We start from the raw sequence: 119,114 nt of genomic DNA, 5'->3' as shown, positions 1-119,114 counted from the left end.
ACCTCAGATTTTCAATTTTGATGAAGTATAGCGTGCTCAGGTTAAATTTCAGATCGAAAGGATGATTTTTTTTGGGGGTGTGGGGTCACACCCGGTGATGCACAAGGGTCACTCCTGGCTCTACACTCAGGAATTACCCCTGGCGGTGCTCAGGGAACCATATGGGATGCTGGGAATTGAACTCGGGTCAGCCACGTGCAAGGCAAACGCCCTACCTGCTGTGCTATTGCTCCAGCTCCAAGGATGATTTCTTTAGGTATCTGCTTACACTAAAATGTCAGTAGTGCACATACAGTAGAAGGGTAGAGGCACTTGCCTTGCACGCAGCTGACCTGGCAATACTGGTGTGGTCCAAAATCAGCAACAAAATTGTTTCCTGATCACATTGTTGATATAAACAATGGCATATTTTCCAGCTGTAAAAAGGAAGGAAATTATCACATGCTACGTACAGCATAGATGAACTATGAGGAAATCATGAAGCCATTGTGTGGAATACACCTGTCATAAAAAAAAAAAGAACAAAAAAACAAACTGTGAACTCAGTTACATGAAGAATCTCAGGTAGTCAATTTGTAGAGACAGAAAATACTGTGGCTCTCAAGAGTCGGGGGGATAAAGTAAGGGGAAGCTGTTTAACAGGAACTGTTTGGATTTTGTGAAATGAAAAAGTCCCAGAGTGTGTGTGTGTGTGTGTATATATATATATATATGTATATACTTCCATATATATATATATATATTTCCTTTTTGGGTCACAACTGGCGATGCACAGGGGTTACTCCTAGCTTTGCCCTCAGGAATTACTCCTGGCGGTGAACCATATGGGATGCTGGGAATCGAACCTGGGTCGGCCACATGCAAGGCAAATGCCCTACCCGCTGTGCTATCACTCCAGCCCCAAGTGTGAATATTCTTATGCCACTGAACTCTATATTAAAAGATAGTTTTTTTTTGAGGGGGGCGCTGAGTCATACCTGACACTGCTCTGGATTACCAGGGCAGTGCTGGAGGGACCATATGTGATGCTGGGGATCAAACTTGGGTCAGTTATGAGCAAGGAAGTGCCTTAGTCACTGTACTCTTGCTGGACCCTGAGACGGTAATACGGGGTGGGGGGGCACCTGATAGTGCTTAGGGTTTAATCGTGGCTCTGTGCTCAGAATCGCTCTTGGTGGTACTCTGGAGATCATGTGATGCTGGGGATTGCACCCAGGTCAGCCATATGCAAAGCAGATGCTTTACCACCTGTACTTTGTCTCTAACCCCTAAGAATACACATTTTGTTGTAGTCTGTTTTGTTTTGGCTACTGAGTGAGCCACAGGCTACTCCTGGCTCAGTGCTTGGCTCTCTGGGGCTCCTGCATACAGGGTATGTACCTCAGTCTGCTGAATGATCCCTGGCTCCTATTATGTGTTTATAATTTTAAAAATCAGGGGGGGAGTATTAAATACAGATTAAAAAAAATTCAACTTACTCCCTATTATTTTTATTTTTGGGTCACACCTGGCAATGCTCAGGGGTTACTCCTAGCTAGCTCTGCACTCAGGAATCACTCCTGGCAGTGCTCGGGGGACCATATAGGATACTGGAATTGAACCTGGGTCAGCCGTATGCAAGGCAAATGTCTTACCCACTGTGCTATCGCTCCAGCCCCCCCTATTATTTTTAAAGATAGCAGTTAGACTAGATGAAATTACTTACACATGTATTGCTAAGTCTCTGTGATTAGAATCTATGCTCCGCAAGGTCAGATGTCTGGCTTGTAGCCATATTCCCTGAGTTACAGTTTGGCATCTACCACCTGCTTAGTTAAAAACTGCTGAAGGTTGTGTAGGTAGCTCAAAGGTACCTACTCAAGCTTTATATGCTGGAGACCCAAGTTCAATTCCTGGCACCTGATGGTCCCCTGACTCTGAGCATCTCTAAGAGCAACCTGAGTTTGGCTGTGAGACAGTCCTAAGCACCAATAGGTATGGCTCTATAAAACAAAACAAAAACCCCACTACAAAAACCCTGCTGACTGAAGTATGGCCAGTCCTGCCCTTATGTTCTGGATTCTCCCTGTATCTTAAAAAACAACCCCTCTTATGTATGTCTTTCTCAGTTGGATTTTCCCACATCACTTTTTATTATCTTCCTCCCTCCTTACCTTCAAAGCAAAATAAAATTCCACTTAAATTTTTTCTTTTACTGTCTTCATATTCTGTTCCACTCCTCAGTCCTTCCTACACTGCCTTCTACCTCATACCACAGAGTCCTGATTCTCATTAAGGTGACTTGACCAGCAACCTCCGCATCACCAAACTACAGGACAGTCCCATCCTCAACCTCTCAGCAGCAACCGCTGGGCACTTAATCTTCCCCTTCCTTGAGTCATACTTGTTTCCTTTGCAAGCTCTTCTTCCCCTGTATGACAGCTGAGTACTGGGATTCCACAAACTCAGTCTCAATTGACGCTTTCATCCCAAATGTTGGATGTAGGCAGTTTCAACCTTACTCCTGAGCTAATGGGCACCCAAAACAGACAGGACTCCCAGGCCGGCACTTCCAACTTCCCTGTCAGCTACATGGATGTCTGTCTCTACGCCTCCACACGACCGAAATGGAACTCATTACCCTGTATTGAGTTTCCTCATGCTCCCTTCTCCTGTTTCTTCATCAGTTAACAACATAGGAACCAAGAAATCATCCTCAGTTCCTCCCTCCCCATAAACCCCAGCCTTAGGTTTGGGGTCCCAAGTGCGCTTCGTCTTCATACATCAAGCTGTTCCAAGTCACCCAAGTGCCTCACCTTTACTAATGTGGCTTCTACACATTATTAAACTCAGTGTTTCCCCTCTCATGTCCTACCCACCAGATCACTAACACAACTCTTCCACCATCCTTAGTGATTATTTTGCGCTGCTCTCTGAACAGAATCATTTATGTAACCCAACCAGGTGGAGTCTGGTCCCTACCGTTCTCTAGTTTCTCTTACCAATCCTTTCACCATCTTTGCTTTATCTATCTACACAATAGGATTTTGATTGTTTGTTTTTGTTTTTTGCTTTTTGGGTCACACCCAGCGATGCTCAGGGGTTACTCCTGGCTTTGCACTCTGGCGGTGCTTGGGGGACCATATGGGATGCCGGGGATCGAACCCGGGTCGGCCGCGTGCAAGGCAAACGCCCTACCCGCTGTGCTATCGCTCCGGCCCCCACAATAGGATTTTGAATTGTCATTTATCTCATCTTTTTTCATCTTACCTCACTGAAAAAAATTGACAGTTTTGCACTGAAATGACATTGTTTGAAGACTTGTTAGATCGCCCGTCTTTATTTCCAAGAAACTGGATTGAATTGTTAGAAATTACTGTATTTAAATATTTATTTCATTGAATTCCCCATTTACCTTTATATGTGCTGTTTTTCTTGCTAGGTAGTTTTTCCAGAGGATTTGCCCATTAAACTTCTGCTTTTCCTTCACCATGATCAGCTGTGGAACTCTGAGAACACAGCTCTTGGTTTGATAAGATTCTTCTTCACTGAATACTTCTAAAGGGCTCATCCTAACAGCATGCGCAGACCTATTATCACCTTTGTAATGAGGTCAGTTTCCTCTATTATATAGCAAGCATAGTGTTTTTGATGTCATATCATTACCTTTATTCCTATTACTACATGTGTGTTTGCTCAAGAACCCCGTGGGCTAACACAGTACTTAGCAAGGGGTAGGGTGTTTTAATCAAAATTCTTATTTATGCAAAACTGCAGATGAATTGCAAGGCATCAAAAGGACACATACATGTCACAGAATCTAACACTATGATGATAAAGTTTTGGGTAACATATCAAAAAAATTTTGGTTTTTGGGCCACATCCAGCTGTGCTCAGGGCTTATTCCGAGCTCTGCACTCAGGATTTACTCTTGATGGTGCTCCGGGGATGTGGGGGATTAAACCTGGGTTGGCTGGATGCAAGGCAGTAACTTGCCTGCTATAATTTTTGGCCCCCAAATTCTTAAATTTAGGTTTGAAAAGTATGAATGCTTAAACACATCAAAAAAGTTGATGTCAAAGAATGCTAAAGGGGCTGTTACTTGATCAGAAATTAGGAAGCTGGTAAAATATCCACATATTTATTGCACTGGGTCCAGATGAAGGAATATTCGCATTCACTGTTAATCTAGAGATGAGTCACATCACACTCGAATTCTCTGGGTCCTGGGAATGCCTGAAGCTGACTGGAACCAGGTCTAGGAATAACCAGATAAGCAGGAAGGCTGAAATGCCCAGGCAGTTCAGCTGGATTTCTCTCTTCTATTTGGGGATGACAGAAAACCTGAGTCTAGTAAGTTCACTGATAATGAGTCACCTAAGAGCACTGGTTTTTATTCAAGAGGAAGATAAAGCTTGGTAAGAACTGATGTTATTTAACAAAGCAGAACAGGCTCAGCGGGATGACAACTGATCACGTGCTTCCCCAACTCTTCTCTCACTCCTGCAGGACTGTTTCCGTAAAACAGCTTGCCTCAAGAATATGATTTTAGTTAAAAATGTCTCTCTTACTCCTTATTATCATACAACTCCTTTACTCACCACCACATACAAGCCCTGCCTTGTGAAGATGTACTTTGCTTGTCTTTGTTGAAATATGATTTCAACTAAGAATACCTAAGGGGGGAAAAAAACCCCACAACCAAACAGCTATAGGGCAGTGTTGAGAAGATTGTCTTGTAGCTTTACAGGTGACTTGGCACAGGGCCCCATTTATCAGGACCAGTAGAAATTAGACTTACTCAAGCAGTGGATGGTAATGCTAGTCAGGGCAAGGAAGAACACGTAGAAGAAATCCCCCACACTGAAAACATACTTAATAGCATGGTTCAACCAGTTTCTTTGGTCTAAATCATTTAAAAATAAATTTCTAAGTGCCCTACCAGGGCTGATCACTTCCAACAGTTCATAAGCATTTTTCAAATTTGGATATGATTTTCTGGCCCAACTTCAGATTCCCAAGCTCAGAGAATATATGATTTCAACTAAGAATACCTAAGGGGGGAAAAAACCCCACAACCAAACAGCTATAGGGCAGTGTTGAGAAGATTGTGGACAATCAATGGATATGATTATTTCACACGCTTTCCCTTTTTCTTAGGCAGAAGACAAATTTAAGAAGGCAACTAGTTGGGCTGGAGTGATAGCACAGCAGGTAGGGCGTTTGCCTTGCAAACCCGCTGGGTTTGATTCCCAGCATCCCATATGGTCCCCTGAGCACCGCCAGGAGTAACCCCTGTGCATCACCAGGTGTGACCCAAACCCCCCCCACCAAAAAAAAAAAAAAAAAAAAGAAGGCAACTAGTAGTTACTCCATATCCCAATTTCTACCCTTTGCAAAAAATAATAAAGTACATTTATGTGAAAAGTTCCTTTAAAACTTTAGACAAATGAATGATGGGTTCAACACAGAGAGCTCACCTTGGATTATATCATTTAGATTCATAGCTTAATATGCAAAAATTATATTCCTTTTCTCCAGATTTAATTAATATTCTTCAGTTTAACTAGGATTAAGAGTCATATTCATCATTGCAGGAACACTAATAATGTTCATGGAGTTTCACTTGCAATAATTAAAGCATTAACACTTTGAATAAACTACCTTTCTGAAGGAAATTGTAGCAAGATTATTTTAGTGTATAATCATTATTTATTTACTTATACATTTTCTTTAAAAATAATTTGAGGTGTCGGGGAGATAGCACAGGTAAAGTGTTTGCCTTGCATGCAGCTGGCCCGTTTGATCCCTGATACTGATATGGTCCATGGAACACAGCCAGGGTGATCCCTGAGCACAGAGCCAGAAGTAAGCCCTGAGTACTACCAGGTGTGGCCCAGCCCCCTCTTCCCATAACCCCCCAGTAAGTAAGGCATGGAGAGATAGTACAGGGGGTAAGGAATTTGCCTTGAATGCATCTGACCCTGTTAAGATTCCTGGCATTGCTATGAACTCCCAACCATTGCCAGGGGAGTGATCCCTGAGCACAGAACCAGGAGTAAGTTCTGAGCACTTCTGGGTGTGGTCGGCCCAAGGACCAAAAACTAAAAAATAATTTTAAGTTGCGTTTGAAATAAAAATGGTTATAAACTCAATGTATGGCTGCTCCTTTGCCATCTGGATTAATCTAAGATTTATTTCAGAGCCAATGCCTCTAAGAGGTTAAAACTTCCAGGTTTACTTCAACTATATTTGATGGTTACTTATTTTTAGGAGTTAAACCATACGTAAAGTTTTATCTTTGAAATCTGTTTAAAAAACTCATCATCACATACTCTCCTCAGATGGCTTTTCTCCATGCTGACATCTATAAACCCGAGATGCAGAGAGAGGCTGGGGGTACGTGGCTCCAGGTCAAAGGTAGCCCCAGGAAACTGGAACCCTGAGGAGCAGAGGCCCCTTCTCTCCAGCCTGAGAGACTTCCAGCCACTAGAACCGGGCAACTGAAAACTCCTACTGTTCAAAGTTGCCTGGCTGGTAGCAGTTTGTTATTAGTTTGTGAATTAATACACAAAATTTGATTCTTCTTATTGGTCACAAAATGATTGTCAACCTGTTATCGTTACTGGTCATCCTGGTGTGTCAAGGTGGGATGGAAATATTAAAATATGATGAGAGCTATGGCTGATAGACTGCCACTATGGCTGATGCCAGCAAAGTAATTCCAAATTCACATTTAATTACGCATAACAAAATTAGGGACTTTTTTAGAAATAAGTTCTTCAATGTTTTATCATATTTGATAGCAGCTTTTTTTTTTATTGGTTACAAAACCTAAGCCCATATACAAAATTAGGAACACATTTAGATGCCTCTTTTGAAAGAATGTTTTAGTCTTTTTTAAACTGAGTTTAAAAAAAATAAAAACAATGCAATTTTTTCCAACACTGTTTTGAAAACTTAAAAGTGCAGCGATATACTTCGTTTCCTTTATCTACGAAATGGTGCAGTTCCAATTCCAAACTGATAAGGTCACAACAAATTGAATCAAGCAAATGCATACATAAGTCTGCACTACTTGATGCTAATGTTTACGTATGTTAATTTGCACCTAAAACACAAGAGGAAATAGGAATCGACATAAGAAGAGGCCCAATTTAATCTTAATGTGTGCAAAATGTAAAAGGTAACTGTCGGTAAGTGTGGAGAACCCAGAGGAAACTAAACTGGGAGGGGTACAATTCACAATATCAAGGAGATTTGGACTTGAAGGGTTTCACCGAAGGTTGTGACCTTAGTAACTTTGACTTTGTTACTCCTACTTTGAGTGAACACCACACAGTTTGAGAAATTTAGACTACAGTGTCTGATACAGGATGCAGTTACCATATGAAGCTGTAACTCAAAACTTGGATAAAAAAAAAGGCACAATGAACTTCAACTCAATTTTATGTGCACAAGAGTTGAAAAATCTGAGCCACCTTAAAGAGAAATTGATTCTAAAATTTATAAAACCTATAAATAATCAGAGGCCAAACCACTATATTAAAACAGATTCTCTAGCAAGTAAAAATCTTGCAGTTTAAACATACGCTTGTATCCACTTTAGATACAAGACAAAACTCACTCTTTAAAGTGGCTCTACCTTGGCAGATACATATATTTGTAATGAATGCACACCTGCTATGTGTTGCTGATCAGTGAAAACACCCTAGCTGATTTACAAAGCTCTGATGGCATCTGTCTCATCTTCCTCACAGTAAATACACCCCCCCATCAGATAACTAAATTAGTTTAAATTTTTTTTATCCCTTTCACATCAATGCATTGGGAAATTATACCCAGTAAACAATAGCAACAAAGTTATTTCGTGACAGCACAAATTCAGCTTGAAAATTTTCAAATTCATATTCTTTCATTAATAACTGGATCAGACAATTTACCAAAAATCAATGACTTTACATAGTAACACCAGATTTTGCAGAATTACTAAAATATCACTGCAAATCAGGTTTATGTTAAATACCTGCAGATTATTCCTCTATACAGATCCTTGTCTGAATCTTTTAATGTATGAATATGCTTTTAGAGTCGGATCTGAATATCTTTCCCAATACTCAAAGAATGAAGTTTTATGACACTTCTAAATAGTTGCTGGTTTGTTGCCAACCACATTATCAAAAGCACTGGTTACTAAGTAAAAAATATTTTAAGACTAAATTACAGTAAACATGAAAGCTCCACAGTTTAAACCCAATATAAATCAACCATATCCAATTATCAATTTAAAACGAAAAATATTAACTCCTGAAAGCTGAAAGCAAGATTTTCGCGTTTTTATCTTTTAAATTTTTTAAAAAAAAATCACCAATGGGTATTTTAGACCTTTTTGTTTGTTTCTTTATAGTCAGGGACTCTTGCTTTCAACTTAAACAGAAGTTCAAGTCCATAACAGGTTGCAGCTCAGGTAAAATACCATGCACAGCATTTGATTACTTTAAAACAGCAGGAACACACAGGCTGAAGTGAGTGGTCAAATAGGGCTTGCTGTTCTCAAAAATTAGGTATAATGGTGAAAGCATTACCATCCATAGCTAAAGTTCTTCCTCCGACCCTGGCTTCTGAGGCAGATAATAAACACATCAATTACTGGTAGATGAAGTACAGTTTTTAAAAACTTATCTGTTTAATTAATAACCAAGTTTCTTTTTTTTTAAAGTTTACTTTTTGTGTGATAGTTCCACCAATGAAAATCATTTGGCTTGTACTTTTAAAATCTATTCTTCCACATAAGGATATGAAAATATGTTTGTGGAGAATAATGACGGAGGCTCAGGTCAGACTGCACCTCTTGAGAAAGTCTTCCAATGTGTGTATGCTTCATACCAAAGTGTCTTGATCCACAGCGCACCATTTTCCAAAGGAGTATCAGGTGGGCAGCTGACATGCCAACCAACTATGGAATAGTCTCATCTGAAGACTGCTGTCAGCGTGTGGCACCAGGGAACAGGGGGAAAGAGGGTGGTTGAGACCGTTAAGGAGAATTCTAAAACAGTTCAGGAAATCATGCATATGCATTTACAGTCCATGTGATAGTGACTTTTGGCAACTGCAAAGTGACTGAGACATGGCTTGCTTTAGAAGCATCGAAACGAAGAGGCATGTGTGTTTCGGAGCCTTTTGTTGCTGTTCTTGTCATTTGGTAGCCATCTGGTGGTGCTTCGTATCGAATGTGGGAAAGATGCTGCACTCAACTGAACTTAAAAATTAAATTCTTTTGTTTGAAGGTTGGCTGTTGGGTCAAAATTGTAAGTACCTCCTTGTGTAGCTTCAGGGATGAGGCTAGGATCTTCATCAATCTATAAGAAAGCACGAGAAAGACTCTTATTACATGTCAATACGCATTGATGCGTGCAGAGTTGATCTCTTTTTCACAGGGGTGCTCAGGGCTGGGTGATGGGCACTGCTCAGGTCCAGCGAGGCTGGGCCACGATGGCTGTTTGGCCACGCTCTGGGAACTCGAGTCTCTGGCCAGAAGTGCTCAGTGCACCAGCAAGGACTGCGCAAGGGCTCTCAGGCAGAGCCCGTATTCAATTCCTTTATTTCTTCTTAGGAGAGAACTGGAAATGACCATCTTAACTACTGTACAATATTAAGTAAATCGGTACAAACAACCATTAACAACTGCCCAATTTTCTAGCTTCCTGTGTAAGATCAATCTGTTAAGATTTGACCTATTGAACACACATCATTTCTATAATGGCTTTTCTTTTACGATTAATCATTTTTGATTTGTCCTCTCATATAACAAATTACAAATCCAACAATAACTTTATGTTTTGTTTGGGTGAGGCTCAGGGCTCACTCCTGGCAGTGCTTGGGAGACCATCTGGAGTGCTAGGCATCCAACCTGGCTGGCTGCTCACAAGGCAAGCACCCTACTTACTATACTATCTGGCACCCCAACAACCACTTTTGAAAAAACTTATAATAAAGTTTTACAGTATTTAGAATTGGATGGAAAACAATAATTTTGTTATTTAATTTAGCATTTTTTCCCCTTTAGTGAAGCCAGGTAGGTTTTATTGAATGAAACTTGCTTAGAAAGATGTGAGAAGAGCGAGAGAGGGGAAACATGTTCAAGAGAGAACACAGGCATCTCCAGAATTGAAATATCAAGCAGAGACAAGTGAGCAAGATATGTGTTCAAAGGAAAACACGGGCTTGAAGAGCAAGCCTGGATTTTTTTTTTTTAATAGCTGGAAAAGTACTACCTTAATGGCTGTTATACTGTAAAAACTTTGGTCACATTAACACCAAAAGAAGTTTTATTAAACTAATATTCCATGCAGATTTTAATATACCTGCAGACACAGCATACTGTTATACTTACATCATCACCAGAGAAATACTGATCTATGATTTCAAACGCTAATTTATATATGTCTTCATTTTCATGTTGCTGTAAAACTTCAATTTTCTCCAAACCTGATAGAAAGAAACAGCAATAATTAAGCAGCTATAAACCTGAACCCTGCTCAATTTAATCATGGAGAACCCTAAGAACTCAGAACACACTCCTCCTTTCCCCACAGATAGGGTGTTTAAAAAACAAATAAGGGGCCAGAGTGATAGTACAGAGGTATAGTGCTTGCCTTGCACATGGCCGACCCAAGTTCAATCCCCGGCATCCCATATGGTCCCATGAGACCCACCAAGAGTGATTCTTGATTTAAGAGCCAGGAGTAGGCCCAGAGCAATGAGGGTATGGCCCAAATGCAAAATAAATACATAAAATAAAATAAAACAAACAGATAAGAACTTGAGCTGCTCTGTCTGGAGAACCAACCCCCACTAATTTCTTCCTCTTTAGAGGCTTTTGAGGCCCCTGGTCCCTGAGACAGGCAGTGTAAAGGGCACTAACACGCCACCTAATATCTGAGGAAGCTGGGGCAGAGAAGTGAAGGGACTGACTTCAGGTTGTGGGGGAAGTTAGTGACAGAAGCAGAACCAACAACTCCCTAGATCTCTTTCACAAATCATCCTGTTTGAAAGAGTAATTTCTACCTTAGTTATTGTTATTATTATTATTATAATACTTTTAAATAACAAAAAAATATCAGGAATGTCATGATTAATTAGCATGAACCAAAGCTTTAAATTTGAGATAATTTCCTTTAAATTGCAGAATGTAAATCATGAACAACTTTCTAACTGTGTATGTCACAGTGATTCAATTAAGAAAAAACAAACCAGAGTGTTTATGTCTTAGAGCCACAGTGAATTTGAAATAGTAATTTTTCAGAACACTAACTGCAGAGTGCCTTTATTTATATTCTCAATGTACTTATTCCATGCATTAGGAATGGAATACGTCTCTAGGCCTACGTCTATAAAGTTAAGTCCAAGACAGTCTTTCTTGAAATATCTTTTTTTTGTTTTGTTTTTTGGGTAGAGCCATAGCACAGCGGGTAGGGCATTTGCCTTGCACGTGGTTGACCTGGGTTTGGTTCCTCCGTTCCTCTCGAAGAGCCTGGCAAGCTACCCATGGCGTATTTGATATGCCAAAAACAGTAACAACAAGTCTCATAATGGAAATGTTACTGGTGACTGCTCGAGCAAATCGATGGAACAAATCGATGGACAACAGTGCTACAGTGATTTTTTTGGGTCACATCTAGAAGTACTCAGGGCTAACTTTTGGCTCTGTGACTAGGGATCATCCCTGGTAGGTCATGGCTGAGTCCCTTATAAATCACTGTCACTGTCATCCCGCTGCTCATCAATTTGCTCGAGCAGGCATCAGTAACATCTCCACTGAGAGACTTGTTACTGTTTTTGGTATATTGAATACGCCACGGGTAGCTTGTCAGGCTCTGCTGTGTGCAGGCTTGCCAGACTCTCCGAGAGGGATGGAGGAATTGAACCCTGGTCGGCCACATGCAAGGCAAATGCCCTACTCGCTGTGCTATCGCTCCAGCCCTCCCTTAGAAATAGAAGAATTATTTCTTTAGTGCTTAAAAACAGAAGCACTATTTCTCCAGCTCCCTTGAAATATCTTTTTATAGCTAAGTTATTTTGAAACAGTGGCATTTTTCTTTATACAAACCAGAAAAATGGATGAAAATATGCAAAGTGCTTTATAAAACCATAAAATATTCAGTTAATACATTTCCTAATCACTAATATTACTCTTACATACAGTAGCAACAATAGTGATAGAAAGCTGAAGAATAATAATCTATAACTCAAAATTTCTAGGTTAAGTTTTTCTAAATCAGACAATGCTACTTAAGCTATTTTAAGGAGCAAGATATCTTTTTTTTTTTTTTTTTTGCTTTTTGGGTCACACCCAGCGATATTCAGGGATTACTCATGGCTTTGCACTCAGGAATTACTCCTGGTGGTGCTCAGGGGACCATATTGGATGCTGGGAATTGAACCTGGGTCGTCGGCCCCGTGTAAGGCAAACACCCTACCTGCTGTGCTATCACTTCAGCCCCAAAGCAAGATATCTTTAAACCAGAATGATCACTGAATAGCACAAAGATCTGGACTTTATTTAATTGTGCCTCTATCTATACCTACATAATTATGAACAGAATTCCTTAGTACTGTTAAGAGTAATTTCTTCTTTACAATTGAAATTGTATGAACTGACCACCAGTGGATAAATAACACTCCGTAGATCGAGGAATGCAGCACCAACTGTGTGTCTACAACACCAAAATTCTAGTGCCATCCCCGTATCTGACTCTGTCCTCATACAGAATGCAGCTATGGAATCTTAAAACAGTAATCAAATTTCTAAAATGCTCTAAAGTTGTTAACCTTTTCCAACAATACTGAATAGTATTCCACAAAGTAAAGTCTGTCAAATCACATATAAAGCATACCATGGGAAAGAAAAAAGTGTTTCACTGTTAAGCACTTTGAAAAATGCTGAATACTCACAAGTTACTCTACTATAATGGTCCTCAGAGCATCTGATTTGCTCTGATGCACTTCAAGACTATTTAGAGGTAAAAAAGCAAGAGAATCTCTAGGAAGTTTATGGAATGACATTCACAATCAATTTTTGCAAAGTGTGCACTAAAATTTTCTGGAACATTTCCTTGAAGATGCTAATAGAGGGAGTAACAATTTTCTTTTTAGTAAGTTGTCTTTAAAGAAACGATTTCAGAGTTCTGGAGTTCCACCAATTTTCTTCAAATTACTCTTACCTCCACACTCTTCTATTATTTCAGCTATTGTGCTTGCTTCATCACCGGCCATTATGAGAATATTTTTCAGACCATCTAGAACCACCTGAACAACTTGAGAATCTTTCACTGATAGTAAATTACAGAATGGTGGTATTACATTCTGCTGTACAAGGTACTCAACCTAGACAAGAAAAAGAAGATCTTACATAATTACCTTTCCTCTAAAAGAACACAAAACACATTGTTTTAATGGGTTCATAAACAATGAGCAACTCTAACAATAAGAGAGCTGTAAACTTTCCAGTATTAAAAATCATGCTAGTTAAATTTGCTGAACTCACTTGATCTTTTCTGCCACTTATCGTTAAGTTGCTAATTGCCCAAGCAGCTTCTTTTTGTGTTCCAAAGTCCCCCTGAAAGTTAGAAAGAAAATAAATAAATTCCTTTAAAAAGTCTTGGGTATATTAACAGACAATATAAGCTCATTGCTTAACTGACCTTAGCAAGCTGATGAATAATCATTGGGATTAATCCAGCATCAATTACAGCCTGAACTTGTTGCTGGTTGCCTGCTGTGATGTTAGAAAGGAACCACACTGCTTCCTATATTAAACAAAATAGAAGATACCTTTACTTTAAAGTTATATCCTTAAAAATATAAACATTCACATTTTATTTATTTGGGTTTTGGGGTCACACCGGGTGATGCTCAGGGGTTAGTCCTAGCTCTGCATTCAGGAAATCACTCCTGACAGTGCTCGGGGGACCATATGGAATGCCAAGGATTGAACTAGCATCAGCCTTGTGCAAGGCAAACACCCTCCCCACTGTGCTATCCCTTTGGCCCCAACATTCACATTTTAATGTGTTGGTATATATAAATGAAATCTTCTGAGTTGCATTAAGAAGAGTATATCTAACCAGGCAAAAAGATCCTTACTTATGGAGCTTACATTTTTGATGTACTAGCTCTTTCTGAAAGCTCTCACTGAAAGAAGTTTTAGTAATTAAGCATCTAACTAGTTAAAGGCAAAACTACACACACACACACACACACACACACACACACACACACACACACACACACTGTAACCTTGAAGAATTTACAAGTCACACATAAACACGTTTGCTTTGATTTTAATGTTAAGTACATATTATGTGCCATCTCCAAATAAAGAATTAGAAACTCATTTTAGTATTCAGTTGTGCCAAGACATTAACAGTTAGTGGGTGGGTATTTCAGAATGTATAGTCACATGATCACTAAAGTAATGTTTAAGTTTTTTGTAGGTCTGAAAAATTTCAAACTAAAATGCTGAGGGGAAAAAATCCTAGTCTGTAAGTTATACCTCAGGGTCACATGATGATCCCAAGATGCAAACAACATAAATACTCACAGTGAGAAATTCCTGAAGCAACTGACTGCCTGCTGCAGATGAGCAGGCAGCACAGGTACCTTTCCTCTCTCCCATGAAACGACACCTAAAGCACATCGCCAGACCCTAAGCCCACACTTGTCTCTCTCTGCTCGTCTGTCTGGCTGCCTCACTTTCCAGCTGTTTCCAATTATGGGATACATTTAGCTGTAAAAATCACCTATATGATTACATTTTTTATAATAGAAATAACTGGATCAGCAGCTAAACTACTTTTGGTACCGGCAGCTTCTTGTAGAAATGTCTCTAGACTGTGAACTAAGCCGCGGCCCCATGTCTGCCCAGGAGGGGAAAGGTTTTTCTCTCTCTTGACTTTTCCTTGTGGTGAGGGGCAGTTGCGGGGGGAGAAGGGCGTGGTGACCACCAGCTTATGAGGACCATTAATGAGAGGCATCAGCTTGCAGCAATGGGACATGCGGGTGCTCTCGGGAAGGGGGTGGTACCGGCCTCGCTGAGATGTGACCCCGGTGCTGCACGTGTGTGGCCTCTCCACAGCTGCACGAGCATGATTCCAGAGGCCAGCTAAACTACTTTTGGTACCGGCAGCTTCTTGCAGAAGTGTCTCTAGACTGTGAACTAAGCCGCGGCCCCAAGCCGCTTAGGAGGGGAAAGGTTTTTCTCTCTTGCCTTTACCTGGTAGAAGTGTGGGGGGGAAAGGGCGTGGTGACCGCCAGCTTATGAGGACCACTAAAGAGAGGTACAAGCTTGCAATAATCCAATTTCTGCCAGAAATTTCTCTGAACTTTGTTACTAAAATACAGAAATCCAAAACTGCACGGCCACATTAGCGCAATAATCAGACCTCGTATCTCTTCAGGTCTGATTCTAGGGGGCAAACGCCAAACAATAATAGTGAGTTTTTTGTTAAAATATTGAATGTAACCAAAGTAAAGAGAAAGTAAAGTGAAATTTATCAGTTACACGGGGGGGGGGGGGGAGGCAAGGGTGGGAGGGAGGTATATTGGGGTTTTTTTGGTGGTGGAATATGTGCACTGGTGAAGGGATGGTTGTTTGAACATTGTAAAACTGAGACTTAAGCCTGAAAGCTTTGTAATTTTCCACATGGTGATTCAATAAAAATATTAATTAAAAGAAACAATAAAAAACCGTGTCGAACTATACCTTTAAAAAAAATAACTGGCTCAGAATATGAAAGGCTCTGGGCTTCTTTGCCTTCATCTGAACAAATGTTGCTATCACATTACTTTTGACAATATACTTTCCCCTAAGAATCCAACTGTCAAATTATAAGTCAAGCAATTAGACAAACACAGGTAGGACACAGAAGAAAGTGTCAGATTCTGCCAGCCTGGGAGATTGTGGCATTTCAACATAATAAAACTGCATTAAATTAAATGCATATCAAACTCATGAGACATCACACCTACCAAGTGGCCACAATACAAATGATAAAAGAGGAATTAGAACAGAGATCATTTATGGGGGTGAGAAATGCTGTTGCTGTTATGGGAAGCAGTTTGGTAGTTCCTCAAAAAAACTCAACACAGAATTATCATATGACCCAGCAATTCTACTTCTAGATATACAGCCAAAAGAATTCCAAGCAAAGACTCAAGCAAACGCTTGTATGCCAATACGCACAGCAGCATTACTCAAAACAGCCCAAATGTATGAGCAACTCAGCTGTGCTTCGAGATGACCATAGACAAACTGGTGTAAATAGAATAATTAACTGAAAAAGGGATGAAGTTCTGAGATAATCTATATTCTTAGAGAGATTAAATATAATCTATTTGTTTCTAAGATATACCTGGGTTTCCTGGAAATCATAAACCTTTTCTTAAGTCTAGTTTTGTTGATTCTGAAGAACATCACAATCAAACAAGTAGGAACAGAAATACGGGAGAGGTTGACAGTAAGATGAATAGAGAAAGTAACACAACCCCGAGTGTGTGACGTCTCACCTTGTTTATCTTCTCCTTCGGGTGTGATAAGAGGTTTGGGAAGTGCGACAGGACATCACAGTTGAGAACAACCTGGGTCTGCTCGTCCGTGCCCGTCACAATGTTGCCAACTGCTCTAAGAGCTGCTGTCTGCATGCAGACAAAATGTTTTCCATGAAATTACTTGTTATTAATAAAACTATAGTTTCCATAATCAAGAGAAACACAGAACTGCAAGAGGTGAAAAGTGTCATTTATTCACATAAAACATTAGAATGGAGAAGCAAATCTTGGGTCTTTTTATTTCCTTTTTCTTTTTGCTTTTTGGGTCACACTTGGTGTTGCACAGGGGTTACTCCTGGCTCATGCACTCAGGAATTACTCCTGGCAGTCTCGGGGGACCACAAAGGATGCTGAGAATCAAACCCGGGTCGGCCATGTGCAAGGCAAATGCCCTACCCACTGTGCTATTGCTCCAGCCCCAATTTTGGGTTTTAATAGTCCCATAAGAAACAAAATCCATCAACATAATCCATCATATCAACAAAAGAAAAGATAAAAACCATATAATCATATCAATAGATGCAGAGAAAGCATTTGACAAGATCCAGCACCTGTTTATGATGAAAACTTTCGCCAAAATGGGCATAGAAGGGACTTTCCTCAATATAGTCAAAGCCATCTACCACAAGCCTATGGCAAGCGACATCCTCAATGGGAAAAAACTAAGAGCCTTCCCTCTAAGATCAGGGACAAGACAAGGATGCCCACTCTCACCAATTCTGTTCAATATAGTACTGGAAGCACTTGCAATAGCGGTTAGGCAAGAAAAAGATATTAAAGGCATTCAGATAGGAAAGGAAGAAATCAAGCTCTCACTATTCGCAGATGATATGATACTATATTTAGAGAACCCTAAAACCTCTACCAAGAAACTCCTAGAAACAACAGACTTGTATAGTAAAGTTGCAGGCTATAAAATCAATACTCAAAAGTCCATAGCTTTCCTATATGCAAATAAGAGACAAGAAAGTGACATGAAAAAAGCAATCCCCTTCACAATTATGCCTCAGAAAATCAAGTACCTTGGAACCAGTTTAACTAAGGAGGTAAAGGACCTGTACAAAGAAAACTACAAAACGCTACTTCAAGAAATAATAGAGGACACGAGGAAATGGAAAGATATCCCCTGCTCATGGATTGGGAGAATTAACATTATCAAAATGACAATACTCCCCAAAGCACTGTACAAATTCAACGTGGTCCCTATAAGGATACCCATGACATTCTTCAAAGAAATGGAGTGAACACTCCTGAAATTCATATGGAGCATGAATAAGCCCCCACGAATAGCTAAAGCAATTCTTGGGAAAAAGAAGATGGGAGGCATCACCTTCCCCAACCTCAAACTCTACTACAAAGTGGTAATAATTAAAACAGCATGGTACTGGAACAAAGGCAGAGTCGCAGACCAATGGAACAGGATTGAATATCCTGACACACACCCTCAAATATATGATCATCTAACCTTTGATAAGGGAGCAAGAAATGTGAAGTGGAGCAAGGAAAGTCTCTTTAACAAATGGTGCTGGCAAAACTGGACAGCTACATGCAAAAATATGGGCTCAGATCTCTACCTAACACCATGCACAAACATCAGATCAAAATGGATTAAAGACCTCAACATCAGACCAGAATCCATCAAGTACACTGAAGACAAGGTTGGCAAAACCCTCCACAACATTGAAGCTAACGGTATCTTTAAAGCTGACACACCACTGGCCACACAAGTGGAAACAGAGATAAACAAATGGGACTACCGAAAACTGAGAAGCTTCTGCACCTCAAAAGATACAGTGACCAGAATACAAAGACAGTCTACAGAATGGGAAAGGATATTCACCCAATAATCGTCTGATATGGGGTTGATATCAAGAATTTACAAGGCATTGGGGCCGGAGTGATAGCACAGCGGGTAGGGCGTTTGCCTTGCACGCAGCCGACCTGGGTTCGATCCCCGGCATCCCATATGGTCTCCCAAGCACCCCCAGGAGTAATTCCTGAGTGAAAAGTCAGGAGTAACCCCTGTGCATTGCTGGGTGTGACTCAAAAAGCAAAAAAAAAAAAAAAAAAAGAATTTACAAGGCACTGATTGAACTCCACAAAAAGAAAACATTCAACCCCATCAGAAAATGGGGCAATGAAATGAACAGAAACTTTCTCAAACAAGAAATTCGAATAGCCAAAAGACACATGGAAAAATGCTCCTCATCACTAATCATCAAGGAGATGCAGATCAAAACAACAATAACATATCATCTCACACCACAGAGACTGGCCCACACCCGAAAGAACAAAAGCAACTGGTGTTGCCTTGGATGTGGGGAGAAAGGGACTCTTCTTCATTGCTGGTGGGAATGCTGACTGGTTCAGCCCTTTTGGAAAACAGTATGGACGCTTCTCAAAAAAATTAGAAATCGAGCTTCCATTTGATCCAGCAATACCACTTCTGGGAATATATACCAGAAATGCAAAAAAGTATAGGAGAAATGACACCTGCACTTATATGTTCATTGCAGCACTGTTTTCAATAGCCAGGATCTGGAAAAAACCCCAGTGCCCGAAAACTGATGGCTGGTTAAAGAAACTTTGGTACATCTACACAATGGAATACTATGCAGCTATTAGAAAAGATGAAATCATGAAATTTGCATATAGGCGAATCAACATGGAAAGTATCATGTTAAGTGAAATGAGTCAGAAAGAGAGGGATAGACATAGAAAAGACTGCACTCATTTGTGGAATATAAAGTAACAGAATGGGAGACTAACACCCAAGAACAGTAGAGATAAGTACCAGGAGGATTACTCCACAGCTTAGAAGCCGGTCTCGAACGCTGGGGGAAAGGCAGCTCAGACAGAGAAGGGACCAAGTAAAGGGTGCTAGGAGGGCCCGTTCAGGATGGGAGATATAGACTGAACATGATGGCCTCTTAATACCTCTACTGCAAACCACAACACCCAAAAGGAGAGAAAGCAAAAGGGAATGCCCTGCCAAAGAGGCGGGGTAGGGTGAGGGGAGGGATGCTGGGACCATTGGTGGTGGAAAATGGGCACTAGTGGAGGGCTGGGCACTCGGCCATTGTATGACTGAAATGCAAGCACGAAAGTTTGTAAGTCTGTAACTGTACCTCATGGTGATTCACTAACAATAAATTAAAAAAAAAAACCCAAAATCTATATGAAAAAGAGTGGAAATTGCTAGAAAAATATTTTAAAACTAAAAATAAAACATGTAAAGGCCCATATTTCACAACTATTCTTAACAATCACTAAACTGGCATCACAGCAAGAGTTTAATGAAGTGGAATGGGCACGCAAAAATGGAGAGAAATACTATGTCCATGTAGAGTTCCTTTATGTCCCCTGAATCCAATCCAACGCATGGTCCTGTTTTACATAGCCCATTAGCTTAAGATTTGTTTTTGTCAGCTGGGGAGATTGCACAAATGGTGAGTGTGATGCTGAGCAAAAGAAGGCCCAAGATGGATTCCCAGCAGGACACGGTTCTGGGCTCCCCATTCCCTGACCCCCCAGTAATGTCCCTGAAGTAGCCCCTGAGCACTACTAAATAAAAACAAAGATCTATGCAAATATGTTCATGTTTTTATTTTAAAAAAAAAATGGAGAGAAATAGTTCGGTCAGGCAACTAGTAAGAGTGAAGAGAGGGTACGACAATTTCCAGGGGCCTACGTCCCATCTCATGACGCCATGAGCTCCCCTCATGCCTAGCCCACCCCCCTCAGCACCACCAAGTGCAGCCTGGCCTCCCCAACATTCTGTAGGTCAAGCATCCCTGTGAATGACCCCATCCAGCCTCACCTCGTACCCGGAACAGCCTGGGGCAGGCCTGACTAGAGAAGAGGGAGGAGGATCTGGGGAGAGCGGAGATGTGCAAGGCAGGGACCTGCAACCATCTGGACACAAGAAAAGAGTCTCGACCTCAATCAGCTGTAGGGAATACAAATCTGAGGACTGAGTACAAGTGACAAGATTTTGTAATGTGGGGCAAATGAAAGGAGAAATCGAAGTTTCTAGATCAGACTATGCTGCCAGCAGAAAGGATATACAGGAAGAACAAGAGGACTTTCCCCAAACACATTTCATTCTGACATGACACTGAGTCCTGGGAAGAGTGCTGAGGGGGCATGTCTGAGGGCTCAGGACCAAGGGGCTGGAAACCAGAAAAGAATCAGGGTGAGATAATAAGCTGAAAATCAACAAAATCATATTCAGTAAAATAGCAGGAGAAATACAGAAGACATGTGCACAGAACAAAAGCTAGACAGGTAACCTGGGTCCTACAAATACAATTCCACATAAGAACAGTTAGTAAACACTTACCTGAACTTTCACTTCCTGGTGGCTCAGAAGGGGCACAAGAAATGGCACAACTCCGGAATCAATAACCATCTGTATCTGCTCGTTACCTCCATCTGTCAGGTAGGACAGGGCCCAAACAGTATCTACAAGAATCTGCAGGAAATAAGAAACAATTACCAGCCTAATGTATCTGCTTGCATGCATATTTCCAGAGTGTGACATCAACTATAACTTGAGGTTTCAGTTTGGTAGCAAAGATTTGATAATCTGGCCAACCTGTTAAAAATCATTTATTTTTGAAAACCTGGGAAGGGGGCATACCTGGTGGCCGTCAGGGACCCTTCCTGGAGGGGCTTGGGCAGCAGCTGTGGCGCTGGGAACCAGACCCGAGTTAGCTCCCTGCTCCCTTGCAACTGCTCTGGCCCAACAAGGAAATCCTTTAAACTCAGGATGACAGAAAGTATCTAAGCTGCTTCAAGTCTAGATAGCACCAAATAGATGTTCTCAAACATTTAGCAATAGAATTAATTTTTCTTATTACTAAACAGACAAAAGAACTGACTCTGCATTTTTAACTTTGGCAAAAATATTATTTCAAAATCCTTAAAAAATGCCCCCAGCTGAAGCTTTGTATATTAGTCATTCCTTATTTACCTATCCAATTTTGCAGAAGTTAACAAACAAAAATATAGGCTCAGGTTTGATGAGTCATTCAAGTTGAAGAACTTCTAAGTAGCTTTTTCTGATGTCTTCAGAACAAAGTAGGCACTGGTTTATGCACATATGAGATCCAGAGATGTCCTCGTGAGGTTATTCAAATGAAATATACTTGCCTGCACTAAAATAATAGCAGCCACCTAAACTCAAACCTCTCCAAGTATCTCTCCAAAAACTATACAGATGACTTAAGAGCAATGAAACAACATATAATCCGTACCTTCAGCATAAAAAAAAAATTTAGATTAAATGTAAAAAATATGGAGATCAGCTTTTATTTGGTCCCTCTGCCCCAGCCTGAAGTTTAGGACCAGAGGAGAGTGAAGAACTAAAAGGGATTATTTTCCTAAAAATTATTATTATTATTAGGATATCATAGTTTAGAATAGCTTTAATATTTGTGTTGAGACATATAATGTTACTGCAACACCCCATTCGTAGGTCCCTTCTTACCCAGCCCCTTCCAACACACACCAACTTGCCTCCCTTGAAACTTGATAACCTCAATTTTTATCAAGGTCGAAGGGTTTGTCGTCACTGGCCCATGTCTGCTGTCCATTCTACTTCCTTCCCTTTTTAAAATTAAGTTCTCACCTTACTAAAGTTACTCCACATTAGTGGGACAGTGACCATATTACCTGAAAAGTCTACAATAGTTACCATCTGCCCTATTCACAAATTTATCAATATTTCTTTACTAGAAGAAGACCTTCATTTAACTGAGAAGACCTTCATTTAACTCTTGCCTGATCTCCTGTGGATCAAAAACAAAGGCAAGTGTGCAGATTGGAGCAGAATAGTAATCTATTTTCATGTGAAAGAAAAACAGAAAACAGCACAGCGGGTAGGGTGTTTGCCTTGCAGGTGGCCGACCCAGGTTTGATTCCTCCATCCCTCTCAGAGAGCCCAGCAAGCTACCGAGAGTATTTCTCCTGCACAACAGAGCCTGGAAAGCTACCCGTGAATAATTCAATATGCCAAAAACAGTAACAACAAGTCTCAAAATGTAGACGTTACTGGTGCCCACTCGAGCAAATCGATGAACAGTGACAGTGACAGAAAAATGGAAATAATGCAATGTCAAAGATGGGCAAAGAGAAGCCATACTATCTCCTGTCCTGGCTCGCACACAGCAGGCGGCCCTGACGCCGGCTGATTGCGCCTGAAGTCGACCCAGTCTGGCAGGATTAAGAGTTAAACTGCAGTTAAAGCTGTAACGCCCAGATAAGTAGGCTACCACGGAAAGCAGCACATCACAGCAAGAGCCAAGCAACTCAATTCAGAAGAGTCAACAAACGCTGACACCCAAGAGCACAAGAATAACAGGACTTTTGGGCAAAGGGTAACAGAACACAAACATTTCAATGAAGACCAGAAACTTTAACTTTTTGGGTCACACCCGGCAATGCACAGGGGTTACTCCTGGCTCATGCACTCAGGAATTACTCCTGGAGTGCTCGGGGGACTATATGGGATGCTGGGAATCGAAACCAGGTTGGCTGTACAAGGCAAATGCCCTACCTGCTGTGCTATCACTCCAGCCCCCCATCATTTATTTAAAAAAAGAAGTTATTCTATAATTTATCTCACTCTCCCACCCCTTAATCCTAGTTCTATTATCAATGCCCACTGTTGTCTTTTTATTCTGTTTTGTCTATTCATCAAATTTGTACTTTATACATAATTCATACGATATTTCTCTTTCCTTCTTTTATTTTGCTTTGGACTGAATCCTTCAAGTTCCTTTTTTCCTTGTGAATGGCAAACTCTCTATCTTTTTAAATAGTTGCACAATACTTCACTCTAAATACTCTATTTATCTGATCACCTTTAATCGATTATATATTTTAGCTATAATAAGTAACACTGCAGTAAGTACTGGGGTGGATATATCTATTTGTTAATGTCTTTGATAATTTGAGTAGATACCTAAAATTGGAGTTGCTGGCTCATATGGTATAACTTTTCTACTTATCAAGAAAGGTCCATGGGGGCTAGAGTGATAGTACAGCGGGAGAACATTTGCCTTGTATGCGGCCAACCTGGGTTTGATGCCCAGCATCCCATATGGTCCCCCAAGCACCGCCAGGAGTAATTCCTGAGTGCAAAGCCAGGAGGAACCCCTGTGAATCACCGGTGTGAGCCAAAAAGCAAAAAAATATATTTTTTTTTTAAAAAGAAAGGTCCAGAGCATTTTCCAAAGGAGTTGAACCAATGACTTTGTTGAACTAAAGTTCCTTTTATTCCACACCCCCTCCCAACACTATCCATCCCTGATGATTGCTGAAGACAAGCATAGCCATACTCAGAAAAGTAAGGAAAATACTTGAAATATGTCACAAATGAACAATTTATTCCTTATCATGTAGGGAATAAATTACAAGCTAAAACAGACCACAAATTTGACTGAAAATGGATGATAAATACGAACCAGCTATCTGCAAAGATATAAAAATGACAGCCAAATCCAATTGTTTTAAATCCCACTAATTAAAATAAGACAAGAAGTAATAAAGATAGTTTCTTACAGAACGGAAATAGCTGAAAATATAGCAACACATTCGATAAGCAAGGCTAGGGACAATTTATGTTTGTATACAGCGTCTGGGAAGGCTAAATGGCAAAGCCTCTGAGAAAAAAAAATTTATCAGGGTACAAAAAAAAAAATCGGTAAAGCATTTACTCTTCAATTTTCTTTTCTTCTTATTTCCTCTGGGCTTCCCAGCAGTGCCAGGGGCCATCCGGGCTATACAGAATTGCTCAGGAGGCGAAGTGATGGTGCAGAAAACTCAGATCTGGAAAGGCCAGGCTTGCACCACCGTGGGGCTCTCTCTCCAGTCTGCTGTGGGCTCTCTGACCCACGGTCCTACTTCTAGGAACTACCAGAATATATTATTTCCAATGATATGAAAACAATCATCACAGTTACGCTATGTATATAATCTGCAAAAGAAAAATAAATAATGGAAACGGTTTAAATGCCTATCCCTAAGGATGCCTGCTAGAAACAACTGTGTCCACAGAGCTGAACGCTGCGTGCCAACGACAGTGGCACCGCACCCTGGAAGGCTCTGGAGGTGCTGAATGAAACCTACTTTCTTCATGAGTGGGTCTCTGCTATTTAAGAGTGCTGTCGTTTTTCTAACCAAAATATATTACAATCAATTAATGAAGTTTTTTTAAGCTGAGATCAGTTGTTTTTTAAACAGAATCTTAACAACAGGATTTCAAAATACTAGCTGAGAAAAGGTCATAGAACGAGGTCATAGGGCCCCCGAAACTGCAAAGACTTTTTGCAGTCTTTCTTTAATTTTGTTTTCTAACATAATGAGCTACTTCATTAAAATTTTTACTTTAAAGAAACTTTAAAAATTTTGAAATTTACAGCCTGAGATTCTGGGGCCATTCTAGTTTTCTCTGCTTCCATCAATGTTGACTTTCCTTATCTCCATTATCAAGTCAACAGTTACTCAGTATCTTTAATGTCTGTAATTTTTTTTTACTTGGTGCAGTTTTCTCATCTGAGTTGTTTCAATTATTTTACATTTTCTTTTTTTCTTTGTTTTCCCCACTTCTTGAGCTAATGCCATTTTTCCCCTTTTCTTCATGCATTTCAAATGCATTAAGACTGCTACAAAGCTCATCTCTCAACAAACCATAGGAGACAAACACTCATCAATGTTTTGAACTATGTTTTGGAAAATTACTATCACATGAATTAAAAGAAAATCTAGTAATTTACATGTCTTCCAACAAGAATATGCTCAGATCAAAGAACTCCACTCATTTTTATCACCATCTGCAGTAAATATGCTGACAAAAAAGGATGCATTAGGCCACCATTACCGAGAACCACTGCTAATACATATAACATTTCTAGATAGTTATTCATGGAATGTTTATTTCACATATGCTTCAGCAACAACTAAAGTGGAACCAAAGATACTGTGTTTATTTGTCTTTTAACAGTAGGTTTGGAGTGCTCAAATCTTGCAGATTCCAAACAAAGACTGGCCTCTGATTCGCTGCTACATGATGAACTCTGACTTCTTGTATTACGCGGTATATAAACCCGAGACTCTGGGCTGTGACAGAGGGGTCACGCTTCCCGTGCAAATTTACAAGGAACATTTCTTCTTCTGTGCATTGGGCCTTTGCTTTGGTTCAGATGTGCTGCAGTGGGCCTAGAGCAGGCTGGACACTGAGTGGGCTCTCTGTTCCACCTGAAAGCCGATGGACAGCCAAGTTCGGGAGCTTCCCGGCCGACAGTGCTCCAAAACCCCAGCAGTGGGGGGAAGACAGAACAATCGGGGACGCGCACTTCTGTTTTCTCCTAAACACCTTTTGTGACTTCTGTCATTACTGATTGTTAATTTTTATCTTGTTGCTATAATACACTATTGACATGTGACAGTTTTCTGCGATTCCTTCCAGTGAGGCAGAGAGTTTGAGGGTGTCTGAGAAACTTAGTAACACCTACCTTAAGTGTCACTAACAATGACATTTTGGCAGATAGTAATCTGCTACAACCAATCCATTTTATCTGTACTAGCAGTGAAACAAGCTAGATTTGTACAAAATGTCATATATAAAATTATCTTGGCTTGGGGCTAGAGCGATAGCACAGCAGGTAGGGCGTTTGCCTTGCATACGGCTGACCCGGGTTCAACTCCCAGCATCCCATCTGGTCCCCTGGGCACTGCCAGAGCTAATTCCTGAGTGCAGAGCCAGGAGCAAACCCTGTGCATTGCCGCATGTCACCCAAAAAGAAAAAAAAAAGTCTTGGCTTGTTTTTGATGTATGAATACATGAATGAATAACTTCAAAAGAGCAGAAAAACCAATGTTTCAGAACAACTGCATTTGGAAGAAGCACAATAGCAAGAAAATGAATAAACACAAATCTGAAACCAGACCAGATTTCTTTCTAGTTCTTAGGTCAATATTTTGTCTCCCATCATAAAGATATATCACATAGCTCCATAAACCACCCAATTAGTCCCATACGCAGTCCAGCTTCTCCAGCACTCTCTATTAAATACTGTCTTATGAATTAAGCCACTTCTACTATTTTGTACCTCTTCACAATGTTATTATTTTCTTTTGTATTATCTTGTAAAATGCAAGTTAAAAAGCTTGATATTACCCCTAACTCCTATCAGCAGCTACAAATACATCAAAACCAGTAAATTTATCATCTACACACTTCTCTTCTTCCCCCGCCTCTTTGCCTTTGTATTCTTAATGTTTAATGCCTGTACTGACCTTACTTTTCTTTCATGCATACCATAAAAATCACCATCTGTCTTCCTACTTCCAATTTCTCCTATATCAATTATACTCCACTTAGCTACCAATCCTAAATACACACCAGATCATTATTCTTTGGTTCCTTATCTACTTTATAAAAAGGATACATGGTTCTTAAGGAGGTATAATATATGCATATACAAGGTATCTTAATATAATATTTAAGATCTCTGCGTGAGCAGCTACCTGGTAAGTATCTGCCTTTTGCCCCTTACATTCTTTGTTTCGTAACTCATGCTTCCTCCTTAGAAATAAAAAATAAAGAGAAAAAAAAAGTCCTTCGCTATAACTATTCAAACTCACAGAATTAGAGGCTGGGCTCTTTTCCTAAGTTTTCCTCAATCTTGTTATTTTCAACAGTGTCTTAAAAACAAAAAATACCTGAAATCTCCTGCCTTTCTTCTGGGGGTGTTGTATGGGAGAACAGGTGAATTGGCTGAATGAGCACCTGTCCTACAATAAATTCACCATCTTCCTCTTTCAATTTCATCCTTTTTTTGCATTATTTCTTCTGACGATTAAAGACATTACTATACATTTCGATTGCTAAACCAGAATCCAAACAAAATTTTCCTTCTTCTCTTCTGATCCTTTTCTGTCCAAGTTCTATTCACTTTATATCTTAAACTTCCAAAATGCTGCTCCTCGTCATTCCTGTTATCCCTGCTCTGGTCTAGACCTGCATCAGCTTCCTTGAACCTACTAACATTGCAGATAGCCCTACCTACAACTAAACTGCCCCCACTGCAAACCCTCACCCTGCTGCTAAGTCATGGCTTTTACAGTTCCCTGTAAGGTAACACTGGTTCATCATTCTCCTCTGTCCCTCTCCCCTCCTCGGCAAGGAGCTGCTTGGGTTTACCGGATTACCCCCATCACAGTGCTCCTGAGGCAGCCCATTTCTCTGTGCTTAACCTTGAACTTCTCCTTTGTGCTCTGCTTCCTCTACCTGTTAGCACTTATCCCCAAGTCAGACCCTGTGACCTATAAAGTCAAATTCTTCTAGGACTTTGCATTTTGTATATGCAAATGAAATATTGCTCTTCTGTTTCTTTTATGCCCTTTGCATGTTTTAGAGCAATGTCCTTTTTGTAAAAACACAGGAAGACAGTTAATGCTATGTTCTTATAACTTGGGAGTTAATTGACTCTGAGTAATATTTACTCCTGGGCACCCATCATAATTACTTGACTCAGGCTTCGGCTGCAGTTCCAAACACCCCCAAAAGGGAGGTCCTGCCGTGGGGCTGCGATGGACTTGTGGTGAGTAGCAAAGCTACACTGGCATCGAAATGGGAGTCTAGAAAGCACAAAAGCAGTCTTGATGCAAACTTTTATGATTAAGAGACAGGACCCCCGTGGGGAAGGACAAGCTGAACTGGTCTGAGAACTTAGTCTGGGATACACAGCGAAATGTCCCCAGAAGAACCACCCTTTAAGCTTAATATATCTCTTACGGTATCCATACAAAATAACTAAAACTATTATTAAGAAGTAAATTTAAGATGACTGTTTAAATGGATTTGGACTAAGGAAAGATGAAATTCTGCCCCTGAGAGGATCTCCTAGCAAGATGGGACTTTGTCCTAGTTTCCCTGGAAGGAAGGGCTTTACATATGTTGACTGTGCTATCTCACCTATGTAACTGCTACCCCAACCTTTGATGGTTGGGCTTGTAACTAAAGCTGGGAGGCAGGAAAGGGGGCTGAGTAAGACTGGAATAAGGCAAGAGTGAAACTAGACGGGAGAGTGAGGCCAGAAGGAGAAGAGAGGAAGTCTGGAATGGAGAGGCGGAGTGGAAGAAATAGCAACTGACCACCAATTGGTGGCCCTGTTTCCTCCTTCATGTGTCTGCTGGCGGTGGGGAGGCGGCTCATGGCCACTGTAGGCACATGGCAAGCGCCCACATATTTTGAACACACATTTGCCTTTTTGAACAAAGTACTTATTTATCTATGATGGGAACATATCACTCCTCTATGTAAAGTCCCCAATGACTGCATGGGTTACAAGTGAAAACCAACACTCCTGATCACAAGATTTAAAACTCTACAATTTAACACCACAGAAAATTCAATGAGCTATTAACCCATTATTATGGGTTAATAATGGGCTATTCTCCAAACCCTGCATGTATTCTTTTCAGTCCTTAATTTTAAACCCTTAGTAAGTGCTCACAATGAATGCAACCACCAACATCACAATGTCGTCATTTCTATCCCATCCCCTTAAATAAACACTTTAAAATCCCTGTCTCAGTGAAGCTTTCTGGTCTACAGAGAAAAAGGTTTTGTTCTCTATTTTAGCATTCTGATCATTCTGTTATTATACTTTTTCTTCTGGTTTGTTTTCATACTCTCTTGTATGTTTATGTGATCATGGTATAAAAGAGCACTGGCCTTGGGCTTGGCTTCAATCTGAGTTATGTCATTGGCTTAAATCTGAATCTTATGTCATTATATGGCCTTAGGTTATTTTACTGAGTCAGTTTCCTTATTTGCAGAACAGGAGACTAAAACTTCTAAGTGTGCTTTGGTAAGATAAAAGGATACTACAGAAAGTAGATTCAGCAGAATGACCTATTGACAAAATTCATTCCCCAGACTCTTTTGCCTCTTATGGATGTTAAATTCACAGGCAGTAAGGTCTTTGTGTTATCTTTATTTTATTATTATTATTATTATTATTATTATTATTTGCTTTTTGGGTCACACCTGGTGATGCACAGGGGTTACTCCTGACTCTGCACTCAGGAATTACCCCTGGCGGGGAACCATATGGTATGCTGGAAATCGAACCCGGTTGGCCGCGTGCAAGGCAAACACCCTACCTGCTGTGCTATCGATCCAGCCCCCATTTTTATTTCTGAGTCTACAATTTATGGCTTATGTGAACAACTTTTGCTAAAATTCACTATTCCTGTTAACTACAGTACTGTTACACTTTGATACCTGTATTTTTCAAGTCAACAAGATTAATAAATGGCAGGAGCTTTTATCTATTACCAATTTCATATGACATAAGGAAAATATCTTAACTTAAAATATCAAGTATTTAACCTATTTCCCTTTCAGTCTTGGCAATCAGCAAGCTCAAATTAAATTTAGTATAAAATAAAACAACTAATTTTTTTGTATTTTATCTCCCTAATTTTATTTTCTTTTTCTAAATCATTTTAATATACTAAACTAGTAAATAGACATAAACTTGTTTCACTTCACTTTTATGGCATTTCAGGCTAATATGTCACAGGTATGACATTACTATAGTTGCCTTTCAAAGACTGCTAAGAAAACAGAGACCTAAAATGAACTATAGAAATGTGGTTCTGGGGCTGGAGAGATAGCACAGCGGGTGGGGCGTTTGCCTTGCACGCGGCCGACCCGGGTTCAAATCCCAGCATCCCATATGGTCCCCTGAGCACAGCCAGGGGTAATTCCTGAGTGCAGAGCCAGGAGTAACCCCTGTGCATCGCCAGGTGTGACCCAAAAAGCCAAAAAAAAAAAAAAGAAATGTGGTTCAATATTCATGTATGAGAATACTGAATATTCATATATGAATTATATATTCATATAATTTTTAGACTAAAAAATTTGTCTGTGTACAATAAATCTTTAAATCAATTCAAATTTCTCTGATGTCGGATAACATTGGGTTATTGAGAGAGAGACAGAGAGAGAGAGAGAGAGAGAGAGAGAGAGAGAGAGAGAGAGAGAGAGAGAGAACCACCCCAAGAGCCTGTGAACAATACATGTCACATCGCATCACACCCTCCCGTGTGCGCTTTTGAATTTTTTACACTCTGAGGCTCAGTTTCCTCTTATACTGTAAAATTATGACAACAGTATTTTTATTTTTGCTTTTTTTTGGGTAACACCTGGCAATGCACAGGGGTTACTCCTGGCTCTGCATTCAGGAATTACCCCTGGTGGTGCTCGGGGACCATATGGGATGCTGGGAATTGAACCCGGGTTGGCCATGTGCAAGGCAAACGCCCTCCCCACTATGCTATTGGTCCAGCTCAATATCTACTCTATTACAGGAATCAAATAAGACTTTAAAATATGGTGCTTAAAAAATATTTTTTTAGCATGTTACAAGTTTTAATGTTTAGGGGGCCGGAGCGACAGTACAGCGGGGAGGGCATTTGCCTGCATACGGCCGACCCAGCTTCAATCCCCAGCATTTCCCTGCCAGGAATAATTCCAGAGTGCAGAGCCAGGAGTAACCCCTGAGCACCTGCAGGTGTGATCCAAAAAGCACCCCTCCTCCCACAGCAAAAGACAAAAAAAAACAAACAAAAAAACACAAGTTTTGATGTTTAAAAATACTACCAATGGGCCAGAGAAATAGTACAGAGGATAAGAGACTTGCATCTGAATGCAGTCAAACCCATTTTTATCACAGGCACAAAGTATGGTCCCCTGAGAACCACCAGGATTGAACCCTGAGCACAGATCCAGGGATTTACGCCCTGAACATCACCAGGTCTGGTTCCATGTAAAATTCAAATAATAATAATAATTTAAAAAATGACTTGCCTTGCATGCAGCTGATTTTAAAAAACACAAACTAAAACAACATTAGCAATATACAAATAAGTTTTCATATGTGATCGCTTCTCTAAATCTAATGCTTTTGCTAGCTAGATAACCTAAAGCTAATTTAATATTCATTTTATTTCTTAGAACTACCTATACATGTGGGAAGCTGACAAATTAAGACATATGTAAACACTATTAAAAGCCTAAAAAATAAATAATTCTTCTAGTTCGTGAAGAGCAACATCCCAAATCTAAGTTTCTGCTTTACTTACGTTTATGTCTGTATGGTAAATGAGGACACACAACGCTGGCAAAATCTGAGGAAAGAAGATAAACAGTAAATCATACTAGAGTTGATGGCTATGTCTTTGTAAAAGTGATTAACTTGATACAAGAACACAGTAAATACTATTTTCAGGACAAGAAAGACATAGTTAAATTTTTCTTTGACTCTCAATTAGGAAAATTAAAAGTTCAATCTGAAAGTACCAAAAGTACATTTCAGTTTTCTAACTGAAATATTCAAACAAGTCTGGTAGAGATTAATACACATGAAAGGAAACACCTTTGTTTTAAATACCTTTTTTTGTTAAAAAAGTTTTTTGGTCACATCGGTTGTGCTAGGGGCTCACTCCTGGCTCTGTACTCTGTACTCAGAGATCATTCCTGGCAATGCTCAGGGACCATGTGAGATGTCAAGGGTTAAACTCAGGTAGGACGTCTAAAGGGCCTGGGCCTTCCCCACTGTTCTCCATATCCTTCTTTATAGCATATAATTTCACATGGAAAGAATTCAAGTATACACTACGTCCTTTACAAAAGCTACTCTTAAAACTGCCATTTATGGTCCTACTTACCTGCTTAAAGTGAATATTAAGATTTTACTTAATAAACTACTAGAGTCAAACTGAAGTTTTTGAACATAAACTCAGTTAAGAAAATGACAACAAGTGTGAAGTACAAAGTTTTATTTTTTAAAAACTGAGGTCTAATTTTTTTAAAAATCTGGGAGTGGGGCTGGAGCAATAGCTCAGCGGGTAGGGTGTTTGCCTTGTACTCGGCCAACCCATGTTCGATTCCCAGCATCCCATATGGTCTCCTGAGCACCCTGTGCATCGCCAGGTGTGATCCAAGAGGAAAAAAAAAAAAAATCTGGGAGGGAGGCAGCAGGGAAGAGGAAGTAATTACACTAAGTATTCTTCCCATAATAGCTAACGGTAGAAACTGAACAAAAATGCTGACTGAACCAAATTAGTAAATCTCCCTCTGTATAGACAACTGACTAAAGGTTACAAAGAATTTTTTAAACTTAAAATACCCAGAGCCATATATAATTAGGTATAAATTTTAAAGCCATTACTTTGTTAAAATGAATTTAACACAAAGAGTCACAATTTTAAGAATACTAGCTTTTCTCAGTATTTAAGAGAAATTTCAAATTTAGTCAATGCTAATTTACTCAAGAGCCAGTGCATACGATAAGTACAGTAGTTTTATCTATTACAATCCACACCTGTTTTTTGTTTTTTAGCATTTAAAACAGTAATGTCTGAACATTAAACAATAATAAAAATGTGAGATTTTATTTTATCCTTTTATATTTTTGTTTAATTTTTATGAAAATAGCCACTAAAAATAGGAGTTAGAGTGGGCTGTCAAGTTCTTTCAGATGCCATAGAAATACTCAAATTGGGTGCCAAACTAAATACTATAATCTTAAAAAAATCTCATACCTGCAGTAAAATTAAGATATGTGCTATTTCATTGCCTGTGCATGAAAATCTAAAGCAGAAACATTGGGAAAATATACCATCTGGCCTTTGTAATTCTTCATTTACCTCCTGAACTGTCTCCATAGGCGGTGGGGGGTCCTTATTCCTGCAGAGATTGACAATGACCCATGTGACGTTCCGAAGGAAGGTGATGGGGATGGAGGGATTGATGAAGGACAGAAGAGGTTTGACAACTCCCAGTGATATGACATAATCTCTACATTGAGGACCATCACCTACAGAAATGAAAATTGTATTTAAAAAAAAATTACATTCAGGATGAGAAAGTCTGAAATGTATGTCATGGCTCATGTGGGGACGCGGATGCACTATGTTTCCTCACCGAGGGTCAGGGGCACTCGGCTGGGGTTCCTCCAGACTCTGATTTGGGGAACACCAATTTATCCTACTCATCTTGAAAGCAAATTGAGTACCCATTTCAAAGAAATGTCATCTTAAGTTAGTATTTCCACACGGTAAGAAAAGAGTTAACTCCCATTAAAATCAGAGGAAACATAGGGTGTAATGGCTATGCCAATGTAGGAAAAAAGTTAATTAAGATTCTTAATTGGAGTCTTTTCAAACTTAAATGCCAACTTACCTATAATGTTTCCCAAAGCCCATACTGCTTGTTCACAAACATTCTGATGTGGTGAGTGGAGAAGTCTCAAAAAAAGAGGTACGGCATCTAAAAGGAAGAAAAACGAGTATTTATAGCGTGAAATGTTCCTCAATTTTCAGAATTTAACTTCACCCCCGTGAAAATATACCAAGCCTGGCACACTCACTGTCCAATTATCAATCACTAAATGAATAACTGTGACAAACATCTTTACTCCCACAAAATAAAATTTAGTATTTTCCCCTAGTAACATTCAAGTAACAAGCCTATTGACAGGACCTAAAAGCTGCTGCTGTATCATTAAACTGACTGCCTGATTCACTTAACAGTCAATCAGTTTTGAAAAAATAAAAGAAAACTGAGACAGCTGCACGGCATTTCTTTTTAATGCATAAAAAGTTTCTGCTGCAAGTGTAATCTGTTTCTTGTTTTATTTATTTTCTTACAGACGTTGACCCCAACTCTTTCTATTTCCCTGCCCCCACCCCAACTTGGTAACCTCAGTTCTGTTTCCAAGGGTTTGCTTTCATTCAGTATTGTCCATTCTTTTAATCGAACCATAATTATCCTTTTCCCTCTAACCTTTTCTTTTTTCTTTTTGAGTCACACCTGGAGGTGCACAGGGGATACTCCTGGCTCTGCACTCAGGAATTACTCCTGGTGGTGCTTTGGGGACCATATCAAATGCTGGGGTGGAACCCAGGTCGGTCGCGTGCAAGGCGAACGCCCTACTCCCTGTGCTCTAGCTCTAGCCCCTAACCTTTTGCACTTAACCAGACACCTTCTATCTCCATCCAAGTTGCAGTGAAAGGTAGGATTTCATCTTTCCTTACAGCTGAGTAGTATTCCACTGTGTATATGTGTGCTACAGCGTCTTTACTCTCTCGGCTGGCACCGAACACTTGAATTGTTTCCTGCTCGTGAACAGTGTCAAAATGAACACAGATGTGCATTTATCTTTTCAAATTAATCTTGAGGTAGACGCCAAGGAGTGGCATTGCCGACCCATATGTTAGTTCTATTTTTAATAGGTGATGGGAAGGCAGGGGTTGATGACAAACAGGAGAGTTTTGACAATTTTCACTCTGCCTTCATGTTTTCTCCTACAGGGAATGAACCCGGCAACATTCCCACCAGTGAATGAGGCAACTCTGACAGCACTGGATACTTCCAGTCTCCTGGAGACAGGCTACTTCACTGGGGTACCTCATGATTTGCATTTCCCTAATAATCTGTCGACATGAACATGTTTTTCATATGTCTGCTGATCACCTATCTTCTTTAAGGAAGTGTTCGTTCAGCTCCTCTCCCAATTTTTTGATGGGGTGATTTGTCTTTCTATTGCTGTTGAGTTATGAGTGCTTTCCACATCAGAAATTCAGAATATCTGAGAGATGCATGGTGTACAAATATTTTCTTCCATTTAGCAGAGTGCTTTGAATGGAAGAAAAAATTTTTTTAGAGGGATGGTCAAATATAATCATAGTTTTTCATTGATTATATGTAGGGTTTATTATTTAGGTTTTTTCTTTATTTATTGCTAAGAAACTTAAAAACATAACCAGACTTTCTTTTGCTGTGCAGAAATTTTTTAATTTGATTGTGCCTTCTTTAATTTTTGCCTTTGCTTTCTCTGCTAATATAGTAGAATCATTGAAGATGCCTCTGAAGTCAATATTATGAAGAGTTCTGCTGTTTCCTTGGTGTAAATCACTTTGAATTAACTTTTGTATATGGTGAAAGAGGGATGCAGCTTCCTTTTCTCCATGTGGTTGACTGCTTTCTTAAAATCACTTTCTAAAGAGGCTTCCTCGTTCCACTTAATGCTCCTAGCTACTCTGTCTTGTATCTATCCTTATATCTAAGGGTTAACTTCTGGGTCCTCAATTCTATTTTGTTGCTCTGACTGGGCTTTGACTGCAGTACCATCCAGTCTTGATGACTACTGTGTTATAGTATAGTTTATTTATTTATTTTTTTGCTTTTTGGGTCACACCTGGCGATGCACAGGGGTTACTCCTGGCTCTGCACTCAGGAATTACCCCTGGCCATGCTCAGGGGACCATATGGGATGCTGGGATTTGAACTCCGGTCGGCCACGTGCAAGGCAAACGCCCTACCCGCTGTGCTATCTCTCCAGCCTCAATGTTATAGTATAGTTTATGTCAGGGAATATGTTGCTTCTATCTTTTTTTTACTCGGAGTATCACTGGCATTCTGAAGAATTTTGTAGTTTCATACACATTTTACTAATATCTGTCCCAGGTCCTTAGAGGCGGCCACTGAAATGTTCATAAGTCCTTCACTGGCTCCACAGAATGCTTTGGGTAAGATGGTCATCTTAATAATTATAATTCTTCTAACAAACATGGAATATTTCTCCCTTTTATGTGTCTTCTATGATTCTTTTTTTCAGTGACATGCTTTTCAATGTTTAAGTCGTCTTCTTTTAACATTCCTTGTTGTTTCCTTAGTATTTGATGCTTTTAGATACAGTTGTAAATGGGTTATTCTTTTGATTTCTTTTTCTTCTAGCTTGTTGACTGGATAAAGGAATGCGACAGTTTTTTGTGAATCTGTAGTCTGCTGCTCTCCTTACATTGGTTTACTGTGCCAAGGAAATCTGAGTGTGGAGTTACTCAGTCTGTATGATCTCAGTTGCTGATATGAAATAAAAAACTGATAATATTCATATCAGACTTGTTTTATACTTTTAAATAGTTTATTAAAATTATTACTCTTTACATACTAATATGTGGCATGTGAAAAGTAAAACATAACTGTCCCTCAGATTCTAAAATATTGGTATCCTACTCATTCCTGAATAGGTAATTAAGCATAAGCTATACCACTTTTTCTTAAATTTTTCTTAAATTTCAATCAATTGTGTACTACTTCTAAGATATTTTTGCTCTATTTCTGTAATACCAATATTATTTACTTAGCATTTAAGTTGTTGATTCACCTTTATTGAAATCTAAATTAATAAAGTTATCTAAGTGTACAATTCAATGATTGTTGGTATTTATACTGGGGTATGTAATATTCACTGAAATCTCTTCTACTTTTTTTGTCTGCTGTTTTGGGGTCACAGCAAGCAGTGTTCAGGGCATACAGCTGGCTCTGTGCTCAAGGATTACTCTTAGCTGGGCTCAGGGAACCATATGTGCTGCCAGGAATCAAACCAGGGTTGGCTGCATGCAAGGTCAGAGCCTTAACTCCCTTCACTATGGTCCTTAATTTTATATTTCTATCACTTCCAAAAAAAATGCCACTCCCATGGTAATCCTACCACCTACTTTGGAGAACTATCACTGAATCAGTGACATCCCACTGCTCATCGATTTGATTCGAGTGGGCACCAGTACCGTCTCCATTGTGAGACTTGTTGTTGCTGTTTTTGGCATATCAAATACGCCACGGGTAGCTTGCCAGGCTCTGCAGTGCGAGCGAGATACTCTTGGTAGATTGCCGGGCTCTCTGAGAGGGGAGAATGAATCGAACCTGAGTCGGCCATGTGCAAGGCAAAGGCCCTACCTGCTCCAGCCCACCAGAACTAGGCAACCAAAAAATTTTACAATTTTTTCAAGATGCCACCGATGCCACCCGAACCCCTCTCCCAAACCCAGCTCATCATCTGGCCTTAGACAACGTGCGGCTCAGCATGGCAGGCATGAAACTCTACGCTTGATCTTTGCTGGAACTCTACGTGTGATTCCTGATGGACATCACTGGTTGTTTTGCAAGATTCTGACAGAATGCCATTGGCGGGACATGGAGAAACTGCAGCATTGGCCGCAGTATTGCGCCCTGCCCTGGCCAGGCCGAGTTGCAGTGCGTCAGACATAAAACTGGCGGCAGTGCGCAGTGGATCATCCACTGTGGGGTGCTGTCAGCCAACCACCGCGACCTGGGACTCGGCACAGGTGTTCAACCTGGCACAGACACTCTGAGATAGGGTCCTGCTCTGCCAGCTGCTCCATCAACCTCAAGGAGATCAACCTGAGACCGCAGATGTCCCAGGTGCTGCCCAGAGACGGAGGCAGGTGTGTGTTTGTCAGTGTGCAGATCCTTGCAACATGCCAGTCGACCAAAAGCTTACATTTGGCAGATTGGGAACACCTGTAAAGACGATTAGAGGCCGCTGCAAAAGCCTCCATTTCTCTGAGATCCCGACAAGCTACCGAGGGTATCCCGCCCGCACGGCAGAGCCTGGCAAGCTACCCATGGCGTACTCGATATACCAAAAACAGTAACAACAACGGTCCTCATTCCCCTGATCCTAAAAGAACCCCTGGGCTACACTAGCACGTGACAGGGACGGAAGATGTTTCTGGTGCCTGCTCGAGCAAACTGATGAACAGTATGACAGTAGTGATGAAGAATGATGAATTATGAACACTTCCTATAAATTAACTGCAAAATATATGTTCTGTGTATGTGCGTGGTTGGTGTCTTTCATCAGTAGCATCTTTTAGCAAAATTATCTTGAGTTTTACCCCTGTAGCTCGGTCAGTATTTCACTCTTCAGTATTCCACTTTACATTTCACTTCATTCACTCATGAATTCATGAACACTGGGTTATTTTCACTTTGGGACAACTGCAAATAATATTGCTATGCACATTTGCATCCAGATCTTTGTGTGGACTTTTTCAGTATCTCTTGGTTTCAATTATGAGTGCAATTATTGGGTCAAATGGTAATTTTATGATTAACCTTTTGATAATTTTCTTTCTAAAGAGATTACACCACTTTACATCAGCAAGGTGTGAGGGTAATTTAATTTTTTAACCAATTCTATAAATAGAAAATAAGTATCACCACAAATAAAAGATAAACAAAAGGTAAATGTTTCATGGAAACTTTGCTAAAAAAAATTGTACTAGCTAGTCCCTAATAAAAAACCCTGCTCCCTTGTTTGTAATAACTACTATGTTACAAGGAACATCCTTTTTGATGTTATTGAAGTATTTCAGAGAAAATGGGAAGTAATATCCTTGCAACCTGACAATTTAACTTATTGATATATCATGTACTATTTAAAAATCATCTTGAGTACCACATAATTCAGTTAAGTGTTCCAGTTTGAGAATTTACTAATATCTAATGTTCTCAAAGGGTTGTTTCTTTTTTTTATTCCAATTTTGGGTTATGACACTAGTAGTATAGTTCAACTTGAGGCAGACAAAATTTTACAAATACCAACCTATGAGATAAAAGGCATAAGTTATCAACATCTCAGAGGAATAAGAATCAGAAATTCACGTTACTCTCAGTAGTTATTCTCTACAGGGCTAAGAGTCTTGCCTTATACACGACTGACCCTATTTCAATTCTGACACCGAATATGGTCCCCTAGGCATCACTGGAGGTGACCCCTGAGCGCAGAGCTAGGAATAAGGACTGAGTATGGCTGGCTGCGGGCCCCCAAACAGTTACTATCAGGAGAGAATCTCCACCCCAAAACGACACAGGTCATTCTCTTTTTAGTAACAACAATATAGTAATATAGTTGATGCCTAGAAAAGGTATCAACTGTCAAAAGTAAATTATATGCAAGCCAGAGATGTACTGCAACACAATTATCTTGTATGTGTAAGGTCTGGATTCTATTTCCCTCAACACACACATGCACACACGGCCCTCCAAGAAATCAGTTAAGTGTTTCAGAGTTTGGATGACCAGGTTTAAAATGTTGCAAGACAAAATTTAATTTTTATAAAACTTGCATTAAAAAAGGAGTCCAGGAAAGTACAGAAAGCGACTTTACTCACTAGACTGTACGACAGCTTGAGTCTGTGCAGAAGTTCCAGATGCTATATTAGTTAACGCCCAAGCAGCTTCAAACTGTAACGAAGGGCTGTAAAAATCAAAATAATATCAATAATAAACATCTTTTCAGATACAAAATCAGTCAAGTGTATGTATGACCCCCCTCCAAATCTGTATGGCTGTCTTTACCTTATTCTTTAGGTGCATCTGATCAATATCTGACAATATTCCACTTAAGACTCATTAGCCCCTTTCGGGGGTCTGTTTCTGTTTTAGGGCCATACCCTGTAGTGCCCAGAGTTTGCTCTTGGCTCTGTGCTCAGTGAGGCCTGTGGGGCCATACGGGTGCTGAAGATCAACCTGAGCCAGCCAGGTGCCAGCCAGGTGCTGTACTGGCTACACTCTCTCTCCAGCCCTCCACTGACCCTTAGAGCCAGTTACTGCAGACTGCAACGTTTCGTCTGTTCTTGTTTTCCTTGACCTCTTCCTTTCCCACAGACATCTCTAACTGATGTCATGTCCATCTCTTAAATATTTCTTACACTGACAGCATTATTGCTGTTATCTTAGAGTAGTCACTGCGATATCAACTAAAGGATCTTGAAGATCATTAAAACTTATATACTATAGATATTACAAGGATGTATAATTTTGTCCAAAGACAAGATCATTATAATTTGAACAGTGATGGAAGATCTAAGAAAGTAAGTAAAAACTGAACTAATTTTTTAAAATCTTCTTTTGGTTTTTGGGTCACACCCAGGTGCTCAGGACTTACTCCCAGATTACTCCTGATGAGGCTTATGGGACCACATGGGATGCTGGGATAGAACCTGGTTCAGGTGCATGCAAGGCAAACGCCTTACCTGCTCTACTATTCCTCTGGTCCTAATTTTTTAATTTTTTGGTTTTTGGGTCACACCCGGCGATGCACAGGGGTTACTCCTGGCTCTGCACTCAGGAGTCACCCCTGGCGGTGCTCAGGGGACCATATGGGATGCTGGGAATTGAACCCGGGTCAGCCGCATGCAAGGCAAACGCCCTACCCGCTGTGCCATTGCTCCAGCCCCATGGCCCTAACAAATTTTTAAAAGATGAGTAAGAACAGCAACACAGCTGGAAATAATAAAATTACCATGGGTGGAGAGATTATTATGTTTTTTATTGATAAGGAGTAGACGGAGAGAACTGAAGACAAAGATATTTGCAAAAATTTTAAGAGAAAGAAATAGGCTACCTAAGGGTGCATGTTTGTTTAAGTGTAAGTGCCTGAGTTTGCTGGGGTGGGGAGGCAAGAAATAGGACTCAAATTTCAGGTTTAATAATTATCCTGTAGTTATATATATGGAATACTAATAAAAGGGGGAATAAAATAAAAATTGGAAATTAAAAAATCTTGAAATTTGTTTGGCTACATATATATATATAATATATACACATATATGCTGTATATACAGCATTACTGAAAAAGGGGAGTAAAGTGAATAATGTTGGTATCAACAGTTGGCCAAGATGAGCCTCACCCAGGGCACTCCAAAGGGGGGTGGGTGAGCCCACCACCTGCCCCAACAGAGCCCCGACAGCTGAAAACTTCTGGAACCCAATCCGTGTCATGCTCAAGGCTCATCTCCACAAGCATGGATGAGCCTCATCCATGAGTGAATGAGATATACTCAGGTACGCAGGTTTTGTGACTGAAATCTCCAGGCTTGAAGAGGGTTGGGAACGTCGGATCTGCCCCCACCTCCCTGTTCTTCTGAGCCTGGCAGGCACGCCTACAGACTGCCTCTGGCCCCATGTAAGCTCATTCACGGCCATGATCCAAAGACTCACAAATAGATCTCGGAAGAGGATAGTAGGCAAAAAGATTTATAAAGGTTTCAGGTACTGTAGAGGATGTAAAAAGAAAAAAAAATATCGACATCAACTGAGAACAGGTTACTGAAAGGCTATGCATGCCTGTAATAGAATACCAAGTGGGCAAGCAGTAGTATTAAGTAAAACTAGGGGGTCAAAGGTTGGGGAACAACAAGAAAAATGATATAAACTGAGAAAATAAAGTTGTTAGTACCAAAAGGCTAGAAAGTTGCAAAAGGGTAAAGTATTTCAGAACATGCTATTCTCGGACATAGAGGAAGCAGAAAGGTGGGAAAGATGGACATGAGAAAGTGGATCATTTTGGCAAGTATTTTGTCAAAAAGAGAGAGAGAGAGAAAGAGAGAGAGAGAGAGAGAGAGTGTGTGTGTGTGTGTGTGTGTGTGTGTTGGGAAGAGGGGTGGGGAAAAGACTATCAGAGGCAGAGGGGAAATAAAAGCAGAAAGGATGAGAAGAGATGTGTCGCCCATGAAGGGGAGCAGAAAGTAAGATCTGCTAGTCTAAGTGCTTTGGCAAAATACTAAAGATGAGGCCCTTAAAAAGGGAAACAAAAAGACATAAAGTTAAATTATGAAGCCAAGGAAAATAGTCTAAGATATGTGAAAAAAACGGGAAAAAATCTTTAAAAAAATCATTAGTGTAAACAATAACAAATGAACACCTATTTCACAATTCCTGCTGTGTGAAATGTTTTCTTATATACCATTACGATTCCTCTATGACTGCCAAAATTTTACATATCAGGTATCTGAGGCCCAAAGCCACTTTGGATTTGGTCCGAAGAGAACATGGGATTCAAACCAGGTCTACCTGGATCCAAAATTTATGGTCTTTTATATTATACCATAATTTCATAGAACAACTCATAACATCTGATTCAAATCACCAACAACTCGATATTTTACTGTGGAGTGTCATTACACAGGGCTATAGATACTTAGGCATATTTTCTGTCTCTGATACCCACAGTAAAGCCTGTGCCAAAGGTCACAGGGAAACAAGAGGAGCAAAGCAGACCAAGAACAAAAGGAAACTTCAGCAAAAGGGGAGACAGAACAGAATTTTAAAACAGCTAAAACACAACTTTTACTTAGGTCAATCTTGTTATGGAAAATACGTTGGTTTTTCTTCCTGTCTTTTTTAAAAAAAAAAAAAAAAACAAGTGCTAAAAGGCTTGTTGTACAAGGAGGACTAGTTGTAGCACATAAGGGAACTAGAAACCTTGGTGCAGCAGCAACATGCCACTGGCCTAGCCTAGTCAGCTAAAATCTCGGCTAACAGTATGCGGAATACTCCTTAGATCAGTCTAAATGCTCTCGAATGCAAAACCAGAATTTGAAGTATTTTAGAGTTCAAACTCATATTCTCCCCAATTAATTCAAATTTATAAGGTTTAAGATAATTTTAAATACTACTATTTCTGAACATCAACAGAAAGTGGACCAGCACCTAAAATAAATAAATAAATAAAATTAAAAAATAATCCCAAGAAGTGTTTTTCCCTTTTTCATTCTGGGTATGCATAACTCTCCCCCTGATTTTTACTTTGCCACAAATGAAAAAACAGCACTGGATAACTGGTGTGACCCAGCGATGGAGTTCTGTTAGAGACTTCACAGAGGCTCAGGGGATCAGCTGAAACGTTTCCAGGGTAAGAGTGCGGCTCAGTTCTGGAAACCATTCATGTTGACTTAGTCATGAGGTTAATCTATATATAGCCTCATAAGCAAAGAGTGACTCAAATACTATTTGAGTTGTTCTAAAATATGAATAAAAAAAAACCCACCCTAACAAAATCAATAAGTATGTGAGAAAAGTCAGAACCGTCAGTAAACAGAAACCAAACTTTTTCTAGCTTCTTCTGAAACATAAGCTTCATAAAATAAAAAACATTTTTATCGTAAATAAAAAAATTATTCATGACATGAATAAGAATCATGAGTAAGAGAATTATACTAAAATACATGACAATTGAAGACTACAATACATGCAAAACCAAGTCAAACTCACTGGCTAAAATAACAATCCTAAATTTTAATTAGTTATAAAAAAAATGAAGAGGGAAAAGAATTAATACTTACTTATCATCCCTTTCTAGACATTTGACTAGAATTGGTAAAATCCCAGATTTTATTAGGTCATCAATGGGTGGATTTCTGTCACTGGATAATAGCTTTCTATAAAAAGAAATACTAAAAATTAATTGCTATAGTTTTCCAACCATGAACACAAACAACAATGTCACAAACGTAAGCCGTGAGACATCCCAGGCACAGCAAGCTGCACTCTGGACAGAGCGGTGTTCACCTCGCAGCCTGCACGGCGCTGAGCTGGACCACTGCGTTGTCACTCGTGGCATTCTGCAACACCAAACGCAAAGTTCAGAATGTTTTTTTCCCAAAATTCACTTCAAAATACTTCAATGAGGATATTCAATTAATAACATACCTGCAATATAGCTTCTAGTGTTACATTTTGCTTAAAGAGAAAAAGAGATAGTTTAGCAAAGAGATTGTAATAAAACTGTCCTTACATTAAAATGAAATCTTTCAGTTATTAAAAATATTACTTTTATAAAAAGTTTCCTTTTTTTAGAAACAAGAAAACTTACTGCTTTAAAATCAGCATCAACATCTGAATCTTCCAAACTCTCTTCCTGGGGAACATTTCTTTTTTTCAGTAAATGTTCATCTCTTTTGTTCTGAAAGATAACCAATGAATAGCTAAGATGTCATGAAGTATCTAATATCTCCTATAAAAGGACAATATGAATTAAATGTGCATTCTACATATTATGGCTCTGGTAAGTTAACCAGAATCCTGTTTTTACACACACACACAATTTATTGGCCATTTGATGAATATAGTTCTTCACAAAGATTTTAATTTGGTGATCCATTATAAAAATTCATTATAAAAATTATTAAAAAATCATTATAAAATTGCAGCAAATACATTTCAACTAGTAGGTTAATTTACTTCTTGTTAATGGCTACCTGAAATAATTTATAAAAAAAAAACAAAAAGAAAAACAAACAAACAAGTTAATAGGAAAGAGTTCAATGCTCAAATGGTTAAGGTGTCAGCTGATTTCATCTTAGGCCCACAGGCTGGCACTGGTCCACAGGTAGAAAGAAGATGTAGAACCACTGGTCTACCTCACCTAACAGAAAGCAGTGGTACTCCACAGCTGGTCTGTGAGGCCCACAGATGTACTAAGGTTGAAAACCACTGGTTTACCAGCCTTACTGGGAATGAGTAGAATGGAAACTCATTATTTGATTACCCTGTAAGTCATCGATCTGCTTTCAACATGGATTGAAATTCTTCACACGATTCCTGGGCTGGAGAGACAATACTGGGGCTGAGGGGATCCCCTGCACCACACATAGCCCTCTAGTGCATCCCTGGGGCAGGCTAGGAGCCCGTGAGGATCAGTGGGTGCTGGCCCCTGCCCAGGTGGGTGATTCCCGGTACTGCAAGGCCGAGCAGCAGAGCAGCCTCAGACACTAGCACTGGGCTGCTGGGCCCTGGGAGGGGCCCCGTACTGCCCAGTCAGCTTGGGAAGTCACCCCACCCCCCAAAGCATACAGAGGGATACTATCTAAACAGTCTTTTAAAGAACACTTACACAGGTACCTGACTATAAAGTGATTAAAGAGGTATTCATTTCGTATTAAGTCAAAATAGTTAAAACTAGAAATACATCTGCATCTGAAGCACACTGATTTATCTCTACAGCTACATTTATGCTCTGTATGAGCACAGTTAAACAAACTGATCATATTATGCCATTAGATTAGTAGTCCGAGGACTCCACGCCAGGCTGTTTTCACTCAGGGCGCCCCAGAGGGGGGCGAGTGAGAACCCTCCCCGCCCCAAGGGACCCAGACCCAGTGGCCGACCTCCACTACCGGAGTCCTAGAAGACACATTATAAGACACTTCCTACCCATTTTCCATAATTACCATCATATCTGATGGAGTTTAGACAGGCAACAAATCAGAGTAATATATATATGTTACTCTCCATTATATACATCACTGTCACTGTCATCCCGTTGCCCATTGATTTGCTCGAGCGGGCACCAGTAACGTTGCCATTATGAGACTTGTTGTTACTGTTTTTGGCATATCCAATACATCACGGGTAGCTTGCCAGGCTCTGTCGTGTGGGAGGGATAACTCTTGGTAGCTTGCCGGGCTCTCCGAGAGGGACAGAATAATCGAACCCAGGTTGTGCAAGGCAAACGCCCTATCCACTGTGCTATTGCTTCAGTCCAATACTTCATTGTAGTTTAAAATTATTTTTCTCTTTTTATTGAATCACCAAGAGATACACAGTTACAAAGTTGCTCATGACTAGGTTTCACTGAACTATCCCCCAGCTCCCAGGGTTTTTCAAACACATTAGTGGGGAATATAAATATGTATATATATATATGTATATATATATACATATGTGTGTGTGTTTGTGTATGTATATATATTACTTAATAACTGTAATAACTTAATAGCTGTAAAAATAATTTTTTCTTAATACATTTCCCAGATTTTCAAAACTAATGTTATAATAGCAATACACACACACACACACACACACACACACACACACACACACACACACACACACACCCCACCTCCCCCCACCCCAGCCCGGCAAGCTACCCGTGATGTATTCAATATGCCAAAACCAGTAATGATAGGTCTCATTCCCCTGACCCTTAAGGAGCCTCCCATCACTGGGAAAGACAAGTAAGGAGAGACTGCTGAAATCTCAGGGCTGGGAGGAATAGACGTTAGTGGTGCCCACTCGAGTAAATCGACAAACAACGGGATGACAGTGCCAGTGACAGATTACTAATTTCCACTTACATCACAACATATTCTGGTTACTATTCAATTATGTACTAGGATAAAATAAACACATCTCACAAATAATAAAATTCACATATAGATATTTTACGTAGTCTCAAGAGGCTCCTTGCAAAACACTTATTAAAGTATAGTTGGGAAACCTGGCAGACAGTCTCTTGACCAAGTGATAAATATCATCAAAAAAGGATAAATCAATGGTATGAGATTTATGGCCCAAAGCACTGTAAAAAAAACATTATTTCTGTGATACTTTTGGCCAAAATACTATTATTATTACCGCTAGTCTATTACTAACAATGACAATTTGAGAAAACTCCGATAAACCCAAATTTGCCATTCTATGAAAAAAATTAGTCTGCACACTTCAAAAAAATAAAGATGAGCAACTACTATCAACCTGAAGGACAAAATGGGAACAAAACTGTACTATCTAATCCTGGGTTGCATCTTGGATTTATAGAGGACTTTATTGAGAACAGATAGCCAGATACAATTGCATCTATGGCTTAGCAGGAATTTGTCTATGTTAATTTGGCAAATATACTGCTATTACATGGAAAAGTACATAGTAGGTAACAAAGAACCATGCCATCAATTTAAATAGCAATAGCACAGCGGGTAGGGCGTTTGCCTTGCACGCAGTCAACCCGGGTTCGATTCCCAGCATCCCATATGTTCCCCTGAGCATCGCCAGGGGTGATTCCTGAGTGCTGAGTGCAGAGCCAGGAGTAACCCCTGAGCATCGCCAGGTGTGACCCAAAAAGAGTAAATAAATAAATAAATAAATAAATAAATAAATAAATATATCTGGGGCTGGAGCACAGTGGGTAGGGTGTTTGCCTTGCATGTGGCCCACTCAGGTTTGACTCCCAGCATCCCATATGGTCCCCTCCCGACCCCCCGCCTCGGCACCAGGAGTAATTCCTAAGTGCAGAGCCAGGCATAAACCCTGAGCACTGCCAGGTGTGACCCAAAAAGAAAAAAAATTGTTTTTTGTAAAATAAAAATATCTATATATATTTAAAATTATATTATACATATAGAAATTAGAAAGAATAAGGCAAAAATAGAAAAACAGTAACTGAGGTAAGTGGAATGATGGTGTAGAGTGATTTCTGTACTGTTCTTGCAATCCTGAATTTCAAAATCCATGCATTGTACTTGTTATTTTTAATATACTCAGAATTCATCCAATAATAAAGTTTAAGAAGTTTACTTAATAGCTATAAAGCAAAAATAATCTGTAACCTGGCCCTATTCTATTTTCATTGTTTTCCTTCTAATTTTTCCAGAGCTTGAATAATCAACCTTGCAGAGGCCTTCAGATGCCATTCCTCCAGACCTCTTCTAGTTCCCAGTTCAATCCAATCAAAGTATAAATACAACTAAAATTTCCTATGCACACAGATATTCAATTCAGGCATAGTATTTACCATCCTGTGTCATGTTTACCATCTCTTTTGGATAGACATCATTAGAATGGTAAGAAAGTTTCCTTCTATTTCTAATTTGATGCATTTTTCTTTTGCCTGTTTTAAAGCATAACTGAGTGCTTAATTATATCAATTTTTTACTTCTTTTGCATGTATGGAAATGGACATATAATTTTAACATGTCATTTATAAGTGTGGTAAACCGATTTGTCTGTTAAACTTAAAATCTTGCAACATTAAACTTATAACCTTGCCAAGTCCTGGGATAGACCCTTCCTGCAATTTAAAAATACATCTTCATGAATGGGTTCATCTTGCTAGTATTCTTTATTAACCTAAGCTCCTAGGTGAAACTGATTTGCAAGCTTGTTTCTGCACACATTTTTCATGAGATCTTGCCCAGTTCTTTGCAACAGGGTTTTATAGCCTCAATAAATGAGTTACAAAAAGTATGACCAGCTTTACCTTCTCTGAAACCATGTAACAAGGCTGAAATGTTCATTGAATGTTTCTGAACATAAATGACTTCCTTAATTACTTTTTAGTTTGCCTTAGGCCTTCCATTTCTTCTTGAGTGAATTTATATTTTTTTCTGCCAGAAAACGCTGAGCTTCTACATTTTCAAATTTATTGGCATAAAACTACTCATCTCCATACTGCATACTATTCGCCAAAGGCGGCATGATTTTCCTTCTCATGCCTCTTCAACAGACAGTCTGATGCTGCACTGATTACAGGTATGGTTATGTGACTCGATTTAGCAATGGGATATTAATCAAGTGGACATGAAAATTGCTTACACATCCAAGCATGCACTTTCTTGCTATGCTGACAAGACTAAAACCAAGTGAATTCTGAGCTAAGCATGCTGTAGGGTGAAGCTGTGTGAGGACAATCAAGGGCCTATGCAACAGTAAGAAATTGGGGACAGTTCAGGAAGAAAGTGCCTGCCTTGTAAGTAGAAAGGCTATCTGCAAATAAGAACCTGGTGGGCCACTGTTTGTCACCTGGCAGCACCAAGACAAGAAGTGTGCGACCTTGAATCATCACACCAATATGAAGTGGTGGGCGAGGGGGAGAGAGAAATTATTTTTTAGAAAAGAAACTTGAATGAGATTGTTTTAGATCATCTCAGATCACTCAGTCACCAGCTAAGCTACCAGCTGACCAGAGCGACCCAGGAAACATCAGCTGAACTGGTCCAGACCAGAAGAACCACACTCTGCCAACCCGCAGAATTACCAGCAGAATTAAGTGACTACTCTTTTAAGCTATTTAGTACGAGGGAGGTTTAGTATGCAGCAAAAACTGACAAACCAATTTTTAAATATTACATTATAACCAATATTTTAAAGACACCTGGCATGCCTTTTAACTGCCTTCTGCAGTTCGATCCCTGGCACCACATGTGGCCCCCCGAGCCTTACCAAGAGTGATCCCTGAGTACAGAGCCAGGAGTAAGCCCTGAGCACTGCTGGGTGTGGCCCAAACCACCCCATCCTGTCCCCCAAAATAAATAGCCCAATTTGAACTTTAAAGACTTAGGGAAAAAAGGGTTCCTTGGGGGCTGGAGCGATAGCACAGTGGGTAGGGCATTTGCGTCACACTCGGCAGACCCGGGTTTGATTCCCAGCATCCCTATGGTCCCCTGAGCACCGCCAGGGGTAATTCCTAAGTGCAGAGCCAGGAGTAACCCCTGAGCATCACCGGGTGTGACCCAAAAAGCAAAAAAAAACAGGGTTCCCAAATGGACCTTCCTCTCCAACACCAACATCTCTGAAATGCCACTCTTGTCAGGCACATGTAGTCTGTTCACCCTTTAGTTTTCTATTTTTTTAAATTTTGGTTAAAAAGTAGGATTTGTTGTGATGCGAGGGGGAAGGGTGGTGCCCGCTGGGGTGAGCAGGGATGCAGTGGGGGCAGCTCTGAGGCCCCGAGGAGTGCAGTGCCCGCCAGTTGTGCCGAGACCCACAATCGGGGTGATATGAGCCCACAGTCATCTGGAATGGGTCACTTTCCAGGCCCCACGTCTTCACATCCACCCACACTGGACAGATACCGTCCCACTTCTTGGAGACAGGGGACCCGGACACAGAGCCTGCATCACACACCATTGGTTGACAATGGACACGAGGGACGTTGGCCACCACACCCTGACGCTTCCAGAGCACCCCACATAGGCACTTAGAGCCTAAGACAGAGCCAGCATAAAAGTACTGAAAAATGTCCACTGCAAAGGACATTTCTGACATGCCACAGGCCACAAACACTGCCAAGAAGCTGCTTGCTGTCTGTAGCCACTGCGACCAACCCCACAGGTCAGAAAGCATGGTGGGCTCCACTGGCTGCAGGCCACTCTTACAGCTCACACCTTATTCATATTTCGGGGACTCTGCTTTAGTATTATGCTTTGGTTAAAATTTTGTTAATGTAAAAACAAAAATCCTCTGGCTCCACAAATGGAGACTTTCTTAGAATTTCCTCCTTTTATTCTAAAGTACTAATTTAGGGGCTGGAGTGCAGCGGGTAAGGCACTTGCTTTGCACACTCCCAACCTGGGTCTGATCCCCAGCATCCCGTATGGTCCCCTGAGTACCACTGAGCTAACTCCTGAGCACAAAGCCAGGAATAGCCCCTGAGTATCACTGGGTGTGGCTCCAAAACAAACAAAAAAGTACCAATTTAGTTTCCTAATTGAAATTTCAGTGAGACTATAAATTTTCTTGCATTTATTAATAGATAATGGAAGGAGATTCCTGATATGCTCTGCACACATTCCCCCAACAGTAACGTTTAGTGAAACTTTTATTATAATTCCAATACCAGGTCGCTGACATTGACACAACTTACCGACTTCACTTCCATTTCCCATCTTGCCAGTATTCACTGTGTACTATGTATATGTGTATGGACTTAGGCAGAGTAAATTCTACATCATTTTGTCACCTGTATAGCTCCATGAATCTTCCTCTAGTAAAGATATTAAAAAGTTCCAAAACCAGACAATGCCCTCTTAGCTCATATGCTGGGCATAAATAAATACATAACTACGTTACCAAAAGCCACAGGACCTGAGACCTGTTCTACATAATGAACCTACCAAGGGGATGGGCAGAAGGGGACCCAGGACACTGGTGCTGGGAGGTAGGCACACTGGTGGTGGGTGTGGGATTAGAATACTGTATGCATGAAATTCTGCCATTAACAGGACTGTAAATGAGGATGTCTTAAATACAAATGAAAAATAAAGTCTGTAATTCATTTTGTGTTTATATTTTTGATTTTATTTTTTGTCTACAGAAGTGCTACTGTTATAACAACATTTGTTGAAAAGACTCCACTGAATTACTTTAGCACCTTTGCCCCACCAAAAACTCAATTTAGCGCATTTGTGTGAGTTTATTTCCATGTTCTATCTTCTGGTTCACTGATTTATGTCTCTATCCTTCTGCCAACATCATAGAGTTTTCAGTGTTTAACTATTTCAAAGCCATGCAATTGGGTAGAGTAACTACTCCTATTTTTCCTTGAACGAGGATTACTAGAATAAGCTATTCTATTTTTTTTTTTTTGAAGTAAATAGATTTTATTCAGAGGTTTCTGAGGGAGGGAGGAAGGGATAAGTGAGAGAGTGATAGTAAGAATAACGCGCTCAAAGGAGAACACGGGCTTCTCCAAGAGTGGAGGAAGCTCTACACACATCCTAGCACTGGACACGAAAGCATGAAAGTACACATCTCAAGAGGGGGAGATGCGGGCGACACATGTGCTCGGCCACATGGCACAAGCAGCACATGGGCTCAGGCAGCATATGCGCGCCTAGAATAAGCTATTTTATGGGTTTAAAAAAAAGAAGTCTTGCTGAGATTTTGGTGGAAAGTGCATTAAACCTGTATATTATCTGAGAATAGGAATCTTTAATATGCTGAGTCTTTGTTGCTCCAATTACTGTTTTTGTAATTAAATTTTATCTTATCACTAATCTTCAGTATTATTAAGAACTTTTAAGGAATTAGCATTACATCTCTACATGTAACTATCAGGATTCCCTCCACCAAAAATCTGATAGTCATCTTTCTATTAAAAAGGCTGCAAAGACTGACTAGGAGTTAATGATGTTTGCCTTGCATGCAGCTGATCCCAGTTCAATCCTTGCATATGGTCCTGAGTAACGCCATGAGTAGCACCTAAATACAGAGCCAGGCATAGCCCTGTTCACTGCACAAACCCTTCCTGCAAAATATGAAGACTAACTTAAGTCTTATTTTATTTCTTTTTAACTAGGGAGGACGGCTGGCCCACACCCAGCAGTGCTCAGGAATCAGTGTCGGCTTGCTTGTGTTTGTATGGGAGGGTGTGCTCCCAGGGTACTGGGGGGCCAAAGGATGCCAGGGACCAAAGCTGCACGCAAGGCAAGCACCTTATCCTCTGTACTGTATCTGCTGTACATAATTTTAAAAAAATACCCTCACAATTTATTTTTAGTTTTTGTGTTTTGCTATTGAATAATAAATTATTCTAAATTTTCTTTGGATTGACTACAAAGGTTCAATTTCTGGCAGCACACAGTCCTGCCAAACACCACCAGGACGGACCCCTGAGCACTAAGCAGACAACCCGACCATAGAGACGGGAGGAATTCTCTGTGGGTGTTTTTCGCACCTCCACAAAATCACAAGCAAACCAACGAAGCTCTGACTGCAGCTTAGGCTGTTTTGAGAGGGGTTAACTTTCAGCTGCTGACTCGGGAACTCTGAGATGTGAAATAAGGAATTGCTTAAGACTTCTTTTGTTAATTTCACTTTTGGTCTATTTCTGGAACTAATGGCAATAGCTGGAAAGCAAAAAAAGTTTTTCAAAAGGGGGTTGCCGGTGAGGGGTGTGGGCTGGGGGGGCAAGAAGTCTCTAGGCAGTACTGAGTGTCTCCAGTGTGCAAACAAATGTGATCCTCAGGTGTGACTATGGTTTTGTGACTCTGCATTTGTTTCCTTAAAGAAGGTACATTTTGAGGAAAAAGAGGTGAGTGAAATTTTTTCCCCTGAAGGAGATGGTAGGTCAAATACTTTGGGAAGCTCTGAACTTCCATAGCCTGCAATGCTCAGGGGGCCATATGGGATGCCGGGGATTGAATCTAGGTTGGATGCACGCAAGGCAAGCACCCTATCCGAGTAGCATCACTCCGGCTCTAAGGTAAGCAATATTCTAAAAAGAGATGGACTCTGACAATCGCTTTGCTCTGCATGTGTGACACCTGAAGTTCAATCCCTGCTGGCAAAACAAAAGCAAACAGAAACAGAAGATAGCACTATAGAAGGCAGAACAAAAATCAAACATTAATGTAAGTGAGTTAACTTAGATTTATAAGCACAGCAGATGGACTAAAAAAGCTTAAAACATGGAGAATTCTCAATACACCAGGACCAATACAAGAGTTTTAGTTTCCATTTCAAACACAAAAAGTTAAAGGAAAGTAAAGGTCTACATTTGGGGATAGCTAATGTAATATTGCAAGATAACAATAAATAAATAATTCCAGAGTCACATGAAGAAAAAGCCACACACACAAAAAAGGGTGCACACCATTCTACTTCTATAAAGCTAAAAATATACAACATCATGTATACAACAGTGTTAGACATCAAGATAATGGTCAATAATGGTCACCTTTGGGGACAAGCGGGAAGTGAGAGGGGCCTTAGGTTGTAGTTAATTTCCGCTCCCTTCCTCAACTCTTCATCTCTCTTTCCGGGGAGCAGGAGACACACCTGACTATACCCAGAACTTATCCTGTCTCTGAGATCATGAATCGCTTTTGGCAGTGTTACGGGACCATAAAGGGTGCTGGGGATAGAATCAGGGCAGGCTGAGAGCAAGGCAAGCACCCTACCCACTGTACTAAGGCTCCAGCCCCTCCATCTCTCTTTTTTGTTTTTGGATCACACCCAACTGAGCTCAAAGATCATTCTGGGTGGCGCTAGGGATCATATTTGGTGCCAGGAACTGAAGTCAGATCAGCTGCAATGCCTCACCTGCCTTTCTCTCTCTCTCTCTCTCTCTCTCTCTCTCTCTCTCTCTCTCTCTCTCTCTCTCTCTCTCTCTCTCCTGACTCTACACTCAAGGATCACTCCTAGTGGGACTCAGGAGACCATGTGAGGTGCCGGGGACTGAACCCAGGTAGACCGCATGCAAAGCCATCACCCATACTATCTCTTCAGTCTGCAAAAATATTCTCTACAAAATGCTTTGGGAAAAAAATCTTATAAAAATAACTCTAAAATTCTTTTAAACAAAGGAAAACATGTAATGTATTTTAAACAGCAATGGCTTTCAATAAGATATAAAGTTGTTCTTCATTTTTTTCCGAAGTTTCTTTAAAGGGTATGTAGAACTTTCTCATGAAAAGGTGAGGAAACCTGTACAGAACATAGTCCATAGAAAGTAAATAAAGGGCAAAAAATAAAAGCAACTATCAGCTGTTAGAATTTCAATGATGGCAAGAAAAGTCTCCTTCATAATACATACACTAGCTCAATAAGCAGAAGCTACTGTTAAGTAAACATCATTAAAAACTAATTATGTATTTTTATGCCATTTGATTTTCAGATGACCCACTAATCTGCCATAGCATTTTCACTATGCTAGTGAAAAATCACACAAAATTTTAGCATTAGAAAAATATCACTTTTTATTAAGGGTAATAAATCAATCTTACCTTTCGCAGTTCAACTGTTACTTCATTTCTGTGTCTTCGCATCGTCTAAAAAGAAAAATAGAGATTACACATATAAATAAAGTAAAAATTTGAATTGCTAGAATTGCACACAAAGGCTAATGGTTAAAGTATATGATCATTTTAACACAACACCAGATTCTGTATGCTACTATTTAATTTAATACTTGGGGCTGGAGCGATAGCACAGCGGGAAGGGCGTTTGCCTTGCACGCGGCCGACCCGGGTTCAATGGTCCCCTGAGCACCGCCAGGAGTAATTCCTGAGTGCAGAGCCAGGAGTAACCCCTGTGCAGTGCTGGGTGTGACCCAAAAAGAAAAAAAAAAAGAAACTATTTTATTTAGTACTTCTTTTGTTATGGTATCTGTCACCTTTTAAAAACTGCAGTGATAAATCACTTTTTAGGGGGAAAATGCAAAAAATATGCCATGCTTTTTATTCCTACCTCAAATCCCACAGGGCTGTGTGTAGCTACTTCCTCATACCAACAGGCAATTCAACAAGGAACTTCTGGGATTCAAGAATTTAATGCAGGGGCTGGAGCAATAGCACAGCGGGTAGGGCGTTTGCCTTGCACTCGGCCAACCAGGGTTCGATTCCCAGCATCCCATATGGTCCCCTGAGCACTGCCAGGGGTGATTCCTGAGTGCAGAGCCAGGAGTAACCTCTGTGAATCGCCAGGTGTGACCCAAAAATAAAAAAATAAAATAAAATAAAAAGAATTTAATGCAGTTTAGCAAAATTTTGACACCATCAACCCAGAGATGGCCTCAGATTTTGTTGGCCAAGGTTTCAGCCTCTGCAGGCTGCCTCCACTACAGACACCATTCACAAACCCAGGGTGTCACCTGAGCTGCCAACCACCAGGTCACAAGGCTGAGGCGCTCACAACTTCCTCCTCAGCTTCAATTATTTTGCTCAGAAGACCAGCTTATTTACTAGATCGCTGATTTATTACGCAAGTACAGGATTTTGAAACAGTCAGTTGGAAGACATATGAAAAAGAATGGGGAGAGTTTATGTTTTGTCACTATCCTGGATACATGTTTGTATAAGTAGCATTATTCTGTTAAGCTTGTTTTATCATGAAATAGCTGCTGATAGTGAAAGCTCCAAGGAAAAAACATCTATTGTCCTCACCTATCTCTAACAATAAAAGGCATCCTATTCATCCAAAAGAATCATCTGAGGTCCCAGAGCTGTGGCTCAATGGTAAATCAATTGTCCTGCATGCATGACAGAGACCTCTGACACACCAAAACCAATGCGTGCAAGCCCTAAGATCAAATGTAGAAAATCCTCAAAATCACAATACAGGGAAGGCAATGGGCGGAAAGTATCATATGTATGTAAATGGCCAAATTACTTAGGTCAGTTAGAAACAGATACCAAAGCCACAGGTACTCTGTGCTACACGATGACCTTTGAGTTAGTTGTGAATAATTCCAAGTTTGCATTATAGAAAAAAAGCTGTCTTGCTCCTCATCCCTCTTACATTCTTCCCAAGTGATATCATCTACTCAAGTTTTCAATTACTGTTTGATGACCACTCCCAAATATCTATCTTTAGTTCAACATTCTTGCCCAAGAGCTCGAAGTCTCTAACTATAAAACTCACTTGCTCAACAAAATTTACTCAATTCAACGAAAATGCACCAGGCAAGATGCCTGCGACGAGGACACAAGTGCAGAAGATAGTCTAGGACAGCAGCTAACAAACTGCACCATGTGGCCCCACCCAGCAGGCAGTCTGCTTTTATAGAACCCACCCAAGTCTGTTTTTACATTTTAGACGGAGTATATTATAAATGATATTAAGTATCCGCACAAAATCCTCAGTTTTGTGTCCTGATCCCCCAAACCTTAAATATTTACTATCTGTTCTTTCAAGAAAAAAATTTTCCCATTTTAATAATTCAAGCTCGTCTGTAAAGACAGCAATACAAATGTATTAAATATTAAGACAGAAAAATAAAATTCTTTATCAGAGACATAATCAGAACATCAGGAAAAGGCTACCTAAAAGATCAAAATATGTGTTTGCTGTGCATGTGTGAATTTAGAGGACAGATAATGCAAATTTCAAACTCAGTAAGCTTACAAATATTTGCATTTTGCCCTTAAGAGAAAAAAATACACAAACCTCTTATTATTCCACAAATATTCCCAGTATTAGGAAACAGTATGACTATCCAAATCTCGTAATAATCCAGTCCTGGGAGATAATCCACTTCTCCTCACTCTCCATTCTTTTAAGAACAGGATTGAAAACTAATCCTCTGCCAGGGAGCACTGCAGAAGCCTTCTGACCAGCCTCTGGTACTTGGAACTGGTGAGAAGGTACTTGTTTTGTTTGGAGGCCACACCAGGCCGTGTTCAGGGCTTACTCATGGTTCTGTGCTCAGGGATTACTGGCCCTGGCATGCAGTGCAAGCCACTGAACTCTCTCCCCTGCCTGAAGGGGGTTATTTTTAAAATGCAAACCTATGTTGTCCTTCTCTTGAATAAAACTACTTAAAGAGATTTTTTTTGAAGCCCCTAAACAAAAATAAATAAATAAATAGATAAATAGATAAATATGTAAGTTAGGCACGGGGACGTAATGTACATTAAACTCTTGCTAATAATTACTGTATATTTGAAAGCTGCTAGCCTAAATCTCGAAAGTTCTCATCAGAAGAAGAAAATTTGTATTCTAAAACTACAATGACATATTGTACCTATACTAATCTGCTAATTCACCACTATCACTATCATCCCATTGATCCTCGATTTGCTCGAGCGGGCGCTGTAATATCTCCATTCATCCTAGCCCTGAAATTTTTTCAGCCTCTCTTTACTCGTTCTTCCCAATGGTGCCGCATTAGAGGCTCTTTCAGGATCAGGAGAATGATACCCATCATTGTTACTGTATTTGGCATAAAAATACGCCACATGGGGCTTGCCAGGCTCTCCCGTTCGGGAAGGAAGCTTTCCGTAGCTTGCCAAGTTCTCCGAGCTGGAGAAATAGGCTATAAGATGTTGCTTCTGGGAGCTTGGTTTTATAGTCTCTGGATGTTGGCCGTTGATGGGATTACGGGGTGGGGGGGGGCGGGGTCACCATGCATATACAAATATGAAATCATTCTGTTGGACACCTGTAGCACTGTCCTCCAGTTGTTCACTGATTTACTCTAGTGGGCACCAGAAACGTCTCCGTTGTGAGACTTCTTGTTACTGTTTTTGGTATACTGAATATGTCATGGGTAGCTTGCCAGGCTCTACCATGAGGGCGGGATACTCTCAGTAGCTTGCAGGGCTCTCCAAGAGGGACAAAGGAATCGAATCCGGGTCAGCTGAGTGCAAGGTAAATGCCCTACCCACTGTGGTATCGTTCCAGCCCCATGAATCTAAAAAACACAGCAGGTAGGGCGTTTGCCTTGCACATGGCCAACCTGGGTTTGATCCCCAGCATCCCATTATGATCCCTCAAGCACTGCCAGGAGTAATTTCTGAGTGCAGAGCAGAAGTAACCTCTGTGCATCACTGGGTGTGACCCAAAAAGCAAAAAAAAAAAAAGTGAACCAGGAAAAAAAAAAGGTGAAAGTGGCAATAAAGCTGATAAGCAAAGATAATTCTAAGTATAAGCATGAGCCCTCAAATAAAACCACAGCAAAAAACGGAGCAAATATCAAAATCTGTAAATTAAAAAAACCCTGAATCTTGAATATCTGTAATGAAATAAATGCTGAAGTATACCAAATACATGGGAAATCAATCCAGAAAAAAACACGAGATATATAAAAAAAAAAAACAAGGATGAGGGCCTGGAAGAGGCTCAAATGGTGATAAGTATTCAGGGGACCCCAAAGAGTATCCCCAATTGATGGCTCCTGAGCGTTAAGTGGGCATGGCCCTGGGGGTCCCCAGCAGACCAGGCAGCCCAAGCGGTCTTCAGGCATGACTTTACCTGGCCTGAGCACCAAAATCATCAGACCTGCACTCCCAGGTCCTGTGTCACTGGGGAGTGGAACCTGACCTAACAAAATTAACAAATGAAGCACAACAAAAATATACTGCTACTCTGGTACCAGGCAAAACCTTAAGTAGTTTATAAAGCAGATCTAGTGAGGTGTTGTTTTTTTTAATGCTATAAGACACAGAATTAAAATACATATATATACATATATATATACATATATATATACATATATATATATATATATATATATATATGGGGGCCAGAGAGGTAGTAGGGTTACAGCGCCCACCTAGTTCATGGCTGACCCTGGCTGGGTACCTAACACTAGACCCTCCCCCACAGCACTGCCAGGAGTGACCCTTGAGCACGGAGCAGAGCAGAAGTAAAGCCTCAAACACCTCTGGATATGGACAGAAAGCAAAACAAAAACATAAAAAAAAATACAAAACTCCACTATATGTGATATACATACATCGATAAATGAAAAAGCACTGAGAACCATACACTCATATAAATATGCTCAAGAAACAGACATATAAACAGGGAGGAAAGCAGAAAGAAAACTCAAGGAAACTACATTACACTTGGCCTTTGGATTGTATACAAATGAATTTTTAAAATTAAACTTTAGATGAAAAACAATCCCAATATGTAAACTTAATGACCCTAAGTGGCATCCAACTGGTGGCAGAGCCGCACCATCCCAACTTGCCTTCCAGTTTGTGGCACACGTGACCTCATGGAACTTTCCAGCACAGTAATTTGACTAGTATCTCCAGTCAGCCTCAACTACAAGAGGAGTACTAAAAGAACTTTAATCTGTTTCCAGAAATCCTGTCAGTGGTTTCATAGACAGCTCTTCTGAGACTGCGTGCTTCTATCTGGAATAAAGGGATGTGATATTCTGTCACTCCTAACCTGTCCTAATGATCAGAGCAGTTATGAAATGTAAAACTCACACCAGTATTTGAGTGACATCAGCCTGGCAACCAGAGCAAGATGGAGAGCATCACCTGAGTGTAACCAATCAGAACATGAGAACCACTCCTGAAAGCCGCCCATCAGATTTGGGGTCCTCTAAAAAAAGAGCTGGGGATGACAAATAACAGTTCTGCAACCTTCAATAAAGGTCCAACATCCAGTAGAGCTGTGTATAATCGCAAGAGTCAGAGCACTGACAGAGACGTCTGTGCATGGACAGGTGAGTATCAAGCCGGACTGCAGCCTCCGGGGAGCTCCAGCGTGCATCCCGACTCCCACCACCCAGCAGCACCCTGTGGCCGGGAGCTTGTTTAGACTGTCCTGAGCCTAGAAACCTGGGGCCTCTAATTCCTCAGTACATTCTGGGTAACTGGATCTCTTAACACAAAGTGTGGGTTGATTTTAAAAGTTTGGGAAACTACATTAGTCAAAAACAGAGTGATGCATGGGAAGGGGGCGTAACCAGCACGCCCTCGGCCCAGATAAATCCGGAGCCGCTGAGCGCGAATCAGACCCTCTGCACCTAAAGACTTTGATTCCAGAGATGTAACACATTCGGGCATCCAGCGCAGCATCCGATAGCGATGCACTGGGACACCGAACTGGGCTACAACTCTGTGCTGCCGGGGGTGGATTTTTTTTTTCCTCCCCACCCTGTCTTCCTGCACGGAAAGCAGCGGCCTGGCGGCACCCATGTGGCAGGCGCCATCTTCTGTGACACCAAACCCACAGGTATTCGGATTTTACTTTGGGGGCTCCCAGGAACTCATGGGAAGGGGGCGTAACCGGCACGCCCTCGGCCCAGATAAATCCGGAGCCGCTGAGCGCGAATCGGACCCTCTGTGCCTAAAGACTTTGAATTCAGAGACTTCTTACAGCAATGCACTGGGACTGTGAGCTGGGCTATGTAATTTCTGGCAGAATTTTCCCCGGACTTTATACAGAAATCCAAAACCAAAACGCGGTAGCGTCCGCACGACTTAACATTTATAATTGTCAGCAATGTGAAACGGTTCCATTTGAACAGGTCTGACTTGGGGGGGAAACTCCAAATAATAACAGTAAGTTTTTGTTGAAATATTGAAGGTTTTTAATGTAGCAGCCACCTCTCTGGACTGTGAACTAAGCAAAAGCCCCACGCTGCCCGACGCAGTGTGGCGTACACCATACTATGAGGCGCGGGAAGGGGCATGAGGGGGAAAAAGAAAAAAAAAAAGGGAAAAGGAAAAAGGAAAAAAAAAAAGAGAGAGAGAGAGTTATGTACTTGTAGCAGTGGGGTACATATCTCTTCATTTCCAGCAGTGAAAAACTAATTATCAAATGTAGTAGGTCTGTCTCTCTTGGTTGGAAACTCCAACAACTATAGTGAGTTTTGTGTTGAATTATGGAATGTAATCAAGGTAAAGAAAAAATGAAGTGAAATTCATTAGTTATACAGTAGGGGGTAGGGGGTGGGGGCGGGGGGTATACTGGGGTTTCTGGTGGTGGAATATGGGCACTGGTGAAGGGATGGGTGTTTGAATATTGTATAACTGATATATAAACCTGAGAACTTTGTAACTTTCCACATGGTGATTTAATAAAAAGTTTTAAAAAATTAAAAAAAAAACAGAGTGATGTCTGATGAATAGAATCTTGTGTGGATTGACTATATGGTGTGCTGCTGTATGAAATGTGATCAACAATACTGAACGATACATACACAGTCGTGTTGAATCCTGCATCTAGTGGATTGGTCACTACACTTAAGACAGAAAAATAATTTTAGGTTAGAACAAAATATACACACAAAAAATGCTCAGCATCACTTATCATCAGGGAAATGCAAATCAAAACAACAATGAGAAACAGGCACATATCACTAAGAACAAAAACCACCAGTGTTGGCACTGATGTGGGGAGAAAGCAACCCTCACCCTCTGCTGGAGGAATACTGGCTGCTTCAACCATTCTCAAAAGCAATCCACCTCTCCTCCGTATGACCCAGGAATTCCACTTCTTGACATCTACTCCAAGGGCTTAAAAACTATTCAGAAAAGATACCACTGGTAAGAACCAATTTGCTCTTTCATATGTTTTTTTCTTCTTAAAGCTTTTACCTAATCATAGGAACAACTTTCTAATTACCTTAATAAGATAAACTTAATGAACTTGGTATTAAATCTGTATCTGATACATTTAGCTAAAATTCAGCCTTGTAAATTTAATTAAAACATTTTGCTCTGGGGGAGGGAGGGCATACCCAGTAGCACTCTGGGATCTCTCCCTGTGGTGCAGAGCAGGTATTCTGCCCACTGAGCACTGGCTCCTGCCAGGCTGTTTCTTAAAGACAAAGGTCTTTTAGACAGAACTTATTGTTGACACAGAATTTCAGGTGGTCCTTGGAGCTGGAGTGACAGGACAGCACGGAGGGCGTTTGCCTTGCATGTGGTTGAGCCCATTCGACCCCCAGCATCCCATATGGTCTCCAGAGTACTGCCGGGAGTAATTCCTGAGTGCAGAGCCAGGAGTAAATCCTGACCATCACTGGGTGAGGTGTGGTTCTAGAGCCACACCACAGAGCCATCAGAACCCTCTGTTAATGCCAGGTTAAGAATGTCTCTGGCAGGGCAGAGGATGGCTCTGTGGTAAAACCTGCAAGGCCAGGGCCATGAGTTCCACCCCCCATAATATCCAGCTGTGATCACAACAGAGTGTGCAATCTTTGGGGAACACACTAAAGACATGTGCACACACTGTGGTCAGGAGTCCAGATTTGTCAGGAGTCTGAGCAAGTATGTTACTAAGCACCACAGCTGGAGTATGCGAGCGGCACACCCAGGTGTATGCAAGCTCTGGTCATTCCAAAAATAGGGGGGAAAAAAGCAGGGGGGGCTATGAGGTGGGGTGGGGAAATATTTCTATAACAAAAATAATTTCAGAACATAAGGATAGGAGGAAGTTTTAGGTGGTGATGGAAATGTTCTAAAACTGAATTGAGGTGATAGTTATAAAACTATATTGCTTTTACTAAAAGTCATCTTTACACTAACAATGAATAATATGGTATGTAAAATAAACCTCAATAAACCATACAGTATATTGAACACAGATACTTAAATACTTGTTTGGTGAACTAAAAACTGCTTTTCCAAATATACCAACTGAAGTAAGTATACATATTTTATTTGGGGAGAAAAAGGCAGAAGGCTATAAATATATTAAATTACCTTCTCCAGTGGGAGAGGGTGAAAAGCCAATTGACATCATGCTGATACTCCCAAGATTGTCACCAAGTACAGACCTATGCTCCTAACTATCCGTGACAAGCTGACTTCTGAAAAACAACCGAAGTCATATCACTGTGCAAAGTTGTCTTTGATGTGCTAAAATAATGCCAACTTTTAATTAAGAATTCCAATAAACATCACCAATTTTGAACAGTCAATAAATTAATGGGTACTGGCAAACCAATACATTACAAGAAAAGGACCTTACCTACATATGTAACTACAATGCTTCATATATATGTATATTTAATAGTGATTACTGCTATTATGTCTGTAATTTTAAAAATTAGTAACTTTTAGAAATATATACGGTCAAAGCAGAAAATGAATGCATCAATAAGAGTCCCCAAGCAAATTCAAACATAAATGGAAACTTGATAGTGATATTGCAGACCAATGAGGAAAAGACAAATTATTCAATAAACAGTGGGCCAAATAATTATCCATGTGGAAGAAAAAAGTAAAAGGGAATTCCTACTATATTATTATACAGAAAAATATTATTCCAGATGGATCAAAAACTTGCAAAAATTATACCTGATACTTTTAATTTTTATTTATTTATTTATTGTGGTTTTTTTTTGGGGGGTCACACCCGGCGATGCACAGGGGACCATATGGGATGCTGGGATTAGAACCTGGGTCGGCCGCGTGCAAGGCAAACACCCTACCCACTGTGCTATATCGCTCTAGCCCCAATACCTGATACTTTTTAAAGAACCACTATCTTTATGATCCCTGAGTGATAAAAGATTTATTACTTTTTTGGTGGGGGTCAGGCCTTGAGAACAGTGCTTAAGGTGCTAGGGGGTCTCTTCATTGTTTCTCAGCCAGGCCAATGGTTCAGCACAAAGGTCTAAGGACACAGTGATGCCCAGACCTGAGGTTCTGGGAATTACTAGCCAATACATGAGAGACAGCCACATTCGAGGCAATACACCTTAAACCCTCAACTATCTCTCCAGTCCAGCGGAAAATTTCTGAAACAGGACCCAAAGGGGCCAGGGCCAGAGCAATAGTATGGTGGGTAGAGTATTTGCTTTGTACTCGGCTAACCCGGGTACAATCCCTGGCATCCCATATGGTCCAGAGCATCACCAGGAGTAATTCCTAAGTGCAGAGCCAGGGGTAACCCATGAGCATCACTGGGTGTGACCCAGAAAAGCAAAAAATAAAACAACCCCATAGGACACAAAAAATGCTGAAGGAAAAAAATGAAAATTTTTAGAATTTTTCTTCTTCGAAAGAAGCTACATGAAATGAAAAGACAAAACTGGAAAGAATGGAGTTCATGCCCAATTCAATCAGCTTAATCAATGGCTGAATAAAAAGCAGTACTCTTACATTATATATATATATATATATATATATATGGAAAGGTATTTTAAATATGAACTGTCACTGTCATCCCATTGCTCATCGATTTGCTGGAGCAGGCACCAGTAACGCCTCCATTGTTAGACTTGTTGTTACTGTTTTTGGCATATCGAATACATCACGGGTAGCTTGCCAGGCTCTGCCGTGCGGGTGAGATACTCTCGGTAGCTTGCCGGGCTCTCCGAGAGGGACGGAGGAATCAAACCCAGGTTGACTACGTGCAAGGCAAACGCCTCACCCGCTGTGCTATTGCTCCAGCCCAGTGAATAATAAATACTGGAATATTTAAGTATTCACATCAAGAAGAAAAGACAATAGGAAAAAAAAGGGTTTCATGAAACACAAAAATGTGAAAACACAAAAATGTAGTCAAACATGTGGGGCACATATCAACTCTCCATAAAATCATGAAGACAGAAATCAGGTCAAGTACTTTTACAGATTTCAGAAAAATAGAAACTGATCATAAAAATAAAATTGCAAAAAGCTCCAACATTTGCAAACTGAACAATCTACTGTTAAATAATGAGTGGGTCAAATAGGAATTCAAAGAAGAAATAAAAAGATTCACCTAAACAAATGAGATAGAAGACACAAAGTATCAGAATCTTTGGGACACAGCAAAAGGAGCACTAGGCGGAGGGTCACAGCACACAGGATTACACCAAGACACAGGAATAAACAACCCGACCTCAGCTCCATAAACTAAAAAAGAACAATAAACAAATCCCTAAGGAAGTAGAAGGAGGAATAAAAAGGTTCAGAAGTAGGAGGAGGAAATTAAAAGGGTCACAAACCTGTAGCTTGGCTCAAAAGCAAAAGAAAAAAAAACGGCATCAGAGATGAAAGGGGAGAAATAACAGATGACTCTGAAATACAAAAAATCTAAAGCGGATACCATGAACGCAATGAGCTACCAAACCTGGAAGAAACTAATTTCTAGAACCACACAACCTCTGAAGACTGAACCAGGAGAAAGTACACAATCTCGGGGCTGGAGCAATAGTGCAGCGGGTTTGCCTTGCACGCGTTTGCCTTGCACACGGGTTCGATTCCCAGCATCCCCCGCCAGGGGTAATTTCTGAGTGCAGAGGCAGGAGTAACCCCTGTGCATAGCCGGGTGGGAAGAAAAAGGAGGAAGGGAGGGAGGGAGGGAGGGAGGGAGGGAGGGAGGGAGGGAGGAAGGAAGGAAGGAAGGAAGGAAGGAAGGAAGGAAGGAAGGAAGGAAGGAAGGAAGGAAGGAAGGAAGGAAACAATCTGAAGATACTGCCAATGAGTAGTAAGGAGACTGAAGCAGTAACTAGAACACCCTCCCAAACTGACCTCCCCTCATTGCCCCCTCTTTCCTGCATCTTGGCAGCCCCCGCCCCCCCATAGCTGCCTCTGGCGCTGTATAACCTCATCAACGGCGATGATCCAGAGACTCAATATAAATCTCTGGGAAGAGAGCACAGAACGATACGCTACAGCCATGCTGCCGGACCCTGCAACTGGCTGCTTCACTCAGGACCCAGCCCCTGTAGCCGAAAACCTCCAGAACCCAACCGCCACCATGCTCACGGCCCTCCCTACACACTCGAGTGAACCTATTCCTGGACATCGCAAACTTTACTCCACCAATAAGCCAAGAGCGGCACACCACACTTGATGGGGATTAAAGCAGAAGGTAACCAATATTAGGGGAAATATATTTGCGCACACACACACACACACACACACACACACACACAAGCACACAAGGCTCAACCTTTAACATGTTACTAATCTCGTATACAAGGGTTTATGGCTCCTGAGTGAAATACAACAATCTTCACATACCTTCCTCTAAGAAACCTTTTTTGGGTCATTTTTGGTGGAATATTCATAACAAGCAATACAAAATAAATTATTTCGATTCTGCTATGGCGGCAGGGTTCGTTTGGGGTTTGGGATAGAAACATCTTAAATATGGTGGTGGGAAGGTGTAATGGTGGTGGGATTGGTGTTCAAATATTAAATATAGTCAAGTATTATGAACAACTTTATAAAAACATAAAAAAAGAAAACACTCCTCAAACAAAAGCCAAGGTCTAGGTAAGTCCTCTAGTGAGTTCTACCAAACCTTCAAAGGAGACTTAATACCTATATTCCTTAAGCTCTTTCAAAACACCAAAGAAATGGGACTCCTCTTTGAAGCCAATATTGCCTTAATAACAAAAGTCAAACAGAGATACTACTGAAAAAGAAAATTACAAATGTGTTTCTCTGATGAACACTGATGTAAAAATCCTCATCAAAATCTTGGTGAAACTGAAGTCAACAATGTATGAAGAGGCTCCTACAATCAAATAGGATTCACTCAGGGATGCAAGGTTGGTTCTCGGTGTGCAGATCAATCCAGGGAGTGTACCATTTCAACAAAGGCAAGAGAAATATCACGATCAGATTCACTGATGTAGAGAAAGCTTCTGACAACATTCAACACCCATTCATAATAAAAACCTTCAAGAAAAATAGGGATAGAGAAATGCACCTCATTTAAAATAGCCATTTACAACAAACCACAGTCAACATCATACTCAACGATGAAAAACCGAAAGTGTTCTCTTTGAGATCAGGCACAAGGTAGGATGTCCACTTTCTCCACTGTTATTCAATATAGTTTTGTAAGACTTCACCAGAGGAATTACAAAGAAAAGGAAATCAGAGCAAACCAAATTGGAAAAGATGTCTCAACTATCAATATTTGCAGGCGGACATGTTTGTACATGCAGAAAACCCTAAAAACTCCACTGAAAAACTCTTAGGGGCCAGAGTACTAGTGCAGTGGGTTGAGCATTTGCCTTGCATGTGGCCAACCTGAGTTTGATCCCTGGCACGCCATATGGCCCCCCACAGCCATGAGGCGTGATCCCTAAGTACAGAGCCTGGTGTCAGCCCTGACCACCACCAGGTGTGGCCGAGAAACCAAAAAAATTTATTAAATGAATAAAATAAATATTTAACAAAACAAAACCTCTCAGAAACAATAAACTATTTTAGTAAAGTAGCAGACTACAAAAAAATAAGCACACAAAAATCTGTGGATTTTCTTTATGCAAATGAGGAAAAAGAAGAGAAGGAAATACAAATGACAAAGCCAGTTCAAAAAACTTAACTAAGAAAGTTAAAGACTGCAAATCATTATTGAAAAAAATAGAAGGAAATGGAGAAATCTTCCATGTTTATGTACTGGAATAATTAACACTGTCAAACAACATTGTCAAAACAGGCATTATACATATTTAATGCCAATTCCCATCAAAATTCTGATGGCATTCTTCAAAGTTCTAGAAAAAGCTCTACTTATACTCATGAAATCATAAAACTTTCCAAATCCTAAAGTTATTCTGAGAAAAAAGAAGATGGGAAATACTACATGTCCTGACTTTGAATTGTACTATGAAGCTACAGTAATCAAAATTGTATGGTACTGGTATAAAGACTTTCAGACCAATAAAACAGAACTGAGAATTCAGAGATAAAGCCTCAGAGTTATGAGGTTAATTATGACAAAGGAGCCTATTCGGTGGGCAGTGACAGGAAACCTGGAGAGGGTGGAATGGAAGGAGAGAGGAAGGAATGGACTCAATGGCGGAGCATTTGCCTGACAGGTGGTAGGTCCTGCACTTGATACCCGGACAAGTCCGGGGTAGTTTAGCAGCATGGCCGGTAAAGGCGCCAAAGAAAGAAATCTCCCAGGGCTGGAGTGATGGTACAGCTGGTAGGGCACTTTCCTTGCTCGTGGTCAACCTGGGATTAATCCTCGGTACCCTATACAGTCTCCCTCTTAGAACCGTGTGACCAGTTCGTCATGTGTGAACTCCGAACACAGAGACGAGAGCAATACCTGAGCACTGTTGGTGTGGCCCCCTTTCCCCTCTCACAAAAAAATCTCCCACACAAGCCAGTCATCCCGCTTCTTGACATCTACCCCACAAAACGTTAATTCAAAAACTATATGCACGGCTATGCTCATTGCAGCATTTAGTTACACAACCAGGATATGGAAACACCACAAATAACAAATGCCAGGTGAATGGATAAAAGGTAAACGGAGTATTATGCCGTTGGAACTGGAGGGCATTACGTTGAGTGAAACAGGCTGGAGGGAGGACAAATACCAAACAATCTCATCACCCACAGTCTACAGAGAAATGGAAGGGAATAAATAGACAACACTGGAAAACGACAAAATCCTTGGAGTCCAAACTGAGATTACTGAGCAGCAGGGGACAATGGGGATGCCAAGAAACAGACTCTAAGTGGTGGAGAGAGTCTGCGTGCTACAGCATTCTGAGACAAAACCATCAATATTAAACAATACTGCAAGCTTGTTGGGCTGGAGCGATAGCACAGCAGTAGGGCATTTGCCTTTCACGCAGCCAACCCATGTTCGATTCCTCCGCCCCTCTTGGAGAGCCCGGCAAGCTACCGAGAGTATTGCGCCCACACAGCAGAGCCTGGCAAGCTACCCGTGGTGTACTGAATATGCCAAAAACAGTAACAAGTAAGTCTCACAATGAGAGACGTTATTGGTGCCCGCTCGAACAAATCGATGAGCAATGGGATAACAGTGACAGTGACTGCAAGCTTGGTAAACCACAATTAAAATAGTGTTAAGGTAGTTAAAACGTATTAAATTGCCAACCATTAATACATGAAACATCACCCAGATGTTTATGGGACAGAGGGTCGCAGGGCAGCCTGGATGCTGAGTTCCAGCACTAATTCAGCCCCAGCAGGACAGCAGCCTCCTCACACCACAAGGTATGGGCCCGGGGCTCCAGGACCACAGCCCGCCACGACGCTATATCCTCTGGCCCAAACAGATCCACTGGCTTGCACAGCCACATGACCGACCAACAGGTATGGCCCCTGGATTTCGGAACTCAGCTGAGAGGCTCATTGAATTTTTTTTTTTTTTAATGTAGAGCAACTGGTGCAATTACAACTCAGTAGCAACCTACTATCAATTCAAACTCTTCATCCTCTCATGCTACACTCTGTTCTGAGTTATGGCTCTCAGTCTGCGTCCAAGCACCCTGGTCTGTTAAAACACAGAAACTGCTGAACTACACTCCCAGTTTTTTGAGAGGCAAGTCTGAGGTGAAGGTTAAGGGTTGAGAACAACTGGGGCTGGTGAGATAGTAAAAGGGTTGAAAAGCTTGCCTTATAAAATTGATCCCAAGCATCACATATGGTCCCCCAGGCACTGCCAGGAGCGATGCCTGAGCAAAGAGCCAGGAGTAAGCCCTGAGCACTGCTGGGTATGGCCCATAAAAAAGAAAAAAGACAAATTTAAAACAAGATCTAGCAATAATGACGTTGCTGTTAACGGTCTGGAAATCCACTCTAAATTAACACTTCTATTCTAATGACACGATCACCAATTAGAAAGCACTGAAAAATCCTACTAACAACCTTCCTCTTTAGTACTTAGGAGCAGTGTAAATAATTCAAAACCCACTGACTATGGAACAACAGAGTAGTTGGAAACACCTCCAGAATGAGAAGTCTGGGTCTAAATCCTGCTCACCACTCAAACATAAAGATATCTGGGGAGTATTACTAGCACTCTACCCCATCTTTTTTGTAAATGAAGATAATAATGCCTTATATCCAATACACCACAGGTAGCTTGCCAGGCTCTGCCATGTGGGCGCGATACTCTCGGTGGCTTGCTGGGCTCTCTGAGAGGGGCGGAGGAATCAAACACGGGTCAGCCACGTGAAAGGCGAATGCCCTACCACTGTGCTATCGCTCCAAGAACAGTAACAATAAATCTTACAATGAGAGACGTTATTGGTGCCCGCTCGAACAAATCGATGAGCAACTGGATGACACTGACAGTGACAATGCCTTATAGGGAAAACAATTCATGCTAGGTGTTTACCACAGGAACAGTGCCTGGTGCAAGGTGTTCAGTGGGCATCAGCAATCTTCATGATCATCTTTAATGGTGCACAACTGCCAGGATCTATGTTTCATCTCTCTCTGACCTGCAAGACCCACGCTTCTGCCCAGCTGTGGGAAAGGCTAATCCCAAAAAATCATACCGCTTTGTCCATTTTCATTTCTGTCATTGTCGTCTTCTCCCTTTTACAAACTGGTTTTTGCGACTTTTTTTTTTTTTGGTGGTGGTAGGCCACTGGCTGTACTCAGGGATCACTCCTAGCAGGTCCCAGGGGATTAGATGGCATATGGGGCACCAGGATCAAACCTGGGTCAACAGTGTGCAAGGCAAGTGCCCTATCACTGTACTATCACTCCAGGCCCTTCCCTTTAGTGCACTGAAGGGTGGAGGGCTGGCTCAACTTTCTCCAAAGCACAGGATGAAAACATCCTTTATGTCCTTTGAGGGAGGAGTGGGGGGGGGCGGGGGATGTCTGTCTCATTTTCTTCTTTCTTGGCTTCTGAGCTCCATCTGACCAGAGCTACTTCTGGTTCTGGGCTCAGGCACTTCACTTGGCAGTGCTGGTACAAACCTGGAAATACCACAAATAAAGCATGTCAGCAGCTCCAAGGCTCTTGTTTTCTAAGTCTCATTTTTTAGCATGGATCAAGATTCTACACCAATTCTTCCACAAAGAGCCAGTCACCGTGGCTGGAGAGGTAACACTGCAGCTAAGGCACTTGCCTTGTTGCAGCTCTGCCAGTCCAATTAGCACAAACTTTGGATGTTTTTTATTTTTTTTCCAGAAATTCTGAAATGTTCAACATTTTAATATGAAGCATAGATTTCCCTTTAAACACTTATGTTCTCTGAGAAATCTCTAACCCAAGCAACAAAACTCTTGCTAGATCCAACTAAGTCATTGGACAATTTCTCACTAGCCATGCAACAAACTTTTGGTCTGTTTCTGTGGGGCTTGGGGGCCTCATTGGGTTGTGCTGAGGGCTCACTCCTGACAGTGCTGGGGGGTCATATTCAGTGCCCTGGACTGAACCAGGCCAGCTGTATGCAAAGCAAGCACAGTGTCCACTGTTTTATCTCTTAAGCCCCTCAAAAAACTGACCTGCAGCTAGAAAGCTTACCTTGCACAAAAATTAATCCCTCAAGTCCTTGATTTTCTCCCAGTTTATTAACTTTTTCTACTTCCTTCTAATAAGAATTCTTATTTCACTATCTCTGCCCCATGAACCTATTTGTCTTATCAAAAAGCTAGCCTTGGGTAAGTTCAATTCTCACTCCAAATTGGACTGCTAAGGAGATGGGGACGGGGCAGAGAAGGGCAAAAAAGAAACAGCTATTACAGCTATTACCACTTCCAGGTCTCTAACCTCAAACCTCCAAAGTGTGTTCTTTGGAAATCTTTCTAGACTTCTGTAGGTTTTGTGCCAAAGTCTCTGAAGCCCTCTTCCCTGTATCCCTCTTTCTCTCAGCAGGAGGACTGGCTCCCACTTGATGAAGAAAACATAACCTACAGGGCTGCAGCGAGAGTACAGTGGGCAGGCATTTTCCTTGCACGCAGCCGACCCGGGGCCGATCCCCAACATCCCATACGGTTTCCTGAGCACCACAAGGAGCGATTCCTGAGTTCAGAGCCAGGAGTAACCCCTGAGTATCACCAGGTATGTCCCCTGTCCCCCCCCCACCACACACACACACCGCCCCCCAGAAACTGGGAGCCAAGAGTTGGGTCGGGATGGCTGAGGTTGTCTGTATCATCCTTGGTGCTGCCACAGGCACTGAACACAATCCCGGCAGCTTTGCTGTCTGAGCCCCCTTGTGCCAATGAGATGTACGTGAGCACTACAACTAAAGGGGGTCACTCCCATGAGTCCAACAACTAAGATGATGTGTGAGCTGAGGGCAGGAGTGCCACCCTACAAGCCTCCAAAAAAGCCAACAACCGAACACTACTACAGGATGCTGCCCCCAGCGAGCACAGGGTCAGCACCACGATGAAGTGTGTGTAGGAGCCCGGCCACCCCAGCACCAATAAAGCAAGAGAGGGAATGGGTGTTCTGAACAAACGAGGACGTGGAGTGACAGTACAGTGGACAAGACTCAACCTGGCACTGCAAGAGTCCCCCAGAGCCCCCCCGGAGTGACCCCTGAGTATCATGTTCCTCGTTTCACCAACTGCCCTGTGTCTTTCTCGTGGGCATAAAGGAGTCAGAGTCTCTCCCCCCCCCGTTTACTCCTTGGCCCGTCCCCTCTCCTCGGGCTGCTCTGTGATGGGGGACTACATGCCCACTTGGCTGTGGTGCTCGCCAGGGGGTGAATCCTGAGGCTGCAGTGCTAGGCCTGTAGAAGGAGGGGCTGCTAGAGTTCGAACATCTTCCCTTGAGGGGTCTGCACGCCACTGGCTCACTTGCAGCCCAAGGCACTGTGTCCAATCCATACACTCTCATTTCACATTAGCCACTAAGCCATTTCCTGACACCTATTTTTATTTCTCTTTGTCAATCAGCATTTTCTTCTGTTACTGTCCTCTTTAATCATGATTCTGAAGAGTGGGCTACTGCACTTTCATTCATTTAGCCCACTCTCATCCAAAACCTCACTGACACTGCTCTTTGTCAGGGTTATACACAACCTTCTATTTCTGGAACACAATCCTTTTATGGCATCTCTACAGAAGAATACTAGTAATACTATTACTCACTTGTTCTCACCTCATTAATGTCCACAGTGCCACTCTTTTTGGTCTTCTTATTCCACACTGTTGCTCTCTCTGTTTTGTCTTACAGCCCAATAGACCAAGTTACCTACCCACTCTACAACCCCCAATATATGTATATATGCATATATTGTTATATATACACAAATTTAAATACACACACATTTTCTTCAAGAGAGAACGGGAAATCCAAATCAAAGGTACTGTAAGGTTATTTATATCCCATCTATCAGTAGGAAATAAACTTCAAAAAAATTTGCTCTATTCCCAGGGGTAGATGAGGGTTGAGCAGTACATGTGGTTCCAGGGAAGTAGTGGTCTGTCTTTCGTGCTAAGATCTTGCCTTCCTAAACAGATTAGAATGGAGTTACCCCTTACTGATGTGAAAGTGTTATTAATATTATCTCTTATTAATATTATGCTCTTGGGCTAGAGCGATAGCACAGCAGGCAGGGCATTTGCCTTGCATGTGGCCAACCCGGATCTTCCTTCATCTCTCTCCAAGAGCCCGGCAAGCTACTGAGAGTAACCCGCCCGCACGGCAGAGCCTGGCAAGCTACCCGTGGCGTATTCAATATGCCAAAAACAGTAACAACAAGTCTCACAATGGAGACGTTACTGGTGCCTGCTCGAGCAAACTGACGAGCAATGGGATGACAGTGATACAGTGATACATACATATTTCCATGAGTTCAATTACCAATTTACTATAATAAAAACTCTAGATCATCTGGATTTGTTTTCTGATGATCTTTTAAACATGCTATGGGTACAACTTTTCAGTATAATAATAAAGGATACACATTATGTAAATGCACATATGTAAAAATATATTTATTTCTGAAATGTAAAATATTGCTTTTCTAGCTACCTGTGTTCTGTCTGAGCTGCATTCAGTCACTACATCACAGCACAACCATTCGTTTTTATTGTAGCTGTTATAACAGCTTTGATATAATTTGATAAAACATTGATAAAATTGATAATATCAAAATAACTTTGATAAAAGTTAATTAAAATGTACAATTCAAAGTTTTTAGTATATGCAATTGTGCAACTCTCACAATGTCAGTTTCAGAGAATGTTCATGCTAGACAAAGTAGCCTGTATCCTTTACAAGTCATCCTCCCTATTCTATCCATCCTCATACCCCAGCTCCTTGCAACATTAATCTATTTTTTCTGTCTGTAGATTTGCATCTTCTGGGCAGTCAGATAAACTGAATCGCATAGTGTGTGGTTATGTAACTTCTTTTACTCAGCTTCTCTTACTCAGCAAAATGCTTTCAATTTTCATCCATGTTGTTAGATTGTATCAGTACGGCATTCTTTTATATTAACAATACTTCATGGTAAGGATAGTCTATTTACTCATCAGCTGACATACCACCAGTTGTCAAAGAACTCCTGAGGGAAAGAAAGCAAGATGGCAACATCAAGCTTCCTGTCTTCAAATTAAACTACAAAGAGTCTCCAAAATAGTTTGCTGCTGAAACCAAAGCAGACAGAGGATCAATGGAATAAAGCAGAAAATCCATAAAGAAATCCACACGTACCATTAACTTATGGCAAAGAAGTAAGTGCAGCACAGAAAGGAGAGCCCTTCAATAACAACGTTGGTCAAGTGGGTTAAAGAGTTGGTTATTAGTCCAAAGACAACTTAAAAACAGAAGAAAACACAAGTGATGCAGTCTAGATAATGACTTAAGAGATCTTTAGAGTTCTTGGACTATAAAAAGAACCAATGGACTAGATTTTTTAAAATAACCTCATTATCACCAGGTTATCATTAAAACTTAGTTTCTACTGCTTGGTTCTACTTCAACCCTAACTCCCTCTTATTCCCTCGTAATCGAGCTCCCCGCTAGCTCCACTTCACACAGGCACCAGCTGCCAAACCCAGTGATCGGCTCATTCTGAGACCTCACACACTTCTCTACAGTGTCTGATACTAAACATGTTACCCCACCTTCACAGACTCAGCCCCTTTGCTGTCAGCCTCCCACAGACCCATCTTCAATGGCACTTCCACTGTCTCCGAAAATCATGTGGTTCTTCTTCAGGCATCTGCCTCCCTTGCCCTTCCTTCTGTCTGATCCCAGTAAGCCACCAGTGTACTATTGTCCTACTCGCTCTATCACTGCTTAGTTTCTAAATATCACCACTTGGCCACATCCACATCCTCATACAAAGGCAGGTAAACCGTGGCCCGTGAACCACATCCACCCTGCCAGCCAATTCTAGCTCACCACCTGATTTTTCTAAGTAAAACTTAACCGAAACAGTAACACCCCTTCGTTTGCTTATCATGTACAGCTGCTCTCGTGATCAAAGCAGAGTTGAGCAGTTGCGACAAAGCAGGCTTTATAAAATATGAAGGACCTGGGGCTGAAATGATAATACAGTGGGTAGGGCAGGGCATTTGCCTTGTATGCGGTTGACCTGGGTTCGATTCCCAGCATTCCATATGGTCTCCCGAGCACCGCCAAGACTAATTCCTGAGTGCAAAGCCAGGAGTAACCCCTGAGCATCGCCGTGTATGACCCCCCCCAAAAAAAAATTAAAACGAAGGGCCTTTATTTTTAAGTTTGTTAACCTTTGTTCTAACCGACAGAGGAATCCAGGTGTGTGGTACCCGGGGCCAAGATCTCCAAGGCTGCTCAGATCGGGACTGGGCCTCTTCCACCCAGATCCCCCATTTTCCAGTAGCTAGGCGGTCACACCCAGAAACTGCCCCTGGTGCCGTGTAATCCAATCAACAGCCAACATCCAGAGACCATAAAAACCAAGCTCCCGGAAGAGAAATCTAATAGCCCAGTTCATCCTCTTGGGATAACCTGATGAAGCTACCGAGTCTATTGCCCACACGGGAAAGCCTGGCAAGCTCCCCGTGGCGTATTCATGTCCCAAATACAGTAATACAAGATACATACATACCTCTTGGAAAGCCCAGCAAGCTACCAAGAGTATCCCACCCACACGGGCAGAGCCTGGCAAGCTACACGTGGTGTATTCAATATGCTAAAAGCAGTAATGATGGGACTCATTCCCCTGACCCTGAAAGAGCCTCCCATCATTGGGAAAGACGAGTACAGAGAGCCTGCTAAAATCTGAGGGCTGAGTGTAACAGAGACGTTACTGGTGCCTGCTTGAGTAAATCGACAAACAACCGAACAACGGGATGACAGTGAAACAGTGAACCTATGTTCTAGATAGCAAAATATATCCATGAACGGTCCTAGTAACTTTCCTGCCTTTGACTCCAAAGCCAGTACTATGAGTGAAACCACCTTTGTGTGACCCTGGAGAATTTCCCAACTCCCGAACTCCTGTCACCCTTCACAATCCATCTCCTACGGAAGAATCAAAGCAATCGTTCTAAATGTACAAGATCACTTTCTTATTTGAAACTTTCCCATAGAAAGTTTTCCTACAATCTGGCTCCTGCCTATACTAATTTTTTTCCAAACACTTTCACCTGTAAGATGATTACTTTATTTCCCAGAATAATTAAACATCAATTATGTCTAAATCCACCCTAGATACAGGATCAAATACTTGTACTTTTTTTTTTCAGGGTCAGCTTAAGTAGAGTAATCTCCATGAAACCCGCCCTGATGCACCCAGGTCCAGTCTCTCACTAACAGAGTCTCTGTCCACTCCCACATACTCCCATTAAACCGATTTTTCTTTGCTTTTACATTATTTCCATATTAAACTTGAACATGGCCACTGAGGCTAAAGTGTCTAAGCACTCAGTTTTAAAGGAAGAAATCAGGACCGAATGGCATTTCTGCCCCTTCCCAGCTGTATGACATTAAGCAAAGTACCTCACTACTTTCTTCATCTGTGTAACGGCCAATTTTGTGATTGATTATTTGAGATTGTTATGAACAGAGTGTTTCGCACATAGTAGTACCCAATAATCTTTGGTTAGCATTATTTCCATTTTTGTTTTCATTCCTAGTTTAGGATTTAAGTACCTGTTGAGTGAAATAACTGAAGCAAGCTAAATCTGCACACACTATTTTCAGCTACATACTAAATATTTCCTTCTGAATTCAATGGCAAAAACCAGTCTCTTCAATTCCCAAACTACTTCATAATTAGAGCAGAGTGACTAGTTTATGAACCATCCCACAGCTCTCCTGGTTCGAACACTCTAAGTCTTCTAACCAGAGTGTCCTTTAGTCCTGGGAAAACCAGGAGAGTTGATCACCTGTGTTGTGAACAACAGAAAAGAACTCCAGTTAATTTTTAAAATAGAGGTGACGAAATATAATTTATTGGCATAATATAGAGCAATAAAACCTATAAAACCAAGATCCCGGAAGCTTATAGCCTACTTCTCCCTCTCGGAGAACCTGGCAAGCTACTGAGAGTTTCCTGCCAGCATGGGAAAGCCTGGCAAACTCCCCATGGCGTATTCATATGCTAAAACCAGTAACAATGACGGGTCTCATTCCCCTATCCTGAAAGAGCCTCCAGTGAAGCACCGTTGGGAAGGACCAGTAAAGAGAATCTTCTAAAATCTCAGGGCTAGGACAAATGGAGACATTACTGAGACCACTCGAGAAAACTGATGATCAATGGGATGATGATGATGATGATGATGATATAGAGCAATTAATAAAACCAAAACAAATCTGAGGATCAGATCCATGAAAACATAAGAACAAAAGTAACTGTACTGATCTAGATGGCAGGGAGGAATTAATGAGAGATTTCTTCATATTAAGTATTGCCAGGATAAAATCACTTAAGACCTAGCATCAGCCCACTCAAGATTAAAGTGGAGAGCTGGAGAGAGAATACAGTAGGTAGAGCACTTGCCTTGCATGTGACCAACCCTGGTTCAATTCCCAGCACTCCATAAGGTTTTCCTAAGCCCACCAGGAGTGAGTCCTGAGCACAGAGCCAGGAGTAAGTCCTGAGTACAGCCGGGTATTGTAACAACAACAATAACAAATTAAATGTCTGAGATAGCAAGTGATTGGTCTAATATGTGTTATCTAGAAAAGGTAAGGCAAGACTTATAAATTCATAAATAACGCTTGAAAGAGATTGATTGGCAAGCTGCAGAGATGCCTCCAGACCCCACACCAGGCTGAGTGTCAAATCTGGGGCACCTGAGGGTGGGGGATGAGCCCAGCCCACCACCCACTCAAACAGAGCACCAGCAGCTGAAAACTTCCACACTCCAATTGTTGCCACGCTCATGACCAGACTCCATAAGCTCGGGATGTGCCTCATCCAGGAGTGAATCTGTTGAAAAACTCAGGTATGCAAGTTTTGTGACCGAAATCTCCAGGCTCTCAAAGTCTGGGGGGGGGGGGGGTAGGTTCTTCCAGGAGCCAGTCATGCCCATGAACGCTTCTGGCACCATAAAAGCTCATTAACTGACCATGATCCAGAGACTCATAAATAAACCTCGAAAGAGATCAACAAACTGCAGAGATGCTTCCGGAACCCAAAGTCACCATCCAGATAAAAATTTAACTCCATTCAAAATTTTAGAAATACTGGAGCTACATTTCATATGCCCCACTGATATACCAGGAATAGCACACCATATTGGATGGGATGTAAAGTAGAAGGCAACTAATCTCAATTAAGAAAATATTAACACAAAGCTCAACCTATAACAATATGTGAATAATCTCTTATTGACGAGCTTAATGGCTCCAGGGTGAGATACAATCTTCACACACTTTCATCTAAGGAAATCTTTTTGATCATTTTTAGCAAGTTAATCCTAACAAGCAATACGAAATGATCATTTAGGGCCTGCTATTGGGGCAGGCTTGGGTGGTGGTTTGGAAAATTAGAAATAATGGGGGCGGGAAGGTGTAATGGTGGTGGGGTTGGTGCTGGAATAGTGAATGTAATTCATTATGAACAATTTTATAAAACAAAAAAAAATGTTTTAAGGCACCTTCATTAATCAAAAGAGGCAAGAACAACCAGATTAAAATTCCCAGCAAAAGATATCAATTGGGGGGCTGGAGAGAGAGTACAGCGAGTAGGACACTTGTCTAACACACAGCCAAGCCAGCACCACATATGGTCGCCTGAGCACTCCTGAAAGTATCCCTGAGTGCAGAGCCGGGAGGAGCCCTGAGTACTGTGGGTGTGGCCCAAGAGAGAGAGAGACAGAGACAGAGGGGGGCGGGGAAGAGAGAGAGAGACTTTTAAAAAGCTGACAGACTTTTTAAAAGCAAGGGAAGTACAGACAAAGCAGGGGAAGAGTGAGAAAGAGACTAAAATTCTGGGGGTGGGGTGGGACAGAGAGAGAGATCAAATGGCAAAAGCTTCCAAAGACCAAATCGAAATGTTGTCTTCGAAAGATGGGGGAAATAGACATCAACTGTTTTTTTTTTTTAATTTTTTAATTTTATAAAGTAGTTCACAATATTTGATTACATTTAATAGTCAAACACCAATCCCACCACCATTACACCTTCCCACCACCATATTTCTGGTGTTTCTATCCCAAACCCCAATCCCTGCCCCAAAGGAGAATCGAAATTATATAATATTTCCCTGTAAGGTTGGTTGCCTCCTACTTTGAATCCCATCAAAAGTGGAGTCTGGGTAGGATGTCTATGAAGTGTCACGTGGCCGCAAATGCAGCCTCGTGCTCCAGGAAAAGGTCTGTTCATGTGTGAGGCTCGGCCCCAGCGTGTGGAGAGCGGCCTTGAGCGTGTAGTAGTTGAGTTCTGGAGGTTTTCGGCTACCAGGCCTGGGTATCTTGGAGGTACCTAGGAGGAGTCTCACCTGCTCCCCTCTGGGAGCCCAAAGTGAAACAGCCTGGCGAGAAGTCCAGCAGCATGGCAAGCATTGGACATCAACTGTTGTTTGAATATTTTTTCCCTTTTTTTTGTTTTGGTTTTTGTTTCGGGACCACACCCAACTCAGGAATTACTCCTGGCAGTGCCAGGATGGAATCCCACAGCAGTGAACACCCTACCCACCGTACTATCATTCTGCCCCCCATCGTCTGAACATTTAATGCTGCATGATCATAGCTATGTCATCTTTTTCTTTCTGCTTTGGCAACTCCCTTTTCTTCCTCCAATGCTTAGCTTCTTCCATAAGTGATTTTTTTTTTTTTTTTTTTTTTGCTTTTTGGGTCACACCTGGTGATGCACAGGGGTTACTTCTGGCTCTGCACTCAGGAATTACTCCTGGTGGTGCTCAGGGGACGATATGGGATGCTGGGAATTGAACGCGGGTTGGCTGCATGCAAGGCAAATGCCCTACCCGCTGTGCTATCACTCCAGCCCCCGTGTGATATTTTGTGTAACCTTACTCAATTTCTCCAGGTACAGCTACTTTCTCTCCCCATCAAAAAGAGAAGGAGGGAGATAATTAAAAATTTAAAAATTAAATGGATTTTTGAAATAATTTTTCATTTGTTTTCTGGATACCAAGAACCCACACTTGAAATGTTATCTGTTATCCAGTTACATTTCACCTAATTAACTCTGCTACAAATGATGTAGCACTTGTAGCACAGAATCTAAGTATCAGGTATCAGTCATCAGTCTCTCCACTATAAACTTCCTAAGAACAGTCTGATATTATTTATCTTGATAATCTTTGGCACTAAAATATCTACCTGGCATACTGCAAATGCTAAACAAAGCTTTAATAAATCTGTTCTCCAAGTTAGTGGGATGCATGAAGCATCAAATTAAAATGGAAGAAACGATTTTCTCCAGGTAAACATGACAGTACTGAAGAGAAAGCTTACAGACTTAAAAAAAAGCAAGGGAAGTACAGAGAAAGAGACAAGAGACAGAGAAAGAAGAACAAAGCTCCGTAAGCATAAAAATTAAAGATAAAATTTTGACAAATACGAGAACTTGAAAGAATCACATAAAAGCAAAAAAAAAAAACCTGACACATATAACAATTTCTCAAGAACCAAGAAAATTATATTTTATTTCAGAGGACAAATGTATAAAACACTTTCAGAAACAGCACTTCAAAATAAAATGAGATGTAAGTCAACTTATAAAACAGAAAGCCATTCAGAATGATTAATTCCAAATAATTGACAGTTATGATTTATTTTACAATAACTGTCTATGTTGTTATACTAGGCTCTTTTCATTTTCTTTCTTTTTCAGTGTTCTGGCTACACTTTGTGGAGCTGTGGACTCTCTGCTCAGAGCTCTCTGTGCCTTTTAAGTGGTGCTGGGGATTAACCCCTGGTCATCTGCTCCCTTTAACCCCTGTGCCTTCTCTCCACCCAAGGGCTTTTTCCTTGCTAACGAAACTACCACAAAGATCAACTCCATTCTCCTTACATTTTTACTACTGTTACCATCAAAGCAAAGACCCAGCCAAACTTTATGCTAAGAAAATGGGAAAACCAACTTCAGAATCCTGTCAGTCACTCGGAGTCATGCGAAGGGAGTACCACTGTGGAGTCAGAATTGTACAGAGACAGGGGCCCAGCTCACGGCACAGCTCCTGCCTTGGGGCACGAGGCCAGGGCAGTGTGGAGAGGCTGCTGTCCGTTGGGCCCTACACCATGGTGGACTGCACCATCTCCAGTGGACCACAACCACGTGTGTGCCACCCCCCACTCCAACCAAGAACGGGAAAACACCACAACTTAGCTGTCTGACCCCCATCAAGCACCACAACAGACATGAATGTCAGCATCACAACCAAATGTATGCAGGCCTGGGTCGTTGCAACTACAAAGAAAAGGGGGAAATAACTCAAAATGTAACATTCTAGATACTTTCTATCTACAGTTTCTGAATACCAAGAACTCAGGTTACCTGTCAGGTTACTTTTTATCACTTCAAATGTTATCCAGTCACACTTCACCCAATTAACTAAAATTCGTTTCACCAAATATACTAACTTTGACATCAAGACATTAAATCATCTATTCTTTACCATCTAAACCCTCTAATCAATTTTAGCATCACTACTGGGATATATCCTGAATTTCAGAATACATCCTCAGCACCAAATACACACACAGCCCCACCACAAAGTCATAAAAATTAAAAACTGACCTGATTTCTTCAACCAGTTAATGGTATTTTTAAAAAGTGAAGAACAATAATCAAAAGATGGAAGGAAGCAATCCAAACACCCATCACTAGACTAATGAACAAAACGCAGCATAAACAAACAACAGAATATTATGCATTTTTAAAAAAGAATTTTTGGGGGCTGGAGCGATAGCACAGCGGGTAGGGCATTCGCCTTGCACACGGCCGACCCGGGTTCGATCCCCGGCATCCCATATGGTCCCCCAAGCACCGCCAGGAGTAATTCCTGAGTACAAAGCCAGGAGTAACCCCTGAGCATCGCTGGGTGTGACCCAAAAAGCAAAAAAAAAAAAAAAAGAATTTTTGACATACAACAACATATTCGGACATTGAATGCTAACTGAAGTCAGCCAATCACCCAATGACAATAATGTATGACTATATTTGAAAAGTGTTCCTAGAGCCATCTAATGCATAAAGACAGTAAGTAGGAGGGCAGCTGCAAGGAACCAGGAAGCAGAAATGTACAGTTAGTGTACAGTCAGCATAGTTTCGCCTGGGGAAGGTGAAAGAGTTCTGGACATCGGAGAAGATAAAAGTCATACAATGTGAATGCATTTTAAGGTGCACTAATGCATTTAAGTTACCGAGTGACCCAAGTGGAACAGTGAGGGCCTGCAGGATTTGTGCCCTGAAGGTCCCTGCCAGCAGTGCTAGGGTCAAATCAGGACTGGCCACAAGCAAGTCAAAACCTGAGCCCCTGGACTACTCCAGCCCCCAAAGGGCACACTTTGTGTATAATTTACCATACACACTGTACTGAGAGAAGCCTACTCTCGATCAAGTAAGATTTAAGAATATATCCAAATATGATCAATTCTTGTTTAATCACGGTCTGAATAAACCAAATGTTTTTAGTGCGAACTGGGGAAATTTAATTGTGGACTGGATTAAATGCACTAATTTTCTCATGGTATTCATGTAAAAATACGTTGCTTTTTAAAGAGAAACACAGATATTTAGGAATAAAATGGATGTTTTATATGTGTAACATGTCTGTCATCTATAGCACTGTCAAGCAAGCACTGTCGCCCCATTGTTCATCGATTTGCTTGAGCGGGCACCAGTAACGTCCCCATTGTGAGACTTGTTACTGTTTTTGGCATATGGAATACGCCACGGGTAGCTTGGCAGGCCCTGCCGTGTGGGCTCTCCAAGAGGGGTGGAGGAACCAAACCCAGGTCGGCTGCGTGGGTCACCTATAGATGGACAAAAAATTATGGAAATATGGCACACTGGCATTTATTACATTTGAGTAATACATGGAAGGATTGTTTAACTCCTACATATTAGAACACTTTATGACTAAAAACAAGAAAAACTTAAAAATCACTTCACTGTGAATGTCTTATCGACCTTCTAAAATTGTGTATTTACTGTAATAAAAAGTTTGGATGCTATTTAGGAAACACTTAAAAAAGCACTAAAAAATTCAGAGTTAAAAAAATACACTTCAAGGCTGGAGCAATAGTAAAGCAGGTAGGGCTCTTGCCTTGCACATGGCGGACCAGGGTTCAACCCCCAGCATCCAATGTGGTGCCCGAGCATTGCCAGACTCCTGAGTGCAAAGTCAGGAGTAAGCCCTGAGTACTGCCAGGTGTAGCCCCAAAATACACACATAAAAATACTCTTCAGCACAATGACTGTGGCAGTGTCACCTGGTATGGAAGTCTTCTTTCAGGAGGTATCTAATGCTTACTTTGTTTTAGCCACTGTACTAGGAAAGAAGCAATGGAGATACACAGTTCATAATTTAGTAGGAGAAGTAGATAAAATAGAATCAAAAAACATTTTAAGTACAAGGAGCAGATATGCTCCGAGTTCTTCAGGGGAGAGAGGAGGCAGGGAAGGCTATTCCAGTCAGACCGTCCTGGGAACAGAAACAGCCTGGCCAGGAGAGGCAGGTACCGACCATGGGGAAGTATATAAGAAATTCCGTGTTGCCAGCATTGACAGGGATTAGGAAGGACGCTGGGGCTTGAGGAAGGTTGAAAATGGAGAAATAGTTAAGCATGAGGCTCTGTGAAAAATCTCATGAGCTGAAGGAAGAAGGTTCAAGCTGCAAGACTGGCATCTGCCTGAGTGTAGATGATGAGGAAGGAGTCCAGCAAGGCTCTCAAATTTCAAGTTCAGATCTCAGTGAAAGAGATGAAGCCATAAACAGAAAAAGAAATTAAAAAAACAAAAGCAAAGTATGACTTTGTTTGAACACTGAAACTGGAAAGCTAACATGATGCTCATGTGATTGATTTTTAGCAGATAATTAAAACGGACTAAAGACCCCATACTGAAATGATGGTTGAAACTAAGGGACTGCTAAGGAGGGCAAGAGAAAATGTCTCTACAGGGTCATAGACAAACCCCCAAAATATGGCGATGCACACAGGTAGGAAGAAGAGTGGGCGAAATAAAAATAACTAACAAATAAGAAACCAAAAGAAACTATATGACCTGTTAAGTGAATTCAATAAAAGATTATATAGCTACTATATGACATATAGATTCCTGAAAATTTTTCTGTTCAGTTAGACTGGGAAGCGGAATATACATCACATTGGGGCAAACGCCCCTTTTGGACAGAACAAGGGGTTAAACGAAGCTGAGAGATTATGCGGCAATAGGTAACATTCAGTTTCCTTACCTTGCTGAGTTCAACTGTGTTTCAGCAGTTTAACGTTTAGGTTCATTTGCTGTAACCGAGACATGCTAGCCAGCTAAGGTACTGGTAAAAATCAAATATGAACAAACACAAATTTTGCATTAACTAACATTCCTTGTTAACCACTTAAATATGAATTAGTTGATGCCACAGAAATACACGACAGCAGAACAGACTGTTGAAGAGGGCTAGCAACAGTGTCAATGGCATGAGTTCAACACAAAGGAAATTATTAATGTCTCACGATTGTATTACATGTTTAAGTTCTCAAATGTACTTTCCATTAAATTATCTCACTCACTTTTTAAAGCTGTTGGGGGAAAAAATGTCTATTAAATTTTACAAACTGATCATGAAATAAAGTCAAGAGTCCAATGTTCCAACCCTTCAGTGGGTTCCCGATGAAGCCACATAATTTAACAGCTATATGCACGGAGGACATTTCCGAGAAATTTATATATCCTGAAGAAGTAAAAGAAAATTCACCTGGGAAAGCATCAGAAAAGAAAGGAAAGAATAGGAACTAAGACTGCTGAGTATGCGATTGTTAAAAAAGGAATGTATGGTAAATTTTAGGGTTTTTTCCCCCCTAACTAACCTTATGAAATGGAGAGATCTAGAATCCTGGTGTTCCAAAGACACGTGAGGGTGGCTGAGAGAATTTCCAGAGTGAACCCCACTAAACTGACTGCAAAGCCGGTATCCAGAATAGCACAAATAAATGCACCACGAGGAAAGCACACGGTTTCCACCATATTGTACCACAGCTGGCACAAAGGCAGTGAAAGGCAGAGGGGTGGAGGGAGGAGACACAAAAGGCAGAACCTTTCGTGGAATTATGGAGGATATGCTAAGGACTCTGAGTTTTAGCCTAAAGGCCACGGGGAGAATACTGCCAGGAAAGTAAGACAAAAAGATTTCAGAAAGATACACAGGGAGAGACACAGAGGGGAGAGATGTTCTAGAGACAGGAAAAACAGGTGCATGACCAAACACGGGCAGAAGAGGGTGAGCAGCTTAAACTACAGCAGTGCTGTCAGGCTGGTGACAAACATCAGGAACCTCAGACAAGCAAGACAGGGTGGTCAAGGAGGGGGAGAGAGCAATGCAGAGAGTTTTAAGCCTCAACAATCACCAACAGCTGTGTGAGAGAAGCAGGTTTATCAGCACTAGTTGAATTTTTGTTTGTTTTTTTTTTCTTTTTTGGGGGGGTCACACCCGGCATTGCACAGGGGTTACTTCTGGCTCTGCACTCAGGAACTACTCCTGGCAGTGCGCAGGTGAGACTATATGGGATGCTGGAAATCGAACCCAGGTCAGGTCGGCCACGTGCAAGGCAAACGCCCTACCAGCTGTGCTATTGCTCCAGCCCCGGCACTAGTTAAATTTGTGGATGAGAAAAAATTATCCCAGGAATGAGAACCAAAGCACATGTTAAGTGTTAAGCCAAATGTTACTACTGTTTAGGGTAACCACCTGACCTGCTCCTGCTAATAAACTTTGCCATGGGTAAAAAGGCAAATTAAGTGAAATGTAACTAGGAAATCAAAATAATTTTGAGCAAGATTTAAAAATATCAAAATAAGAATTTCTGTGACATGGTTAAGAGATCTTCAATAGTTCCCCATTAATTAGCTTTCAAATGTGTTCCACAAAGTAGAGACAGCATAGCACAACGAGCAATGGTTCCGAATTTAGTGTCATACTGCTATGCTGTAAATCCAGGCTCTGCCACAAACCCAATGACTTGGGACTTGTTAGTGAAGAATTGTCGGACTCAAGTTTCCTCAGCAGTAAATAGGAATTAGAATAGTAGCAAATGTGTTAAGATTACTGTGAACATAGTAAACAGTGTGTAAAATAAGTATTAGGTGCATTGTAAACAATCAAAAGTGCTAAGATTTGTTAAATAATTATTATTAGCTGATGTAAAGGTCACCATCTCAAGATATGCAGAAGCAAGTAAAGGAAAGCTGACCTCAACAGCAACTGTCTGGTCTATGAGTATTTTGGAGAATACTTCCATTTACACATTCTATGAAACTGCATTTTAAAAATTCTAGATACTTTTTTCAAAGAAAAAGTTAGGGGACAGAGAACCAGTACAGAAAGTAAGGCACAGGCCTTACACGTGGGCGACTGGAGTTCGATCCTCAGAATCTAAGCACAGTTCCCTGAGCTCTGCCAGGAGGGACCCAGGTCTGAGCTCAGGAGCATCACTGGGTGAGGCCGGAGAGACAGTACAGAGGATGAGTGCTTGCCTTGCATGCAACCAACCCGGGTGTGACCCCCAGAGTCCCATATGGTCCCGAGCCCATGAGAAGCGGCCCTTGCACCCAGAGCCAGGAGTGAGTCCTAAGTGTAGCGATGTGATCCAAAGAACAAGAGACAAGGCGAGTGGAGACTGCCTGTAAAAGTCAGCCTCTCTCCAACGGGCCAGTCCTGACTAAGTGACTAAAATCATTTTCTCCCTCAGCCCCTTCCCCCCAATTCCCTCACATTACCCTAACCTTTGCTCCTGTTGTCACTGTCCCCCAGCTGCGTGTGCGGGGACTCTGCAATGTCAGGGCCCAAACTCAGGGCTCCCAGAAGCAAAGCCTGTCTCCCGCCTGCCGAGCTGTCTCCAGCACTTCACTTCTTCTTTAGGAAAAAAATGTATCTTATTCTTGCATAATATTTTATTTGCATATGTTTTATTTTTTGTCTATCTATATGGAAAAAGGTAGAAATATTCTTCAAAATGCATTCTACTGGGGCTGGAGCAATAGTACAGCGGGTAGGGTGTTTGCCTTGCATGCGGCCGACCCAGGTTCGATTCCCAGTATCCCATATGGTCCTCTGAGCACTGCCAGGGGTGATTCCTGAGTGCAGAGCCAGGAGTAACCCCTGTGCATTGCCAGCTGTGACCCATAAAGCAAAAAAAAAAAAAGTGCATTCTACTATTTTGAAATAGGATGATAATGAATTTCTAACGGAAGATAGTTTCTGATAGGTAAGACTATAGTTTAGCTATAGTTTAGCTATGGTGCCCAATCTTACACATATATACATGTAATATATACATGTATCTAATGAAGACACCTGGATAGATTTCACCTCAGTTTACCCTTTAATCATATAACTTGTACTTCCTTCTCGTAATTCTACACATGCTTTCTCAGGGCTTTTCAAATACTCTTTCCTTAAGTCCGAAATGCTCCTTTCTTCCCCTGCCCTCTGCCAGGCCCACTTCCTTTCATTCTGCAGAATCAGATCACTCCCATTCACCCTCTAGGAATTCACTAGACCATCTTCCTTGACCGCTCAGTTCCAAGTGAGGGTCTTCTCGTTGCTTCAGAACATACTTCCTGATATCTGCACTGTAATTGCCAGTTTACTTTTCTATCACTCCCACTCAACTACAAAATGCTTGTGACCCCGAATGAATTTTAATTCCCTTTTGCATCCTAAGACCACTCCATATGTCAGACAGCTAACAGGCAGGATGAATGCTCACACATACTTCATGACTTTGTGCAGGCTAACAGAAGCACTCAGCTAAAGTACTTTCTGCCTAAGCGGGGTAACGCTGCACCTCACTCCTAAAGTTGTCATAAGGATTAAATGTGGTATCATGAGGCTCTCAGGAGCGACTGTTGCACAGAACTACCATTTGCATGTCAGCTCTCATGCTTTAGTTACTCTGATGTCTGCGGGGAAAGTGCGCTCGGTGACCAACACCTGCACACTGAAAGGCTCGGCTACCATGCTGTCCCTTTTTTGCACTGGGAGACACTGGTTACTTTCCAGTATCCCTAGGACATGAAGGAGCCCTTACTCGGTATCAGGGCGCTAGAAGAACACAGTAGGGCAAGAAGACAAAGACCGGACCAATATCCACAACAGGAAAAAGAGTTTGAAATTCTTCTGTTCAGTGAAGGTTTTTCAAACTCCCTAGGTTTTGCCTTGAATCGGGGTAGCCTTCAAGAAAAATCAGTAACAGAAGCTGCTTCAAAGGAATGTCCATCTGCAGGTGGACATAACAGGAGGAAGTTCCAAAATTTCACGTTGCTATTCTTAAATTTGACTTGTGTGCAGAAATCTCTCTCTCTCTCTCTCTCTCTCTCTCTCTCACACACACACACACACACACACACACACACACAAAGTAACCACGAAGGGTGACACAGCTGACCTTTTCGAATGGGGAATTCCACGGTATTTCCTTAGGTGCACCCCACTATCCCAAATACTAGTCAGTTTTGTAGCTCTAGGAAAATGATCTGAGTTTTGTCTGCCACGCGACAAACCAGAGCGGCGAGTGGGACTTTCTCCCCCCCATTTCCCTTAGACAGGACCCTTCTTGGTCACGCGAGCCCCTTGCAGGAATAACAAAGCTGCGCACCTCATACCCACCATATTAGAAAAGGAGGCTGAGGACCTAGAACCGCGTCTCACCCCAGCCCCGAGGTCAGAGTCCCGGGAAGTTTCTGCAGAACGCCACGCTGCCATCCGCAGCTGCAGAGAGACCTCTAGCGCTGCCTCGGGAGCCGAGTTTGCAAATAGTACCTGCTAATGTCACCTTAATGAGACAATGGCAACGTGCTGAGTAGCAACGGACTGAGTAACCGCGACGAGTGTTTACAGTTTGGCAACTCCGGGATATTCGGCCGGCTGGGAGCCGGCGGTGCAGCCCCGGCCGTCCGAACCCGGGGCATCTCCTTTCTCCCGAGAAACGTGTCCCAGAAACCGCCCGGCTCGGCGCGAGCCCCCCCCGCCCCGGGGAGCGGCAAGGAGCGCGGGTCCCGGGGGCGGCGGTGGGGACCGCCGCACAATAGATGGCCAAGTGCGGTCCCCCGCCCGCGGCTCCCGGCGCCGGGCAGCAACGGGGGCCGGCCCCGCGCCGGCGGCGAGGAAAATGGTCCTGGCGCATCCTGCCCTCCCCCACCCTCCGGCAAGTCGGTTACCCGGCGGGTCCCCACCCCCAGCCGCGGGCCGCCGGCGCCCGCCGGGCCCGGCGCTCGCCAGGTAGGCGCGGACGCCGGTCGCGCCGCGGCTCCATGTGCAGCCGGCGGCGGCCCCGGGGCTGCACGGGCGGCGGACGCGGCGGCTCCGCGGACCGGCCGCCCGCGCCCCCCGCGCCGCCCGCGCCCCCCGCGGCCGCAGCATCCTCGGCCGGCGGGAGGCCCGGGCCGGCGGACCCCGCCTCGGAGCGCCCCGCGTCCCCGCCTCGCCGGCCGCAGGCCGCACCCGCGCCCCGGGCCGACACCCGCCGCACGCCGGCGCCCGTTCCGCCCGGAGCCCCGCGCCTCGCCGCCCGCACTCACTTCCACGTCGCGGCCCTTGTTCTTGAAGCTCTTGATGCGGTGGTTCTCCAAGCCCGGGTTCTCGGCCATGGCTGCGCGCGGCTCCGGCGGCGGCTCCTGCGGCGGCGGTGGCGGCGCGGCGAGTCTCCACCGAGCGGGCGGGGCCGTGCGGAGGGCGCAGGGGAGGGGACGGGCGGGCACGTTCCGTGACGCCTCCGAGCGCGAGGTGGCAGCAGCGCCGGGGGAGGCGCGGGCCGGCGGGCCAGGCAAGAGGGAGCGGCCGCGATGAGCCGCGCGCGCCCGGGGAGCTGCGCGGCACGTGACCGCGGGCGGTCGCCGGCCTGGAGGCGGGCCCAGCGGCCAGTGCCCGGGGCCCCTTCGGGACGCCCACCCCGCCCTGCCTCCTCACAAACCCGCGGGGCCGCGGGTCAAGTGCCGGCCCTGCAGCCGGGGTAGCGCGGCCTAGACGGGCACCCACGCCGCAGCGCCGCGGGTGCGAACTACAGTTCCCAGAATGCGCCGCGCCGCGGCGGGGAGCGCGAGGGGGACGCCGGGAGCCCGGAGCGCGCGACAGCCCCAGGCCGCCCCTGGGCGGGGAACTGGGCGGGGCCTCCGGCCGCCGGGCGCGGAGGGGCGGGGCGGGGCCCGCGGGGCGGCGCTCGGAGCTCCCGAGCCTAGGAAACTGGAAGTGGAGCGCGCGGTTGGTGTTCGTTTCCCTGCTTCTCCGAGTGCTCCTGAAATAGTAGCCACCCTCGTTAGCCGTTCCCTCTGCTCCGCTTCGGTCTTATAAATAGCAGTTGTTTCCACCCGACACGCACCTATGTAACAACTATCGGATACTTGTGTCTATGCATGTGTAACCTGCCTCACCGCACCAAGGCCCGGGACTGCCGGCACATGGTGGATGCCTGGTAAATACTTGCTGAATGAATTAATGATCTCTTGACTTTTTCTTGTTTGTTTTTGTTTCCTTTCAAATCCTTCGAAATCAGTCTGCAGCCTTCGTTTTGACTGCACTGCTTCACCCCCAGTACCCCTAGTTCTACCGGTACGCATAATCTGCTCGGTCAGCCCTAGTCCACACTCGATGGTTTTGCATCTTCCCTTAGAGACACGTAGGAGGCCAAGGGAAATCTGGATTTAGTGGTGGTGGTGGTGGTGGTGGTTTGTGTTTTGGGCTACACCCGCTGGAACAGTGGTGCTCGGGGGTTACTCCTGGCTCTGCACTCAGGGATCGCCCCTGGCAGGCTTGGGGGATCTTCTGGGTTGCAGATCTAACCCGGGTTGGCTGTGCACAAGGCAAGCATCCTTTTGCTTTACGATCGTTCCGGATCCCAGCTCTGGTCTTAAAGCAATTGAAATTGTGTTTTTGCCACTTCCCTTGACAGATTGACAGAGAAACTCCCAGGCAGTTGTTGCTCAACCACAATTTTAATTTAGCAAGATTCTCTTTTCAGGTCCTTACCTCTTTCTACCACTTTTCTTCACACTAGTTGCTGTCATCAAATGTGTGAGTCTTTCATAATTTTAGAGTTTTAGACCTCTTTCCAGAGAGCTTTCCACATACCAGTCATTGCTCTAATATGAGGTATATTTGTAAACAAGAAAGTCTTATTCCTGTGTCCGCATTGCTTTGTGTCTATCAGAGTAGACAACCAACGGCACAAGTCATCAACCAAAAATTGTAGTGGATATCAAGAAAGGGGAAGGAAGGCCAAACTCAGAGTGGGGGAATCTTTTATTTTAGTTTTAAAAGCTAATTTAATATTCATGATTATTACATATGGGCAATGACATTTCAGTGGGGGGAGGGTCTTACGGTGCTGTTAGGGAGTGAGGGTGGTTCCAGGCGCACACCCCAGTCCTCCAGCTCATCCTGGGTTCAGCAGTTACCATTCTGAACAAACAGCAGAACAAACCAGATCCTTCCTAATAAAGGACAAGATTTGTCTGTCTAGAGACTCACATCCAGATGGTCAAAGACCATGTACTGATCAGTGAATACTAAATCAAGGATGACAATGTAATGATTTTTTTTCAATTCAAAGGTGAACACATTCCACTCTCCATGTGCAGTAAATGGAACTACTTTTATTTTTACTTTTTTCCATTTTGTTTAAACACTATGGTTTACAAAGTTGTTCATGATGATTTATTCCAGGCATTCAATATTCCAACACCAGTCCCATCTTCCCTCCACCATTGTCTCCATTTTCCTAACCACCCCTCAACCCTGCCCCCATAGCAGATCAATAATAATTTATTTTATATTGCATGTTACCACGAAATTAACAGGATGATTGAAAATATTTCAGAAGAAGAAAATTTGTGAAAGTTGTTGCAGCTCACCATGGGGACATTCAGTCCTTGCTGAAGGTTTACTGAGCTGTTGTTGGAAGTTAAGCCTTCTGCATTATTGTTTTTGTTAGGCAAGATTGGTTGGCTTCTTCATGACGTTCCCCTCCAATCTGGTGTCGTGCTACTGGGTGTCAGTATTGTAGCGTTTGGAGGTGTCATATGGCCCAAACTGCAGGTGTGCGCTCTGGAAAAACCACACATCTTTAACCAGGTTTCAGGCCCACGATGTGACAGAGGTTGTGGGGCATAAGGGAGGCTTACAGGGCTTGGTGGGACAGGCACTGACATGCCCCGTCAAGACCACCCAGAGATCTTAGCTGGGAATGGGTATCCAAGAAATTTTTGTAACTAGTTGATCTCTTTCGAGAATTATTTATAAGTCTCTGGAACAAGACTGGTCTGTGACCTTACACGGCAGTGGTAGTGGGTGTGGTTGCTGGGGTGTCTGAAAGTAAGGAGGTGGGGGTAGGGGAAGTTACCCATCCTGACTCCAAGATCAAGTGTTTTCAGTCAGAAAAACTCCCATGTACCTGGAATTTTTGACAGGTTATGATCTCTGCATGGCTGGAGCAATAGCACAGTGGGCAGGGTGTTTGCCTTGCATGCAGCCGACCCAGGTTCGATCCCTCCGTCCCTCTCAGAGAGCCCGGCAAGCTACCTAGAGTATTCCACCCACACGGGAGAGCTGGCAAATTCCCTGTGGCGTATTTGATATGCCAAAAACAGTAACAGGTCTCACAATGTAGACGTTACTGGTGCCCACTCGAGCAAATCAATGAGCAACAGGATGACAGTGATACAGTGACAGTCTCTGTGGAGCTCAGTCATGAGGCAGTGGAGGCATGGTGGTGGCTTTGGGGCTTTAGCAGGGCAGGAGTTGCCCACCCTCCTAGAACTAGATGTTTATAATTTTGTAATTCCCTGCCACAACCACTAGTAAGAGTAAGATAGCACATGGAGGCTACATGCTGCATGTCTAGGCACTATAAAATGACAACTCTAGCTCGCAAACTGAAATAGATTATATTCCTACCCCAACTATTGACATGTGCATTTCTCCTACAGCCTGAAGTCGAGAATGAATTGAACTATCCTAACCTCTTGAACTTCTGCTTCAGAGTGTAGCAGCATGGGCAGCATTAAGACCATGTGTAAAGCATGCAAGTCCAACCCCCATTGCCTGCTTCCTGTGGCCCTTTCTTTCAGAGCCTGGCTCCATTCCCCACTGGACCAAACTTCCTCAGTCCTCCCACCATGTCCAGTACCACCCACTCATTCTGAAAGCTCCCTTTACTACCCTCTCCTGCTGTACCTCTCACCAAGAGGTTCCTCTTGACGTTGGCTCAGGCCTCTCATGTATAAAGTAGTGGCATTGTCTGTTCTAGGAGCATAGTCCCATGATGGAAGCCGAGGAATAACCCCAGAAGCTGCCTTGATCATTTGAGCAGGGAACCCAAGATGTTAACACCCAGAATCGGTCCAGAGGCTCAGGTTTCAGTGAGATGAGCTTCTGGCCCCAGGACTCCCTTCAGGAAGGGATACAAGAGAGTCAGATCAGGGCCCTTTAATAGGCAGTGTACAAAGCCACACTCCGCTTACCTGGGTGTCCCTCGTTTTCACTTTTGGCTGTTATCCCTGGTCACTCATCCTTTCCCCGATTTTTTTTTTTTAATTTGCATCTCTGGGGCTCAAGCGATAGCACAGCGAGTAGGGTGTTTGCCTTGCACATGGCCAACGCGGGTTTGATTCCCAGCGTGCTATATGGTCCCCTGAGTACCACCAAGACTAATTCCTGAGTGCAGAGTCAGGAGTAACCCCTGAGCATCACCGGGTGTAAACCCTCCCAAAAAAGAGTACGTAAAAATTTGCATCTCTGTTGCTCAGTTTACCTAGAAAAACCCAGTCCTATTATCTGCCTATCAAAATTCGTCCCTGTGGCTAGAGCCACAGTACAGTAGGTAGGGCATTTGCCTTGAATGCAGCTGACCCAAGATCTAGCCCTAACATCCCATATCGTCCCTTGAGCACTGCCAGGAGTAATCCCTGAACACTGCTGGGTGTGACCTCAGAACAAAATATAAAAATTAAAAATAGTCCCTCTTTAAATGTGCAGCCCCCAAACTTGCCTTCTCCACAAAGCCTTCCCACTGTGTTATATTGGAGGAAACTTCAGAATCTGAAAACTCTACCTGAAGTCCAACTTCCTACCAGAGGAAGAACAGACAAATCACTCACCTTCCCTGAATTGGCTTCTCACCTGCAAATAAAACTGTGAATCACTGGGATTTCGGTGAGAAATGACTTTTAAAATGCAAGTGGAAATGCTTTGAAATCGCTGTGTTAACAATAGTTGTTACTATTTTTAACTTTCCCTCTAAACCTGAAGAATTTATTTAGTTTTGTATTGTTTCAACTTATGTGGTCTTTTGTTCACCTTTATTTATTTATTTATTTATTTATTTTTTGCTTTTTGGGTCACACTCAGCGATGCACAGAGTTTACTCATGGCTCTACACTCAGGAATTACTCCTGGCAGTGCTGGGGGACCATATGGGATGCTGGGAATTGAACTGGTTGGCTCTGTGCAAGGCAAACACCCTACCCGCTGTACTATCACTCCAGCCCCATCACCTTTAGACCCTTCAAATGGGTTTTAATTATGGCCAATTCCAACACTGCATATGGTCTTCTGAGCAACGCCAGGAGATACCTGAGTAGTGTTAGGAATAAACCCTAAGCTCCGCCAGATGTGGCCCAGTGTCCATTCTTCAGAATTGAATCTCCAACAGAATTGGATCTCAGGGGCAGGAGCAATAGTACAGCCGGTAGGGTGTTTGCCTTGCACCTGGCCAACCTCAGTTCAATCCCTAGCATCCCATATGGCCCCACAAGTACCTTCTGTAATTACTCTTGTAACTCAGGAGTAATTCTTGAGTTCAGAGTCCAGAGTAACCCCTGAGGACTGTGAGGTATAGTCTCAAAATAAAAACAAACAAAAAGTTGAATCTTATGGGTAAAATAAATTGAGTTATGTTATTAAGTTAACATACACTGAGTAAATGAACAAACTCTTTTCTTCCCGCATGATCAACTTTTCTCTAATTTGCATTAAAAGCACCTAAAACAAAAGCATACACACAAAAATGAAATAAAGTTCATCCACATTCATGAACCAACCTACCTCAGTACTCTAATGGCAATTATGACATAATAAAAATTATGGCAGTAGTACTGGAATAATAGCACAGTGGGTAGGGTACTTGCCTTGCACACAAACCCAAATTTGATCCACTGGCACTGTTGTCCCCCAACCCCACCAGGAGTGACACCTGAGCACAGAGCCAGGAAGAAGCCTAGAGTATCACTAGGTGTGCCTCCCCCCAAAAAAAACCACCAAAACAAACAAAAATTATAATAGTAAAGAAATCTAAAATAATGAATTTTCGTTTACCAAGTACCGACATGAGCTCGGCATTCATACACATCATTCCTAGTCCTTCATAGAGTGGTTGGAATTATCTTTTCCATCTCCCTCTGGGGAAGGGCAAGAGTCTGGTTCTGCGATTCTAGTAGGACCAATAGATGCAGCAAGAGCAGAAATTCTACTTGTTTATTCAGTGCTAGGATCAAGTTCAGGGCCTCATACATGCAAGGCATATACTCTATATCCCCAGCCCAATAAATGGTTTCTGATGTTACTAATGTCTGGGACGGTAGTGATGAAGATCCCTCAGAGTACTTGAATATTAACCCTGAGGTCTACAAAAACAAGAACCCCTTTCTACAATGTACCCCCTTTCCACAGGACATCAGCTTTGGAAATTGCCTGACCCAACAAAGGAATCATCTCATGATCCTTGGCAGCAGCAACAAACAAGTTTTGGCATTAAAGTAAGAAGTTGAGAACTATACATTGTACAAAGGTTAAAAAGGACTTGCTTTGCACATGGCTGATCCTGATTCGATCCCCAGCACCACATTTGATCCCCCACACTGCCAGGATTGATTCCTGAGCATCACTGGGTATGGCCATGAATATAAACAGAAACTCTAAAATATAGTAGTTAAGGTACTTGCCCAGCTTGCGTCAGACCCCTCAATTCCCAGTGCCATGTTTTTCTAAGCATACCCAGATATGGCCCTGGACCCCCCAGCAGCCCAGCAGGGTCCAAGCAACATCGAATCCTGGGGCTCTTGCTCTGATCCTGTGATCTGAATGGCTGTATTGTCAGTGCCTTCCCACCACCCCACATCCTGAGCACCCTTGTGAGTTTCGCTTCGCCGCCCCCCCCCCCCAGAATTGGAGACACCTGCAATGAGACCTGAGCCTGGACAGTGAGCCAATGAGCACTTACATTGATTATTGCACTGCAGCACGCACATTGCTCCACAAACTGTAGTAGCTACGTGCATAATACAGATAAGGCAACTTGATTTTACTGCAATGGGCCTAGACATAGAGATGGCACTCGCAGTATCATTCTCAACCACAATATAACACAGTGATCTTAATTTTAAGAAGTTAATTGGCATACTTAAGTTTTAATTTTTTTATTGAATCACAATGAGATATAGTTACAAAGGTTTCATAATTGAGTTTTAGTCATACAATGATCGAACACCCATCCCTCTACCAGTGAGCAGTTTCCATCACCAATGTTCCCAGTATTCCTCCTGCCACCTCCACCCCTTCCCATCCTCTACTTTTGGAAGCATGCTTTTTCAGAAGAGAAAAAGAATCTAAAATTACAGATTGTAAGAGCTGTATACATTGCAAATAGTGTTACTTGAATGAAATACACAAGCCAAAGTTTTGTTTTACCTATAATGTTCAAAGAGCTTCAATGTCCATTCTAAAATTTTTTTTTTTTTTTGCTTTTTGGGTCACGCCTGGCAATGCACAGGGGTTACTCCTGGCTCTGCACTCAGGAATTACCCCTGGCCGTGCTCAGGGGACCATATGGGATGCTGGGAATCGAACCCGGGTCTGCCGCGTGCAAGGCAAATGCCCTACCCGCTGTGCTATCTCTCCAGCCCCCATTCTAAAATTTTAAAGTATGAAGAAAGGAGTCTAAGATTACGTTTGCCTCCTAAATGTGGCGTACAGATATCTTAGCGAGCACTTTCACCCAAAAGATCCAGTTAACTTTTTTGAAAAAGACAATTTGAGTGTCAGGAAGTTAAAGAGGAATGTTTCTTTGAGTGCATGCACTCCGTGCAGACTGCATACGGCGGCCAGAAAATAATAGGCCTTGCATCTCTCGCAAGAGATGCTTCTGCTTTGCAACCTTAAGAGGAAGGAAGACGTTCTTTCTTGCCCAGCAACATCCAGCCAATGGCAGCATGGCAGAGCAGCAATGAGAAGCCAGCACGTCTGAAAGCCAAGTGTCTCTGCTAATGACGCTCCTTTCACAGCGCCTCTAAACTCTACATAAAGGCATTTCTTCCTGGGCTCTGAGGAAGTATGCACGTGTCTCTTTATTTTTTTAATTAATTAATTAATTATTTTTTACAAAGCTGTTCGTAATTGGACTTCAGTCATACAGTATCCCAACACCCGTCCCTCCACCAGTGTACATTTCCCAGCACCAGTGTCCCAGGTCCCTCCCATCATTTCCACCCCTGACTCCCTGCCCCTATGGCAGGAGCTTTTCTTCTCTCTCTCTCTCTCTCTCTCTCTCTCTCTCTCTCTCTCATTCTCTCTCTCTCTCTCTCTCTCTTTTTGGGTGCTGTGGTTTGCAATATTTACTGAATGATACTGAAAGGTTATCCAGAATATCCCTTACCTACTATTAACCCTCAACTCTTGTCCAGTGTGATCATTCCCAGCTATTATTGTCACAGCAGTCTCTTCTCTGTCTTACCCTCCGCCTCCCACATACTTGTGGTTAGTTCCAACCATTAACAAGTCTTCCTAACCCCTGTTTACCCTGGCCATGTATATTATTCTTCTACTATTAATATATTTTATATACCACAAATGAATGTAATCATTCTATATCTGTCCCTTTCCTTCTGACTCATTTCACTCAGCATGATACTCTCCATGTCCATCCATTTATAGTCAAATTTCATGACTTCATTTTTCCTGACAGTTGCATAGTATTCCACTGTGTAGATATTAATTGGCATACTTTGATTATCACTGTATCACTGTCATCCTGTTGTTCATCGATTTGTTTGAGTGGGTGCCAGTAACGTCTCCATTTGTTCCTGTCACATGCTAATGTAGCCCGATGGCGTATTGGGGGCTCTTTCAGGATCAGGGGAATGAGGACCATCGTTGTTATTGTTTTTGGCATATCGAGTATGCCACGGGTAGTGCCAGGCTCTGCTGTGCGGGCAGGATACTCTCGGTAGTTTGCTGAGCTCTCTGAGAGGGACAGAAGCTTCTGGGGCAGCCTTTACAGGTGTTCCCAGTCTACCGAATGTAAGCTTGTAGTCGACTGGCATGTTGTAACGATCTGCACACTGATACACACCTGCCTGCATCTCTGTGGGACATCTGCGGCCTCAGGTTGATCTCCTTGAGGTTGATGGAGTGCGTTGTTGAGCAGCTGGCAGAGAAAGACCCTGTTGTGGAGGGTCTGTGCCAGGTCAAACACCTGCAACGAGTCCCAGGTCACCCAGTGGTTGGCTGACAGCACCCCACAGTGGGTGAGCCACTGCACACAATGCGGCCACAGCTCTATGTCCGATGGCTCTGTGACTCGGCCCGGCCAGGGCAGGTGGTGATGCTGCAGCTGCCGCTGAGGTTTCTCCATGCCCCGCCGATGCCATTCTGTCAGAATCTTGCAAAACAGCCAGCGATGTCCATCAGGGATCACGCATAGAGTTCCATGCCTGGCGTGCTGAACCACACGTTGTCCAAGGAGAGATGGTGAGCCAGGTTCCGGAGAGCACAAGGGGTTTGGGTGGCGTTGGTACCATCTTGCCTCCAATCTTTATTATAAGGAGGATAATTCAATAATTCTGACTAAACTTAAGTAACTTGCTATGTCTTGGGGTCATGCTTCTGGACCTCCAATATGTGCTTTATTCTAGATATCAAACCAAATGGTGGGGCTGGAGTGATAGCACAGCAAGTAGGGTGTTTACCTTGTACACGGCCAACCTGGGTTCGATTCCCAGCATCCCATATAGTCCCCTGAGCATGGCCAGGAGTAATTCCTGAGTGCAGAGCCAGGAGTAACCCCTGTACATCGCCAGGAGTAACCCAAAAACAAACAAACAAAAAAACAAAAAAAAACCCAAATGGTATCCTAGAATGAGCGTCATCTTGGAAGTTTAGGACTTTCTGGATCTCTGACAAACCTGTGTCCTGGAACAGGTTATTTTATGTCCCTCACAAATTCCTCACCTTTAAGAATGGGTAGATTGGACTGGATGATCTCTTGGGCTCATTCATGGGTGTAATTCTGTGAATCTGGGAGCTGATCCATTCAACTCAGTGGCATCCCTCTCTCCCTCTCCTACAAGTGAGAGGTCAGAGACAGTAACTACTCATGGTTAGCAGGAAGCCTCTAGGGCCACTGTTACGACTTTCCAGTAGAGTCTAGCCCCCCCATTTTTTTTCTTTTTGGGTCATATCTGGGGATGCACATGGGTTACTCCTGGCTCATGCACTCAAGAATTACTCCTGGTGGTGCTTGGGGTGCTGGGAATCCAACTTGGGTCGGCCGTATGCAAGGCAAACGCCCTACCCGCTGTGCTATCACTCCAGCCCCAAGAGCCTAGCCCTTCTTGGGCCTCCTGAGTTCCCAGAGAAACCTGCTTCGGGTCTGCCTTCTTTCGAGTGCTTTTCACCACCAAATCATGTGGCCCCTAGTATACAGAGGTATCTAACCTGTCACCAGCATCCATCAGCCCCTCCTTAGGCCGGAGAATGGAGAGCCAGTCCTTGGTATGCAATTGCAGCTAATCCATGCTGTTATTTTGACCAAACCAGACAAACAGATAAACAACATTTTTTGAATACCTGATTTGTTATCCTTTTCTGTATCAGCTTCTCCTGTTAACATGAACACTTGGAGCAACATACTTAAGTCTCTGTCTCTAAGATGGAGATGTCTCAGATGTCTCCTGCACACATACTGGGCCCTTAGTAATGTTGGGTAGATACGCAAAAGTCTGGAGCAGAACTTGCTTTGCAGGTGGGTGCCCTGGGTTCCTCACTGAGCATTGCTGTGTGTTTTCTGAGCATCACATGGGAACAGACCCAGAACACTGCCAAGTATGGCAAAAAAATATTTGGATGAATAAATAAATACATAAGTTCAAGTACGTAAAACCATTAAACTGACTGAAGGCAAATTTATAAAGGATCAGTTTTATATTGAGGAACATATTTCTTCATGGTATAAAAAAGTCATTATGGTGAGGGCAAGAGTTACGACTAAAAATCACATTAGTAACAAATGATCATGAAGGGTACATGTGTCTGGTATTATGCTGAACTATTACTTGGATCACTTTCACAGTACTACATATAAACTATATTTAATAGTCATTGTTTTGTTCACAGCTAATATGGTTGATTTTTGAAGTGATCTTAAGATTGTGTAGAATTTATTCTTGTACTTTACTATTTTTTTAAATTGCAGTAACAATGGTTTACATGCATGTCAATGCTTACACTTTAGGGGTACAATATTGCTATACTGCACCCACCATCCGTGTGCTTGTGACCCTCCACTACAATCCACAGGACCCACCCCATCTTTTTACATTCCAAGCCCCCTTAAAGAATTTTTGTCGTACATGTTCTTGGGAAGGAACCCAGGAACTAACATATGTGAGAGGAGTCCTAATACCAAGCCACATACCTTGATCTCAAAGGACAGTTTCCTAGAGGTCACCCCGAGGAGTTTGGGCCTAACAGACGTGGAGAGGGGAAGGGCATTGGGTGCAGGTGATGGAACTCTGGGCCTCTGACATCACTTGAGCTATCTTCCTGGTCCATAGAAACTCTTTTTTATCCCTATTTCACAGGTGAATAAAGTGAGAACAACTTGGTCAGAAGGAGTAGGATTCAGGCCATTTGATCCTGGGCTCAAGCCTGTCATTAGTTTTTCCGAGTAGACCCAGAAAGGTGGGGTCAGGGATCACTCTCCCGCTGGTGTGGAGACACCTGGCTGTTGACCTTCTGCGGACTCCTGTGAAGCCACATAACGCCGTTTTGACACAAACAAGAGAATTTCCCCGGGACAGTGAAGCTATCAAATTTTTTTTAACTGATTACCAATCAAGTGTGAAAAGCTGGTGTCTGCTGAAAGATTTTACATTTAAGGCCGAAAGTCTAGATGCTGGGCTGGCCCTAGTCCACGAGGCAGGCAAAGAGAAGGGGTTTCTCGGCTGGAGTTCTAATAAACAGGCATATCAGTATCTTCTACATGCCACTGCTTGTAGACTACATAATTTTTATGACATTGAACATTAAAGATGTATACTTATAACCCCCTAACTCTAAGACCACTTATGAAAAACAAGACAACCAAGAGGCAGAAGACACAAAAGTAAAACTAAAAGCCTGGTTAATTTGATTGATTTTCAACATACTCTTCCATCTCCCATGCCTAGTAAATTTATCGTTCCCTAGATCGGAAAATGCCTTGAAAACTAAACCTTGTACTACGAATAAAGTTCTGGAAATATTTTTTCCCTTGCTCACATTTCAATTTTTTAAAATTTCTTGGAGTAAAATGACCAATATATGAAGTCTCTAATTAAAATCTACAATAAATGTTTTCCAAAACAAAATTTTTCCTATCTAAATTTTGTAAATTTTAAACTTTGAGGCTCTGTAACTTAAATGGTTCTGTAACTTAAATGGCTTTGATTTGAAGAAAATGCTTTTTCCCCAACTGCTTCTTTACAATGTTCTCCTGAATATCCACATGTCCTCCACTGAGAACACAGTAGACTGTGATTTTATAGATCATGCAGTGTGATGTCCTAAAGCTGGGTAGGCAAGAAGCTATTGAATTTAAATTTTAATTAATTGAAGTAAACAATTTAGGTTGCTCGTCATCCTCATCATCCTGAGTATTATTTCTAGATACTCAGTTGTCACTATATTGTGCTGCCAGGTTGAACCAAGAGACAGAACTCTAGCAACACAGACCTACATTCAGTTCCCATTTTTTATTAGACTTGTAATCAAGTTTCTTAAACTTTCTTTTGGTGGAAGGGGGGTTTGGGCCACACCAAGTGGTGTTTAGGGCTTACTCCTGGCTCTATGCTTAGGGATCACTCCAGGCAGTGTTCAGGGACCATGTGTGGTGGCGATCACACCCAGGTCAGTCCAGGTCAGTTGTGTGCAAGGCAAGTTCCCTGTCTACTCAAGTCCCAAGTTTCTTAAACTTTAAACACTTCAGTTACTTAAACTGTATGATACTGCCTACCCTGTAAGTAGAGAGCATAATTCGTGATAACTAATTAATCACAAGGCATAATAAATTTATTATTAATCCTTTGGGATAAAAAAAAAAACCAAGCTTTTTCATCTGCCATAGAGGCAGGCAGGGCATGGGGAGGGGAGGTAATGGGAGGGAACCTGGGGACACTGGTGCTGGGAAATGTACACTGGTGGGAGGATGGGTGCTAGAATACTGAATGACTGAAATCCAATCAGTAATAGCTTTGTAAGGGTCTATTTCACAGTGATTCAATAGAAAAGTTTTTTAAAAAATCAAGATTTTTGAGATTCATATTAGACATATTTTTAATATAATGGATACTCAGTAAATATTGATGGGTACTCAAAATAGTTCAAATAAAATTTAAAAACACTTAAAGACACAATATTTGGTTTTTTCTTTTAAGATATAAAAAAAGACCAAAAAACAAGCTAAAAAAATTTTTTTATAGCTTTTTTGGGTCACACCCGGCATTGCACAGGGGTTACTTTCGGCTCATGCACTCAGGAATTATTCCTGGCAGTACTCGGGGGACCATATGGGATGCTGGGAATCAACCCAGGTCAGCTGTATGCAAGGCAAATGCCCTACCCGCTGTGCTATCTCTCCAGCCCCAAACAAGCTAAATTTTATAGGACAAAAAACAAACTGAATTTCTTTTGAAGAAACCTCAGACTGGGGTATATGTTCAAATTCATAAATTGACTTCCAAGATAATTTTGATTCCCTAACCACCTCTGACCACCGCCCCCCCCCAAGAGATTTTTGATCCACTAACCACTTCTGAAATTTAATGCAGAAATATATTTGAAAAACTGCTTCGGCAACAATATGTATTTGTATTTGTATAAACAGTCTTTTGGCTACCTAAGTTTGACTTGCAGATCAGTGAGTTCAAAATGCACCCACCACACCACCCTTTACACTAGAGAAAAAACTAAGCAAGAAACATACCACAGCACTTCCATGATAATTCATGCACTCTCTCTAAAGTGTGCTCTCTCTCTAACTCTCTTTCTCCCTGCCCCTCCCCCTCTTCTCTTTTTCAGATCAATATGGAACCTTGTACATCAGCATCATGACGGAGAGAGCTGTAGATAATGGCCCACAGAGCTTACTCCCTGCCACTTTCACAGAGGGACACATTACAGTCAGGAATCTGAGCTGCCAAAGCCAAGATAATTCTAGACTCAGAACAATTGTTCTATCAACCACAACTACACAAAACAACCCAAACAGAAATAACCAGAAGAAGCTATGAGTAACCTGCAACTCATTATGATATGAATTGGTAATGTCACACTAACTTGGAAATTCCAGTTTTTCTACACTTTTCAAAAAGAAGCAGCAGCAAGATTATACTAGAGATAACAAAAAAGATAGAGAACAATACTGTCTTTACTATTCTCAACTGGATTGCAAAATATACTAACTAAAGAATCCTTTCATTTGATCCTTAGATCTTTAGTTAGCTTTACTTGGGCAAATAGAACACTTGGGTATTCTTTCATACCAAAGAAGTACAAATAAAGTGAGTTATCACTCTTGAAAGAGTCAGGCCAGTAGCTGATGGGATCACAGCTAGGGTAGGTGAAATACGTGTCAGAATGCTCTAAATATCTTTTCTGATCCACGCTATTGCAATTGTCACTGCCAAATAAAAACTCTGAACAAAAACAACTCCTGTTATCTAAATCATAATTCTGAAAATAAAGTCCCTAATTAATCATTTTTTGTAGCAATGCAAATGATGGTATCATCACCTAAGCACTGTTTTAAGTGATTCACAGATTTTTGTACAACATCTCTGTAAGGCAGGTGGATAATATTTCTCAAGTTACAAATGATTAAAGGGAGGCACAGAGAAGTTAAGTGGTTCATCTAAGGTCATACAGCTGATTAGTGTGAAAGCCAGGTCCTAAATGTGGGCAACCTGGATTCATTTTACATATATTGGAAGTTGGAAAAATGATAAACTTATGCAAACACGAGTTCCTTACTTCATATAGACCTATGACCATATACTAATACTAACATCATAAATTTATGTTTGTAGAAACCAACCAGAAGAAATACTTAAACCATTTGATTAAAGCCAAATTATCATAGCAAACCCACCTTTGGGTCTTTAAAATTCCCAGCAGCAGGGGGATTAGCAAAATTAGCAAAGTTATTGTCCTTAGTAATTAAAAAATATAAATCTTGAGGGGAAGCGTGGTAACATTCTTTGATCTAAATCAAAACATACCTGAAGTTGTAAGTTGATGACTTTGCTTCTCTCTTTTATGAGTGATAAATTCCCTTTTGTAAAACCTATTTGAACATTTCTATTAGCAGTGTTATAAATCATGGTGGCTAAACAAAATAAAGTTAAGGAGGGGCCAGAGCGATAGTACAATGATTAGGGCATTTGCCTTGCAAATGGGTGACCCAGGTTCAATCCCTGGCATTCCATATGGTCTCCCAGCACTGCCAGAAGTAATTGCTGAGTGTGTCAGGAGTAATCTCTGAACCGGGTGTGACCCAAGAAGCCAAAGTAAATAAATTAATTAAATAAATTAAGGGATTAGAAATTTATTTGAATTCCAACAGAAAGACCTCGAAATACCCTCCGCTGTGAGATATCAGTTTAGCCGATTGTAGGTTGGTTGTAGTTACACTTCCTGTGACTCAGCTTGCTTTTCGTTGGTTGTACATCTTAGTTATACTTCCTGTGACTCAGCTTGTTTTTCATTGTAATTTTAAAACTACAGGGGAACAGAGTGATAGTACAGTGGGCAGAGTGTTTTCTTTGCATGCAGCCAATCCAGGTTTGATCCCAGGCACCCCACATGGTCCCTGGAGCCTGCCAGGAGTGATCCTGAGTGCAGAGCCAGGATAAATTCTGAGCACCACTGGGTGTTGCCCCCCCCAAAAAAAATAGCACCCCCCCATCCCCATAAAATTTGGCATTTTAACCATTTTGAGTCTTGAGTAGTGGTATTAATTCTACACATGTGGTGGGCAACAGATGCCAAGCACTTGGTGTTACATAACCGAAACTCATCCCGGCTCAGCGGCCGCTCTCTGTTGCTTTCCTCTGATCTCTGAATCTGGCCTTCTTCTATCCCTCTGCTAGACTGCCCTGGCTCACCTGCCACGAAGGCTGGACAGTGACTGGTGGCTTCCTGCTGTCTTCCTGCAGCCTTCAGCAGAGTCTCCAAGTCTTCCTGAAAGGGCTGCCCTCTCCCCTGACTAGGGAACACGTCTCTTTTTTTTTTTTTTTTGCTTTTTGGGTCACACCCAGCAATGCTCAGGGGTTACTCCTGGCTTTGCACTCAGGAATTACTCCTGGCAGTGCTTGGGGGACCATATGGGATGCCGGGGATCGAAGCCGGGTCGGCCGCGTGCAAGGCAAACGCCCTACCCGCTGTGCTATCGCTCCGGCCCCGGGAACACGTCTCTTACAGACACCCAATTTCTTGACTTCTCTCCTCTGTGGCTGCCGAAATAGCACTGGCAACATCAGGCCTAAGAAATTGTACAAGCTGGGGCTGGAGCAATAGTACAGCGGGTAGGGTGTTTGCCTTGCACACGGCTGACCCAGGTTTGATGCCCAGCATCCCACATGGTCCTCTGAGCACTGTCAGGGGTGATTCCTGAGTGCAGAGCCAGGAGTAACCCCTGTGCATTGCCAGGTGTAACCCAAAAAGCAAAAAATAAAAAATGTGCAAGCGTAAGGCACTTACCTTGCAAGTGGCTGGACCAGGTTTAATTCCCAGCACTATATATGGTTCCCCCAGCACTGCCAGGAGTAATCCCTGAGCACAGAGCCTGGAGTAAACCCTGATACTTCTGGGTGTGACCCAATAGTGCTCCCCACCCAATTATATAATTGTTATATATAATATGCATAATTATTTATTATAGATTATATATATATAATTGAAGCAAGACTCTATAGCCTCAACCTTTTATTACCTATGTCCCATGTTCTAAGCATCATTTTGAGTACTTGACAGATAGGATCTCCAACCCTTATATAACCCTCACATACCTTAGCCGTGCAGCTGTTCCCAAGCACCATCGAGGCACCATTCTTGATAATTACCTTCTTTCACATTCTTCAGAACACTTCACTAATACCAACAGTGTTCAGAAGCAACGTGAAATTTCATGAAGCTCCACAAAGGAGGGGGGCAGGAACCCAAAGCCCTGACAGAAGGGACTTTCCCCTAATATTTCATCTCCCGTGCCACCAATTCTCTTCCTTTTCCTCCTCCCTCCATGACTTAGCACCTTCTATTTTATGCTAAATTTATAACAAAGTAAAAGGAAACAGGGGATTTTTTCTTTATTTTATTTTTTAATTGAATCACAGTGAGATACACAGTTTAAAAGTTGTTCATGATTGGGTTTCAGTCATATAATGTTCTAACACACGTCAACAGGGGGAAGTTTATTATAACTGAAGGTATCATTTCCAGCCAGGGTTAATCCTAAACATGGTGTCCTCAAGGCACCAAGGAGATTACAGGAGTTAGGATGCTTCTCTGGCATATAGCCAATCCCAGTGTGATCTCAGGCACTGCCATATGGTCCCCCCAGTATCACCATTTCTCAGTTCTCAGCACAGAACCAGGACACCTCCAGTTGCACCACCCCCAGGTTTTTTTAAAAAATTAAATATTGTCACAAAGCACCCAATCCATACATTTTATACCTTTCTTCTTTGCCATCCATAGCCTGTAGGTTTTCTTCCTTGAGTTGTCCCTCATGATAACATCTGACACAGAGGGTCCCCTGCTAAATCAGAAAGAACAATGTTTCTTTCTGATTCAAGGGTTGAGTTTCATGTTCATCTCCTAGAACTCAAACTGAGTATTAGCATGTTTAGCTTCTAGAACTGGTGCAGGCACGGAGCAATAGTACAGTGGGTAGGGCTTTTGCCTTGCACGGTGGCCAACCTGGCACCCCATATGGTTCCCCCAGCACTACCAGGAGTAACTCCTGAGTGCAGAGCCAGGAATAATTCCTGAGCACTGTCAGTGTAGCTCTACCCCCCGCCCCCCCTCAAAAAAAAAAACCTAGAATTGGAAAGCAGTCCTGGTGGTAAAGACCAAGGATGGGGAGAGAATGTGAATGACTGTTGGAAAGGAAATATCTGGACGACGCACAGGGCAGCATGCTGCCGCACTCACTTCTAGATTCTGCAAGCACATTGCCTGCCCATTGACAGGCAAGCTCTCAGGCGCTACTTACAGTCATCCAATAGTGAACCACGTTGGGTCCCTCCCTGCCACAGACCCTAGTGGGATTAGCAAAGCTGAGGATATCAAAGCTCCTTTCGAGTTCCAGTGGAAATACTACCTTTCCTACCACCTCTATCCCTAGAGCAGTTCTACAGTCTGAGAGATACTATCCTATCTGACAGAGATGGACACAGAGAAGCAGAGAATTTAAGTGCCTTGCCCAGAGTCAAACATCTTCTGAATTATAGATCAGAACTGGAATCCGGGGCTGTCTGGTTCCAATGTCCTTGTTACTAGCAAAAGCAGAACCACAACAACAACCAAAAGTACCAAAACAATGACCTAAGTAAGATACAATGGGCTTTAAATTTACTGGGAGGGTATTTGAAAACCATGGCAAGGTTCTAAGGAGAAATGCCATTTTTGTCCTTGGATAGCTTTAAAAGATAAACTAGAGCCTGGCTTTTAGCACTTGGCCAAGGATACAGAGGCACTCTAAAGAGTCTGAATGAATGAACACCAGCCTTGCCTCTGAGTTCCTGACACCCAAGCCTTTAAGTGGAGCCTGGGGAGATCCTCATTCAATAGCAAACACTTACCGGAGGCTTGGTCCCTGCCTCAAAAAAGGAAGTCTGAGGCCAAGAAGTTGGGTAAGCAGATATTTTTGCCTCTGTGCGGTCAGTGCTATTATGGCAGCATGAAATGTGGGAGTGTGGGGGTGCTGGCAGCGGGGGAGGGTAGGGTGGAGAGAGCTTAGAAGAACCAAGATCCCGTCACTCTGAGTGAGGTCAGACCATTCCAGTACAGGGCAGTCACTTGTCACAGCAGGACCCTGAGGCAGGAGGAAAGAACCCAATTGAATTCAGTGTTCTGTTGCATAAGGTAGCAAGTGAGGAATGGCCTACAGTGATAACCTTCCAAAATGGCTGACAGGAAGACCTGTGAGCAGGACTGAATGTCTGCCCCAGCTTTTGTTTATTGTGAAGTGGGGTGTGTGTGTGTGTGTGTGTGTGTGTGTGTGTGTGTGTGTGTGTGTGTGTGTGTGTGTGTGTGTGTGACACAGCCTTTTATGCAACTTAGTGGCTTTACTTCAGCTACAGAGCAGTTTGCATAGATGCTCTATTTTGAGTTTAACCCATCTGGTATCCTATTTGCCCACTTAATTGAAAAACTGTTTCAGTCCCTCTCTCTACTCTTTCAGGTGCTGAAACTAAGGATCAAAGATGTGAAGTGTCTTGTCCAGATCTCTACCTTCCTAACCGGCAGGACCTTCCCTGCCACAAAGTCAAGGTGCCATCTAGGAAGTCCATCATCTTGCTGCAGAGATAGTCATGGGGTTTGGGTACTGGCTCTAAGTTGCTGAGAGGGTCCTCAACTGACATTCCAGTAGAAAATCCACAAAATCAAAAAATAGAATAATCAGAATAATAGTTAGAAATAATCATTTTGGACAGGAACTGAGTGTTGAAAGTAGGTAAAGGGATATACCTGAAAACCTTTCAGTATCTGTATTGCAAACCATAAGCCCAAAGGGAAGGGAGGGGACAGAGAGAGAGAGAGAAAGAGAGAGAGAGAGAGAGAGAGAGAGAGAGAGAGAGAGAATGGAAGTGTCTGCCACAGAGGCAGGGGAGGGAAACTGGGGACTTTGATGGTGGGAAATGTACACTGGTTAAGGGACAGGTATTGGAATATTATATAACTGATTCCACCCCCTAAAGTGTAAAGCTCAAATGAAAAAAAATGTTTAATAATTAATTCAAAAACAAACAAAACCCAAAATGATTATCAGGTTGGATCAGGAGGAAACAGAGGAGGATGTTAATTTTGTGTGTGTGTGTGTGAGGGGGGGAGGGGGAGGCATATATGCCACACCTGATAGTGCCCAGCGATTATTCCTGGCTCTGTGCTCAAGGGTCACTTTGAGAGGGTACTTGGGGGACTGTGCATGGCTCCTTGGATTAAACTAGGGTTGACTGTGTGAAAAGCAAGGACTTCAACCCTGTTCTATCTCTCCATCCATGAAACTTTATTTTAAATGGGAATGCTATAATGTTCTGTTCACATATATTTCTGTATTTATTAGGAAATTAATGTTTGGTGGGGCTGGAGCAATAGCACAGCGGGTAGAGCGTTTGCCTTTTACGTGGCCGACCCAGGTTCTAATCCCAGCATCCCATATGGTCCCCTGAGCATCGCCAGGGGTAATTCCTGAGTGCAGAGCCAGGAGTAACCCCTGTACATCGCCGGGTGTGACCCAAAAAGCAAAAAAAAGAAAAGAAAGAAAGAAATTAACGTTTGGAGCCCAAGTGCTACCTGTGTCCGTGTGTTGCTGCTGAGAGCATGTGGTACCCGAGCACATGTGTCCCCCGCATTTCCCCTGTTGAGATGTGTACTTTTATGCTTTCAGATTGAACATTTGTGTCACTGGGGCTCCCCTCCACTCTGGAGAAGCCCTATTCTCTTTTAAGCATATTTCTCTCTTTCCCCCTTCCTCAAAACTTCCAAATAAAATGTATTTATTTGTATGTATGGTGGGGGAGGGTCACACCTGGCAGGGCTCAGGGCTTATTCCTGGCTCTGCACTCAGAAATTTACCCCTAAAAGTGCTTGAGGAACCACATGAGATGCCGGGAATCTAACCCGGGTCAGTCGTGTGCAAGACAAATGCTCTACCTGCTGTACTATCACTCTAGCCCCTAAAACCTGTCTTTAAAAAAGAAAAGAAAAAATTTAAAGTTTGGATATTTTGGGGGGTGAGGGGCTTTCATTTATGGAGTTGCTCAGGAGATCATATCTGGTGCAGGGGATGGAGCCTAGATCAGTTGCATGCAAGGCAAGCACCTTAACCCCTATACTTACTTTCTACCCTCAAATAATAAGCATTTGGCGGGGTACTCCTGCCAGTGCTCAGGGGCCCCGTCTATGCTCATGGACCTGACAGTGCTGAAAGTACCATATGCCGTTCCAGGATTCAAACCCGCGTTGCAGTTACAGGAGCCACAAGTAAGGCAAGTGCCTTAGCCTTTGTTCTATCTCACGAATCCTAAGGAATTCAATTTCAAAATGAAGAAATAGGCCGTAGTGAGCATCTCTTTGGATGGTATTTTATTTTAAAGCAAATTTACAGATGTGCCACAACAAGCACGCAGGCAAACAGCACTGAATCTAGACCCCCATCTCCCACCTAGGAAAGACCTCTCAAAGCGAGAGATGAGACTGCAGGATATAGTGGGGTTCCTGTATGGAAAGAGGGTCTGGGGTTGGAGCAGAGGTTGTGTATTCCTTGGTAGATTCCCAGAAATGCAGATCCTCAGGACCTGCCCAGACCTACTTAATCAGAAGCTGCATTTTTTCTAGCCCATCAAGCGTTGTGGTTCAGGCTTTGAACCGTGCTGCTCTAGACAGATGTCTCCTCCCTCTCCATCCCCTCTGGAATCATCTCTGAGCCTATGAAAATCAAACACAAAAGACCTTGTTGTGGGCTCTAAAAATGGTGTGGGGTTTTTATTTGTTTGTTTTCGCTTTTGGTATTTGTTTGGGGGGGGGGGTTCCTCGTCACACCTGAAGGTGCTCAGGGCTTACTCCTGGCTCTGCAATCAGAAATCACTCCTAGTGGTGCTCAGGGGGCCATATGGGATGTCAAGGATCTAACCTGAGTTGACTGTGTGCAAGGCAAATGCCCTACCCACTGTACTATCTCTCTGGCCACACTAAAGATGTTTTAAATAAAATGATATTTATTATCTTTCTCACTGGTCTTTAAATCTTTAAAAAACACTCGATCTAATAATTCCTTTTGTCAGAGAGAGAGAGAGTGAGAGAGAGAGAGAGAGTGAGTGCTAAAAAAAGAGGAAAGTAAATTGGAAAAAAAGTAAATGGGAAGGGAAAGGAAGTGCTATTTTTCCAAGGGCACAGATGGATCCTGCAAAATCCTTGATGTGTCCCTGAATTTCTTCAGGGTCAGGTGCAGAGTCCTTGACCTGATGTGCCCGACTGGGTGGTCTGGGTTTGAACAATGGCCCCTCCCCTCTGGAGCCTTTGCTATTTTGCCAACATTTCCATAGCTCTGCTGAAAGCCACGAAACAACAGCTGGTGAATAATCTCATTTTATATTAATAGAGCAGTGTGGACCCATCCAGCTCCCTCATTCCGTTCCAAAGCAGAACATCCTTTCTGACCCAGGCAAAGGGAGACCCGCCACACTGCATGGTGGCTCCGAGCAGCCCCTTGAGGGTGGAAAGAGCCTTCTGTTGCTGGAAAGGCACAGGGCTCTTGGCGGTGAAAATGAACGTAGGTGGGAAAGGATTTCTGCTTTAATCACCAGGCTTCACTCACGCTAAGAGGTGGCCAGGGAGCGAGAAGATTCCTGTCTCCGTCGTCCTTGTGTGGAACTCTTTCTGTGAAAGGGGGCAGAGAAGTCAGGTGACAATCCTGAATGATAAATCTGGGCTATTTTTAATACCAGGGCTAGTTGGCGGTTTAATATGAGTGGAGCCACATAAAACCAAATGTGACAACAGCACCAGTTAATCAGTGGCCCTGCCGGTAGCACTTCCAACGCTGTAAAGACTCACAAAGGAGTAAAGTGGAATCTGCGAATCCAGGGCCATTTTCTTTGCTGGAGATTTAGCCAAGAAAAGAGATACAAGATCTAAACATATAAAGATATACACACCTCAGCCAATTTTACCTTCATTGATAAAAACATTCTGATTAAGAGAAAAACATTTTCTCACAGAGTGGGAAAGTAAAAATATTTTGATTAAGCAGCATTCCTGGAGATTTTTGTTAAGACTTTTTCCTAGGAGAACAGGAATGCTTTCCTGAATGTTATTTAACACCTACTAAAACCGATCTGGAAATTGTTGCCCCAATTCTTTCAGCGCAGAAGAGGTAGAAGTTGCTAGAAGGGAGATGTAAGGCAGATATTTCACATGTCACCATAATAAGCTGTGTGAGGGCCAGAACCTGGAATGAGCCTCTGATTAGAGAGAGGGAAGGACAATGGGAATTCTTTCTTAGAATAGCACTTCCTATGCTCTACCCTCTGTTTGGGTCAAAGATCCTTTAAACAAGGTTAATTTAACAATTCAACTTGGCTTGACTATAAACTATATGGTCAAACATTATTCTAGATATTTCCATGAGGGTCTTTGGGGATGAGCTAAACATTTTAATTGGTGAACCTGAAGTAAAACAGGTTGTCCTTCATAATGTGGGTGGGCCTTGTCAAATGAGTTGAAAGTCATCGGCCTGGGGAAAAAAAAAAGACTGACCACCCCACAGAAAAAACAATTCTCCAGCCTCACATCCTGAACCTGAGATACATCACCAGCTCTGCCTTGCTCTCCAGTCTTCCAGTCTGTCCTGCATAGACTTGCATTTTTAAAAAATATATTTTTATGTGTCTTAGAACTGGAGCAATAGCACAGCAGGTAGGGCATTTGCCTTACACGCGGCTGGCCCAGGTTCAATTCCTCCGCCCTCTCGGAGAGCCTGGCAAGCTACCCGTGGCCTATTTGATATGCCATAAACAGTAACAAGTCTCACAATGGAGATATTACTGGTGCCTGCTCGAGCAAATCGATGAACAATGGGATGATAGTGCTACAGTGCTATGTGTTTTATGAGCCAAATCTTTAAAACACACATTTTACCCCTTTCAAATAGATTGTTACTATTGGTATTATTGTAGAGATTCAGAGGTATAGCTTTATATCTCTCTACAAATACAGAATTCAATGCACCCCCCCACCAAGTTCTAGCATCATACTTCATCAAAAAAGACCCTCCTAAGACTGGAGAGACAGTACAGATGGTAAGGCATTTGCCTTTCATGCTATTGACCTAGGGTTGACCCCAGGCACCACATATGATACGCTGAGCCTCACCAGTAGTGATACCTAAGCAATGAGTCAGGAGAAAGCCCTGAGTGCAGCTGGGTTGGCCCCTTCCCATTTTTTTAATAAGGGCCCTCTACCATGCTTTGAACAGAGGCAGTGTCATAGCCAATGAGGTTGAGCTAAGGTGCAATTATTGCCAACTGAAAACTCTTCCCAATTGAATGGGAGAAAATACTTGCAAACAATATATCAGATAAATGGTTGATATCCAAGATCTATAAAGCATTCAGAAAACTCAACCACCAAAAAAATCAATAATCCCAACTACATATGGGGAGAGGAGGTAAATAGTTCACTGAAAAAGACATACAGATGGCCAACAGTGATGAAGGAAAAGTGCTCATCATCACTTATTATTAGGGAAATGCAAGCTAAAACAACAATGAAACATTTTCTCATGCTGGTGAGAATGGCACATATTCAAAATTCTGGAAACAGGCAGTGTTGTGATAAGAAAAGACCCTTTATTCAAAATTGGTGGGAATGTCATCAGGTTGAGCCTTTATGGAAAGTAATATGTAGATCTCTCCAAAAATAGGATTTGAAGTAGCATACATTCCAGCAATACCACTTCTTGGCATCTATTCCCAAGACATACAAAATTTCATTTGAAAGGTTACATGCATACCAATGTTCATAGTTGCACTTAGTACAAAAGCCAAGATACGGAATCAACGCATACGCCTATTTGGATAAATGGATCAAAAAGTTGCATATATACACAATGGAATACAGCTCTAAGAAAGAATAAAATCATTCAATTTACAGCAACATGGATGGAACTGGAGGATATCACGCTGAGTAAAGTCAATCAGGAGGACAGGGACAGATACACAGAGATCTCACTCATATGTAGGACTTAAAGATACACAGCAAGGTAACAGCAAAGGTACAAAGGCAACATAATGGAAGAACTCATCCACACAATTGAGTTGGGTGGGAACTCAAATGGTAGTGGTTTAGGAGCCTTTGGGAGAGGAAAGAGGTACACTGGTCATGGGAATGGTGTTGGAAATCTTATCATTAGAAGGGATAACTTAACAGATATACTTGAAAAGAGAACAGTGAAGAAAGGTCTACTTGATGGCATCATTATGACCCATTGATCTTAGCAGAGATTGAAGGCAGGATCCTCAGGAGAGTCCAAATTCAGAGATGGGGCTGGAGCTATAGCACAGCACAGCGGATAGAGCGTTTGCCTTGCACGTGGCCAACCCGGGTTCGATCCCCGGCATCCCATATGGTCCCCCAAGCACCGCCAGGAGTAATTCCTGAGTGCAAAGCCAGGAGTAACCCCTGAGCATCGCTGGGTGTGACCCAAAAAGCAAAACAAAAACAAATTCAGAAATGGCACAGGGACACCAAGGTTCCCAATGGGTGCTGTACAGGGGGCCACTAAGGGACACTGTAGTTTCCTGCAGCTGTGAGGTGGAAAGCCTGGTCCTGAGGGGCAGAGCTTCACAGAGGTAGAGACAGGCAGAAGAGAGGGGTTTTATGCTTCAGTCAATTGTTGACCCTGGTCATTGCTTAGGTCTACTCACCGAATTCTCATCAGATCCCACCAGAATAAACCCTGGTTTTCAGTCTCTTTCATCAGGAAAAAAGTGTATCTTCCCAGAAATAGTGGGCCTCAAAGCTACCATTCTTATAGATTATTGGAGGAGAAAGTGTGCCAAAGGGTAATCTATCTATTAGATGTGCAGGTAGCAAATTGCTTTCATTTGTCATGTAAAACCTTTATAATGACTTCTATATTTGTGCTTGTCCCTCCCACCTTAAAAATACTTTATATTGGGGCTGGAGAGATAGCACAGCAGGTAGGGCGTTTGCCTTGCACGCGGCCAACCCGGGTTCAAATCCCAGCATCCCATATGGTCCCCTGAGCATGGCCAGGGGTAATTCCTGAGTGCAGAGCCAGGAGTAACCCCTGTGCATCGCCAGGTGTGACCCAAAAAGCAAAAAAAAATACTTTATATTATTGGAACATTTCAAATGTACATAAAGCAGCAACAACAAAACCTATAGTAGATCATTCAACTTCAATAATCTATCAACACATAGAAATCTCATTTGATGTATTCCCCACTCTTTCTCACTGGACTATTTTGAGAAAAGTCCAAATTTTAATTTCATTTAACTCACATACTTAAGTTGTATCAATCTCCAAAACATGAAGACAAAAATTATTACAACAGTATTATCATAATCTGTTAAAAATCCTTAGTTGTATCAAATATTCAACATTAGTATCAATAATAGTATGAGAAGTTAAAATTTGAACTTTTTCTTCAATTTGAAAAAATGACTATTGGCCAGGGAGATAGTTCAAAGGGTCGAGCACCTGCTTTCCATGTAGGAGCTTTGAGTTCGCATGGTCCCCTGAGCAGTACTGGGAATGATCCCAAGGGAAAAGAGCATTTAAACACAGTGCACTTGTTGTTGGTTAATATCTCTTCCAGGTCTCTTTTAATCTGTAGGCTTCCCTACCTTCTTCGCTTTCTTCCCTTGTAATTTGCTTGTTGGTGAAACTGGGTCATTTGTCCCACAGAATTTCCCACATTCTGTATTTTTTGCCGACTGCACCTTTGTGGTGTCATTTAACCTGTCTTGAAGCCCTGTGTTTCTTGGAAGGCGTCAGATCCGAAGCCTTGATTAACCTGAAGTTCCTTCTTCAGACAAGGAAGACTTCACAGGTGGCACTATGAACTTATGATATAAACCATCGCATCAGTAGCGCACAGTATCTGCTTGTCTTGTCTTATGATGTAATACTGGTAAGTATATTCCCAACTGGTCAGCCTGACCCATTCCTTTCTTAGCCCCCCCAAAACCTTCCTCCCCTGCTTCCCAGCCCCAGCGGCTCTAACAGCCATTGATGATTTCTCATCGCTCCATGACTTCTGCAGGGATTACAGTGGGATTCTAATTCTGATTCCTCCTTCTTATACTAGCTGGAATGCTTCTAAAAGAAGAACATTTCCTCCACAACAATGTAGCTATCCTGAGATTAATTTCATAGAGAAAAGACAAGACAAATGTTGGATTCTTTCCCTTTTTAAACCAGTTTTCAGAGTAGTGAGTCAGTTCCCTAGCAACCTGTAAAGGTGACCTATGAGGGATTTTACTTTCTGGTATAATTATAAACTCATGAATCTTTATGTATTTTATGTATTTTAATCCATTGCAGATGCTGAAATCATCGCCATGGAACACTGCCTGTTTCCATACATTGGTTCCTCATTCAATAAGTCTTTTGGACCGAACCTGGTCATCTCTGAAGACGTCCTTGCTTTCCAGTCAAACAAAATGTTTCTTTTTGGCCCCAACCCTGGAATCAGTAATTCCCTGAGGAAGTTTTGCTTCACTATAGCATCATATTGAATTGAGAGACCAGTTGGAGTGGAAACAGAGTGGAGTAGACACCTGGAGTAGCCTCCGTTTATAACCTTTTCAGCAGCCAGAGCGAACCTGACTCCTCTGGGATCTCATCTTACCCCTCCCTTCACCACTGGACCCCAAGCACACACGCTTGTCCTTGCTTACTGCCTGTAGCCTCTTAAAGAACAGAGCAGGCAAGTCCCAGGCACTTGTTCTTCCCCAATCTTCCGCCCGTTTCCCCAACCACCACTAACTCTCTGCTCAGGACCTCTGTCTGCATTCAAGTGTCCCTCGCTCAGAGACACCTTCCCCAGGGTCTCCCTGCTGATGAATATGGCTAACGTAATTGCTTCTGGTCTGGCCATTTCCAGACTCTTTTGGCAAACGTTTATATTCTCCCAAAATTAGAGACGTGAGGCCTATAAGCTCTCACCACAATTGTCAAGTTGGTGAGACTAAATTTGACCACACATGAGTTTATTGGTCTCAGAGTCATGCTAAGGATTCTGTAATTTTAGGTTTTGGTGGTGGCGGTGGTGTGTGTAGGAGCTCGCAAGAGATGCTCAAGAGGCTCTGGGGCCCCACGAGTGGTTCTCAGCCATCCTGGCTGGTGGTTCAGTTCAAAGGCCGGGACCTGGGTGCCAGGCTTACTCGGGCTCCCGGAGTGGTGCTGAAGATGCTTAGGCAACCATGTGATGCTGAACCTAGGTCAGACATATGCTAGGCATGCACTCTACCCACTGTCCAATCCGACCTGGGGTTCTGTATTTCAGACTGAGTGAGATGAGGGGTATGGAAAGAAACACCTAAGGATGGTTCTCTAGAGTCACACTGTTGGCTTTTGGTCCAAGTCCAGAATTCAGAGTATAATTTCAATTTATTACAATGAAAAGTAAATGGGAAAATGCAGGCTTTGAGCAACATTTTATGCTGGTTTGTGGTATTTTGGTGTTGAGGGCCCAGTGAAATATTGGAGTGTCAGGTGGGTAAGAAGGATTTCATATTTAGGGAAGAGGTCCTGACTGAACAGATCTGTTTGGGGACCATCAGTATTTAAACCCATGAGACAATAGAATTAGAAGAGCGGAGAAAGAAATCAGGTGTGAGCTGCTGGTGGTAATGCCGACTGGTTCAGCCCTTTTGGAAAACAGTATGGGCGAGTCTCAAAAAATTAGAAATTAAGCTCCCATTTCACCCAGCAATACCACTTCTGGGAATATATCCCAGAGAGGCAAAAAAGTATAGTAGAAATGACACCTGCACTTGTATGTTCATTGCTGCATGGTTTACAATAGCTCAAATCTGGAAAAAACCCAAGTGCTCAAGAACAGATGACTGATTAAAGAAACTTTGATTCATCCAGGATGACCACTCAGTACCCCTATTTCAAACCACAACACCCAAAAGGAAAGAGAGATATCAAATTGGAATGCCCCGCCACAGAGGCGGGGTGCGGTGGGGGGGATGGGACTTGGGGGGTGGGAGGGATACTGGGTTCATTGGTGGTGGAGAATGGACACTGGTGGAGAGATGGGCTCTTAAACATTGCATGAGGGAAAAACAAGAATAAAAATGTGTGAATCTGTAAAAAAAAGAATTTTATTATTCCAGTAGTTATTCTGTAAAATATAATATTTCTAAGTTATTAACAAGGGAAAAAAAAGAAACTTTGGTTCATCTACACAGTGGAATACTATGCAACTGTTAGAAAAGATGAAGTCATGAAATCTGCATATAATTGGATCAATATGGGAAGTATCATGTTAAGTGAAATGAGTCATAAAAAGAGGGATAGACATAGAAAGATTGCACTCATTTGTGAAATATAAAGTAACGGAATAGGAGACTAACACCCAAGAGTAGTAGAAATAAGAACCAGGAGGTTTGCCCCATGACTTGGAAGCTGGCCTCACATGCTGGACGTAAAGACAGCTCAGATAGAGAAGGGAACACCAAGTAAAGGGTGTTTGGAGGACTCGCTTGGGTTGGGAGTTGATGTGTATCT

At 42.2% G+C, this 119,114-nt stretch overlaps 1 protein-coding gene across 1 annotated transcript; it reads right to left on the bottom strand.

Annotated features, from left to right (window-relative positions):
• Window positions 1-6,753: 6,753 nt before the first annotated feature.
• Window positions 6,754-90,353, bottom strand: KPNA3 (karyopherin subunit alpha 3). The gene is made up of 17 exons (XM_055142376.1): window positions 89,842-90,353; window positions 54,544-54,588; window positions 44,133-44,222; window positions 43,970-43,999; window positions 43,829-43,881; window positions 43,603-43,698; window positions 39,649-39,734; window positions 33,851-33,937; window positions 33,316-33,485; window positions 31,750-31,794; window positions 20,930-21,061; window positions 16,546-16,674; window positions 13,683-13,787; window positions 13,526-13,597; window positions 13,203-13,365; window positions 10,373-10,467; window positions 6,754-9,338 (listed from the first exon to the last, which is right to left on the bottom strand). Exons 1-17 carry the CDS (start codon window positions 89,908-89,910, stop codon window positions 9,240-9,242), a joined length of 1,566 nt encoding a protein of 521 aa, XP_054998351.1. The 5' UTR covers window positions 89,911-90,353; the 3' UTR covers window positions 6,754-9,239.
• Between the last annotated feature and the right edge of the window lie 28,761 nt (window positions 90,354-119,114).

The sequence above is a fragment of the Sorex araneus genome, chromosome 1 (assembly GCF_027595985.1).
Source record: "Sorex araneus isolate mSorAra2 chromosome 1, mSorAra2.pri, whole genome shotgun sequence".
Classification (NCBI taxonomy): domain Eukaryota; kingdom Metazoa; phylum Chordata; class Mammalia; order Eulipotyphla; family Soricidae; genus Sorex; species Sorex araneus.
This window is presented reverse-complemented; position numbering and strand designations above follow the sequence as displayed.

What these genes read in the sequence shown, in the direction of transcription:
- KPNA3 (XM_055142376.1), bottom strand. Translation starts at nt 89,910, where the DNA reads ATGGCCGAGAACCCGGGCTTGGAGAACCACCGCATCAAGAGCTTCAAG. An exon ending in AGCGCCGTGCAGGCTGCGAG is followed by an intron (nt 43,699 to 43,828) that starts GTGAACACCGCT and finishes TTCTTTTTATAG; the next exon opens with AAAGCTATTATCCAGTGACA. An exon ending in GGCTTTGGGAAACATTATAG is followed by an intron (nt 33,486 to 33,850) that starts GTAAGTTGGCAT and finishes TCATTTCTGTAG; the next exon opens with GTGATGGTCCTCAATGTAGA.